This window comes from Trachinotus anak, unplaced genomic scaffold, assembly GCF_046630095.1.
Source record: "Trachinotus anak isolate AG129_WGS33_773 ecotype Australia unplaced genomic scaffold, CSIRO_AGI_Tana_v1 ptg000028l, whole genome shotgun sequence".
NCBI classification, from domain to species: Eukaryota; Metazoa; Chordata; class Actinopteri; order Carangiformes; family Carangidae; genus Trachinotus; species Trachinotus anak.
In genome coordinates, this window is record NW_027273879.1 from 13,264,141 (window position 1) to 13,408,319 (window position 144,179).

Below are 144,179 nucleotides of genomic sequence, written 5' to 3' on the forward strand. Positions count from 1 at the left end.
TAGTTTGTTTTTATTTTGGTTCCATGTCACTAACTCTCCTGTCATTTCAGACCCTGCCTTCCGTCCCGGCCTTACAATCTACTCATTTCCCTCACCTGGTTTTCCCCGCCCATCTCCTCCTCACCTGCAGTCCATTTGCTCATTAGTCCCTCTGTGTATATATACCAGTCCATTTTCATTTGTTCCCTGCCAGATTGTCTTGTGTTCTTTGTTGCCAAGCTTTCCAGTGTTTTCTTAGTACTGCCCTCCTGTTCTGACCCAGTTTTGCCTGTTTTCTCGGATTACGATTACCTGCCTGCTCCCTGTTGGATTTGTTTGCCTAAATCTGATCTCCTGGTTTTGACTCTGCCTGTTTTCTGGAACCAGTAAAGTGATTATCCCCTGCTACTCGCCTGTCTCTTTGTCGTGCTTCTGGGTTCTCCTTTGTCGGCTCCAGTGACTGTGACACTCAGCTTGTCACTGAGAGTTTCTGTCCCCTTGAGATGCCAGAATACTGTCTTCACCATCATATGTACATTACGACAATTTTTAAGATTGCAAATACAATTCTAAATGGAAACCATAATTATTAAATAATCATTAGGCAGTGCCCTTCATCAAAATGTGAGTGTAGTCTTGACTTGCCTAAGGATGAATGATAATGACCCATGTGTGACACAAAAATCAAACACAAATCAAGGACTTCCAATTGTTCCAATGACATGAGATGGATAATGAAAAGGTAAGTGTGCTGAATGATTCAGCGCTTATTTTTGTGCAGTGGACAGACTCAAAGTCAGACCTGGTCACCAAAGAAGTAATCCATTGATAGTACTCCATAGAGAACACAATAACAAAGGTAGTGATAACATGGTCCATCTATTAATGATTTAGCAGAGACATTGGTTACTTGCCCTTGCCATGGATGGAGCATTGAAAGAAAAATTTTTTGCTTTTCAAAATTTTTAGTGACAGTCTACAAAAAGCCACCTCATGAAAAAATTTACGTCCAGCCAAGCTTAATATTTTATCACATGTCATGTACTGCAATAGTTAACTTTCCTAGGAAATATTTCGGTAAACTGGTTGATAAATTATGGCTTTATGAGCCCAAAAAAGTCAAAGAAAGGAATTTTTCATCAGCTCAGAAATAAAGTCTTTAAAAATTAAGTAAATTGATTGGAAGCCAGTTGTCTGAAACAAGGTAACACAAAAATAAATAAAAAAAGAGACTTTAAAAAGTGATTGCAAGATAGCTTGCAAATATGCAGTGCTTCTCTGTCTATCATCTATTTCCAATTGTTTTCTACTTATGTAACTTCTTCCTTTTTAATCTTTTATTTTTTCCTTTTCTGTCATATCACAGGCAATATGAAATGTGGGCAAAAGGACGGGGGTGATAAAAGATAAAGCTGGATTTGAACTCGATTGTGGTTATATCGTATGTATCTTATAGCACAGGCCTCTATGACACTCTATTTATGACTTTTAAAGGGGAAATTACACTGATAAAACTCTAATGTACATTGTGTTAATACATTGCTTGAGGAATCACAGTTGAGTCACTGTTACTTGACACGCAGTGTAAATGAATATTTGTATGCTTTTGTTTTTTTAACTGACTACACACAGAAAAGACGATTGCTCTCTATTTTGCATTCATTGGTCCTCACTTAATGTGCAATATAAGCAGGCAGCCTTAGTATCCTGCCCTTGTATTATTTCACAACTTTCTAATTGCACAGGCAATTAAGGTGCTCTGGCAAAGTGCTGCCATTCTAAGTACATTTTATTATGTTCTGTAGTTCTTAAAGCAAATGTGGATCCACAGAAACCTGCACAAACAGACATTTTCTAAAGGCAGCATTTCCTTTCATACACAGTTTGGTATGAAAGTGGAAGTGGCTGGTCATTTTAACGTCTGTAGTGTGTGTATAGTGGCAGTCAACTCAACACTTACATGTAGGAGCCATAAATAGTTGAAGGGAGTGTTATTGGTCTGAGAGAAACTAGACTCCCTCAGCGAACTAAATAAACTAAAGGTATGGACACATAGTAAAGTTACAAAATCACTTTATAAAAACATATCATCAACAACAGAACCTGACTGCAGTCTTATTGGCCCAACAAAGTGTCTTTCATAGCCTCTGATCAGAGCTCTGTGAGGACTGTGATGTTTACGTCCCCGTTAAGATGTCCTGGCTGTAGAGGGTAAATATCCAATAAATCTGTCTTTTCAGTGAGGTGCCCATTTCTGCTTTTTATTCTTTTACTTACTGCCGGAGTTTGGCTGGAGTTGAATGAAAAGCAACAGCCCTTCATTTGAAGGACATTTGAAGAAAAGGCATTTCATCATTTACATCAACAAAGATTGCTTTTCACTTTTCCTTCCTCCAAAATGTTCATGGTAAGTATCATTCAGTTTTCATTATCAAAGGCAAAGGTTAGAAGAAATGTCCTACAACAGTGTATGCTTGATTAATGCAGGCTAAACCAGAACTACCTATCCTCATTCTGACCTCAAGAAAACTGTGGGTTGTTGGTATGCATAGCTTGTCTTGTGGTATTGCATGCAGACAAAGCATGAAAAAAAACTTTTTTTCTATGTAAATAAAGAGACTGTCTTCCTGTAAAAAAAAAAATAATCCCATAGGTTGTCTCTGCAAGCAGCCTATTGCCACCCATAGTTGTAGTGTTTTATTGTTTAATAAAATGGCTGTAGTAATTATGACGGGAGCAAATCAGGCAGTCAGGTGTCATAGTATAGAAAGCAACATGGATACTGCTGTTTGCTCCCTGTTTGAAACCAATAGTAGCTGTCGTCTCAGCCATGACTGTCCCACAACCTTAACTGTGTGATTATTACTGTAGCCATGACAACAATAGTCCTCTAACCTTAAGACAGTACTTATTATAACCCAAACCAGCTGGTTTTTGTGCCTGAATCTAATCAATCCAATACCATTCCACAACCTTCATCTTGTGTTTATTATTGTTACTTTATCAACAAAGGTCTGGTACGCACCTTTGGATGGTATCTGAGGGTACAAACAACCATTTTAAATTGGAGGAAAATGTAGAAAAATACATTTTCAAAAATGTTATATTTTTCTATGCTGCTAAGGCAAATGAATAATAGCCTAGTATCAACAGATATGAATATAAAGCTTCTATTCTGATGCCTGACTAGAGGGCTCCAAGAGGCTGTAATAATTTGATTGAAAAAATAACAGGAGAGGTCAATAAAAAGTTAGAATCATCCTCAGGATGCTGTAGATATTCATATCAAATTTTATAGCAATCTGGCCAGTAGCACTCAAGATGGATTGTTCAAGTGGTGGACCACCCACCATCACCATCCTTACACCCACTGCCCGCAGAGCTAAAACAATGCTGACCTTTTGATTCACATATGGGCATATTTACAGTATACAGCATGGGCTATAAAACAGGAAGAAAATAAAATGGTAGTATTGACCAAATATTTTTTCTGCGTTTAGGAAATGATTGCTGAGAGCAATGGTTAAGAAAGATGAGTAGTCTTAGTGTTACCTGATTTTATTTCCCACTTAACAGATCACAGGAGCAAACACACACTGTATACACATGAACATGAAAGGTCAAGCAATCTAAACAGTATGTAGACCACCATGCTACTAAGGTTTATTAAGTACTGGACCTGAAGATCACCAATGTCTTTGATGATTAAACTGTTTGCTGCCCAAGTCATAAACACCTTAGGAATTAAATGAAGTGATAGCAAGGTTCAATCTTGTGGTTTGTTAACATTTGGATTATAGACTGTTCCTTTAAAAAACGTATCATGCAGATGACATTTGCGTCAGCAAAGATTTATTTCCTGTCCATTCTTCTTCCTCTTTTTTTAAAGGTGAAGTGATCCTCCTAACATTCGAAATCATCTAATCTGTCTGGGGCCTTTAGCTACCTTTGATTTCCTCCTGGCGTCTTTACCTCTTTGTGCTAGTCAGTCAGTCTCTCTGTCATTTTCTGTCTCTCCCTCTCTCTCTGTATTTTATTTTCTCTCCAGTGGTGGTGAAGATCCCAGAGGCAGACGGCTGGAGATGAGGAGTTCTTGTGCGGTAACAGCCTATTACAAGTCATTTCTCACACAAAGTGTCACTGGTTCCCACCTAGTCCCGTCAGTCACACTCAGCCCCAGACAAGTATAACACACATAAGCGTACATACTCGCAAGCAAATTGCTGTGAGAGACATACACTCCATCTCTTCTGCTGAATTTGAGAATTACGTTTTTATAATTTCTCATGTGAGCTCAGTCAAATAATCCTTTATCAAGATCTCAGAGAAACTGAAAGAAGTAATTATCCTGAGTCAAATTTTAGCAAAACTGCTCATTCTAGTTCCCTAGAAAGGTCTGGGGTGGACTGTCATCAACTTTATCACATTTCTGTTATAGGCCAAAATAATATTACCGCTATTGATGTTCAGTTAGCTCTGTAATAATGCCACACACCTTTTACACTCTCACTTGGAATGGAATATTTAAAAAATGAGAGAGAGAGATATGAATTGAAAGCTCCCACACATTTGGATTCTTATTAATTATTCAGTTGTTTTCCCCTGTGCAAATGGAAAAGCAATATAATCAAAGGTTGCGTGGGTTTGTTTTATTTATCTCCATTCTCTTTACTACTAACACCCTTTTTCTCTGTCTTCCCACCCACTTGGTCTCCCTCATATTTATTTCTTCATACTTCTCTTTTGTTTCCACTCTCACTGTGTGACTCCCCCGCCACAGATCCTAGCCCCCTCCTCCTCCTCCATGCACTTTAGATATAATTGAACTCTCATCAGCACTCAGTTCAGTTCATTGTTAATAAATAATTCACATATTTAGAAGAGGTGACATCTTCCCCTGGTTCCAATTACATCTCCACTGACTGTTTTCTAAGGGGTAAAAGGAAAAAAACAAACAAAGGCAACTATCTAAAATGTTGTTTACATTTCAAGAAATCAAGCAGGACCCATTATAAATATATTCAGCAGAGCCCCTTGGCCACTACAATATCACACTCACTCAGCTCTTTAAAGATTTACTGGGGATAATTGCTGTTAAAGCCATGCAGAGCAGGATCAGATGATAAATAGTTACGATTCCAGAGTAGAATAGCGTCTCAAATTAACATAACAGAAAATTTCATCAAATTAAGATTACAGCAAAACACTATCACCTAGCCTAAATGAACATCACAAAACTCATTATCGAAACGAACAGAGAATCAGCTTTACAGAATAAAATTCTACTCAGCAGAAGTTATTGCATCTGAATTTAATTTCCTTCTTAGCCCTTCCTTTATCCCTCTTACTCCCTTTATTCTCATGATGCCTGTTATTAAATACACACCAACCATCATTATGCAGTCATATCACTGAGGGTTCTTGCTAGGCTTTATTAAACGTCTCGCCATACTCTCTGCTCAGGTGCATTTTCTATACAAATTGAAATCTGCTGTAGTGGAATACCGTTGAATTAGGACGAATAATTGCCTCTCACCTTCCAGCAGGAGAATAGCTGAGTGGACGACTTTGCTCAAGATATATGTTTTCATACTTGACATTCAGCCTTTTCCTTCTACCAGTGGTCAGAATTGACAACCTCTGTATCACATTTCATGAAAGAACATACGCTGGAATATTAGTTCCAAGGTGATATACTTCAAAACTCTAGTGGCTAGCTAAAAACACTCGCTTTTTGCCTCTGTGCTGAGACCTATTATGAAAACCCTCTGCCTTTCACACAATGTATGCCTTCACACCACAAATTGAGCCTTTCGACTCATGTCCACACAAAGGAAGTGAAATTTGAACATTTACATTTTCACCTCCATTTTTGCCAGTCCTCTCTTTTCCATCCTTACAAATTTCACACCCAAAAGTTGGCTTTTAAAAACACAAATGAAACACTGAAAGACTGAATGAATTTTGTCAACAAGCAATATTTTTTTACAATCTCACAAGCCTGGACAGACATGGTTGCTGCTGTGTAGCAATAATTTTAAGAAGCCAATTTGTTGCCTTCAACTCTCTGTGATCATTCATTTTTAACTGAAAAAGCCAGTTACAATATACATGTACTTATTTTTATGCTGTCAGATGACCTCATGAGACTAAAACAATAATAATAAGAGTTTTTTTGCTAAAAAAAAAAAAAAAGAAAGAAAAGAACACCTAAATTATGTGTTTGGAAAGTGATGGATGACAGAATGGAGGAGGGCCACAAGTCCTCCAACGTAAAAGACTGGTCTGCCTTGAAGGGAGATTTTCTTTGGACATTGTTTGGTTTTTCGTTTATTTCCTGTTTTATTTTGAAATTTGTCCACTGTTACTTTACTTCCTGGCTTTGTCTTGCTTTCCCTCCATTGTGATTGTCTGCCCTGTGTTTCACCTGTGTTCAATTACCCTCGCCTCCCTTGTGCATTTAAATATGACTTTCCCTTATAAATTACTTTTTGCAACAACATTTACATTTACTCATTTGGTAGACGCTTTTATCCAAAGCAACTTACAATTAAGGACAATAGTAAAGCTACAGTGCAATGGGAGACCTTTGTGTAACTATTAGGTACAACATCTATTTAATAAGTGCAGGGAAATTGTCTATGGAAGTGCATCAAAAAGTGCATAGCACAGTAAAGTTCATAGGAGGTGCTCTTGGAAGAGACGAGTTTTCTTGAAAATAGAGGTAGCACTTGCTCTAATAGAACTTGGTAGCTTGTTCCACCATCTGGGAAGCACAGATGACAACAATCTGGACTGAGACTCCTTGTGTGCAGGGATGGCAATGCCAGACTACATTCCCTGGATGAACGCAGTGGCAGAGAAGGAGCATAAGGCTGTATGATTGAGTTCAAGCAGATGGGTGAAGACCCAGAAATCACTCTGAAGGCAAGCATTACTGACCTGAATTTGATTTGGGCAGTCATGGGTAGCCAGTGTAGATCGATGAGTAGTGGAGTGACATGTGCCCTTTCAGGCATATTAAAGACCAGGCAAGTTGCTGCATTCTGGATCATCTGTAAGGGTTTCACTGGGCACAGAGCAGTGCAGTAGTCGAGGCAAGAGATAACCATGGCCTGGACCAAAAGCTGGGTGGCATAGTGAGTCAGGTAAGGCCTGATTTTCTTGATGTTGTATAGAGCAAGGTGGCAGGACTGGCAGATGGATGCAACATGGTCGGAGAAGGATAACTGGTCATCAAACATGACACCCAGGTTTCTTGCAACCTTAGATGGGGTAAGGGATGAAGAGGGAATTTTGATATCAACATCATGATGAAGAAACTGATTGGCTGGGATGACTGGGAGTTCAATCTTTGACAGGTTTAGTTCAAGGTGGCATTCTTTCATCCACGCAGATATGTCAGAGAGAAAAGCTGAGATCCGCACAGAGACCGCGTGGTCATCTGGAGGGAATGACAGGTATAGCTCGGTGTCGTCAGCGTAGCAGTGATACAAGAAGCCCTGCGAGCGGATAATTGGAACCAAGGATGCTAAAAATCATTATTTAAAGTAAATAACTAATCATTTTATGTTGTGAGAATACTATGGTAAAGGTTTGGTCATGGTGTCTGTTTTGATACTACACTGGGGGGCATCAATTTTCAAAATCTACAGATCAGTCCATGCAAAGAGTTTATATTTGATATGACCAAAACATGCCAATGGAAATTCTACAAAACTATACTGTGTATCAGTAACACTCTTGCCCCTGAGGCCAAAAGCTCTGAATTATTTCTGTTTTGCTGCTGACAGGTAATGTTGTTTGGCTTTCTAGGGCAGAGTGGCACAGTAGATTAATTTTTGACGGCATTTCAGGAGCTGATTCATGAACTCAAAATCCCATCCTGCTGCAGTATATATTTGCCAGCATGTAAAATGTATTTCTTCATTATTAATACACCTGCTTGACATTTTTGTGTAGCCACTTTGCTGTTGTATGATTATAATCGAGCATGACAAAAGGACAGAAAGGTCAAACTGTGGCTGAGAATTTAATATTGAAACAGAGGACCCTCCCCGTAATTGAAAGCAACTAATTACAGTGCATGCTGCATAGAACAGTCAGTCAATTGAAATATGTTAGAGGATTCATGGGAGGATTAATGTACTATTGTAAGAATATACAATAGTTGTTTGTTTATATTTGGTGTGAACTAATGTTGCCTTTGCTTGTAATGTGCCAGGATCACAGTTATGATTTGTTTTGAAACTGTTGAAAATGTTTTAAAGGTGTAATTCCCATGGTGTATGAGAAGAAACATGTTTCCCACTTCCAGTATTGGTATTGCATGCTATTCACTGCATAGTCTGCACAGTTGCTGCATGCTATGTAGTTTATTTTGTGTATCTGTGGCTCCTGAGGTATAGTGGGTCAAAGATTTCAAGGTTGGTGGTTAAGTTCCTAGCGTCTCCTTCCTGCATGTTGAAGTATCTTTGGGTAAGACACTGTCACCCAAATGGCTCCTGCTAGTCAGACCAGCACTTTATGATAGCTTGCTGCCATCAGTGTGAATGGGTAAATATAAGAAATTGTAGAGTCCTATATAAATGCAACCATTTTTCTAGCCTCTTAAACACCCAAAATAGCATGCATAACCACAGGTATTCACTTGCATGTAGAAATTTGTATCAAACATTTGAAACATATTCATATTTACATGTCTGACCCCACAATGGATTTGTAGTTCAAAATATTTGAACAGTTTTGCATGATCTTAAATCATGTGAACCTTGTAAGGCCAGCAGTAGTTTGATCTTGTATTCATCACTATGGAACTGTTTATGTGGCATATGATTGTCAATTTGTCATAGAGCCCATCCCATTGTGCTCATTGCTGGCTGGGAAAAGCCTGGGTTGACAGCAAATTGATTACTACCCTCATGAAACCTGTTAACCATGACCGACTCTGTTTGGTTTTGTGAAACCTGATTTTGCAAAGATAAGCCCCAGATGTGACAAGTAACACAAAGAAGAGAGGCAGCAACAAAGACTTTTCAAGACGAGCACCAACCATTTCTGCAGCACCGGTTCAAAAACAACCCTACAGAGATAGATAAGGTTACCATCAAAGTAGCATCCACTTTAAAACACCACATGGTAGCGCAAGAGTCATAGTCACATTCTCAAGCATGCTGAGATCATAGACATTGACAGCTGAGTGATCAGGCTTTGACACACATTTTCTCATTCACACTCCCATGTCTTTCTCTATCTCCCCTTTTCGCCTGTATCTCTGTCTATTCAGAGGTCTCAGTACAGCCATGAGTGCAACCTATAATCTCTTCATCTCCTCTTCTCCACTGGTGGAACAATGTGTCCTGACAGTCAACAAGACTCTGTCCTCCCAGGGGCATAAACAGCTGTGACTGGTAACCTGATTAAGAGGGCCAAGATAGCATCTCATGTGGAGACTGAAAGAGAGAGAGGGAAGAGAGAGAGAAAGAGATTGGAATGATATAAGAGGAGATAACAGCCAGAATGATAAATGACCTACAGCACTGGTCTTTGGTTCCCAAATCCTTGAGGGACGCCAGACTGACATAGTGTCTTGGTACACATGCATAAAAGTACACATGTAGGCACTGACAGGCATGCTGAAGGCTACAACTGAAGTGTACAATTGATAATCAAACTCACAAATATTCTCATACTTTAAAGTTTTCAGGATTCTTTTTTGTCTGTGCCCTCTTCCTCAGGTAACACAATATTATCATCAAGGTCATGCAATGAGCTGTAACAGATGTGTCTGTGAATGGACTTTTTACCAGATGAGTAAGACTGCAGTAGCCTAAAATTGGGTGTTTCAAGGTTTAAGTAGCAGTAATGCAACTAATGTAGCCAGTCTGAGCTTTTGGCTGTTTTTGACGTCACATTCAGACAAAGTGGTACTGTATATAAATAAGAGGTCAAAACATTGTCTTCCAGTTGCATGTCTTAGCTCATCTTCTTTGTTCCTGTTCTGCTTCCCTCATCTTCATGGCTCCCTTACAGATTAAGCACAGTCCTACCCCCCACCCCCACCCCCCAACTCCCTGCTTGCTTATCCTTTTTCTGTCCCAGGCTTTATTGTGTACTCAAGTGTTTATGAGTAAAAAGTTTCAAAGGTTGGAGACCTTGATAAAATATGGAGGTGGTAGACCAATTAGAACAAAGGGTAATTCCTCTTCATTTCTGAGTTTTGAAACCTAGTTGATATGACATTTAATTACTTAATAGACAAATCAAAGCTTTGTTAGCCAATGACTCATATGTGTTAATATACATAACAAATGCTATAGATTTCTGATACATTAAGTCTATCCCAAAACCAGACTTTGTGCCATATTCAATATCCTCAGAGACATTTGAGAAGCGCAGTATAACACTATAGCTACACTAGTCTTTATGTCTACATATAAGAATCTATCCCAGCAAAGAGGGTTTGGTGCGCCAGTGAATATTTCACTACTCCTTGAATGAGAATTAGAACTAGATTTAGTCCATAGCCCTGTCTTTTGCTCTGTAGACTTGGCTTCAAAGAGAAGCACCCTTCCTGTCACCCTACCCGTACAAAGAAGAAAAGACAAGAAAGATACTCTCCACAGATCCAAAACATTAAACAATATAGGAACACAATCAGTAGTTATAGGAAAGGGGGGATTTTAGAGGAAGCTCTATTAAAGCATTTCTCTAAGCTGACAGACTTCAGGAAGAAATAACTTAACAGAGTATGAGGCCACTTTCAGACATCTTGCTGTCTGAGCCTCAACTAATATCGAGCTTCTCTGAAGTGTTTGCCAGTCTACATGTTGCTGATATGAAAAGGGCTCATGTTGTCAAAAAGTCTCCCTTCCATGGATTAAACAATTGTCTGTGCAAGCACTGTAACTATGCCAGGGCCTTGGTGTCAAGGGTGACATTGGAAATCAAAACAATGGTTACCCAACTAATTTGCCCCTTTGGCTATAACGCTACAGTTCAACACACAGTAACATATCCAGCATTGTATACTAGGCCCACTGTTGCTTTTCATATGATACATTTATATCTGCTATTAAGCTTTACTAATAGGTATACCTAATTGTCTTGATGTATGGGAATACTGTATCCTTTGTTGTTCTTTCCTAAAGGGTACATGTTTGTAGTTAAAATGGAGGACTATCTCATGTTCAATATTTTTGAATTGTTTGAATCTCCTGGTCTCACTCCCTCATTTTTTTCTTTGCTGCGTCTGGGACTCATAGGAATTATGCCATCTCCCTCCACAGTTATGCTGATGACACCCCACTTTACCTTCATGTCCAACCACTGTTCTAATGTGCCAGACACACATGAGGGTTGCCTGGCTGACATCATATACTGGATGTCACAAAGCTTCATGCAGCTTAATGATTATAATACTCAGGTCATACTTTTTCCATCATGTTTTAGCCTCCAAAAGCCGCACAAAACAATACTTATTACCTTGGTAGTAATATAAAGCCTTCTGTTAATACTTATTTATATTTCTTTCATTAAAAAAACAGCTTTTATGAGAGTTATTCAGGCATTCATCATCTGTGGATAAAACTTCTTTAGATCTCAATACTCCTTTCAGCCACAAGGCCAGCAAGTACTTAAAAAACCTTACTTGAAACACACAGTTAAATACATGATTGGACCTGCTTCATGGAATACCTTTCATCTTATGTCTTGGCTAAGACTTGCTTAAAACTCCATTTTATTTATATGCTTTGGTGCTATTAAATGCTCTGTAAACTTTTTCTAACATTTCTATTTTGTATTATTAGTTAAAGCAAGTACTGCAACAGACCAAAGGGTAACGTGTTTAGAGGTTTTTTGTTTATTCATAATACCCAAAGCTATTGCTTTTTTTATTAAAACATACCTGGGGAATTAACTGTTGCTTCATGTCCCTCTATTCAAAAATTACCAGCCAAGCTGTGCCAGACTTTTGCTGGCACAGAATACCAACAAGCATTACACTTTCCAAGATCACTCCTTTTGAAGTGGTGAATCATGATTTGAGACTTCAATCGTGGAAGGGATTTTAACATTTACTGTTTGCTTGATATTAGTCCCAATAGTTACATGCCAGCCAAAGGTAATTTATAAATTTGTCTAAGCTAATTATTTCCTTGTGTTTGCAGGTGATCTCCTTGGATGCTTTTGTCCAAACCTATGTTTTTGGCCGTTGTGCTTTTTTTCTTAAAGCTTTGTTTTCTATTTGACAGCTCACTTCTGTCTTGCCCATATCCAGGTCCTCTTGTAAGCCAGCTGGACCCTGTTGTAGTGAGTCTGAAGACAGTAAAAGCCTAGTGTGAGGGCTCAAGGTACAAGGGTTCTGTTTCTCTGCATGCTATCATGTTAGTTTCTAACTAAGTGTTGTTACACACAGTTGCAGTGTGGTAATTGTAGTAAGGCCCAGGTCTGCAATGGTTTACACCTGCCAGGCCCAGGTGCAAACCATTCTTCCCTTGTTTGAACCATGTAATTCCTTTTTTATACATGGGCACTTTGCTGCCAATGCATGGAACACACAACCAATTATAGATATGCAATCATCTTTCTCAGTATAGACCAACTAGAATTCATCCAATAAGATAGCTGTGTAAACACCAAGGTGGCTCCACAAACACATTAATAAAACTATACACACTACTTTGATCAGCATTCTATTTGCCTAATACGTCATATTTTCTCCACAATGTGCCCTTGGTCCAACTTTTTTTACTTGTTTGTGTATTCTATAATCAAAGCATTCAGCCTCTCTTGTCCCAGTGTTCTCATGAACTGGGGCACAACTTGCCATTAGTGAGGACACGATCCCCAGCTTCCTACCCTGTCAATGTTACCAGATGTGTTTGATGGAGCCACCACATGCCTTTATTTTGTGCTACATTTGCCAGCTTCCCACAAGTAAAACTGACAATCTCCAGTATCAACTGTTCACTGTAGATATGGATAGATGTCAGTATTAATGATAAGATAAACTCGATACATGAAGTTTTCTGGTCTTTCTTTACATCTTTACATCTCTCTTTACATTACTCAAAAGTGCTTGGTTGTCTCTAAAACACATTGTTTGGTTGATTGTGCTGGGTCATAATTCTGGGCTATGTGGTGTACTGTGAATACACTGGTTGTTCATGCTGGGTCAAAGGGGTTTTAAGGGGTTCATTTGCAGCTGACCATCTGGTTTGGTTACTTTGAACCAGCTGCTTGAACCAGATTTCACTTTCCCTTGCGGCTACTGTTGATCCATCTTGACTTCAGAGGTTCATACAACCTATGGTGGGCAGAATTTTATTGCAGGTTACTATTAAATTTAATATCGAATGAAACAGTAACAGTAACATTACCTACTAGTGTTACCAATTAAGAACTTCAGCAGTAAGGTAAAAGAAAAAAATGACTTTTTAAAAAAAAAATTCTAATGCAAATGCAATGTCATTAAATGTCACTAACATAAGCTGCTAAATTGGCCACTAATTATTGTAACAAGTTAAAATAAAATCGGGGCAGTAACTTTAGCTGCCAGGTTTGGCCATTAAACATTTAATTTCCAATTAATATGGAAACTTTTCAGTAGCTTTAGCTGCTACATTTGGCCTTTGCAAATACAATGTGAAATGAAAAAAATGACAACATAATTAATTCAATATTACAAAATATTAATAACCTTAGCTGCTAATTTGGCCATTAATTCTCATATCTAGATAAAGTATAATATTTTCAATAACATGAGCTGCTAACTTTGCAGACACCACAAATTAACATTGGCTGTTAAGTTGGTGAACAACAATCTAATATTAACATGGAACTGGGGAAAAAAGAAAACAAGTAACATTGGCTGCTAAGTTTGGCCATTAAACATTGAATTTCCTGTTAAAATGGAAACTTTTCAAGAGCATTAGCTGCTACATTTGGTCTACACAAATCCAATATCAAGGGAAAACAAACAAGTCACAGTAACATCAGCTGCTAATTCTGGCATCACAAATTCAATGTTGACGTGAGATGAAAAGGTTACTTTACCTGCCAGCTCTGCCATCTAAAAAGGTAATTGTGAGGTAAACTTTTAAAAACGACAGCATAATAATTCCTAAATTAATTCAAGGTGACAAAATGTCAATAACCTATGCTGCTAAATTGGCCATTAATTATTATATCTGGGTAAAATATATTTTCAGTAACATTAGCTGCAAAATTTGGTCACCACAAATCTAATGTTTAGATAAAATACAAATGTCATTTACATTGGCTGGTATGGTGGTGATTATCAACATACTATTAAGAAATATATGAAATATGAAAAAATGGTAACATTAGCTGCTAGGTTTGGCCATTAACCATTGAATTTATTGTTAAAATGGAAACTTAAATAACTTTTGCTGCTACTTTTAGCCTACATAAATTGAATATCAAGGAAAAACAGAGGTGAGGGTAACATTAGCTGCAAATTCTAGCCATCACTGAGTTAATATTGATTTGAAATCAAACACAAGAAAACAAATGCTATTGAAGAAACAGGTAAAGACACTAGAGCTGGCAAAAACTCTAAAAAACTCTCTGGTTTTTACAGTCCACCAGCCAAACAGGATCAAACTGAAGTTTGACTTGGAAAGTGGGAATTCAACCTTGGATTTATCTGCAAGCACACAGAAAAACGTTCTGGATTATTTTGACAATCCAACAGTAACCAGGATTTGCGCCAGTAGTCCCCATGGCCAATCAGCCTGTGCTCTGGTCTCATGTCTCTTTGTTGGAGGCCTTTTTAGATGAAAAAGTGGTTTCATCTGTGGAGGAAAGTCTGGAAGGTCACTTTGACCTGATTGCTGTTTCTTTCACCTGAAGGCTGCATTGTGTGGGTTTTGGCTGTGTGTTTAAACGTGGGGATGGCCAATGGTTTAACAGGAGGGACTCAAACACATCCCCGTTTATTAGATCTTTTACCAAACCAAAAACAGAGAAACTTAAAATACAACACACACAGAGGAGGTGTGACTTCGTTATATGCTTAGGATGCCATTACTCCACTATATCTGTACATTTGTTTACATTTCTATTTATTTATTTATTTTTTACTCAGGCCACCACCAATCTAATGTTTATATAAAAGGAAAAATGGCGTTAATATTAGCTGGTAAGTTGGTGATCAACAATCTAATGTTAAGATTGATTTCCTGTTTTGAAATGGAAACATTTCAATAACTAGTGCTATGTTTGGCTTTCATAAATCCAATGTCAAGAGAAAACAAAGACTAGATGGTATTGTAGCTGCTAATTCTGGCCATCACGTATTTAATATTGATTTGAATGAAACAGTTTCTTAACCCATCAACAGTAACTACAAAATAAGTAGAAGGTAAAATGACAGCATGATGATTGCAACATGATAAAATGTCAGTAACCTTAGCTGCTAAATTGGCTATTACTTGACATCTAGGTAAAATATATTTTCAAAATTATCTGCTAACTTTGGCCCCAACAAATCTAATACTTGGATTGTTAATTACCAACTTACCAGCTAATGATAATGACATTTTCAATTTTCTAATTTAAGATGAAATAAGAAAAAAAAAAAAAAAATCAGTAACATTAGCTAATTTTGGCCATTATACATTTTATGTAAAATGGAAACTTTTCAATAACTTTGTTTGCTATTTTTGGCGTACACAAAATTAAAAAGTGACAGTTGCATTTTCTGCTTTGGACATTACATTTTTAACAACTAGTTGAAATGAAACAAGGTCAGTTACAGTAGCTGTTTGTATGGGCATCATAAATCAGGAAATGATCTTCTACCTTTTAGTTTTGACTATCAAAACAAACAGTAACACTTGTTACACAAGGTGAAGTAGAAAATTTTTTTTAAGTTTGATCAATTTTGTGTTAAAATAGAAAAAAAAATAATAAATTCTTATTTTAGGTGTCACAAAGTTAAAATCTAGGTAAAGCTAAAGTTATTTGCATTACATGAAAACCATAAAGCGCTCACCTACACAGACATCCTGCTCTCTCAGCTGAGAAAGAACAACTGCATATATAGTCCCTTTCTCCACTGAACAATCATCCTTGGCTGAACCAAACTTCACTCTGGGGGTCTAAGTATGTCTAAATGAATTAACAAAAAGTTGGTTCTATCAATAAACATCAACAGAGAGACAAAACGTAAATTAAAATTCTGTAAACAAACTGTAGAATTGCTCAATATCAGACAAATACTTGACAAATACTAATTCCCTATATATTAAAGTTATGCCACCCCTGCAGTCATGGTATAACCTGTGACATCATTGATGACATTGGCAAAAGCATAAAAGAGGGAAGTGTTTAGGAAGGAGTCCATGGTGAGTACAGAGGTTTTGACACAATACTTGTGTCTGTTTGTATTAAAAGTGATTTGACAGGCAGGTGAACAAACAGAAACCCATGTACTGCAAGCACACCTTTGTCACAGCTGTAAGAACTACAACACTCAGCAAGTTCTAGTTCTGAAATATCTTAAAGATTACTACAGCAGCTACACATTCATTGAAAACCTATATATTATATTTATATTGCAAACAAACCCCAGTTTGTAAGATTACTGCTCAGGCACTGAATGCTTATAAGCTTTTTTCTTTGTTTTTTGCATTTCCATTCATTGATGGTCTGTTTGTAATTCCTTCTCTGATAAAGTTTGTTTTATGCTTCTTTTATTAATCAGAGCTACAGTTAACACGGATCCACTCGTATGAACTTAATGGTGAATCAGGGCACAAATTAAATCTAACCATGGTGGCAAGATTACGGCCGAGTTAAATCAGCTCAAAATGCACTGCATTTGTTGCAGGCAAGGTGTAGAAATATCTGAAATTTTCAAGTGTTATAGCAAAACGTCAATGACGACAATGTGATATTTGTCATTATGGGCTATTGAGTATAGATCTTAGGAAACTGCAGCAGTGGGTGAGGGCATGCTGATCAGCCAAATGAGCAAGGAGCTTTGTGTGAGGTCTGTAACCGGTGGCACAATTGCAAAGTCTCTCTCTTCCCCAAAGTAGTACAACAGTACTATGGTGCATGAGTTTTAGAGACCAGCAAAATCCCTTTAGCCTGCTTAGGATCACTGTTCTCTCTCTCTCTCTCTCTCTCTCTCTCTCTCTCTCTCTAGCATGCCATATAAATGTTAATGTAACACTATGTCTTATGCAATAAAGATGAGAGGACTTGTGGACTCCAAAGGTTTATGCAAATCCTGCCTGATGCATGTTATCCCAGCATGATTTGATAGTGTTCCAATTAGCTTCCTGTGATGTCACTGACTGCTTGGCTTTTTCAGTCTATCAGAGGCCCCTTTAAATGTAACGTGGGGTTGAGGTCAGGTGACTGTAGAGGAAAGTCTATGACAGACAGGACTCCTTTTGTCTTCATGTAGTTTTTGCTTTCATTATCTTTATCCTTCTGCAGTATGATACCAAAGGCTATCACATGCCTCTGAAGACTGGAGTGGTACCTGGTACTCCTGGGTCAGTCTGTAATCAGTTTGGCACAGGTGTCCAACTTCACCACCATGCCAGTTTGATACACTGAGGTATCACTCTTTCCTGTTTGTCACCTTACGTTACAGCCACAAATCTCAAACTTGGATTCATCAGTAAATAGAATTGTTTTCTAGTCATCTACTATGAAACGCTGGTATTTTTAGCCCACCCCAAGCATTTGGTCTTGTTTGCCCCTCTGGGAAGTGGTTTAAAAAGTGCTACTCCTTCTCTGAGACTGCTTCTTTTGACAGTACTTTTGCTGACTGGTGTCTTGCATTCTTTATTTAGCAACTTCTGTATCTCTGAAGTTGCTTCTCAGTCTCTTAGGGAACTAAGGTTGATGCATCGATCTTCTCGTGGGTGGTCACTTGTTGTCTGCCTGTTCGTGCTTTAGATACAACTGATCCAGTTTCTGCAAAGCATTTTAGAGTTCCATGCACACCCCCTTAGAAACCTTTAGTCTAGCCATGATTTGATGCTGAGAAAGCTCTTCTTTGCTTAGAATAACAATTTCACTTTGTTCTGATGCCATTTCTCCCATGATAATAATGCTACTTATTGAGCAATCATCTAATGGAAACCTGAGGTACAGCTCTGTTTATAACACTGGTTGCAAGTTGAGTTACTTGAACAAGCCTCTGAGTGTCATCTGAACACATGTATCAATGGAGGGGATATGACTCTAGGAAATCTGACCTATTGTATAAAGGAGTTCAATTGGTCAATGCCCCATATTTGTTTAAATTTGATTGCTGTCCTTGAAATAATGAAGAATCGCAAACATTTCTTCATTTTACATGATCTAACTTCATGTGTTTTTAAATTCTTCTGGATCCTCATATTTTCTGATTATTTATATTAGAGATTTGCAATGTGGTGTAAGACTTTTGGACACCACTGTGTATGCACATACACTGTTTTAGGTGTGGTGTATAAATGTGGTAGTGGTGCTTTTATATGCTTTTACAGTTTTTTGTACATAAGACTAAAAGCATATGTGGCAGGACCCTTTCAGTTTGCTGTGCATCTTGTTATTGTGCTTGCAGTTGTGTGAAAGTTGTTGTTGAATGGTTTGATATTGTGAATGATTTTAAAACTCAACTCAGTTTTTATAAAATCCGTTTGAATTTGTAAGCCTGATCCTGGAATCAGACAGCAACGGAACCGTAAGCCCCTAGCACCAAACTGAAGATACTGTGATACATTTCTGTCTCAAACTCCCCTTTAGAAACTTCTAATGAATCACAGAAAGGTCCAACAAAGAAACAACTGTGCCAGACAGGCTGTTAGGGGAGTGACACGCACAGCATCTCAAACAAAAACAGGTGCATTTATCAGCTGCAAAAGACTGAGCACTGACAGATAAAAAACGCTACTAATAAATTAGATTTTTCACATATTAATTATATATTGAGTGTTAAATTGTGAAAAGGTAAATGTGTTTGACCAAACAGCATATTAGGTTATAGAAGTGATTAGATATTAAAGGATGAACATAAAAGATTCTGTCTTGTCATTCATCTTCTGTTTCAATTCAATGAATATGTAAAATTAGATGTGCCTTGTACACAGTAACTGCTCCAAAACAACATGTCAGTCAGATAGGCTAGTCCCACTGCCTGCTCACAGCCTTTGAATAACCCTTTGAAGTGGCGTGTCTCTTCTGCCTGAGATGGAGGATTGTTTTTTCGAGGGTTAGGTTTGTTTCAGAGGCTGTCCATCTTCTTCTGAAGTAAAGCCTTTGTCATCTCCTTTCCTTCACCGACATTGTCCGACAATGTCAGTCAATGTGCACTTTCCATAAGAACTGAAGCACTAGAAAGTGACCCGACTTTGCAGTTTGTTTTCCCTCTTGTAATATTACCTTACCACCTCTTTCTGCTCCAGATGTCCGTTAAAGGGCTGTCACAAGGTGGCCACAAAGTAAACAGAATAATTTGAAATCCTTCTTTTTTTTTAATTTTATTTTTGTGTTTAAAATCTCATCTATGTCAATATTTCTTGGTGTTTGACAACCTGTGATTGTGTGCTGCTGCAAATATATGTTTATCCAGACAGATTCATTACAAACCCTTAAATTTTTTACATCATACTTTTGTTTGAAAGATGGCAGGTTACTGTCATGGAGATTACAGGTTTTATCTATTATCCAGCACTGACTTCAACAATACAACAGAAGCATAACTTCTATTATGAGCTGTAGATAGGCTTTTATGTAAAGGTAAGTAATGCACAAATGAGCCAGTAATTTTAACCCTATAACCATGTGACTGACTGTTGCTGAGAGACTTAGTTGATATTAACAGTAACTAAAAACAAAGCAGATCTCTGCATGCTGCTTAAAGACTGACAAGATTGTAGGCCAAGCAGACAGCTAAATTTGAGGGCATTTAGGTGGCAAGAGCAAGGAAAACAATGGCGCACATATTTAAACACATGAAAACAGGACTGAAAGAACAGAAGAATGTAGAAGCTGCATAAAGGACAGTTTGTATTTAGCAGGTTAGACACAATTTTAGCCTCAGAGTTCTTCACCAAGGAAAAGTTTGTGGTCTGTGTTTTAATGAGCCACATGCTGTCTCATTTTGAAAGTTAAAACTGAAGCTATCTAGGCTCCTTAAGTACAAATATTGACTTTCACTGCTTAGAGTGGCAATCAGAGTCTTTTTGAAATCCTCCAGAAAGCAAGCAAACCATGTTTGAATGTTGATGCTATTGCAGTTTCCAAGCTAATACACTTACATCCGCTGTGGAAGGGAAGGATGTCAATACTACTGGATCTAACCTACAGCTGACTTGCAGCCCATTGACAGATGACAGCTTGAATGCACTTTTGGAGTCGAGTCTTTCCAGTTATACATTCAAGGTTCCAGTTAGAGAACCACAAGAAAAAATCTGGCCAACACGTTGACACTGTATACACTGAGATAACAAAGGAGACCTTTTGTCTGGGATGTTTATAGCCCTAACTGAGAGAGAATAAAGCATGTGATGTCTGCCTTTTCCTGTAACTTTGGAATATACTGCGAAAGAAAAACATCTTAAAAAATAAGGCTGACACCATAATTGGAGTTCTAGTATTTGACATGAGTGTCTTATTTTCTGAGTTACTACAGATACTGTTTGAAAGAAACCCAAACCTGTGTCAACCTGTATTCAAATATCCTGTGACGTATGAAACCGCCTATGACAACACAACAAAGACTTTGCAATTCAAGCAATGCTGAATGCCATGTTCAGCACAATGAATTCAACATGGGTTGAGAAAAAGTGCTGGCAAAGGCCTCTCCAGTTCTATTAACTGGTGGTAGTGTCAGTTATTATATCTCCAGACAATACCAGAGCTCTAGGGGAACAGTTCCCATCTTCCTTTGCATTTCATGTTAACTAACTTAGCCACAACTTAAGCACCACCGCCACCACTGTCTTCACTCTTCTTAAATCACTACAGTCAATTAATTAACCATTTAGGGCAATTCAGATGAGAATTAGTGGAAAGGGCTTTGCTCTTTTAAGGAGCTCTTGAAGAATACAAGCTGCAACAAGGATTCTGCCAGGAGGCCTACTCCCAGCTTTTAAAAGACCAGTGTGTATGATTTAGGGGATTTTTTTTTGTTGGAAATGGAATATAATACTCATAATCATGTTTTCATTTGTGTATAATCTAAAACTAAGAATTTCTAAGATAACTGTGGCATAAAACATAAAAATGTTAGCTGGCCACCATAGGTTCTCCTACAAGCTTGAAGAGGGAGGGGTGAGGTTAGGGGTATTCAGTTGGTGAGCAATCTGCAAATACACAGCACCACTACATGCTGCTAAATCCTACTCACTGGTCCTTTAAAAACTTAAATCAACATAAAATCTGAGTTGAGTCAACAATGCTGTAAACTTAAGGAGGAGATTGGGGTGGTGGAGGGAGCAGCAGCAGCAAACAGCATTGGCACGAGCATATTAGCTGACAAACAGTGGGCGTCAGGATACAATGGTTGTGCTGTATAACTAAATGACTTTAATTGAATATTAGTAGTCAGCTGGTAGCCAAACAGCTTGTGAATGAGCTAATGATTAGATTACGTGAATGAAGCAGTTGGTGCTCTGCCTGAATTAACCCTTTCCTCCATGTTTTGCAGTTTATAACACAACATGGCCTGTATACACAACTGTATAGACTAATGGTGAGGACAGCCTCTCACCCTATGGGAACTAGTTACCTGTTTCAAAATGCTGTTTTCAGGGGTTATTATTTGCTTGAGTAGCACTCGAAGTTAACTCTTCCTGTTAAGTCTTCCTGTGAGACTTCATTGTGATGCAGTGGTTCGGGCTCTGTATTTTTGATGTTCCAGGAAGTAGCATAAAGATTGTCTAAAGAAAGGAAAGAAAAAAAAAAAAAAGAAAAAGAAACAATTCAAGGTCCACCTTGGGATTTCTTCAACATCTCATGACCCTCAGCAAGAGATGGCATTTGTTCAGCTGGCATAGAGATGGGTGTATAGACTGTGTTCAAATGTTTAACAATGCTGCCAGTTCTTAGACTTACACTTTTTTTGGATTAACACTCCCACACATGTATGGCCAGATTTTCCATTGTACCATGAGTGAATTATTCAGTACTAACCATGTGATGGCAATATTCATGTTTGTTCACTTGATGACTAAGTAACAGTGCTGCTTTTGAATATTAAATCCCAGTAAGGTTACAAGTCTTAACTGGGGCTGCCACCAGCCCTTGTCGCCGAGGGAGTTTGTTAATACCATGTACTTTTAAATAAGATGTTTATTTTGTCCTCTGGCTTCCCAAAGAGTTCAGCCCAGCAGGTGCTGCTCTCCAGCTGTCTCTCACTTATGCCTGTCTTTTTCCCTCCTATTCAAATCACAGTGGTAGGGGTGGGGTGGGGGTTATCTGTTTACATTTCAACATCAAGTATAGATTGGCAGGGGTTATGGGATTTAGAAGTTATGTAGTGGGGGTCCAGGGGTTTAGCGGTAGCACAGAGCATAGAGTTGGCAGTGTTGGTTTATAGGAGGCTGCCACTGACATGAATATTTAGAAATGTGTCTGTGAGCATCCATTTGAAAAGAGCACGGCTGGCTGCATCTGTATCGTAATGAGGGGTTTTTCCTGTGAAACAGAGCAAGGAAGTGGCTCTTGAGAAATTCTGTGGAAATCAAGGACCTGACTCCTAGGAGGAGCTGTAGGTTTAGCTAATGGAGGTACATTTTTCTGAGGTTGGCACCTTGCAAGATTGAAAGACACATTAAGACATGATAAAGTCATCAGCAACATTTTTGAACTCATACAGCTTTCATTTCAACATTGAATTGACACCTAAATTCCTTTTCTGTTTGTTTTACAAAAAGGATACACTCTTGTGTCCCATTTATTGCATCTCATAATTTTCTTGTTGTCCTAATGTTATCTTTGCAGATACACCCACTGGTAATTTACTGTGTACAGTGTACAGTTTTTTTTTTGTACAGAGTACAACAAAACTGATCATAACCCTGGCCCTGGTCAATATCACTAAAATGTTGAGTAATTACAAATCCCGCTCATTTAATACCATTTTATTTGTATTTTAGCCAAATCACAAGAAATATGAAGCCAAGTTATCCGAAAAACACAAAAATTGGACTAAATAATCTACAATGAACGTTTCACATTTACATTCACTTGCTGTCTGTCTTCAATTCTCTAGACCTGTGAGGAAACTATTAGATACACCTGCAGTATACAACCCAATGCAATTTATTGCAATAACTGCAATAAATCATATCTGTCTGTTAAACTATGTACTGTTTTTGTTGACAACATGTAAGGGAGTTGTTTATTCAACTTGGTGATAAAAACCAGAAATCACTGAATTCTAAATTATATGCAGAGATGTGATCAATGGTTGCCCTGAGTAAAGTTTAAGATAATCTGATATTTAATTTTAACTGACACCTACCAGCCAATCAAAATCAGCATTGCTATATCAGTCAGTCTTTTTCCTTTTCTTTTTCCAAGAGAGCCACTCTGACCCAGTTTTTGAACTGTCTCAGGCTTCAATTTATAAATATTTGATTATGCCAGTGGAAAACTTGCATTGTTCTTGTACTGTCAGATATGTAAAGACATGTTCAGGCACTGACAAGCAGTAATAATCAGCATGGACTTAACAGGAAAGCAGAACAGCTGGAAACTACAAAACAACACATCATCATAGCTTAATAACCCCTGTCCCCCCTCCCAACTTTCTCTACAAAGCAGACAACCCATGCTGCATATTTTCCCTGGGCCTCCATGTCTTTGTGTCTTCGTTGCTTTCAGCTGCTGTTCATTTTCAAGCTTGATTATTTTTTCGCACACTTGAATGAAAAACAAAGTCATCTTTCCATTCTGCATACAAGAGATGACACGATATCTTGATTCCTCAACTGCCAAGCCCAGGTGAGACCAGATCACATATTTTGTTCTCACAATCAAGTTTCACATTCATCCCAAAGCTTGTAATCTAGATGTGCTAATAGTAAAGTGATGTATTATAACCTGTTTGTTGCAGCTGTCTTTTTTACAGAAACTCATTAAAAAGGTGCCTTGGAAAGTGGAGGGGGCTATTTGAGAACCAGCTGCTTTTGATGTTTTTGACATGGCTGGTATTTGATGTCCTGTTGATGCCCCGAGGTCGGCATAGTGCCCCTCTATCAGCAGGGTTCCAGGAGAGTCGTGCATTTCTGTGCGTGTGGAAACTGCATGGAGGTCCCTTCTGTTGTGCACTGTGGCCTTTTAATCAGCTGACAACCGTCATTTTTCTTCTACCGCCTTGAGCCGGTTCTCCATTCAATCAGAGGAACTAGCGAGTAACAGTATGCAGCCAAGCAAGTGGACCTCAGGACAGTAACCAATAGTAATGCTTTGCTGCCTCAATGCATTCCTAGCAGTCTTCAGTTTTATTTGATACAGTGAACTTGCTTGCAGACTGTTACTATATACTGTATGTCCAGCAGATACAAAGTAATATGAATATTTATTTGGGGTCTTTTTTCTATCGACCCAATGAATGTAAGCCCAACATTTACTCTCATTTTAGCAATGTTTTGCTCTAATATCTGGTTCATTCGCTGCTAGATGCTCTGCTATTCATCAGTCAGTTGCTAACATTGTCTGTCTGCTGTTTGGTGCTGGGCAGGTAGAGTGTAGATGGATTCAACTGCTTTTTTTTTGCTGAAAACAGCTGCTTACTGTAACCAAAAATGCCACTGATGAAAGAGAGTGAAAGAGAACCAAAACTGTAAAGTTGCAGTCCAGCGAACAAAAAGCTGAAAGATGCTATGAAACATCATAGAACTGAGGGGAAAAACAGAATGGGGTGATCATTTTTCACTACAGGTGTGATCCATTGTTAAGATATACATGGTATACATATACAGATAGAGCCATCTGTCTGTACTCTGCAATCATTGTGTTCAAGTAACAAAGATGTTATGCATTGTATTTAATGGCCATAGACCACTACCATCTACAACGCTGCCTCCACTTTTGCGTCTAGTTGCCCTCCAGTGGATGTGTTTCACTAGAGGGTGGCTGTGGCTCAGGAGCTAGAGCTGGTCGTCCACTAATCAGAAGGGAACATGAAACATGAACATGAAATAAGCCCTTAATATAAAAATATGGATCATTGCAGCTTTAAAAAAAACACCTAATTGGACATAATGGGCCATGAGACCGTATGCAGTTCAAATTAAATCACTGTCCTAAGTTATAAGATGTGAAGATTTTACCTGTGGATATGTATTCTAGCAGTAAAATATTTACTATATATATAAACTGTCACCTATCACCTAAAAAGTTAGGGCTTTTCTCATAGTGCGTAAACAGATGTTTCAATCACAGGTGTTGACCAACTTTTAAAAATTTTATATGTGGCTCAATCACATAAAAGTAGAAACTGATCTAACTTTCTGACTAGTTTGTGCAGTTGGTGAATGTGTGTGCTGATCCCCTGTAAATGCAAGCATGTCCACGCATGCTTCCTAAATTAGTGGCAAGATTGAAATGTTAAAAACTCCAGCGAGGCTGTTCCCATGGAAACAAAGTAACACTCAGCATGCAAACAGAAGCTGACAAGCGTGCACCTACACATACTGATGTGCTGCACCGGCTCACGTGGTGTAGAACATCAGCATGTGTAGCTCATGCTGTGATTTTAAGTGAGTCACACTGAGTGACACAGTTATCTAATCATGCTCACAACGAATCACTTCATTGCAAAGTTTAAAGCATCCCAAAAGGTTTTCACATATAACCTCTACAAATAACTTGGTTGACAAAACATTTGTTCAACTCATCTTGTTTGTAGTTTGCTGTATTTATACATATATCACCTTGTTTTGATCTGTTGAACACAGTCATTTCATTTTATAAGCATGGGAGTCTCTCTAGATCCTTTTCTGCAAGAAAATACTGATGAATCCCACAAAACATTCTTAATTGATGTAGATACAAGTGAAGATCAAATTTGTGTGTACAAATGTCTGTGTATTTCAAATACAGGAGATACTTAATGTAGTAAATATAACTCTATGCAATCAGCACCATGGTCAGCTCCATTTGAACAATAGAGCTGAAGGTGAAGGGACAGTGACATGGCCCTTGTTTAGCCCAGGTATGAAAAGGAAAAGTTGCTCCTGTAGAAATGTTCTACTTTATGAGAATGTGCACCTGGAAATACCTGCAACCAGTTCCCTACTTACCCACCCAGAAGATTTAACTGCGTAAGAGCCAAATCTCTTGGCCCTTGTGAAGCTTAACAGTGTGGAAGCCAGACACCCTGGGAGAGGAAACTGCAGCAGTGGGTGAGGGCATGCTGATCAGCCAAATGAGCAAGGAGCTTTGTGTGAGGTCTGTTACCAACAGTGCACTAACAAAGTCTCTCTCTTCCCCAAGTGGTACAACAGTACTGTGGTGCATGAGTTTTAGAGACCAGAAAAATCACTTTAGTATGCTTCTCTCTCTCTCTTTCTCTCTCTCTCTCTCTTGCTCTGTGTCACATACAGTCTAAAGTTAACATCCCAACTCATGAACAGCAAGCAAAGTAAGGTAAGTCTCACTCCTGAATGGGAATAATGGAATGACAGTTAAAAAAAAAAACAAAAAACACATTATTTGTAAAAGCTTGTGAAACACTGACAGTTCCTGTGGGGAACTCATGTACACACACATATTATGTATGCAAGTAGCCTACATTTGGGACATGCTGTCATGAATTCTTTAGCATTATGTAACAATGTGAATGAACATGAAACATTAATACCAAAAGAAGCTATGGACTGATGTTAGGGGGATTGGAGGAATTTCTACTTGTAATACTCATATAAACAGCACATACAGAGGTGTATTCAAACCGGGGTAGAAGAGATATAAGGATGGAAAAACTCCTCTTGCCAAAGGTGCAGCACACTCAAGGTTTACAGAATAAACTTCCTTTAAGCAAAGCAGTTTTGTAGAAACCTGAATCAGAAATAATGCCTTACCTTTCATTCACATTTTGTTAAAAGATACAGATAAAAAAAAAAACCCACACACATGCAAGTACATGTGCAGAGACAAATTTTGTGTATCTGCGGCAGTTGAACCAAGGTAAGGAGAAATATGTCAATATAATGTGTGTCTGAGAAAAATATGCTTGAAGTATTTTTTATGTGTATTAATACTCGAAAGTGTGCTTCAAGGACTGTGTGGTTGTGTGAGGTCTTGTCTTGAGTCTTTTAAAGTTGTACATTTCCGACAAGCAACCAAAATAAGCTCAACATAATTCTAATCAGATATAGTATGGGTGCTTATACAGATAGCTGTTGCATATTATATTTCCATAATATATGGCAAGATTGAGCTATTTATGAGACTTAATTACACGATCAAAACAAATTAAAATGCTATTCTTCATCCCCAGTAATGAGATGTGTGCCTTCCAAGAATGCATTATTGACAACAGAAGGAGCAAATTGACTCATAAATCAGCTTCTGGTTGGGGGTGGGTGGGGGTGATGGTGGGGGGCAGCTGCTATGTCGAGCTGCAGGGCAGATGATAAAATACAACAAAAAAAGAACAGGAGAACAGGTGCCACAAACACAGCACAGGAGACCTGTGTTTTCATATCAGCTCCTGTACAATGTGTGTCATCATGTTGTCAGAGAAGTGACAGTGAAATGCAGCGAGAGAAGTGAGAGGAAAATGGAAGCGGATGACATTTTACCATGTAACATCCACATACATGGAGCTTAAGACAGAATAACACTCTACACATGGCCAGAAACATTGTCTCTTCCTGCCCTCTCTCTCTGGACCATCTATCAGATCTCAGGCTTATTCGGTGTCAGATACAGTGTGCTCAATCATAACAGCTAGTCTTGTTTTCTTTGTGTCGTTCTGACAAATGAAAATCGGAAATGGAAACCTTACTTTTTCCAGGTGATTAATTTCCTTATTGCTGCTTATGCTAGGTTCAGGATTTGCCGACTGCTCGCCTCCCCTAGACAGGAGTCATTACAATATTTCCACTCATTATATATGCATATTTCATCTCTTGAACACAGTGAAACTAAAACAAAGGTATAAATTAACAATACCTAGATGTAGACACAGTGAACTAAGATATCTTGTGTAATGCCAGTTCACTGCTAATTGATGAGATACTTCTTCAAGCATAAAACAAACAGCAATTACATATCTCATAATCCCTACTATAGCCAATAGATGATGCAGAACAATCTAGCTGTGCCCTCTATTTCTTGTAGCCCAGAGCAGATGCTGCTTCTGTTGCTTGTGGGTCCAGACAGGGCCTGGAGACTCTAGTGGCAGGATCCCACAAACACCTTATTCTTATGCTCTCCTCTCCTCTAACCCGAACCCCAGTCCAGGTGGTGCACTGTGAAATCATATCATCACACAAGTGATCATTTCTCTTAAACTGCTGAGGAGGGAAAAAGAGAGGAACTGAGCTGGAGGTTTAATTTTTTTCATGTGTGAAACATCTGTGCCAATCAGAGATGCTAGAACAGAAGTGGAAAAGTATTATGCATACAACGGAGTGAAAAGTAACAAGAAACCAATCACAAAGTAGCAACACAAAAAAAAAATTGGAAACGTAGTTCCATTTCATGTGAAGTAATTAAAAAGGGAAAACTAAGTTTTGCAGAAGCTAAGTGGTAATTTACCAAATTTTCGAGTTTTGGTACTCTGTTGTTTATTTCCTTTTTGTAAGTTTTGTTTTCATTCCCACTAAAACACATTGTGTGTATGCATGAGGCTTAACAAACATGCTAAATGCATTGCCAGCCTCATTTCAAAACATTTGCAAAGCTTTTTTTCTTTGTTTTGAAACCTGCTAGCCAACAGTTGTCTTCGGCTCCTTTTATTGGAAAATAAATGAAACCTTTTACTTGTCATTCCTGCCATCAGATGTTGACCGGTATAACACCCTCTGAACTTGACAGAACTTGTGATATTACCTTCATACATGAACCACATGTATGCAACACATCATTTAAAAAATATGAGGAACCCCTCGTTACTAAAAATAAATAAGTAAATACTGTGCCAATAGCAGTGAAATACACCACAAGGTATCTTTAATTTGTTAAAGAGGATATATTATTCAAAAGCTTTGATGCCCTTTTGTCTATTAGAATGACATTGAAAGTGCCAGCCAATCCTTGATTCCTCAAAATCCACTCCAGTGATAACTATTTAGTGCACGTGACTGATGGATAACAGAATGAGTGATGACAGATTTATTCATGGTGCCCTATCATATTCATCTTGGGAACCAACAAATCATGGTGACCAACTGAAGACATGATCACGTATAATAAAGTGTGTTTGCGGAACAGCCTAGGGTTTAAAAGTGAAGCAGTTTGAAATACATTATCCGGAGACACTAAGCTTTAATAGGAAGAAAACATAACAAAGTATATGGGGAATACAGAGCAATTGGCTTCCAACTGATTGACTCTGAACAGGCACCTCATTACATCTCATATATGATCGATCTGCAAAAAGAAAAAAAAAATTGCAGCCATTCAATAGTTGCCTTTTAGAATCCTTTACAACCGGGTACAAAACAAGCTCTCAGGCCTGTCACGGGGAGTTGAACCAAAGTGGTAAATTAATTCTTCAGCTAAATATTCCCTACAGCGGCAGCTGTGCGGAGACACCATATGCTGACTGCTTTATACAAACAGTGTAATAGAGTGTGGGTGCAAGACAATAAATCATTTTGCATGACACTTTCAACAGGTATCTAGAGTTGTTTGGGGAGGAAGTTGTTTCTTTCACTCAATGCGTGTCCTCAGAGAAAGTGTAGTGCTCTTTTTATTGCTGCCACCTTCTGTGGCTTTACACTGCTTCAGTCTATTAACAACTAAGGTCTGTTAATGGAAATCTGAAAGACATTCACAAATGTTTTTTTGTTACCCATGGTGGGTGGGACTTCGTCTGTATTGATTTTCTTTAAACACCAAACTCTAGCACTTCCAGACATGTAGTTACTACTATTATTACTAATACTAGCCCAGATCCGGACCTTTGAATTCCCACCTACATCTCAAATTTGTTCAGAAATTCAAATAGGTTCTAGTATTGGGCTGTTTTGCCAAATTGAAGTAAAAGTCATTCAGAGTTTGGTAGGCAGGATTAATAATCATTTTACTACGTTTGTGAGAAATAGCAACAGAAATATGGCAGCAAATATTGATTGACACAGCTGTTCTAGTGCAGCCACCTTCTAAATTGTCATATTTCTTTTATCGATGTGAAAAGCATTCCTGTGTCGACTGAATTTAATGTTGAAGGGACAGATAAACCACTCACTACTGATAAGTTAGAGCAAAACAAAACAAAATTACCCTCCCTTCCAACAAGAAATTAACTGAGATAAACTGCATATTAAACTGTGTGAATGAAGTGAAATGAAAAGACAATTCAGACTGATTATCAGGCCACCATCAGAAAAAAGAAAAAAAATATATAAATATGGTTCAAGATAAAGATAGAACTAATACTTGAAAACTCTGAGCCAAACATGTTTGTATCCTTTCAACCACCAAAAATGTACAAAATACAGCCTTTTAAGCTGGTTAGGCACTTGCTTTTCCACTCAACAGTATTGTTTCCACTTTGTGACCACTGCACAGATGACTGGCTGAACAGGTCAGCATGCTGTAGCCACTTCTCACATATGTTGATAAGAAGTAAACACAGTGAATGAATTATCCACAGTAATGTCCAGTATATGAAATATGTCACCACTGTGCTGACCAGTGTTCTCTCTGTCGATCAGTGTCAGACTGACTTTCCATTTGATTCTAACCAGACCAAGATGAAGAATGAGATCTTTGCTGCACAGTGACCACAGTCCAGTCGGTGCCGCTGAGTTGTCCTATTTATCATTTGCTCAGGGAGAGGCTTGCAGTTTTCAAAGATTTCCCCCCCAGAAATACCCAGTCACATCTGAAAAGAACCAAATTTCATCAGTAGCCTATATGCCTGCTGGCTGTTTGTTTGCCTCTTTCCATTTATTAGTTTGTCCCAGTCTGGTGATCACCTTTCGACTTCTCCCTGCCTGTCTCTGCCTGTCCATTTCTCTTGCTTTACTTCTCTGCCTTAGCCATTATATTTTTGCATTTTTATTCTTTTTGGCAGATGAAGCAGGGGCTTATTCTTTTCTCTTGTTCTTTCTGCCATACTGTGTCTTTGCGGTTGTATTTGAAAAACATTACTGTAGGATAAAAAAAAGAATTATCCCTCATGATGTTTATTTGAAGGGGTAATCATTCACAACAATTCATAAATCTTAACATTAACTCAGTATAAGAAGATGGCAAGGTATGGCATAAATGAAGGCTAAATGATAACTGTTAATGATAAATGTTATCATGATATGCTCCACTGTTACATTTGGCAACACACATTTTTAATATGGGTAACAGCGAGTCAGCTGACATGTTAAGATAACATTAGCCATTAAGTTACTTACACATTGAGGAGAAGAAAAGCCAGCTCGGAATCAAGCTGGAGCCTTGTTAAAATCTCGCTTACAGACCCTTTAACGCTGGTGTTCCTTTCCATCACTGGAGACATCTCTTGGCAAGTAAAGGAATGACGTTCGATGTTGAATTTTTCAAATCAGTTCTTAGTTTGAAAAAAAAAACATGCTCACAAAAATAACAGACCGGGAACATAGCTTCTTAAATGCTAACACAAGCAACATGCTCACAATGACAATGCTAACATGCTGGTGTTTAGTAGGTATAATGTGTACCATGTTCACCATCTTAGTCAACTACAGACATGTCAACATAATACTGGCAGATTGGCTGCAAACGCACCACTGCCGGGAGTTAGATCCCAATAAAATCTTATTTTAACACTTAAGCAATTGATTCAGACAGTGTTTGTTTGTATCTAGTTTCACTCTGTAACAATCTGCTACACATATGTTACACATATTTATCTGATGTGACTATAATATCAGCACTAGGGCTAATGACCTGTGGGGATAATGCATCAACACAGCAAAGTCAGAATAACAAGTGTTATTCCTGTTCTTCCTTTTCTCCTGACATTGAGTGAATGCAACATGTAGACAAAGTATAGTTGAGGCTAATGGGTGGATGGTACTTTAGAAAAAAAGTCAGAGGATCTCAAAATTTATTACAATTCATCCTGAGGGGAACATGAATGTAATAACCAAATTGTATGGCAAATGATCTAATAATTGTTGCGATATATCAGTCTGGACCTAAGTGGTGGATTGACTGAAAGTATGACATTGCCCTTCCTAGACCCATACAACTAGGATTACTAAAAACGACATCAACTGTAAATCAAAACAGAGCAAAGTTTTACTCTGTGCCTGCACTGTGATCATTGCCAGCTGAGGTGTCTGGTCTCTCTTCCAGTCACAGATACTTCCTGTGATTAAATAACTTGGACCAGCAGCTCAGTGCGTGGAATGCCAAATCTGGGCTTTGTGGAGCGTCTATATATTCTGAAACAGTGATCAGGATAAAACTGATTTTACTCTGCACTAATTCAATCCTGCCAAGAGCTGCTGTCACATAGCATTTCAATTATTTATTGGAAAAGGCCAAGGGAAAAAGTCACTTTACTAGAAGAAAGCCCATATTGATTATTGTTACAATAATAAGTTTTGATCAGTCCCCAAATAAAACTTGAGAGTTTATGTTTATGACCCGCTGTCTAGCATTATTAAGGGTAGAGGCCTTTTTATATACAGTCTATGGTAGAGGCCAATCTACTTGTATGGATGAAGTCTTTGTATATTATTGTCTTTGACTGGAGACTGGCTGAGGCCTCAGGCCAGGGACTCAAACACCAGAAGTACTGAAGGAAATCATAGGCTGACAACACCACGGGATAAAAACATTAGCTTTACCTAAAAGCCCAGTGTGTAGGAATTAGAGGATGCAATGGCAGTAATTGAATATAATATTCATAACTATGTTTTCATTAGTGTATAATCACCTGAAACTATGAACCGCTGTGTTTTCGTTATCTTAGAATGAGGCCTTCATATGAACATAGAGGGTGGGTCCTCTTCCACGGAGCCCACCACGTTGCACCGAAATGTTTCTGCAGCAGCCAAGAACGAACGAATCAAACACTGGCACAAGTATGGAAATGGAGGGGTGAGGGGATGGGTATTCAGTTGGTGAGCAATCTGCAACCTAACCTCTATATGCCACTAAATTCCTGTTCCTTGCTCAAACTAATGAGCACAGTTTTCCATAAGTCAACTGAATTCAAAATATTGGTTTGTAAATTTAAAATAACTGGACAACAATGGTACCCTTGGAGAAAAGAAACAGACACATAAAGTTAGTGTAACAGTAGTCTGATTAACAAACTAAAAAAAAATAATGAGCAAATAAAATATACACGGCACAGACTAACAGAAACATTTTTCAATTTATAATACACAAGATTAACCCCTAGCCATTTTAATCAAATACACACATGCCCTATGTATAATGTGACAATTACTCTGTGACCGAAAGCAAGACGGTTATTCCAAATGCCACATTTTCCCTTCAAGCCACATTAGCCTAATCACAACAGAGATCACATACAGAGCATATTAAACTAGATTTGCACGCTGCTCTTTGCCTGAGCTTGGTGATGACCTAATTCACATCAATCTACCCATTACTCATCACTGGAAACTCCTATCAAATTTCATGGCTGCAGACAGATTGCGTGTCATTCTGTCCAGCCTCTTAATGTGAACTGCTGAATATGTATATGTATTGGGTACATATGGAGGTATGCATACGTGGAGGATTGGATTTGCTTTATAAACACACACACAGACAGTGCCTGCAGAGTTAAGGGGAAATCCTCTCAAAAGTCTTCTCATCTTTCTATGTTCTTTGATCTAATAATATGTGAATTTGTGCAGACACACACATGCTTCAGTTTTTGTGTGTCTGTGTACATCCTGACTCAGTTGAGAACAAATCATAATCACCTTGATGCCTAATAAAAGCTAAAATCTGTTTTAGGTAAGAACTAATCATGGCATTAATTACTTAAATATAGTGAAGAAAGTAGATTAACAGCCCTAAAGGTGGCAAGCTCAAAATATCACATGTACACCATTCTCACAGAAAAATCCTGATGGATTAGCACGGCCTCATTTGAGAGGGCCATAAATATTCATAAATTAATTTCATAATTTGTTTAACCCCACCTGGAAAGGTAGGTTCTGTGTGAAATAATGATAAGAACCCTGGGTCCCATTAAGCCTCCGACTAATCCCAATAAATCCACTTTCCTCTGCAGTACAATCCGACTTCACTCGTCTTGTTCCTGCATAATAGTGACAGCTGCAGCACACAGACATTTGTCCGCGTTGGCTCATGTCTCGTCCAAAATAATCAGTCATGGAAAGGATCACCTGAATTGATTACATGGACCATGTCATGAAAGGCACATGAGACATGTCTGAGTGTGTGATACTACATGACACAGATGATAAGGTGACTCAAGGGGTCAATTACAGTGTCACTGACAGCGTTCAGTGTCCAACATCTGAATGTTAAAAACAGAGAGAAGAGCTGACTGTGCTGTCAGGAATCAGCTACACTCACTGTATCAGTCAAACAATCCATGCTTAGTCATAAGAATTTGTTCAATACGCTGCTGGATGCACTTTGCCGCAACAGTAAATTCAATTTTCATATACAACCTTTTCATGCAGTGATGTAGATTTTTCTTTCTTGTCACCTTGTGAAATTTGAATGTGTTGTGTCAAGCATAACAAAAAAAACAAAAAAAACAAAGAGATTTGCATTTTCCAGTCATGCTGCTATATACTGCCACTTGATGTAAAAGGTTATGGATCTCGCTATTATTTTCCACTGAGGCAAATCTATCTAATATGACAATTTAATTCTCTCAGAGAACTATTCAGTTGGATCAAAGAATAGACTTTGTTTTCTTTATGCCCTGATTCTCAGCTGATTACTGAGACACCTTCCATAGTAGTCTGTAAAATGTTACACAAGAAGCATCATTGCTATTGTTTAAGCAGAGCATTAAATGCTCAATCTAGATCTACTGCAGCTACTTCTACTGATCATGCAGAAAGTCCAATTTGACATATAAAAAATATTACTATCAGACAGCAGGTGTTTCACACTAAACTCTATTAATTTAATGGTCAGAGTGAAAATGGACCTGTCTGACCCTGTTTCTCTCTTTAGTGATTCTGCTGTGTACTGATCGCAGAATAGAAAAAAATGGACAATGCACCACATCATTTCAAAAATATAAAGACCTGTAAAGAGAATTTTTCAAGCGTTTTTTATTCCCAGTTCTCAGCATGGACACACTGCAAAGCCTTTTTATTGAGGCTCTGTTGACTGACTATAAAGAAGAGGCACTTGGCTGAATCCTGAAATTTTGCCATAATACCTCCTTTTCAGTGGCACCAAAGTAAGAATGGAGTGAGCGACTCTGACTGAAAACCATATTTAGTTTCATGTGCCAGTACTAAAGAGTTGCTGTTGTAATCCTTTGCACTATATTACTGTACACTGTGGAAACTTATACAAAGGCCCATTCTAGATGTCGAATGAATGATGCACTCACCCCTAAAAAGAAACTATGGTGGGTATTAAGATGTTCTGTTAGACCATTAGACAGGCAGCACCATTCACCATGAACCTATAACCTATTCTCAAAGTGGTGAGTGTGTGATTGGATATGTTACTGCTCCTCCCAGCTTTCAGGGATAACTACGAACATAAAAGGTAGACTCTGGTCCTCTCTGGTCATTTTTTGACAAAATGCACTGTTAGAAAATAATTAAATAGATACTGATAGAATCATCAGACACTCTGTCCATCTGTACCTGCATTCTTGCTTTTATTGTTCCACAGTGATTTGTTTTGGTTTTTTTGTGTGGGTAACTTTTAAAGTCTTTTGATTTGCATTCAGTTTGTGCACAATGTTGTCTCTTCATGCATATTTCTATTAACATTATTCTTCTCCATCTCATGAATTGCATGTTTTTAATTAGTACCTGTAATGTAGCAAATGCTGCATACAAATGGAATGAGCTCTATAAAATATACAGTTCGATTCTCTTATGTCACTGGAACATTTTAAAAGGTTATAACTTGTGCATTTACAATCACACTTGAAGATTCTTTTCTTAAATGTGAAAATGTATAATCTGTGAGTTATCTGTGTGTCTATTGTGTGTCTGTCTATGTATAAACTGTATATGTTTTTTGTTTTGTACAGAGATCCCCATCTCAAAAAGACTCCCTGTTTAAATAGAAGATTTAACAATAATAACAATAATGACATGTCTTAAAATTTTCAGTTTTAGGTTGACTATGTAACAGAGACTACAGGTGAAAAATTGTCTTTTTAGCTAGCTCTGGTGCATTTACAGCAGTGTTTATTACTGTGCAATGTTCCTGCTAAGTAAACCAATCAATAAAATAAAATAAAATCCTTAGTGGTGTCACCGTACCTTCAAAGCAGCCTGGCAGCCCAACGATGACATAAATCCTTAAACACTTATGTCAAAAATCATTGCAAGGGTCTGACAATCAAAATAGGTATTAGAGGGTGATGATTACTAAAAATATTATTCAAGCCTTCAAACCTTCATCACAAGTTCACACATTATGCAACTACAACCACTAGCAGCAGATAATCACAACACTCGCTTAGCCTAAGATGTTCTAGTTTTTGTTGTGAGCATATTTATTTAAAAAACAAAAACTTCATCATAATACACTATTGTATAATACACACAAATGGTTCTGCTGCAGTACTGCAGGCCACTGTCTGAATACCCTAATTCTGTCTGTCTCTCTCGCCCGCTGCTCCATTTGTTTCTGCTTTCATGAGTGCGCTCGCCTGAACCTATGGACAAATTTTAACAAAACACATTCAGGGGTTGTAAATAATAGAGGGGGAGAGATAAAAGCTTTGTGGCAAGGGCTACAAAGCCAATCTGCTCTATCTCCTTTGTGTAGCATACCAGCTATGTACATCATTAAGCTTTATGAGTTACTTGGATTTTCTGTGATAAATAATTTGACACTGAATAGAACTATTGTTTATGTGCATCATAAAAACCTCACTTATCATGTTGATCTGAGTGTATCTCATTCACACACACACACACACACACACACATATATATATTCCTGAGTGTTTTGAAAATGAACAGTATCACAGTAACACATCTTTTGGCTGTATTTGGTTTGTTACCTATCAAACCTTCAGATGTTTGATACCTATGAAGGGGGCTTCTACAGATGAAAAATATTTTAAGAACAATAAAACAAGTAAAAAAATGATCTAAGTTCTGAATGGCAAGGGAAAACAGTAATTCCATCAAAATCATGAGATACAACTCTTCTCCAGTTTGCTATTCATTCCCAAGTATTTTTGGCTACAGTGCATTCATCAGAGAAAACAATGAACAGTGGCTGCTTCCATTTCACCATCTGTTCTGCCAGATTTGTATAAGAGATTACTAATACAGAGGCATGCTTGAAAAGAAGAACTGGGAAGGCTTAAAAATCTTTCCACTATTGATCTTAATTTAACTGTCTAAAAATATAACTGGAAATGAAACTCAATAATTTACTCCAAATCAGGGATACAATTAACTCATAATTTCAACCAATCTAAAACTTTTCTACGTCCATCTCTATTAAAGAAATCAACCTTAATCTAAAAGATGATTAAATTAACTATTGCCAGGTGTCTGTTTTTAAGGCCACCATTTCTCAGTGTACTCACGGCTCCTCTCTTCCAAAACATTTCAGAATGTTTTATTTCCCTATCTTGCTGCTCTTCAACAGCCCTCTCGTCACGATTGAAACAACCACCCACATCTTTTCTCCACCCAAATGCTGAAACAATCTACCCAATTAAGGAGAAGAGTCTCCTTTATTATTTTAAAAACCATTTTCAGCATATTCCCTATCACCTGTACCTTGTGCTTGACCATGATCTGACCTGATTCATGGATTTTGCCCCAAAATCAGAGTCATCAACAATTTCTAGAATTGAGAAAAGAGAGATTCTCTCTTTACAGTTATTTCACATAGACATTTAAAAGTTATAATATGTATCTTTTCCCCATTAAAATGTCTTAATATTACAAGACCTATATATTGAGGTATTTACTTACATTATCCCAAATGTTTCTGCCTGTCAATGATGTCATATCCCCCATGTGCATCTATCAGTGTTGTGGTTGCCATGCTTGTTTTCAATAAAGACTGGGGGGAAAAAAGTGTTGTGGTTGCTTGCCAGAAGCTCAAAATGGACTTTTATCGTGTTTTAAGCCACATTTTAAGATACACCTTTTGCACCTTGGCCATTTTCAACCATATATTTTAATCAGATGAAGGATTTTATGTCTGGGTCTTATCAAAGAAACAGTCAGGCAAATGTTAGGCAGCTCAGGCCCCATCCACTCCTGGATGGACTCAAGGAAGCTGTTAGTTAGTTTAGCAGTCTTAGCTCCCAACCTATCCCTTATGTCCTGTGTCCAGGACATACGGGAGGGGGGACTTCTTCTTCTTCAGGGCAGATTCTCCGAATGTGCAGGACAGGCTGAGAAGGGCCAGGGCTAGCTGGTAAATGTGCTAATTTCAGTGGAAGAAAAGAAGTGATAGAGACGAGTTAATCAGAATTCTTCTAGACTAGAGAGCTCTTCAATGCTGGCTGCGTAGCAATAGCAAAACTTATAAATATGGCCATGAACAGTTTGTGAAACTCCACTTTTTCAACATTCATAGCACTTCTATCTGGTCTAAACATGTTACTGTAAGGATTTTACCCACATTTATTGTATTCTGCCTGTTTCTCTGGGCATGTAATTTGGGTCATAGGCTCTGACTATATGAATCAATATTATCACAGAAAATAGCGCTTTCTTCCATGCAATAAAAAGGCAACAGGAAAAAAAAAACACATTAGGCTAAAATGTTCCTGAGGCTTAATTTATGTTATTTAACACTTTCTCTGTCCCTCAGCCCCTGTTCACTGACATTACCTTGATGTAGGGTAATGGAGGTATGTTTCAAACCTACTTGCCCTCGACCAATAATACTCCTCATATTATGCATATACAAATGTATTAACTATAGTGTGTTTACCTGATCAGTCCAGTTTCGCTCTGCAGCTTTTTATATACAGTCTATGCTGTGCAGCAGCAACAGTGTAAAATGAAGGTGCATTCACGAGCAGCACATCCGGCTATGAAAATATCACCAGAAATACGACCCATATGCAACATCTCATATATATTAAATTTGAAATAAAATCATACAGTTGAATAAAATTATTACCTATTTGTAAGAATAAATGTTACACAGAGTGGTTAGTTTTAAAGAAAGTGTCGCAAGTGCGGCCCGGAAAACGCAGCTGCATCTACTTACTTTCCAACATGGCGACTGCTGGCATGTAGAGTTTTGTTTTTGAGGATAACATAGCGGATTATCTTAACATTTGGACCACCGGCAAGTTGTTTGGTTTCACACACCACCGCTGTGCCGTTATTACTATTTTGTCTTGCAAGCTAATTTCAACCGGGAGATGTATCGTCGCGGGGCGGCAAAGAAAGACCACAACAACAAACCTGTGAAGAAGGATGCGAGTGACAGTGATAAATACGCCGACCTTTTGGTGTTCGGCTATGCCTGCAAAGTGTTCCGAGACGACGAAAGGGCTCTTTACCACGAACATGGAAAACATCTTATCCCATGGATGGGGGACAAGAGCATCATGATTGATAGGTCGGTTGAACAAACGTAGACCGAAACATTATGCTAACCATCTATCCTGTCCGTTAGCCTGTTTCACAATGCAAGGGACCACTTTGGAGTTTGTCTTGCAGACGCTTGGAAACACGTGCAACTGACGACGAGTGTTTTATTTCTTGCCTGCTTACTTGTCTTTGGACGTCCTGAAATGACAACAAATACTATTTGAAGTTTCTAGAATAACATGCGAAGATGCAAACCCCGTCCAGTCCTTGCTAACATTAGCCATGATGCTGGACCGTCGGTGTAACACTCAGTTGCCAATTCAATATCGATACTATCCTAAACCAAGCCAGCCTTATACAATATTGATACCAGTTTTAAACAAAAACTAAACATAATCACCGTCATTAGTTGGAGATCTCCTACACTGGCAACTGATATTTAAGTGTCCTGACGCTTAAGGCAGCATAGGTTAGCTTTGAGGTGGACCTTGCATCTTGGCATGTTGGGAGAATTTCCTCTGGAAACTTTGACTCCATGCACACCTGGCAAATATGGCAGTAAAATGGAGTATGACACAGAAGATGTTTCACTCTTTCTCTCCTTTTCAAATTGAGGTTTGTGAAAATATGAATGTATACACAAAGCAAATGACCAGGGATTTTATTATGCTGTGCTTATATCCACAAGACCAGAGCAAATTCTAACCAAGAATAAAGTTGCTGTAGTTAAGGTGATTCAAAATATCACAATGTCTCAGGTAAGACTAGATGTATGCTACATCTAGTTGATTAGATGTTGTACTTTGTACTTACATCAAAGTTTCCTACTGCACTGAGGCTTTACTGATGTCTCTCCCTGTTAAGTAGCTTTGGATAACAGCGTCTGCCAAATGGGTAAACCCTGAAAATCATTTTAACCTTTAAATATTGCTGCAGGTGATGGAGTAATGTTTTATTGCCACCTCCAAAAAATCGAATAAATTACTGTGACCTCAAAAATTGTGCATTTGTCCTTTTGAATCACCTTGAAATGCAGTCACCCAACTTGTTTCATTTGTACAGCTTTTGTATGTGTGTCTTTATCACATAACCCAGTTCTTTCCCCAGCAAGGTAGGCTAAGGGGTCCTGCCAAAACCCCGAATGCCAACCACAGCACCCCATTTCTTTGTCTTCATGAAGAAACTGCAACTGAGAAGTGGCGTAGAGGGACGAACCCTGGAAAATGTCGTCCATTTGGGTTCTTACGGATAGGTATTTATGTGCTCGGGTTTGTGTGAATGTAACTATCTTTGCAGATGTAGAAGTAATGATGAGTGTTACAGGGGGGAATTGAACCCTGTAAGGTAAGAGGCGAGTTGCTTTGTTTGTTTTTCTTTCTTTTTTTTTTTTTTTTCTTTTGATGTAGGGTTGTTGGTTTGTAAGAGGAATGAAATAGCAGCAGAAAGCTTGCTAGGTATCTTAAGAGCACCATTGATCGTTAAGCCCAAGGACTTTAATTAGGAGATTATTGTGTTGTCAATATTTTGAGAAATTTTCACAACTCCTAGTATTTTACAAGTATAATCCCTCATGGGAGACTAGAGGTAGAGCATTTTTGACGTCTTAAATTTCGGGTTTTAGGTCCTCTTTCCTTGGTAAGTAGGTCCATGTTGTGTATAAAAAGCTTTGTCGAATTCCTTCCGTCTAATCCTTTGTATCGTTCAACAGATACGATGGGCGCGGTCACATACATGACCTTTCAGAGTATGACAGCGGGTCATGGAATACATCGTACCAGCTGTCGGAGGAAGAGGCCAGGATTGAGGCGCTGTGCGATGAGGAGAGGTACCTGGCTCTGCACACTGACCTGCTGGAAGAAGAGGCTAGACAAGGTGACCTTTTGACACTGGGCAATCCATATATTTAAAATCAATTTAACACACACATATGGTACATCTAAATGTTAATCTACCCATAGTGGGCCATGCAGACTGAACCTGAACTGAGGCATAGTCTGTCACGCTTAATGAAGGAAAACAGTGAGCCAGCAGAGGATGTATTAATCTTATTGGAATTATTGCTGCCTTTCGCTCCATCATCTTATGACGTGATGGTGTAATGAGACACGGCAAACACATGACTAACCATACACATGTTGCAACATGGGATGAGTTTGTTACCCGCATACATGCTACGGCTGTGTAACTTCTACTTCCAGAGTTAGAAATTCACAACCAGGTAAGGAAATATGAGAGAAATTAACGTCTTTTTTTTTTAAATGAACAACTGCTGTTGTCTCAATACAAAATTTTGAAAGAATACTTATTCATATTTTTTATTGACCATTCAAATTGTTCAAATAAACAGTAGAAAGGGATTATGGTTAGAGCAGTTTTATTGGCACATACTGCTTTCTTACTCAAGTAGAAATGCATTGACACTTGTGCTCCACTACAGATATGAATTCCCATCAGCAGCAGTCCTAACTCTTGTATTTCACTGGCATACACTGGTCCTTTCAGGCAGCTGTCACTTTGTGGAAGCCATGGTTGCTGGGCAAGCCACAGCTAAACACAAAGGCTACTGACATGGCACAGTAATATGGCTGTTGTCAAACTGAAGTCCTTCCAAAACTTTGAGATTTTGTAGGGTTTCTTGCTGCCCTTTTACTGATGTCTCATTACACTTATTACTTGAATTTCTCAAGTCATCGTCTCAGCCCTTTTCAGTGACGCCTTGGTGTTTGGTAGTGACAGTTTTCACTCTCCTCTCAGGCTGTTAGCGTTTGGATTAGTGTCCAGATCTTTTTTAATCTCAGGCCTGCATCCTCTTTTAACACTCGGGCTAATATGACAAGTCTGTCTGTACAAATAGAAGAGCGGTGACTCTTACTGTTGCTATGTACTTTAATCATGGCTTTGTAACAGAATCTGATTTTCCAAAGTGTCATCTCCTCTTAAGGCATTTTCAGCTTTCTGTCTCTTTAAAAAGGACTGGCTTTGACTCTGATCTCAAGAGCTGCCATTTCTATGGAAATCACTTTTGACTCATCTAGGATTCTTGCATATCAGTCATTTTACATTGTAATGAAACAGGCTGTTTTGATGACAAAGCACCCCTCTGAAAGACCGACTCAATGACTGTAATTGAATTAATAAGCCACAGATTTAAGTGAAATATGGTGTCTTATGCCCAAACTGACAGGGCAGAATGAGTAAGCTAATGATATGTGTCACACACTCATTGCAGAGGGTTCATCCCCCAGGCTGGTTTGCCCTTGAATTTGGAGGCCTGACCCCATTCACTCAGGCTATTACCCATCTGTCCAGTGAAGGGACAGCAGGAAAGCATTAGAAATATTGATTGTGTTAGTGGGAATTTTGCCCTTGCTTCTTTAATAAAGATATAGTTTGCCATGAATTTCAATAGAATTGCTGGTGTGTGGGGCCAAGTAACTATGTACATTTGTCTAGCACCCACTAAGTAACTTCTTTCTTTTTGTCTTTTCTATTGATCACTTATAAAGTTGTAAAGCTTGTATAATGACGTGCAATACTGGTCATTTAGGATACAGTCTCTCAGTCACATGCACATCAGAAATATTTGTTGCATCAACAGCATTATTATTATTAATATATAATAATTATAATCAATTATTGTTAGAGAGTATTATTCTAAATCCAACCAGATAGATTATGTGTGTTTTATTGTTTTCCACAGAGGAGGAGTACAAACGTCTGAGTGAGGCTCTGGCTGACGAAGGCTCCTACACCGCAGTGGCCTTCAAATACAGCGCAGACTACTATGACCCCTCTCAGCCTACGGAGGAGGAGGATGCTAACAAGGAATCAGGTTAGAATTCACATCACTCACAAACTTCCGTGGAGTTAATCAACACTCACATACTTATGGAGTTGGTCAGTCCTTTGGATATACTTGAAAAAACACATACAGACAACAACAACACAACACAACTTTAATGTTAGAGCTAACAACGCAAAGGACAGGAATGGTCATTTTTGCATTTCATTTTGAAAAAAATTGAAAAAATCGTTGATGATGTGATTTTTGTTGGGTCTTGTACCAAAAAAAACATGTTCCTTTCTGTCTGGAGAATTGTATTTGTAGGCTACAGCTTGTCAGCCTACAGCCTAAAGCTTGTCAATTAAAATTGCAGCTCCTGCAATTTGGATATTGGGCTTGGCTATATTGGGATTTCGATAATATTTCGATTAATTGCTCAGCCGTACTCTCTATTGTACTTCACCTACATTGTGGCACTAATGTTTTTCCTGTGGACTGCCACACATCCTACTGGACTTCTGCTTATTCAAAGTAATCACAATTACAGAGTGCATGTAAATACTGCATGAAAATCTGGAATCAGCAGCCCTTTCCTGAACAGAGATCCCACTGTATTGCTGCTAAGAGGACCCCTCATAATGCTGGCTTTGCTTGTTTACACAGAACCGAAACGTGACATGTAACAGCAGCATTGGCATCTGTCCCACAATGCTGGCTCTCTCCTTTACACAGGTGTTAATCTGGCTGTGTGTCTACCTCTGCTGCCACCTTAAAGGCGGAATAACAGTGCCCCCCACATTCTGTGTTTGTATCTTTTATACAGAACAGTGAGGCGGAATAACAGCACAACATTCCCGCCTTGAACAGGCTCTATAAAAGAGGCTATTGACATATGCCCTCTATCTATGACACATTGCTTGTGGTGGGCTTTGTGCTATTTCTTAAGTTTTTAGCTGCTTGACTTAGTATTTGAATTTCTGGCTGCTGCAGTCTGCTGTGAAGAACACAGAAGCTCTGTCTAATCCATTTCTTCTTCTTTAAACAATTCTAATCCAGGCAACCATCTGCACATACACACCTTCCAGGGTCTTGCTGAAGTTGAATTTCTGCCAGCAGAGCACACATTGAACGTGTCAAACATATTTGAAATTTTATACTTAATTCAGTGTAACACAATAATGTCATACTATCAAGATTTGTCACGACAGCAACAACAACTCCCTATTTGAGGGCCTGCAGAAAGATTGTAGCCATGAGAGGAAGGAGGTATGACAGTTCGACTGCAAATCACCTGTAAACACCAGTGTCAACTTTGGTTGTCACCCATCCATATCTGACTTGAGACACACACACACACACACACACACACACACACATACCAACACCAACTTTAAATATTTGATGGAGACATTGCTGGAAGCACTTTGTCCCAGCCAGTGGCCTAACAGTTAAGCAGACTAGATGCCTGTCTCTGGGGAGATTGTGGAGCTGAGTCAAGGGTATGAATACATTTGCCAAAGCTCCCTGTGCCAGTAGAATTAGTTTTTTGCGAAATAAGTCAGGAAGCTTCACATCACACTGACTATTAACATTTTGAGACAATTTCAGTTTGATCACTGCTTCAGTTTTAGATTTTTGTTTGTTGTCAGGTCTTTTCATTCCCTACTTTAAAGACTGACATTATCACAAATTCAAGTACAAGTCAAGAACCTCCCCCACAAAAATAAAAGTTGTAGCCTCAAAAAGCGAGATTTAGGGCTGACAGATACAGAGACACATTATCACAATGTGAATTGAATCATTACCACTATTATTAGCTCCTGAGTAAAAGTCAAATAAGGCAGGGGGTTAATTGCAGTGTAATTCATTATCTTCTCTCTGTCAAAACATGACAAATCTAGGTCTTATCATCAACCAACTCTCACTAATTGTTACTTAGTCAACATACCAATTAATTTCACATTCTGTCAAAATAAGGAACTTCATGTAAACATGCAGTATATCTTTTAGCTTAATTTATTTAAATGTAATCACTTTACCGTGACTGAAGCGTCTGACTTCCATACATTTCTGCCTATTTGGCACTAGACTGCAGACTGCCTTCTTGTCTACCTGTATGGAGCTGATGAGTCAATGTGTGGCCACACTTTAGCTTTGGAAAGAGAAACACTTTATGAGTTGGTCACAGGATTAATGGAATCGATGCCAGACTATCTTTAACTAGTGAGAGTACATCCATTTTGGCTGCTTAGTTGTCATGTGTGATAACAATTGAGATTTACATAATGTACCACTTTATAATTAGCAACATTAGTTAGTCCACTATGTAACTGAGGTAATGATTAAGAGCACTTTACTCGGGCATTTTACTATGATATATTTGTGTCGCAGGGAAGCAGGGAATCTTTAAGGAAGTCAAAATTAATCTTGTGTTATGGCTCAACTGGGTATACATCCAACAGGGTATATTTAGTTTTTTGTAACAAATGACTAACAAAGATCTTTTTGTCTTAATATTTCATCACATGTATAGAAGATGCAGAGCCTGAAGAGAGCGAGGAACCATTCATTGCTCCCCCAGGGCTGGCTATCCCTCCTGATGTGGAACTGGTGAGTATTAAATATTCTGCTGGTGTACTGAAGTTTATACCCTACTGTACTTGTGTATGTATATGCAACATGCATATTTATAGTGGGTTAATACAGTTAACAGAAACACTCATATGCAATCCAATACAAAAGGCCTTTAATACATATTATATAATATAATAATATAATAAAAATCCTCAAATTACTCTTTTTGTCTGACTAATAGCACGGGAATCTTAAGATATTCGCTTCACTATAATAGAAGATGAATAAAACCAGAAACCAGGAACCAGAAAAATTTTGGCATTTGTGCTTTAAAAGTCAAATCACACAATTAATTGATCATCGAAACCAATACATTTTCTATCTGTCCACTAATTGGTTAACTGACTAATTGTTTCAGCATTAGTGGAAACGCCTGCAAGTGTAGAATAGTTGACAAGATTTCCCCTGAGGAGAGTATTTACATATCTTGTCTCATTATGAAAGTAGTTGCAATGTAAAAAGTTACCGTATTTTCCGCACTATAGGGCGCACTGGATTATAAGGTTCACTGTCAATGAATGGTCTATTTTCGAACTTTTTTCATATATAAGGCGCACCGGACTATAAGGCGCATTAAGCGAAACAAAACAGTCAGATAAGTCAGTCAGACTTTATTAAACGCGTTCACAATAACTCCCAACCTTGTTCAGTTGTAACACCTAAAAAAAAACACAGTCTGATACTAAATCAAATGTTAGCGTATTCACAATAACTCCTTATAGGTCCTTATACACACACACTGTAATATTATGGTGAAGCACAGTATGTATTACTCCGCGACGCTCCTGACTACGATAGCCGTAATGCTGCAAGCGGTGCGGCTTTGTAGTTTACCAAAGTCGTACTAAAACATTTTTACAGAGCGCCGTGAGCGCCGTGTACCACACAAAATCACTTCGAGGTCAGTAAGCACAACCAGAATTAATCCATATATAAGGCGCTCCGGATTATAAGGCGCACTGTCGTTTTTTGAGAAAATTAAAGGCTTTTAAGTGCGCCTTATAGTCCAGAAAATATGGTAAGTTAAAGGTGTATGTCACAAAAGTGCATTAATTTTTATGCGACAAAACAGTGTGCATCCATTGTATTGATAACAACAGGCAAGATGTAATAGACTGAAATATTTAAAATGCATTGCTCTTGCTTAGTTTTGTGCGATGTTGTTGTGTCAGACAGTTTTCCCTCAGGATCAGGCCAATATGCAACCAGAACCCTCCATGACCCCCTTCAGCACCCACTTTCTTATGCATGAGAGGAAAGACAAGCTTTAATGTTGTCATGGCCTGTGTGAATATTCAGTATATACCATGCTGGGTATAAAACAGCCAGAGCCCCCTTGTGCATACATACAGAGCATAAAATAGCTGTATTACATGGTGCTCATCAGTCTCTACTCCCTGGATTTTGAAGGCATGTCCTTCTCTTTCAGTACATTTCAGGGTACTCTGAAATGTGTTCTGGAGTATTCTTAAACTATTTTGATATTTCTTTGTATTTGATAGTCATAGCAGAGAATAACAGGTAGCCTGGGGAAAGAGCAGGGGAATGGCTTTGGCCAGAATGTCATAATGGCTGTAAACCATGTGTTATCCTTTCAGGATGCTGGCATGCTTCATGACTATCAAGGTATAGTGGGGAGAGAACTTTCTTGTATAACACATCAACATAAAATGAGTATTGCACACTCTTTTTCCCTAATGGCTAGGTTCTTAAATAGGAGTGAGAAGGGTCCTTGTATGTCAGAAAGTCCTTGGCAGCTTAGAAGACAATAATGGGCTGTTATGGTTTGACACTGGCATCTTTTTTGGCCACGGTCTTGAAAGGCAGTGTTTATGACTTTCATTTTGATGAGATATGTGCGTTCTTTTGGAGATTGCTGCACTTCCCCGTACTCTCTAGGTAATGACAATGATTAATCACTGAGAGGACACAAGAGGAACAATAATGAATGAATAATGGACCATTTCTTGTTCCACTGGTTTCCACTCTATGTGTATTTTCAGAATTATTGTCGTCACAAGGAACATAGCAGTTCGTGGCATGGAAATACTTTTGAGAGAAAATGGCTTGTGTCCTTGGTATGACAAAGCTATCATGCACTATCTATGGCATTATGCTTATTTTTCACTATTACAGTTTGCTCTTCAAAAATGTTTCTATCAGAAATATTTCCTTGAATTGGTTCCTGAATTAAATATGTTCTGTGTAAAACATCTGTGTTAATTTCTCAACTTTTCTCTTTTTTGTAGCCGGCAACAATTAAAACCCATAACATCATCGAGAGGACAGCCAACTTTGTGTCTCAGCAGGGGGCTCAGTTTGAAATCGTGCTGAAAGCTAAGCAGGCTGGTAACTCCCAGTTTGACTTTCTTCGTTTTGACCATTACCTGAACCCTTATTACAAACACATCTTGCGGGCCATGAAGGAAGGTCGATACAACCTTGTCCCCTCCAAGAAGCAAGACCAGTCGCAGGGTGAGTTACAGAAAACAGTCACAGAATCCGTAGCTGTAATGTACTCATGCTGATATTAAATTAATACTGAAAGTGCCATGTACTGCAACTAATGCATAAATATCAGATCTGTAATACATGAAAAGTTGAACAGAAGGATAGAATAATAATCATCAACAATTTGCATTAATAATAATGTTAAACATTTTCGTTCATACATATATGAATTACTTTTTCCTTTTGTTTTTCTTTTTGCTATCTTGCTGTAGAGTCCCACTCTGATGATTCAGATGAGGATGGGGATGGCAGCTACCTCCATCCCAGCCTGTTTGCCCCGAAAAAGTGCTCTCGCCTGGAAGAGCTGGTGAAGGTAATGTAAATAGGCCACCGAGTGAGGATCTTCACCTGTTGCTACTTAACATTATGTTGAAAATGTCTCATTTTAATGAGCTAAGCAAAACAGCCCAGTTTCAAATGATCAGATGCAGTTTTAAACTGCTGATGTAGTTTAGGAACTTAATCTAATCCCCCTTTTTATCTGAATAATCACCAAATTTTGAAAAACAGGGACAGTGACACTAGGCTGCCCATCTAAAGGAGTCAAACTGAAACTGGCTTCAGTAGGTCTTCGTCATTATAGTGTTGTGTGAGAATGCTGTAGCACTAATGAGTAGGCGACCACTGCCTGTCATGTGAATTACATTTACATCCTGTTTGTACTGCACATGTCTGTTATCTGCTGTAATAACTATATTCCCTGTTCCGATGCAGTTCTGTTGCAGTTCCTTTATACTTTTTAGTTCTTTCATGTTCCTTGACAGGACAGCCATTAGTGTTTGACTGAGCAGCAAGAATGGAAGCATGTCTTTTTAAAGAAACATAATGAGCTCCTTTCAGTAGAAAGCTGTCTAACAGTTGCTCCCCATCAAGAGGGAGTTCCTTTTCAAATCAACCACTCAAATTTCTTATTAAGGGCTCATATTTAATATTTTACTGGTTTAACTGTTTAATTCTGTAGATCTCTCATATAGCACTCAAGGAGATTACTGCATAATGTTACTTGCAGAGTAATGCTTAAATATTGCATTGCATTCAAATTCTTGCTAATGACTTTATGGTTTCTGACTTAAGAGAGCATTGAATGTGTGGTGTATGTATTACAATATTACTGTAAAACAGTTCTGGCTCCTACAATATGCTTTTATCAGGTCTCAATGAACTTTACTCAAAGAAAACACAACATAATGGTGTGAAATACTGTTTTCATCAAATGGAACTTGTTGTTTTCAGCCTCTTAAAGTAATGGACCCAGACCATCCTCTGGCAGCACTTGTGCGAAAAGCCCAACAAGAAAGAAATGGCACTGCAGCAATGGCAGCCAAACCAGAGGAAGTGACAGACCCAGTTGCATCCAGCACACCAGCACAGTACACTGCTGACCGTGAGTGCGTTGTTTTTATTCATGTTTTTGCTCTGAAAATGAAAGACAACACATCTGGAAATCATTGAGACACTTTTCATATCATATGGAAATTTTATAGCAACGCCACTGTGAACCTCTTAGACACACAGTTGTGTTATTATGAGCTACTTCAGATGCTCACTAGGTAGAACACGTACCTCTAACAAGGCTGGGTCCCCTCTGTCTCCCCTGCCTTTACTGTCAGTCTTCACTGTCTCAATCCAATAAAGCAGAAATCCCAAAAAAAGAAAATCACATTGATATGACAAATGGCATTGAGGGTAATGCAGCACCATGATCCTCCCCATATGTGAAGTATATAATGTTCAAAAGAAACTTCCTCCAAAATGACATGTTTGAATGAAAATGTCATCTATAGAATGAATGAAATTAAACAATAGGACTTTACATGGAAAAACCACTGCTTGCCTCGTGTGTATACTGCACATAAGGTCATATACGTATTCATTCATGATGAGTCATATCCATCCCCTCTCTGCGTTATTCATCGCACAACCACTTTAGTAATTGAACCATGTATGTGTTAATCTCCCCCTGAAACAGTTTCTCAAATAAAGCCATGGTCACTGGCCACTGCTGACCCGTGAGTATTTACTTGTCCATTACTGCAATTTATTCATCTCTGAGACAGTTCTGGAGGATGTCCTTTGACCTGATCTTTACGGCAGACATAGGGCTGTTAATGTTAGTATATTGGTTGTGGATGATCTGTTTGCTTAATGCCGTTGGTAAGAACTGTTGCTCAAAACAAGGGCTGTTAATTTGTCCATCCATGTAGCTGTGCTTGGCTTGGTCCCATGAGGAAACCTTGTCTTCGTCTTTTTATTCTGCCACCTATGATGTTGCTACAGGACTTAGGTAATAGGTTGCTCCATTACCTCTTTAGTACTGGATTGCCTCTTATTGTGTGTAATCACTCCCTCTGACCATAATGGATACTGTGTGAGTACGAAGAACTGACGATAAAACCAGCTCCAAAAACTCCACCAGACTTCAACATTAAAGTCGATCTATGAAATATATCTAGCGGTCTGACCATCTATCCCTACACTGAATTTTTAATTTCCTTTTTGGCCCTCTACTGACACATCTTAAGTGTCTATCCCAACAGTGTCACATGTCAAGTTTGTAAATGAGAGGTTCTGCTTTGGTTTTCAATTTTCCTGACTAGAGAAAATTAGATGTCATTTAAGTCAACCAGCTCGGTGACTAATGTGTTAATATCACACTGTCTCCACTTTGACACTGACCATTTATTTTGTCCCTGTCCCTATATTACCCTCCCCCCTTCCCCTCTCTTCTTAATAAAGGGTTTTTGTAATACAAACACACTGATAAGGGAGATGACCTTTTTTCTACATAGGTCACATGCTGATTTATGTTCACTTCCTTCTGCTGATCTAAATTATTTACTGCGGTTGACATTTTAAACATAACATCAAAATATAGCTTGACAACAAATAGGACAGCACAATACATAAAACAACCACAACACAAAACAAGCCTTAGAAACAGAAAACCCATCATAGCGTCACAATTAAGATATCACTTTACTCTTGAGGTCTGACCAGAACCACACTGATGTGCTGCTGTCCAGTAGCCGCTTTGAATGCAGCTGCTTACACTCTCAGTGTTGACACAGTTTAAGTATTCATAAGGGCAGGAAATCTCAAAGCAAGTTCATGCAGTAGCATTTAAGTAGCTACTGAGTCACATTTTTGGCATCTTGTTGTTATGTGTAAAATTTTGTATGCCAGTGTCCATAAAAAAACACATGAAGTTCATACTTATGTTTACAATACTTAGTACCTCAAAAGGCTCTGTGAGCATAAAGGGCTATTTTTGTGTACAGTTTTTACATCTTTACATCTTTTCTACCTTGTAAATGTACCGTGACTGAGCACAAACAGATTGGCATTTGTGTTATTTACGGGCTTACTAAACAAGCCTGATTCGACATTTTACATTTCCAGTGGCAGATGACATCTCTCTGAAGCTGCTGATGTTCTTGACCAAGGGTGAAAGAGAAAGTTTCCCATGACAAGACTCTGAAATGAATTAGTAAATCGTCTCTTAGTTCAGTTTCACCCATACATCCCAACTATTGAGGCAAAGCCTTGTCTTCATTCACATATCCCAGATGAAGTAACATAACTGTTTGTCCCTCATCAGGCATAATTGAAGCATTTATGAAAGGTATTCCATTTAATGATCTGTTTTCCTCATTTGTCTCCACTGAATATAGCAGCAGTGTACTATGGGTACTACATGCTTCCTGATGGAACGTTCTGCTTGGCCCCACCACCCCCAGGGATAGAAGCAACCTCCTACTACAACAATATGCCCTCAGCTGTAATGGCTGCCCCCCCTTCTTCTTCTGGGGCTTTGCCTCATTTGGGGACACCCACCCCTTCTGAAACTGTCACCATGGCACCACCAGCTACTGCTCCCTCTCAGGTCACCAGCTCTGCTGCTCCAGCAAGTGTACCAGAAACCAGGTAGGACATAATGAACTTAGCTGTATAATACTATTTTCTCCTTGATAGCCTTAGTGGCATTTAAACTGTGATATATATATTTCGCTTAATCAAAAATTAAGTAATTTGATTTAGATATGTTTATAATTATATTTGAGAGCCTAAATCAAGCGTGAATTACATAGATTCTTGATTAGCTTAGTCAGAGCATTTACCTAAAAAGCTTAATTAATGGTGTTTGCTCTGCTTGGCTTTCTGGGTGTTCGAGGTATACCATATTAGGAATGATCACTTTAAATGAAATTATTACATAGAGATAATTAGACACAGGTAAAAAGAAAGGGCACAGTTTTAAAAATTCGAAACATTTCTCTCAGTTTAACGCCTTTAATTTCCCCCTCCAAAACAGTTCAAAAGCTGAAGCTCAAGTTTCCACACCAGCGGCACCAGCCATCATTCCCCCACCACCTGACATCCAGCCAGTCATAGATAAACTGGCCGAGTATGTTGCTAGGAACGGTCTAAAGTTTGAGGCCAGTGTCCGTGCCAAGAATGATCCACGGTAAGTGTTCTTACCAGAACTAAATCTGTTGCTCGGGTCAGGGTTTGGTTTTAGGAGCTCTTGTCAGTAACCCCTCAGGTACTGCAGAACCTCTTCATCATCTTCTGTGAGTGTTCACCTCACATCTTATACAGTGTGTCTTCTTCCCTCTGTCTACTGTAGGTTTGACTTTCTGCAGTCTTGGCATCAGTACAACACCTATTACGAGTTTAAGAAAAATTACTTCATGCAGAAGGAAGGAAGAAGCTTGGCAGAGGTACCATAAGCTTTATATATGTTTGAATGTGTTTCTGCGCATAAGAATCTGAGAGATAGAGCCTCTCCATCTTTCTTTGCAACTTAACATTCCTGTCCTGTTCTTGACACCTTGACACCTTGACACCAGATCAAAGCTTGTATATTAGACACAGGGATGTGTTTGATACAGTTGACACAGTACTACTACTACAGTGCAACCATATCTCCATGAAACTTGATATGGGTACTCGTGGATCTTAGACAATGAATTCCAGTGGTTATTGTTGCAGCAGTTTTATCTGCTACAGAATCATAAATGTTAAAAACTCCCCCATAAAACTCTAAATGGCTTAATAAAACTCTGCCAAGTGGCATATGAGTAACAACATTGCTGTCATGGATGCTGTTCAAGAGGATTTTTACAAAACCCGTTAAGTGAATTTTCAGGAAAAAAAAGGTCAGTGTAATTGGGCTCATATCATTCAAACAAAAACAACTTCAGTTCTGTCATTACAGCCCTCAGACTTAAAATTGCATGCAAAGATGATAAAATTAATTGATAGCAAATTGACTTCTGTGTACACAGTGACATGGCACAGCTGTTGGAGAACCAGCAAGCATGTACAAAATCAGCAGGAATTTGTAGCACCAGTCACACAGGCACTAGGATCAAAAACTTAAATGAGAGAAACCTACTTGAGTATGCAATCTAAAAATTACCCTTACCCCCCTAGAGGAATACTTTCTTCCCCTCTCATATCTGACAATGAAAATTGTTGTTATTATGTTCTATTTATTTCATTTCCGTTGCTCTCTAGATGCTTACCATGCGCAGATAAAAGCTCACTAAATGCAAGGTTAATACTTCACCCACACAAAGGACCTTCATGGGTAAACACTGTTTTTCCAGTCACCTCCTGTCATTAGAATCACTCATCTCCTCTCCTGTATGTAATTCTGGTTAACAGCTTAGCAGCCAAAGTTTAAGCATGGAAAAAGGTTGTCTAAGCAGTCACTGCACTTACAGTCAACCTTGAAATTAGCTGCTTCTTGTTGCTGATATGCTTGGACCTGCCATGCTAAAATTAGAAGTATCCTGATCCAAAATATTGAAATGAAGAATGAGAGTGAGACAGAGAACAGGGAAGTGACTGAATAGCAGCCTACTAGATCCAGTCCTCTTACAGGGCACCAGAGCAATACACTGCAAAAAAAAAAATCCTCTACCTTTACTAGTCCCTCAGTCTAGTTCTCCACCTTCAAGAATTCAAGAAAGTCAAGTATCCCTTGTTTCAGGAATTTTATATAATCAAGTGTCAATATCTTGCACCACTATTAAAACAAAACAAATCGATTAGCAGACTTTTTACTTCCATACCTACTCTCCTTCACTGTCTGTGCACCCACACCAGAACTTAAATGTAGTCGCAGTGTATCAGGACCTTAATGAGGCATCCCACCCAATTAGCAGCAGTAGCAACAGACGTGCAGTGCTCTCACTTGCTCTTCTGGCTGGTCTTGCTCCCCAGTGGCACATGCTTTAGATACTGTATGGTGTATTGGTTAACAAGTAACTGTTGCTACCAAATTCCCTGTAGTTGGGTGAAGGATGCTTGTTACCACGGATACATTCCCCGTGGCCTCAGGGTGCCTCAGAATGTCACAGAATGCTCTTTGTAATTTTGGGGTGAGACAATTTATGATTTCCCCTCAGTCGCTATGCTCAGTAAATTGTCGCTTTTGAATTTCTCCCTCAGGTACAGTCAGGGGTGGCCTCAAAACCTGTTTTTTTTTTTTTTCATCTATTATATTTTAGTGCTTACCCTGGAGAAACATTTGTTCAATAATATACTTGTAATGATTATAACAGAGCCCCACACAGACTAAGCTTGTGGTGATTGGAGAATGATGGCAGCCAACTACACATCCCTTGAAAATAGGCACTAGAGTGTAATTTTGCATATGTGAGGTAACTGCCGGATGACGCTCAATGAGTTTAATTTAGCTTGCTATAGGAATAGGCCCCTGTGTCACTATCTGAGTCAGGCTTTCCCTGCGTCTTCTTAACCAGTGAATGATACGTAATTCTATTAAAACCGTGTCATATTAATGATAGTATACATGATCATTTAGTTAAATCTGTTTTAATGTTTCTTATATTACTGACTTTGCATTAAAATAATGAAAAACATTAGCATATAAATATATCCTTTATATAAGACATGACAAAATGTAAATAATTAATTCTTTGTAATAAAATATGAATAAAGGGATTGTTTCACATTTAGTCAAGTCTGTCTCAAAGCATTGAGACATTAAAATTTTTTTTTGATAGCTGTATTTGTCCATGCTCTACGCACTGGTCCTGAAAAGATGAAGCGTCATCGTTGAGTTAACCAAGTTAGTTATTCAAGTTAAAATTTTTCAACATTTTATCATAAAAAGACTCAGTTTGGAAGATGACTAACTCACTCATACTGCTGAAGCGTCATGCTAGTTTCAGCTAAACTTTAAGAATACATTTTAGTTCAGAACAGGGGCTACAGATTTGTCCCTTGTCTCTTACAAGAGATCCCTTTACAGTTTCACAGTCTGGCTAGAGAGAATTACAGTGACCGAATCCAGCTTGAACGTACACATGTGCACGAGTCTAATTGTGAGACAGACTTAAAAACATATAAACTTATCCTTTGAAATTAACTCTACCAAAGAACGAGAAATACTGCAGATACATTGTACATTTTCTCTACACTAATGCTGAACTCCTTCAAAGCACAACTTGTTTTCCCACCAAGGTCCCGTCAGAATATAATGTCATGACACCAGTGAAGATAAATAGACTATACATATTAGCACGTTCAACAAGTATCAAGGTTTTAGAATTGGAGTCATTAACCATTAACATCCTAGGTCTTGTTTTGAATATTTTAATTGGTTTGTTTTGGGGTTATACAGTTGTTGTTAATGCAGATAATAATAGAAAATGTCTCCAGCACAGTGCAAAGGAAAACAAATCATGTTTTTCAAGAATGTGCCAGGGCTATAGGTCTCAGCTCAATTGTTTTTCAGGTTTCAAAGCTGATCTTTGGTGTTTGTTCATGTATTATATTCTCAGTGTTTATAAGTTCTTATGGGCTCACACATCAAACCATCATCCCTCTCAGAAAAGGGAATTATATGTGATTTAAACAGTCACACACCTAGGTGTATAGATAGATGGACAGATAGCTTATACATATATATACATACGTACTGTAAGTATATATGTTTACACATATTTGAGGTTTGTTGACTCTGTTTTTTTGCCAGAGTGAGAAAGGGAAAAGGGAGAAGTAAGTGAGAAAGTTTTGCAAGGGGCAATTTGTCTCCTGACGAATCAAATCCATTAGCTTGTCAGAGTGCAGAGGAGTGTGGCCCATTATGACACAGCTCAGGCTGCTCCAACAAGCAGCTGCTCGGCTTTTCTATCAAAAAACCTGCCTTGTGTTTGTGATTTGTGCTGTGGGTAATGGGATGCAGATATCGCTGCTCTCAGTCAGTGCTATTATTTATAGTTTCATAGTTAATGAAAAAAGTGAGAAAGGGGGCTAAAATCAGTCAAAGCTGACAGCAGGAGAGTGTGCAGCTGCTGTTCCTCTGTATAAGTATCACTAAAATTCATAGTCCTGCATTCTGGGGGTGGATGAAAGAAATTGCTACCTAAAAAGGAGCATTTTGTAAATGGTCAAAATCATCACAAGATTTGTCTCCTCCTTGTTTGGAGAGCTGTGCAAATAAGATGTATAGAAAGTCATCGATTTGTCCATGCTAGTTTTAACGTGACGCCCAAATTCATTTTCAGTTTTAAACACATACAACGATAAGAATTGTGTTTCCTATGTGCTCTGACGTCCAGCCCCGCGCAGTGTCTCAAAAAAAAACAAAAAAACTAAACAAGCAAACACAAAACACCAGTAACTTTGTTAGCATTCAGCAGTACCTGTGACACAGTACCTTTGACAATGCATCTGTTGCTGAAATGTGAGTTGGAGACTCAAAAAAGGATTGTATGTCAGCCAATGAAAAATAAATAATTAACCCACATGAAATCAGATTTAATAGAACATTGTAACATGGAGTCAAGTTGACATGTTTTCAAAAGACATTATCCATATGAAGTTTCACTGAGACAATTGAATTTGGGCACATCACTGCAAGCTTATGTAGGATGCACTGTTTAGCACTGCAGCTTTAATTTCCTCTGCTGTTATATTATCCCTGAGTACAATGTTCTGTATTTCACTGGACAAATTATAATCTGACAGTTTTCTGTTCAATTCTTATAAACAAAGCGCAACAGTGACGGATTCCTGTTATTTTGAATTCACAATATAACATGGTTTGGGTGTAAAGTAATTTTTTAACAACTCTGTGAAATGAAACAAAGCAGAGATCCTCTGCTTAGCAATATAATTGGGTTGGGGTGAAGTCAATTGCAGGCTATGTGAAAGTTTTCAAAATCTAGAGTGGTGATTGACATTTATCATGTGCAGCATTTTCCATTTTAAATTCCTGTAAAATCTGTCCATTTGCCTTGAGCAGCCAAGGTCTGTAACCAGCACAGTTTCCAGCCTTGCCATGAAATGCTTCATGTTCTCATTCAGAGTGCAGGATTATTATCGTCTGTACTGCCATGTGCTGGGTGAAGGTAACACATGGAAATGAATACTTCTAAAGATTCTAAACACTAAGGTAAAGTTGTGTATGTGAGCACGATCAAATTTCTACATATTCCTGTTGAGGTCTTCCCAGAATGGTTTAGAATGAGTTTCCTCCTGCTTCTTCTCCTGTGAGCTTTGATTTATGAGCTTTTTAGGAGTTATACTCTCTGGGGCCTCTGTAAAGTGCTCTGACTGTTGAAAGCACTGTTCAATTATAGCAAAATAGTGGCAAGCTGCCTTTGAAGCATTCTTCAAACATGGTAAAATGAACCTCATGAGGTTAGGTTTTTTTTTTCCCCCTCCTGTGGCATTGGCTTCATCACCACCTTTCCCTCTCATTCCATCAGCAGTTTACATTTGGGATAGCAGCTAAGAGCACTTGGTCCACAGATATTACTTTAGAGGGTTTCTGGTTGTTTGGTGTGCTCACATGCCGGTTATATGTGCTCTGTGAAGATGCTTTGTCGATGTGCAGAGAAACAGACCGTACAGTGGAATATTAGAAAGCCAATTAAGATAATTAAAGCTATACAAGCAACTAATTATTTTCCTAGACATATAATTGTCAGCCAAAAGAGAGTAACAAGTAAACATGTAAAACAAGTAAAAAAAAAAACATGCAATACTGAAACTAATTAATCCATCAGTGCAATAATGGGATTCCTCACATTCTGTTATGACTTGAAACCTCACAAAACTGTACATTAACAACTATTAAAGCAAGGTGTTGTAGATATGAATGTAAGCATCATTCTGCATCATGCATGGCAGAGGATTTGTGCACAAAACAGTTCATATTTTTGTAAAGGAGCAGACTGGTTTAAATTGATGTTCACATAGATTTCTTGTCATATGAACCCAGAAGCTGTTGTGCTTCTTGTTTATGTTTAATGTTCATCACAGTTTACAGTAAAGGTCACATTGTGATGAGTGTGGTTTAGGAAATTAATAGAAAAATGGTGGGGGAAAAAATTACAAATTAGGCACTAAATATGAATTATTATTAACCAAAGTAATTCATTTAAAAATGAATATGCTGTTAAATTGCAATCTTTGTACTGCTCATCATTTTATATAATTCCATTCAATTCATTTTTCAACCAAAAATGTGACTCATGACTATGACTTACTTTTCCCTTCATATTGGATTCAAGGGACAATGACAATGACAATCCAGTGAGCCGAGTGTTTTTCCTGTCAGGTGGAAAAATACATGTTTATGTTTGAGTGAAGGAGAGACCTGTCAGTCATGTGTTGCACAGGCAACCTGAAACACACAGTAAAAAAGGAAAAAATATAGGCAAGACTACAGCTGTACACAAGCTAATAAATTTTCAGTTAGCTTTTTTCCCCTTTACTGTGCAGTGACAGCAGTCAAGTGTAAAATCTCATTTTTCATCTCATAAGATTGGCTCAATTCAAGAGTCCTCTGCTTTTGTTAATCATCTCCTGACCTCTTCTATTCTGCTCAGCACCTCCACATGCTGCCACCACAGCAATGTGTAAAAGTACTGAAGAATATCCATCAGGCTGCAGCCAGAGTTTTCTGTTCTCCACAGTAGCTGTTAGTTCCTCTACAGCAACATTTACTGTAGCACAGCAGGGAGACGTCTCCAGGACTGTAAACCTTAACCATGGAGAGCACCCTGCAGATGAGTAATTACAATAATTAAATGCAACTGTTATAGTTTCATAAGAAAGCAATGCATAGGAGTAGAGGAATGACTCATGCAAACATTTCAGATCCATCCAATATATTTTTGTCTAACTAACAGGCAGATAAACAACCAGCACTTCTGGATGCTTGTTTTAAAACTTCCCTAACACCAGCATATTGCTGCTTTGTTTCCTTCCCATCATAAAAGTACAAAATGAAAAAATTAAACTAAGTAGGTTTCTGTGGAATCTCATTTTCACCACCATCTGTCTCTTGTCAAAGTCCTACTGGTTTATCCACAATGTGGATACATTAAAGAAAAATACAATTGCGCAGCCTCAACAAAAACTGTAACTCATTTACTAGTTAAACATTTAAACAGGAACTTGGAAATTGAGTTAAATGAGTTCACAGTGTGCATCTTCTTCTCTTTTTCTCTCTCTATTTCTCTTTTCTTTCATCCAGAGTGGGACAGGAGACGATGGTGATAAGCTTGAGTCAGACGAATCAGTCAAGGAGACCAAGCTGACTAAAGGTGGGACACTAACACAAACAGTGATACACAACATATTGCTACTTTCGCTTCCTCTTCTTTACTTCATTCACTTATTAAATGAGATTCAAAGCCTGTGGGTGAATATTTGTATATGAGTTTGTGTGCACATATTTACTCTAGTGTGTATGTGGGTGTGAATATGCGTCATATGTTGGTGTTTATGCACAGCCGCTTGTGAGTCATGGTATTTATGCTAGCAATTTCATTTGGCGGTATCAGGCTGTAAATGGCCATGCAGAGATGAAAGAGTCTGCTTACTACAATGCTGGCAGGAGCCACAAACATGCACATATATGCAAATGAAGGCATGCATTCACACAGACTATTTGGAGAGCTAATAACTATTTGGAGTAGTGCACAAATAAACTATCTAGCCTTCCACAATAAGAATCAAGGTCCTTCATTAAGGTTATTTCTTTAGGGAATCAGGCACACTGTCTGCGCTTTCATCTCTACTAGAGCTGACACATTTGATTACAAAATAGAAATCAGTGTGACACACCATTGCTGCTTCATATCGGGCTGCTTTGTGGACTCTCTTTTTGTCTGTTTGTCCGACTCTTTCTCTGTCTACATTATATCCTTCGTCTTGTCAAGCCTCTTTGTTTGCCTGTCTTTTTGTGTATGTCTATTTCTTGTTTCAGAAAATGTCTTAAGTTCCTTTTTTTTCATCATTCTTCTTCCTATTTCTCCATCATTTTGTTATCACATTGTCCATCCCTCTTCAAACCCTTCTTCAGCCTTTCCTCTCCTTGTCCAGATCAACACTCCTTTTTGGTCTTTATGCATCACAATTTAACCTTCCGTTTTTCTGTGCCATTATAGCCTCGTTTGCTCCAATCTGTTTTGCCATCAAAGCAAAGGAAAATGACTTGCTGCCACTGGAGAAGAACCGAGTTCGACTGGACGATGACTCGGACGAGGACAAGGTCTAGTTCAGCTTTATCTATTCAATGTACATAGATCTAGTGATGATGTTGTATGGATATCAACTGCTCCTTGAAAACATATTTTGAAAATGAACAAATTATCATTATTATTTGCCTTGAAGTTGCTGGAGGAGGAGGGGCTGGAAGCTGTGATGGGTGGAGCTGAGATGGTTGACAAGGAGCCTCCTCCGGTCAGTGCACCAGAAGAAAAGAGACCCTCCCTCAGTTTGGAGGAGCTGGAGGCAAAACAAGGTAACATTATCACACAGATTGTTGGGAAACTTCAAAATATTGTAAAAACCACTGCATTGCTTAAGGCACTGTACATCTTTATATGCAGATATTTGGCAGCACTAAAATCATTTTAAGGAAATGGTCAACAAAACTATGTAAATGTAAATTAACTCAATTAGCTACACTTTGCTTTTGGCTTTGTAATAATTACTATACTCACTCAATTAATTACATCCAAGTTAAAACACGTCACATTTTAAATTAAGTAAACAAACAGTCTTGATTTGGTGATGTTAAGACTGTTATTTCCCTGTTGTCTGTCAGTTTGTGCGCTTGTGCAGTCTGTGTCAGCCTGCATGATTGACAGAAGGTTAATAAAACCCAGCACCTATTGATGGTTATGACAGAGCCTATTTCTCTCCGTCCATCCCAACTGCCCCTTCTTTTTCCCCTCAGCTCCATGGCTTTAATGTGGGTGGGCTAAAATTGAATTGTGTGTCTCAGCATCAGCAAATAAATACAGGTCCATACAAGACATCTCTGTCAGACCTACTGGCCTTTGTTACTTTCTGGGAGGGTTGGAATTGGAGGAAAAACAAAAAGGGAAGAGAGGAGATGAATAAATCCACTGAGTCTAAATTATACATTTTTTTCAACGGGGTGTACCCTGCAGTAAGAGACAAGCAGTGTAGTGCAGTGGCAGTAATAGTAGTAACGAGTCGTATTCTGTATCTCTCCAAAGACCTAATGGAGACGAATTCTCTCTATAGTTAAGTCATGGATGTAGAATATTACACACTGGGACTCTTCTGTCTTTCCTAAAGTAATGCAGACGTGACTTGGCACTAGAAAAAGAAGAACAGTTATAAACACATATTGGTCCATGTCAAAATGAAGAATCGTTCATAAGTGACCAAATGTTAGAGTCACTTCTCTAAATTATTCATGTAGTCTTATGTATCACTGGCTATTAATTTCAAAAGCATTAGGTCTTCTTACTGACAGCTGGATGCGTTTGTACTTGACGATGATTCATTGCATCTTGGAATAATTCTACACCCTCCAAAATCTGCTATTGCTGACTCTTAGCTTCAGAAAATTGGACAGCTTCCCCCTCGTCTGCATGCCTCTTTGGGCGATCACAAAGCAGCTGAAATATGAAACGATGTTTCAAGAAGACGTTTTCACTTCTCAGTCAATCAAAATCTGACAGCCAGCTGATGCCATTGTAATTGGGAGCATCAGTAATCCATTTGACCCGACTCCTTCAGCAGACACATAATCCTTCTCTATCAAATGTGTAAAAAGCAATAGTTGTAATATCATATATCAAAATAACCATCATATATCTCTTTGAGTTGATTAATACGAGTGACTCAGTAATTACGTGGGCAAGCACTCAGATGTCTACATCCAAGAGTAAATATTTCTGGCTTTACAAGCCAACAAAAGCAAATTACAAAACAATTTTGCAACATTTTGCCTTTGGATATATAACTTGCTTTTTGGTAAGCATTTAATGCTTTATCATGCAGTATATGTGTAAGTGCTTGTGCTGTATACAACTGAAACTATCTTAAACAATCAGTAGCTGCTTGGCCAGATGGTTAATTAAATCTACTGAACTGCATGTAAACCTGACAAGGTTTTGACTGTCTTTGAAGACAACATGACACAAAAGAACCACTTTCAGTTGCTATAAACTCTGTCTAACACCAAGAGATAAAAGTGTGCAGCACTGACAGAAGGCTGCAATTATTTATAGCAATTAAAAGTTATTTTAGATAAGAGCTTTGTCTACTAAATGTCTGTCTCTGTGCTTGTGCTTAAGATTTTGCTATTTCTTACAGTTACCTACCAGACTTTGCACTGATGCAATAGCATGAGGTTGCTTGTCAGAGACACATGATTGAGGCATCAGTCCTCCAGTCAGTTGTTAAGCCAAATACCCTAAGACATTGTAGGTCTTTAAAGATATTGATTTCAGCATTTCATGGGGTCTAGAAGGACATAGTAAAAGTGTAGCATTCTCCCTTAGATCAGAAAGACAGCTGCAAAATAGAGTCTGAAAAGATGGACAGACGGACAGTCAAAGGCAAATGCGCCACTTTTCAGCATCAAGGGGCCTGACAGGTCCCGTTTAGGTTCAGCGGAACAGTCTTAGAGTGTAATTGTCTCTCTCGGAGCTGACAGATGGCCAGAGAAAGAGTCAGGAAAAGCCTAATAAATAGCTGACTGAATTGGCTTTGCTGTGTGGCAAAGTGGCTGTCAGTCAGCAGGCCTAACTTGATCAGATAGCAGGAGAATCAGTGGCAGACAGCAGAACGCTAATCTGTATTGATGGGCTGGAAAACAGCCACACACACTATATGCAGTTTCCAGTGATAAGTACATGAATCATTTAGGCTGCAAACATTTCCCAGTGGATACACATGTTTAATGGTGGTAGAAGACTTTGTAGAGAATAAAGATAATACATTTTCAATAAATGTTGAGGTGATGTTAAAGTTACTGTAAATATATACTTTCTCTGAACATAAAATGTAGTCCATTCCTTGAAGGGCTTACAGAGACTTACAGACCTATGTTGTCGCCATATAAATCCATATTTTAGGCTGTAACTAGTCTGTTAGTTACATTTTCTCAGTTATTACCATACGATGATATAAAACAGAGAAAAGCTGCAAATTCTTAATTGTGAGAAACTCAAACAAGAGAATGCTTTTTGCAGTGTAAATCCCCATCATCATCTTTTTACCGCTTTTCATATTAAAGAAAAAAAATTATACTTTAAATTGCTTACTATACAAAAGTGGTGGACATAAAAGTGCATCACGATTGTCCTTGATGATGAGTCTGTAAATACAGTAGTATGTACGTGTCACTGTCTGGGGTACAGATGGATTCTGCTCCATTTGGCTGTTGTTCGCACTATACTCAAATATGATCTGCCTCGGCAGCCAGCCTATTTTTAACCCTGAAGAGATAACAGTGGCCCCAGTGGTTGCATAACTTAAACAACTTGTTTTCCACAAGCATTTGCTTTATACTTCACTGTCTTGTTTTGTCGTCTCTTTCTGTTGCTCTCTGTGCCCCATCTCATTCCTGCGCTCTCCTTACCTATCTATCCCCTACCCATCTCCGTCACTTCATATCCGTTTCTCATCTCTCAAAAACCGTGCATATTTTCCACCCCCACTGTCACGAATACGTCTGTCTCCTCTTCTCCACCCACACGTTCCTTCCTACTTTACTTTTTCTGTATAATCCCTGAATTGCTTGGAATTACGTATCACCACAGACTCAGTCAGGCCTTATCATTTAGAGCAAGAGCTGTGTCAATCTACAATAGTTGGAAACTCAGAAAAATGCCAGTCATCACCTTATTCAGATGTGACAAATTCTCTTATCATCCTTTCCTGCTTGTCTGTCTTTCACTTTTTGTCCTGTTTGTCTCTATGATATCATCATAGTCTCTATGTGTGTGTCTTATCCCTCACCTCACCCTCTGTTCTCCTCGCTTTTATTTCTTTTTTTTTTTTCCTTAGACCATTTACTTGTGCCCAGAAAAAAACTGGCTGCGAGAAAAGTACAACACAATTACTCTTTTCCTCCTCTTGTCTGTCTTTTCAATCATTTTCTCCTCCCTGACCACCATTTAGAAGAGGTATAGTATATCCAGCTGCACTAAAAGCAGAAAAAGGACAATGAACACTTTTCATTTTCATCCAACCATCTTTCTCCTGTTTTTACGCTCTCATCTCCTTGCCCTTAGCCAAGCAGAAACTAGAGGATCGTCTAGCAGCTGCAGCTAGGGAGAAGCTGGCCCAGGCATCTAAGGAGTCTAAGGAGAAACAGCTACAGGCAGAGAGGAAGAGGAAGGCAGCGCTCTTCCTACAGACCCTCCGCAGCCCCTTCGCTGGAGAGCCTGAGGCCAAGAGAGTGGAGCTCGACTCATCTGCACAGCTGGAGGTAGGTGACTGGTTGATAAAGGTCGGTCAGTGTTTTTCATAGCAAAGTTGTATCTAAATTATTAGTCCAACTACCATTCAAGAGTTTTACTGTTTGTGCTCTTGACTGCTACACTCTTCAAACAGAAGGTTAATAAACCCCAGCACGTAAAATCAAGGGTGAAATCTTTTTGGGCCCCTAATATTACGAATGTTTAGAAAAGGCAGACTCCTTCTCACTGCTGTGATACTCTACTAGTATCTAGATACTGTATCTACAAGATCTGCATTTCCAAGATGTTTGGCCAAGCTGCAAATTCTAGTGAAAATGTCACCGCATTAGGAGAAAATAGTTATTTACTGCCATTCAAATTAAGTTAACATCATCTAGAAGTGTCTGCAATTGATTGCGTGTTTGCATTTATTGAATCAGTTTTTTATTACTTCATTAAAATGCCACTTGATATTTAGCCAGCTTTTTTGATTTAATTTTTTTTTTGTTAAGGGTCTCAGGCCATTATTGTCCTCAATATAAAAATGTGTTTTTTGTTGTTTTTTTTGGTAATTTGTTGTTGAATAATGCCAGATAAAAAATGACACCCATCAATGCAGTAGCTCAATAAGCACAACTTTCGCCAGTTCAATTGAAACATAGAGCCTCTCACATCAAATTGTTTTAAGTCCACACTCTTAGCAGAACTGTCCGCCCTGAGGCGTAGTAGTAGTTGTCGATTATTACTGGCTTCGCTTTCTCTTCTTAGCCTCTTATTTTTTTGGCTTTTGTGGTTGTGGTCAAATATTTGGTGAAAGAGATTCATTAAATGGAAAATCTGATTTTCTACAGTTGCTTCAGTAACCACATACTAAAGCAGCATCAGTCTTTACGCCCCTGTTCAGACCTGGCATTAACATGCGTCTTCAGTGATCCAATCACAAGTAGTCAGCTCTAAGTTCGTCTGTTTACACCTGGCTTTAAAATGCGCATCCACATGAATCTCCAGTGACAACTTGTGATCTCACTTCCCCACTTCATATGCAAATAAACATGTATGTGGTGTTGTTTTTAAGACAATCCAATGGACCGGGTCCATTGTCAATGTGCTTTTGTGTCTGTGTGTGTATGTGTGAGGGTGAGTGGGGGAGAGGGCGGTAAGGAAAGGTTGAGTGAATCAATGTGTTGTGCACAGCTCTACAGTCAAATAAGGTTTCAGTCATTAGAAACAGTAAAATATTTTTGGTTTATTATGAAACTGTGATGGGACTCATTAGACCGTGGCAGAGGACGTCAGTAGAGTAGGCGGTCCTTCAGTGTGGCCAGGACACATTTGTTTTCACACTGCTAAAAGAATGTGGCCACATGTGTCCCAAACCACTTCAGAATGTGGTCTGAGTGATCGGATCTAAAATGAGTCCTGAATGCGTTCACACCGGAACATAGAGCTGTCCACTTGTGATCGGATCACTCAGGACAGATGTTAATACCAGGTCTGAACAGGGCCTATGTCAGAGTAGGGGGCGGCTGTGGCTCAGGAGGTAGATCAGCCCTGATGGCTGTTCCATCAGTGTATGAGTGTGTGAATGTCATGTATGAATATGTGAGTGAATGTGGCAAGTATTCTAAAGGGCTTTGAATGGTCGATAAGCCTAGAAAAGTGCTATATAAGTGCGTTTAGGATTTTAAACGTGTCGACTCCAGATGGAATTCTGTGTTTTCTTGATTGTTTTTTTATCCTGTGATGGTTTTTTATGGACTGTGTGCAAATGAAATTGTAGACACCTACAGATGTGTTATTACCTGTCAGTTTTTGTGGGGGTGTGTGTATATGTGTGTGGCTATATTGATAGCGCTTTCATTTTATGTAACCATACAACAATATGTTAAGAGATTAATGTCTGGTTGCTGGGGGAATATCTTGAGATATATCAGTACCACAGAAGTGAATACTGGTAAACATCATTCACTTAAAAACCGTGTGTATGTAAACAGCTGATAAAAGCATATCACATATTTTTATTGAGCTGTTGCTGTTGAGCAGAGTATGTGCTTAACACAGTGGGAAGCTCAGTTTAGACTGCTTTTCGTGTATAGGCAGCCTTATACCCCTGGGGTATGCCACTCAGTCATTGCTTGAGAAACAGGTGTGATTTTGTGCTGAAGCTGATCTCTATGCTGCTGTTGGCACTGCTAATGAAGCCTGACATATTTTCCTTTACTCATAATGTAGTGTTGTAAACAAAAAAGACTGACCCAGAGGTAGAGGGTTGACTCACACTCCACACTTACAAATCGTATTTTGTTGTTGTAGGTATGAGGTATGTATGTGATTTTGATTTCATAGAAATCAGTGTCTTAATGTTAATCTGTGAATGAAGTATGAGCTACTTTATTTATCTATAGAACATACATGTAGACTGGGCACTTGGGCAAGCTGGTAAGGGTGTAGGAAACACAGCAGTGGCAGGTTTTAAACAGTGATTTTCTTTTCTCTTTATTACAGTATATTTTTCTCTGATTTTAAAATGTTTATTGCATTTTAGTGATTATAATAAGACAATACTCTGCACCAAGACTGCTTTGGAAAATGTAATTATACCGTTAAATGCTCAGAGCACATATTGTGGAGGTGGAAAACTAACCACCAAACCGCGCAGTGTGGCTCCTAATAAAGAAAGTTAAAAATTAAATCATAGAGAAATGCCTTTCTTCTGTCCACCAACTCCCCCGTTCTCTCTTTTTGGCGTCCCAGAGATGATGCAGGGTATGTCCCTTTTAAAATTCTCCTTTGTAAAGTTTCACAGGGTTGCTGCACTAATACTCATTTTAAAAGCCTTTCGTCTGTCATACAAAACATTGACAAGAAAGGCAAGAGTACTTTATAGTGTAAATAAGACTTGGTTGTGGTCATTTGATGTGTAGATTGCCTTTCCATTTGATGGATGTTGCATGTCAGGTCCTCATGTGAGCCCAACTGATGTGGGATGAACTGGCCTATTGCCTGTTAGGCCAGGTGGCAGTGGGCAGGCTCCTGTCACTACTGCACCAGCTCTGTCACTCTTCTCCAGATGTTCAGTGACTTCTGCAGTGGCCATGGGAGCGTACATGTCCAGAACGAACTACCAACATTCAGGTCGTTGGCGTGCTGATGGATATGTACTGATTAGTACATGTTGTAATTGAATGTATTCAACTCTTTGAGTAAAAAAGTATTTTGATCGAATCAACATTGGTAATAGGTAGACAATGGACAGTCCATGTTAAAAAAAAAAACAAAAAAAAAAAACGACCCACCACCAGGGCAGTTGGGAGTGCAGTATGTGTAGAGTCAAACAGACAATTGACAGCAACATGATGCTCTCTGATCTACTATAAAACATACATGTGACTTTTGATGCCAGAATATTGTGTAAAACTATTAGAGTGAGTAGGTTTTTGAGTTTGCTTTTGAAGTTTCCAGACACAGGTTAGAGATACAGGGAGCTCAATGGGAAATGTCTGGTGATTTTGTTTTAAATGTTTTTAATTCCTTGATTTTAGGGATTGTAAGGTAATGAGCATTCTGCTATCAGAGGACACGAGGGGGTACAGAATCAATGCTAAAGTCAGATAAATAGGACAGTGCAAGCCTGTGTAATGATTTGTTCATTAGACGGAACACTTTGGAGAACAAATGTTACCTGAATGTGGAGCAAGTGAAGGGAGCTCAGAGAGGCTTTAAGGTGATTAAAACTTAAAGTTGTGGTGAATATTCTGGCAGTGGCATTTTAGAAGTTGATGCTGTGTTTTCGAAGGTTAGCAAACAGTGGTGCAATTCTACACTGTAGATGTGTTTGAGTACAGCTCCAAGTGCTGATGCCATGTCTTTGTAGAGTTGGCAAAATGAGCTTACTTGGATCTGTTGGTGTAAGCTGTCCATGTTTCCCATTGAACTCGTCATGTAGTTTATGCAACAGCACTGTAGTAGCTAGTGTAAGCTGTCACGAGTAAACAAAACCCACTGAATAAGCTGTACAGGCCGAGGCCCCTTTTAGTGCTGTATTTCTGTAACTTAGCTGTTTGTATTCTAGCTCATCATGATATTGTGAAGGTGGCACAAGACCTGTTGTGTGGTGTCTTGTCTTTGCAACAGACCAACAGGTTGTCAGTTTGGCACAATCTGAAACCCCTTTTAGACAAGGACTTGGCTGGATTTATGATGTTTTTTTTGTCAGTCAGATATTGTTGACTTTAATATAGATATTTCTCACAAGTTTATTCAGACATGACAGGGCAGTTACGGTAAGAGCTACAAGTCTCAGCCACTGCTGAGAAGAGCAATTAACTGGAGAGTAATATGGAGTGTGAAAGAGTGTTCTCGGTTCTTTCACAGGATGCCATCGCTGATGGATTTGAAAACTTAGTTTGCAGTTGCAGCCATAATTAATTACCATTGTGAGCATGAGGGAGGCTCACCTGAATCCTTATAAATGTATCAATCAATTTCTTCATTCATAAGAGGTGTCTGCAGCATTGCCTGTTGTATAATGCCTAACGCAAAAACATGGGTTGAGAAGTCAACATATTCCTATTTGCTCACAGTCTGTGAGTGTTTTCCTGATGCTTCCTTAATGGCCTTCGAGCAAAACAGAAAATATTGAGTACTATAGAGTAAAATAGATAAAAATATAAAAAAATATATATTTTGTATTTCAGATTTATTTGGCTTATCTAACAGCAATAATGTAAAATTGGTTCATTCATAGTGTCTCATAGTTTCTCATTAGATTGATTTTATTTTCTATAAGCATGGGAGATGGTAAACTTGTGTTGCTGCAGCCTTTATGTTAATCTGATGGCATTTGCTTCACTTCAGTGTTAGTGAAATGTTGCCAGGTTCGACCTAGAAGGATTTGTGTTGTGAATTACATAAAAGTGACACAGGCACATGAGACCAACTTGTAAAATGACATCTCATTTATATGAGGAGATTCATGTCTGAAAAGAGTTTTAGGAAACCACCCAGCAATAAACAAATGTCTGTATTTTCAGATTTAAGATTGCCCTGGATTTTTCTGCCTCTGCTCCCCTCCTCCCCTCTCGGTATCTTGCCAGGTGTGAGAAGTGCACACATTTTCCCGGGCCTGGTGTTGGGATAAGCTTCCCATATGTCAGTCCTAATTTTAAACCAAACCTTGCTTCCTATCATTTCATTATCTCTGCCTTAGCCCAGACACCAGATAGTGTGAAAACAGAAAGCTGTAATAAATATTCTTCCTTTCTCTATTTCCTGGCTTGTTTTGTGGATACTTATTGTTTTCTATCGTGAGCACTTTTTCTTCTTTCCTGCCTCTACTTCTTCACCTCATTCCCCTCCTTCTTTCATCTTCTTTCATCATCATCCTTTCCCTCTGTATTTTCTTCTGTTCTTCCCCCTCTCTCTTTTATGCTCCGCCCATTTCGTGCAAGTTTTAGCAGATAGGTGGGAGTGGGAGTTATTGAATTGTGAAGATTGAAGTTAGGAAGAGAGAACAGCTCACTTGTTATTAAGCTGAACTGGGACAGTGTTTGAGGTAGAATATGACATACACACAATCACACTATTCTTCCCATGGCTATCATGCTTATAACTCATCACTTGGGCAGTCATGACATTTAAATTATGCCATTTGATTTCTGACTTTAAGACACCTTTATAGTACCACGAATGCATACATGTGTAACATGGGTGACCCCAGGAGCAATCTAAGGTCTAACCCTGCAAGATGAAAACTGACCTTGGAAGATTTAGCATCATGTTCAATCCAATGATGGACGGGAGCCATCTTTTCAGTGTGAATCCAGCAATAGACCAATATAATATGAGCAGACAGACCCACACTGGGGTAATTAGAGCCACTTTGCAGCTGACAGTTGTAACTCACTGTGTAGCCAGAGGGCCACACTGTGTTGTGTAACCCACACCATCTTTTAATCAGCTGAGTAAGGGAATATAAGTAATAATTTCCCAAGAGAGCAAGGGACCTTGACTTTCCCTGTGCCATCCACTTACAATCCTATGCCCCTTATTAGTACATGCATGATTATATGTATTACCTTCTTTTAAATAAATCCTGATGTACATTTTTTCACCACCATCTGTTATTATAGCAACAACTTTACTTCTCTGTATTATTCTGGTAAATGTATCTAACCAAAGTATGGAAATATTGTGACGATAAATATTTATATTTGGCAAATACAGCACCCGAATAAATGGATCGTCAGTTACTGGCATTTTTTTTCATTTTTTCGAATCCACTGTTTTTTGTTGGGTTTTTTTTTATAATCCTTCTATTATCATGTGAGTTGCATTATTCTGTAACATCGAAAAGAAGGGCCACTGGGGTTTTGCATTTAAATAAATCTCTAATCCCTATATACAGTCAACCTTGTGCATCACCTGCTTGTGGGCTGGCACCCATATTGATTTTACACAGATGTACAGAGATATTAAGCCTTTGGGAATTTGTGCGATGTCCCTAATGTCAAAGAGCATGACTGACTATTTCATTCAATCAGTACATTATTTCTTTTCTTTTTCTTTAAACTAATTGAAAACCAAAGGTCCAGCATCCAAGTGCATCTGTTAAAACGGTGCCTTCACTGATGTTTCTGCTCTTTGTTCTCTTCAATCTGTCATTGCCTTTAGATGCAGGAAGCCCTCTCTATACTGTCTGACCTCGCGCCTTCTCAAGCGTCCTCTGCGCCACCTACGTATCCTCAGGACCAAAGGCCACCCATGGAGAACCAAGGAGCCTATCGCAGCAGGGAGACCCCGTCCTGCTCGTCCTCCTCATCCTCCCATATTACCTCCAGAGGAGCAGACAGAGACAGAGACCAAAATAGAGACCGAGACAGAGACCGAGACAGAGACCGAGACAGAGACCGAGACAGAGACAGAGAGAGAGACAGAGACAGAGACAGAGACAGAGACAGAGACAGAGACAGAGACAGAGATAGAGATAGAGACAGAGACAGAGACAGAGATAGAGATAGAGACAGAAACAGAGACAGGAACAAAGGGAAGGACAGAGAGAAAAAGAAGAAAAAACACAAGAGGAGGTCAAGGTCAAGGTCAAAGAGCAGACACGCCCTTCCCAGTGCCTACAGGAGATCCCGCAGGTCCCGGTAAGACATCGTGGACACAGCCATGTTCTCATTTACAGCTGTCAGTGGCACAGCTGAGAATCTCTGTCCTACATTTTTGATTTACATATTTTCTTGTCCTGTATGACAAAATTCACAATAGCATAGTTATCACGAAAAATTAATGTTGGATATTAATGCAATGTTAACTTTTCCGATTTAGCAAAAGAAATGAGCTGCGGCTGTCAAGTTTAGATCTTTATTGGGCTCTGCTGCTGCTCGCTGCAGACACAGCACCCTGTGAGGAGGACTGTTCATGTTCTGTATTGTGTTATTTTGTTAGTGTGTTTTTATTTATTTGTAAACTTTTTTTTTACCTTAATACAGCAGAAAAATCCTTTGTGGGAAAGTAAATATATGAACTGAAGAGAAGGATGTTGCAGCATTTTACAATACATCCTTATTATTAATGGTGCCATGTTTTGCTAAAGTTTGACAGGTGTGCGTCAAAAACCAAAATGATCTTTTCAGGGGAAAAAAATCATAATTTTGACTGTAGTTTTGGATTATCTCCACAAACAATAAACAATATTATCTCCTACCTGGATAAGCCTGTCAGTAATTGGTGTAGCTGCTGTTAATGGTATGAGACATGAGACAATGATTAGTCACCTTCTGTTTTATATCCCACTTCATCTGAGCCTTTAGTGCATGCACATTGCATCTCTATGAACAAAAAAAATGTTCATAGCAAATAAATGTATCCCTCTGTCCCGTCTCTTTTTTCTCTATTTGCAGCTGTGCTTTCTTTCATTTTTCCTGCCAAATAGGAAAAAAAAAGGATAAAAGTGAGGTGTGTGCATGCAAGAAACATAGGAGATAAAGAGAAAGAAAAGGGAAAAAGGGAGGAATTAAATAAAATGTACGAGAAAGAACATTTGAAGAAGGAATTAAAACAGAGGTTAAGGGTTGAGTGGAAGTGATCAAAGGAAGAGATTGGGCTGCTTTGTTTATGTCGTTTATCTGTCAGGTTAAAGTGAACAATATTGACCAGAAAAGTTTGTTTGCCCTGGCACACACTGACATTAACTTGGCTGGCCTTTCCTTTCTGGCTTTGTTTTTAGAAAAGTGGTATAATTTCCTTCTCTAACCCTGGTTATTTGATGTTTGTAAATGACATCCATGCTCTGCATATGAACCAGTGGGAGAAAATGAATTAAGTTGTGCCCTTTATGGAAAGAAATCTGAGAAGTGCATTCATCACATATATTATGCTTTAATATTTAATACTGTTTTCTTTTCAGGCTTGTTTAGAAAAACAGTATTTGCATATTGAGTGTCCATGTGAAATAATGTTTATGAAAGTAATTGACAGAATTATGTTTCATGTTTTTGTCCTTTGGCCTAGTTGCACTGGGCTTAGACTCTCTTTAACTGCCTTAGTATAAATTGTGTGACATTCAGATTTTCACATAGTTAAATGGAACATTATTCAAACCTTTTTCCAAGCCCTCATTGGCCCTTCCTTGTTACAAGCTACTTGGAAATGCTCTTAATTACTCTTTCAATTGCACATCAGCTCATCTTCCAAGCTCACTCTTTCGTATTATAATGGCTTCTTCCCATCTCACACTTTCTTTGTCCTCCTTGTCTGGCCAGATCCCGTTCGCACTCCCCGGGGAGAAGAGACAGGAGGGGCAACTCATCAGAGAAGAGACGTGAAGAAAGAGAGCGGGAGCGCTATCATCCCAGCGGCAGCTCCAGCCTGCCCAGGGGGCATTCAAGATCCAGGTAAAGCTAACAGCAGGTGTCATCAGATCAGTCCATGGTGAGAGGTGCCATGTGTCTTCATACAACTGTGTTTATTTTAACACTGAAAATATTGATTATTAAACTGGTCAAAGCAGAGAGGAGCACTCACACTGCCACAGTTTAGTGCTGAGTCTTAAATGTTTGATATCTTTCATTAATTTATAATCAAAGTAATGAGAAGTCTTCAAATTCGGTAAACTAGTAATACTTTGTGTGTATCTACTATATATTGAGCAATGTTAAAATCCCCAAATGACAACTGAGGGAGGCTGCAATGGTCAGCTTCCACTTGCATGAATTTAAATCAAGGCTTTGCTGAATGCACAAGCCCTACCATCAGAAACTATTCCAACCCCTTGCTATTTTCTGTATTTTGTGGTGTTACTGTCAGAATCTGAAATATTTTAACTGCTGCTATTCCTTTCTTACTTTTGTCTCCCAGGTCCCCTCCTGAAAAAAGAAGGGGCTCCTTGTTATCCTCAGGACAGATCCAAACTGTGGGTTCCTCTCTCTCCCCATATTCCTCACCCGGCAGAGTTTTATCCCCATCAGCTAGCCCTGCCTCCAGCCTGGCCCACTCCAGGTAACCATCTACAAGCCTGTCAATCAACCAGCCAATCATTCAGATTCCTGCCTTAGGCGTAACTGAAAGTCTCTTCCCTTAAGAAACAAAAGGTTGTTTGGGAGAACTTGGGTGTTAAAGCTAACAAATGAAAGATTTAGACAATTTACACTTCTTGCTTTTAAATCTGTCTTATTTAGGCCAATAGATTGCTGTCTCCAGGCCTGTGAAGTTTCTGTCTCTCATGAACTAAAAATCACGAATATACAACTGAATCTAACAGTTCAGTATTTCAGCAGATGGCTGTCAAAACTGTGCTGAGTCACACAAAGGCCAAACTGGAGATGATGTCCAATTAATATCCTCTCTTTGAAGGCTTTTGAGAATCACTAACACTTCATCAAAACATGTTTCTGCTGTCATTTTGTCATCTTGTGGAAAGAATCGCTAAACCCCTCCCCCGAATAGCAAATGTCCAATCATAGCTTAGCAACCAGTAACTAGGCACCACAGGCCTGTCAAGCTATGGTTTGCTGTTCTTCAAGTGTTCATGAGGCTTGCAGCTGTTACAAAAAGAGTCCAGTTCATAATCCCACATTCAATATGTAGTATTTCCCCACAGGTGTGGGCCAGTCCTTGATGCTACTATATTAGAGTGTTTGGTAACAAAGCAGCTCTGTTGCTGTCCTGCTTTGTGTGTGATTTGTAGAAGTTAACACTCCAGTAACCCCAGCCGAACTTGTTAGCATTCACCAAACACATTAAGCTTTGAAGTGAAACAGACTGTCTGGGAATTTGAACAATGAGGTGTAAATCTGACCTCGGTCTAGCCTTACCAAGTATGAGCTAAGCAGCTAAGCAGTCTTAGCTATATAGCCATCATATGTAGAGACCCTTTTAAAGGATTCTCCTTTTAAAACGAGTAGCTGGAAAATCAAATCCAGCCAGAGAGTCAGTGGTGTTGAAATTATTATCCATATGTAATGTGCCATCATTAAAACCACTGTATCATCCGAAATCTGTGCAGCAAACAACTGTAAAACCAACTTTGAGAATATGAAAGTGGGTAAAATAAAGCTTGGGTCTTGTTAAAATATTAAATCCAATATGGATGGACAATACTTAATGTATTAAATCTAAAGAGCCAGTAATATGATGGCATAGAGCCAACATCATTTAGCTTAAGGCACAACGGCATTCGTGGCAACAGACATAATCTCTTCTAATGTATGGGGCTTGTTGGTTTGCTGTTTAAAATATGTCCAACACAGAAACTACTAAAGCTATATGCTTAACCTTTTGGATGTAAAGCTACGTGGACAACAAAATAAACTCACTGTCCTCAGACAAAACGTACATCCATTGTAGTAAAGCAAGCACCAGACCATTATGAATTGAAACTGAATTTTGGCTTTGTATGTAGCAACAAAGAAATCATTGTCCTGTGTGCAAACATGACAAGTGAAATGGTACCTAGTTTACTGAAGCAGATCAGGTGAAATTAATTATTTTTGAGTAAAAAACACTTTTATCTTGAGCTCATTTTTCTCCCTAATCTAATATCATATTTTCAAGAAAGGAGCTTTTATTATGCCTCCACAGTGGTAACAGCTGTAGCCAGAGGTATTATGTTTTCAGTATATTCATCATCTTTCTCATGAACATGATATTGGACCCACAAATGAACTGATTAGGTTTTTGTGGTGAAAGGTCAAGTTGTGGATTTTCCTCCGTCTTCTTTAGTCCTTCGACAGATGGTATTACACACTCCCTTCTAGGTTTTTTAGAAACCAAATCGAAGACACAGGAGGACAGGACATTTAATACTGAATCAGCCAATCTTATTCTCCTCATAAGAGAGTACAAAGTACAAATCGGACATGCAAAAGATCTGCAGTGCAAGATTTCAATGTGTCCTTTCAACTCTCTCATTCCAGGCTCCTCCTGAGGTATGCAGGTTACTCAGGACTGTCTGATTGTTCTAATCCTAAAATATTGCTGAGTCACCACTATAGTGGTAGCCAGGGAAACACCTGCATGCTGGTACAAAAGTGTACTGTAGTGTAGTGTCTCCAGGATCCCTAGGTAACCTTGAAAGATAGCAGATTTGCTTCTCCTGCAGGTCAAGATGATCTTTCTTTTCTCCACCACTCTGTGCACACTTATGATTAAAATTAAAATGTCTATCTAACTATAAGTAAAATGCTTCACTGAATACATATCGGACCAAATGTTGATTACATGAAGATCACACTTTCCTTCAACAGACAAGGTCAGTCTCACGTCCATCCCATTCTTGTGAATGTCATATATCAGGAACAGAATTTCATTACCTCTGACATAAACATCCATTTGGGCTCAAGGATGAGCTGATTAGAATTTGCTGTTCAAAGGTCAAAGATCACTGTGACCTCATTGAATATGTTTTTGGCCATAACTCAAGAATTTATACGCTTATTCAGACAAAATTTCATACAAATGTCTAATTGGGTAAAATGATGAAGCGATGACATTTTAAACCTAATAGTTCAAAGGTCAACTTCAATTTTACATTATAGTGACCTTTTATGGCCATTTTTCAGAGCTGTAACTCAGGAGCAGAGGAGGAGATTATGACCATATCTCCTGCAACTTGACTGGTTGGTGGAGACATACAACCGCATGGTGGTAAATGTAGTTTTCAACAAAGAAGGGTTTCTTTTGCTTTTTGTTGCTTCTGTGAAGTAACTGGTCTGTCTTTTCAGAGAGGTGCAGTTATTAGAGCAGCCACATAAGCAGAATTATTCCTGGCGGATATCAGCTTGTTTGTCAGTTCATTTTGTTATCAAAAGTTCTGCAGCACCGATAAACTGTGTGTGAATGGATGGAGCTGGTTTTTGTCAGTTTGGGTTTTGCTGTTTACTTTCCACAAGGGATGTAGCTAGAGCAGCATACCATAATAATCCCAAGGTATATATATGTAAAGAGGTGTTATACCCAAGACTGGCTGACATATACATAGACACACACATTTCCCCAGTGGACTGAAGCTTAAAAAGTTTTTCTAGCATCTGCAGCAGTCCTTTCTGCAGTTTCTTGTCACCTGTTGTGTTCCATCAACTTGATGCACATGACTTTTTCTATTTTAAAAATCCCTTTATAAATTATGAAAAGTAAGATGGCATAGAGATTGAAACCTTAGGACAGTGTCATGAGTTTGAATTTCAGGCCTACAATTTTGGCACTTTGATGTTTGTCTGCATGATTATGTCAACATTATCAAATGCTTGGTTGCATTTGATAATGTTGACGTGGCAGTTTTTGTTTGATTTGGATATTTCAGTTTTTACAGGTCACATTTCTCTCTTACATCTCTGACTTTTCCCTCTCATCTCCTTGGCTTTCTACTGCTCTCATTGCCTGTCCAACTTTGAACATTTCAGGAGATATCATGAATATTGTATATCCTCTCCTGTTAACATGATTGGTTTTCTGCCTCCCCCTTCTTTCTTTGTTTCCCCCTCTCTCTCTCCCTCTCTTCTCTTCACAGGGGTGGTTCTCAGGAGAAAGACAAGGCAGTGTCCTCATCCATAGTTTCCTCCGTTCAGTCCAAAATAACTCAGGTATTGTTCTTTGCTTTTATCCCAGAAATGTCCTCTGCTGAACTTTCCAGCCCACCCAGGACAGGCACTGAGTGTTGTTGTATTTCCACCATGGCAAGGACAGACAGTGCTCTTCACACACAAAAGCGTAGCCAAGTTAAATATAGTTTGCTTAAGTAACATTTCTTAGGAAATGTCACTTGAATTCATTTTTTATTCCTATTCCTACAATACATCCATGTGCAATATTGTATTACACATCGATCTTATCTTCATATGTAGTATAAGTGTGATTTTCTTATCCCAGTAAACTGATGTAGCTGTACATATTTCTCATCTGCATTAGGTCATTTATTACCTGAAGTCATTTTCTACCACACAGGTGGAAGCCACTGAAGGGTGTGTGTGCACTTATGTGTGTATAAATTTACATCCTGTATTCAGTATCAGTATAATCTAATACATTCCACCTAAAGAAAAACAGCCTCTGTGAGTTTGAGATTCACAGTTCATTACTGAACTGGAAATTGTTGACAAAACAATCTCAATTCAGGTTCCACTTACTCATTTTGGAGCTATTGACCGTATCACATGGTCCTTTGCTGTTTGCCATGGAACAGTAGATATTCAAACTTGATTTTGTGCACCTCTAGGACTTGTCATCAATGTTAACTTAAAAGTTGAACTTGATGTTTCACTCTCAACCTCAGAATCAGTAGCTAGCAAAACAATCAGGGATTGTGTTATTTGGTCAAAAGCCCCAGAACAAGCGAAGTGGACATTGAGTTAGTGTTGTTTTGTCAAAGGTCTTTTTGATGGTGCTGTGTTTAATAGCGGGTTCTGGTATTTTGTCGTCCTCTACAGAGGGACATGTGATATCAGTGCCATAATAGCCAAATGGCGCTATTTTGACACACAAAAGTTTTCATGCTAACAACCGTAGTAACTCATCCTGACTGGAATGGCACTTACACCCCCTGCACTCTCTCTGGGAGCATAGCCAAGAATTCTGGAGGAGAAAAGCTAAATATTGTTTAATGCCAGTTGGGCAGCAGGTGAAAATGGAGGCCATGGCATACCTGCCCTTAACTACACAAACTATCTCTTGCGATTTCACCTCTCTTCTGAGGAAGGATACAGAGCATATGTGCAGCCCTGTTTGTTGTCCAGTACTTGTAAATTCAGATAAGAAGGGGAGTTACTGTTTTTACTGAGGTTTGTTTTAATCAGATGTTTGCCAAAAAATATTTTCACGGTAGCCAAACCTCATGTGAGGCATAAGGTTATCAAAAGTTTCAGTATTTTCTAGTGTAGATTTAGCCATCACCAAACGGCAGACAGACAAAGTTGGTGACTAGCTGGTGAAGATAGTTGAGCATTTAGCAGCAAAACATTTCCCTCAGGAGTTGGTAGAAACCAAAATTAGAGCTAAAAGAGACAGAATATTGTTAGGTGGCTAAATAAGCAACTGATTGCTGACATGATAGTGGACAAAAAAACAGTTATTGCAGGTTTAACACAGTATGTGGTAATATATCACCAGGGGCTTAAAGATAGCATAGAAACTTCCATCCGGATAATTATACAAGCAGTCATACACTAGGCTTTGTATGCAGCCACTTTCTGACAGTTGTCTATACCAACTAAAGTATGTAGTATATTGTCTTTATGTTGTAGCTTTACTGCGATTGGCTCATATCATGAGAAACAGACCCAGAACAAAAGCATTTAGGTCTGTCCACTTACTTTTGGCCATTTAGTGTATTGTAATGGAATGACTGGGTGGTATGTGACAATTTAGATGCAGCTAAGCGGTGGGCTGTGTTGGTGGTTTGGTTTACTATCGAACACTGTGTTCCCCATTGGGCTGTTAAGAGCTCACAATAAAAGGAATACTGTGTCTGAATAAATGGTACACACTCATTAGTCTCAGTGTAACCTCACACACACCTCGCCAATAAATGATGACCTCGGTACACATTCTTCCTGCTCCACCCTGAATACAATCGCACTGTGCAATTTATCGCTGCCACAATCACATTCATGCACACGCACCAGTTCTGGAAGAAAACTAAGTGGTCAAAAGCTATAAACTGAATGGATTGAAGGAAGGAAAAATGGTACAAAGATCACTAGAGTCATACTTGTGTGTTTTGTGTCACCGCACTCACACCTGTAGTTAAATGGGCAGGCTCCAAAAGCTATCAATACTAAAGTGAACTCCAGGCTAATCTTCAGTTCAGTCACTCATTAGCAGGGCAAAAAAAAATCACACATTGTTCATTTCACAGTTTTTTATTATTCCTTTGTCTAATTTCCCTCTTTCCTCCAGCAATATTATGATATACTGTTCATTTACCTAATTTTGACTGCTGTGGAACGTGGAGAAAACATCCCTGACAAATTTCAAAATCAGTTACCTTCATTTATCAAAAGCCCTGAATCAGTTCTGAGATGAAAGACACTTACACGTCTGTCTGGTGTCTCAAATTGTATATGCTTCTTTGCATTTTCAGTGTAGCTCATCATTAATCATTGATCAATAATTCTGAAATATCAGTCATTTCATTTCAAGTGATGCAATATTTTGATGTATTGATTTTCACACAGCCAGTGTGCAACTACATGTATTAAACCAGGAACGTAGGGCTTACTATGTAGGCATACACAGTAAATGTGAACTGTAACTTCACTGATCTAGTAAGTAAATGATTTATAAAGCATGTAGTGTAGGAGAAATTATACCTACAAGCGCACAAGTGTTACACTGACTGTAGAGAGGCTGCAGTCTAAGCCAGAATTCAAGAAGCATTGGAAGTCAAGCTAACGCAGGGCAATAGAGTGTGAATGGAGAGGCAACACTAGCTGCTCTGTGAACAGTGACACAACTTATGCTGTGATGCACCAAATTGGGATTGTATTCTCTCTTTTGGCCATGGGTGATTGTGTGTGTGTCTGTGAGGGGGAGGGGCTCTCAGAATGAGTTTCCAGTGTTTACTGACGAGCTGCACCCCATATACACAAGCCCACATCTCTTGATGCATCTCTTTCATCAACACACACATCATATTTCTTTCTCTTCCTCTTTTTCTCACAAACAAACAAACAAACGCAAGGTCTTCCCCTGCCTTCATCTCAACATGCCAACATAAGCTGGCTCATGAAAACATGCTGTTCGCTGCTGTTGCAACATGCACGGATTCACAAACACTAACTACTTATACCCCGTCTGTGATGTTTGACAAACACGTCTTGAATAATTCAGCACATTCTCATCTTCCTAATGGTCTCTTCTTTCCTGATGGCGCCTGGTTGCTATTTGCCTGATCCCGCCTCTCATTTTCCTAATGTTTGTCTTTGTGCCTGTGTCTTCAGTCCACCCTTCCTCCTCTGCTATATGTTTGATGTGGTTTACTGTGTTTGATACATAATTTGTTCACATTAAGAGGAGCTTTTAGACCTGCAGTGAGTCTAAACAGAGAACAGTTGAAGAGAACTTATCAGGCAAGTGTGTGAATATGTGTGTTAGATGGAAGTGTTGCATTGCTCACTCACGATATTCCTAACACTGTATTACAGTGAAATTGTTTTACATTGCAATTAGCAGCAAATCTGTGGAATTTCTTCCTGTGTGTGATTCAACTTCCTTTCAAACTGGTAAGGATTTTAAAACTCCTTTGATTTTTGCCTGGGCTAAGACTCCTTAAGTGCTCCGTAAGTCCTAGAAGTGGGGCAGAAATTGTACAAATTACTCATGAATTAATTGTGTTTCCTTCCCAGGCCATCACTGGTGCCTGGGTCTCCATGATAAGTCCTTCTTTTTTAACGAATCTAAGGTTTTCACACAACAATTAGTAAAGTTTTTTTGTGGAGAGAGAAATCTCCCCCACACAGAAAAGCTTTGTTTGACCATGTAACTAACCCGCACGTTTTTGCATGAGAAGAGCAACACAAGGCAGAGGGAGAACAGAGTACAATTTATAAGAAAGATAAAGCCCAAAGAAAAATTAAACCTCAACAGTTTGAAAAATAAAACAGCAACTGCAAAGGCTTATGTGCTCACAGTATTACTGCGACTTTAAAGTCATATTGCTTAAGGTTTCAGGTTGATTTAGCACCAACTGTGATAAGTGGTGGTGACAAGTGTGGTTTAATACTGGACACAGCAAATACTCTCTGAGCAGCTACTTAATCAAAAATACAAGAGAGGAGCAACTGGTGTGTCTGTTTGCAGTACAGCCAAACAAATTTAATTGTTTTATTGCAGAAGTGAGTCAATAATTTCCCCCTTTCCATCACACTGTGAGCAGTCACTATCTGATTTCATGCTGCTCCTTCTTGTTCCATTACTCCCTGACCTATATAAAGCCAATGTGCTGCCAAAACATGCCCAATATGACCACTGTCTTATGTTGTAGATACATTGAGCAGCTGCTGTCAGTGCTATCCTCAGTGACAGTTACTTTTGACTCTTTCACAATAAAAGCCACCCAGTGTTTTGCCACGTGAATGCTTTTGATGTGAAGCAGGAACAGTAGAAAATGTGGCAGTAACTTTAATACAGCTCGGATACAGCCTTAGCAGAGTAAACAGTGAAACTGATATCAAGAAGATAAAAAAAAATTACAAACTGTAATTCCAGATTACATGAATTGTTTCCAGTGAATACTACATCAGTATATGGATAATTTGAATCCAGGAATGGCAGACTCTGTCACTAACAATGAAAACTATTATCTGGATGTTATTTACAGAATGTAAATGCTGGCCATAACATAGTATCAACAACTTTTATAGAATGGCTGGTGATTGCTACATGGATTTTAAAATTTCATGATAAACATAAAAACCAGCGTCGTCTCTTCAGTGACATGCATCCCAGGTTAAAGAAGCAGCCGGGACCAGCAGCACAGAAGTTTAGCAATGTGCTCCTGTGGACGGGGTCAGCAGAACAACAGATTTTAACCACTTAAAAAATACCTATCGAACAAATAATTTTGAATATTTTCATCACTGTATCTTGCCCTCAAACAGCCATTTACTTTGGAGCCACAGTTTGTGAACTGCTGAACTACTGTATTTGTACACACACAAGCGCATCTACAGCATTCACTGTATTACTTCACAGATCAGCTGTTTGAGTCAGACAGAGCTAATTGTAGGTGCACTCGTGCACAGGAATACGGTAGTTCGACAGTTTAAAAAATTTTGTTCCAAAGGACAGGGCTTTTCGACAGCAAGATAAAGTGGTAAAAATATTCAAAATATAGCGTACACTTAAACAGATATGAGCTTTTCTTTGTTGGCATTTTTTTAAGTGGCTGAAAAACATTTTTCTGCTGACCCTGTCCACAGCAGCACATCACTCAGCTCCTGTGTCGGTGCTCCCGGCAGCTTCTTTAAACTGGCAGTGTGCTGATCTATTGCAGGTAACACACTGTCTTTTGATAAGTACCTCACACAACCCCACATCAAATAAGCCAAACTATCGCTTTAAATACAAGTTGTAAAAGACTAAAGATGTAGATATGAATCGGGTGCCTGTTGCCACAGGCCTTTCACATCCAGCACTCTGTGAGGTTTGTTCATTTCTAAGACTGGGTCAGTAATCTGGGTGTTCCTTTGAATTAACAACATAATAAATAAACATTCCAATTACAGAACCTCCGCGGGTGAAATATGCCACTACTGACTGACTGTGTAACAGATCAGTGTGGAGTATGTTGTTTCTCAGTCAGCAGTGGGTCTGGAATATTAAATTGTTATCAAATGTAATCTTTTATTTATGTCTTATAGCATGTTGAATGAATGTTGAATATTTTGGTTATCATCCTATGTATTTTTACTAGAATTCTTCATCCTTATTCAGTATTATTATGTAACCATAGTTAGCTACCCCATGTGCGACAGCTGTATTGTAATTTATGATGATCTATTAATGTGATATGATTTTTGTTGTACTTGCATTTGTCAAGACACTTGCAGCTGACAAGAATTCAACTTTGTTTGAACTATTTTCCATTCAGTTTGTCATATTCTGTGAACTCCATTTTGTGTTTTTTTGGTTTTTGTGTTTGTCTTTTCAGATACACCAGGGTTTAGAGCGAAACTGTGTTTTGAATGATTTGATATGACAGCTCCTTCCCCCTGTGATTACAGCTATTAATTTGTCTCATCTGTCAGGAGAGCTCAGGGGTGGATATTTGTCCACGTGTGTGGGAATCACTCTTCTGATGCAAATTAACACTTCCTACTCTGCAATGCAAGCATTTGCCCCCTGGTCAGCAAAATTTACATTTCTACCTGAAGTGGGAGGGGAAAGAAAGTGAAAGCTCAGAATTGCATTTTAGAAGCTCCTTACTCCACAGTCCCTACTATTCACCTACTGAGCTCTACTTACTTTTGTAACTGCAGCTCTTTACAAATTACACCATTTTCCCTATCATATACTTATTTACAGACTGTAATACATTTTCTGTTGGCCACTGAGCAGGTCAGCTACTAAAACTGAGGATTAGCTGCCCGTAGATACAGGAATTCTGGAGAGGAGGTAATTTGTGTTGCTAGTGGGTATTTTCTGTAGTTAAAAATATGTCAAGTTTAAAGATGCGTGAAGGAATTCATGGTGGTGGCAGTGTAACCATACAGACACAGGAAGGCAAAACAACAGCTAAAACAAAACAAAGAGCTAACAGCTTCTAGAAGCTGCGTAGAGCTCCAGACTGGAGAATTGACTCCCAGTGGGAGCAGCATTATCAACGGGTTTGTGACAATAAGAGAATAGTATTATCAGTTCAATTTAATCATATTTTTCAATTATTTCAAAATAAGATCAAATCTCATGAATGTCTGTGCACTGTGTTGGTCTCCAGCACAATTGTTGGTTCTAGATGAGCTGTATTTTTTCATAATGCTTCTTTATTGTTGTTGGAGAGGAATCAATAGATGGGTTTAAGTTGAACCATCATTAGTGTGTACAGGATTTCAAGCCACTCCTGGCTTCAACAACACACAATCCCCAGTATCCCCCAGGCTCTCATCACATTAGCAGCCGCTGTTCAACCCCAGTCAGTGGTATTGTTATACCCCTCAGGTGTATAAAAGGTGTATAACAGTCTAGCCATTTATCCATGTGTGCTTCATTATGCTTTAAGGTCATTCTCTATCCATTGACAGACAGAGTGTGTGGAGATGTGTCTTTCGTTAAACTCCTCTGTCTCTCCTCTATTTTCAGGATCTGATGGCCAAAGTGCGAGCGATGCTTGCCACCTCCAAGACCTTCCAACCTCCCAATTCCTAAAGAGGGCACGGATTTCTACTAATCATGACAACCTCGGCCAATCAGCGAGAAGCATTCTCCGATTTCCTGGAGATTTATCTGATCTGGATCCGTTTCCTTGCATTTTCCTTGATTTATTATTTCATTTCAATTTGACCATCAACAGATTCAGTTTGGCCACATTATGTCATCTGCGCAACTGAAAGAGTGAAGTAAAGACTCATTACGACGAAATATCCAGTTTCATACCTGACCTGAGAAAACAGTTCATCAGCTGGGAGATCACGTCAGCAGTTGTCATATTTTGGTGCAGGGAGACTGAAATGTGGAAACAATCCATATGTTGTTTTGCATCCAACTTTAAGACACTTTTCTCCCACGTGTTGACAGTCATTCTTTGCAGCATTACCAGAAGCTGCTGTATTCTCTCCTTCTATGAAGGGTTGTGTTGTTTTGATAATTTCATTTCTCTCCTCCCTCATCTCCACTGTTGTTTTTTCTTCTAATTCCTCCTCCAGCTTTTCTCTCCAGCACCTCACCCATTTACTTGAGACGCTGTTTTAATTTCATACCCTGTCCCTCAGCTCTAGTGTGTGGCCTTCTACTTCTGTTCCTGGTTTGTACTGTAAGGAATTTAATGCAGAACTACTTTCTAATCCAAACTGTTAATAAAGTTTCAATTATGATTTACTTGTGTTTTTACTGCATTTTTCTTCACTGTCTTCCTCACCTTTATGGACTTGTGTGTGTCATAATAGAGTTCAACAACAACAGACTCAACCCCCCCACCCTCCAGGCCATCTATTCACCGTCCTTCATTTGGGGTACACTGATAAGATGGAAGAAATTACGTTTACTGCCCCCAAACCTTCACCTCCATTTACTGTACGAAGTTTAGTGTCACGGCAGCATTGCTGATAAACCCAACAGACTTAACAGTTGATGGGCTGATATTCTCCAGGTGTCTGCTACTGCTACTGCTGTTGCCGCTTAGATGGCATCTGTGACCTAATGCATGGTTAAACCCAGGGGACATAAATTGTTGGTAGATTCCTGCTTGATGACCTCAGGCGAGTACAAGCTCATAAGAGATTAAATGTTCAGGAAGATAACCCTTTTAAGGTCATACAGAGCCTCAAAGAAATCAATAAAATGTTAAAATCAATTCTGAAACAAACAGGCAACCAGTAAAAAGACACTAAAAAAAGGCGAGATATGGTCCTTTCACTTCATTCCCATTTAAAGTTTTGCTACAGCATTCTGAACATACTGATGTCCTGTTTTTGGCTGCAGAGCACTGCAGCACTGGTGAGATTAAATCAATCCAACTATTTTAGTTTTACCAATTTTAGACCCTGTTCAGGGTCTAATTTACAATTTACTGGGCTTCCATACATTATTAACTGTAAGACTGCGAAATTCCTCAAGTGCTTCAGGTTGATTTGATTGGACAGATATGAGTAAAACAATACCTATGATGAGGACATTTATTATACTTTTAACAGCGCAACTGCAAGGTACAGCTGTGCATCATCAATGGCCTCCCAAGAAAAGTAACAGCATCAGTTGTTCACCAAATGCCCATAATGACTTCCAGACTGCCAGAAATTTCTGAGAAGGAGGATATTGGGTTTGGTTTGGTTAGTCAATAAAACATCAGACTTTAACATAGAAGACTGCTGGTTTATGGAGGGCACAGACAAGCAGCTTAGTTTCAGTCATTCAGGGTATTTGTTGGTAACCAAGGACTGACCAAGATGAGACAGTTCTCATTCTGAATCATCACATGATCACAGTTAGCCAGAGTGACCAAGTAACAAGGACGAAAGGTGATGTCTTACTTGACAGCAACCTCTTCTTTCGTGTCAGTAAAACTAAAAAGTCTGTCATTCACTAAAGAAAAAAAGAGTACTGAGGATGCAAGAGGTCTCAGCTTCAATCCCCAGACGAGCCCCCAAGTTGTCACAACCCAGCTCAAAGGACAACAGTCTTCAATAGAAGTATACAGGAGCTGTGGGTCTCCATCACATATGAACTGGCAGTGGAAATACTATATAAGACTCACCAACTACTTTTGAGTCTAAGAAAATCAATGCGCTCCTTCCCTCACCACCCTTATACACCATCAAAAAAAAAAATCCCAACTGCTCTGCTGAATTGGAGGCTCTGCAAAGGGCAGTTCAAACCTCATCTCATCACAGCAATAGTCAGTTCTCCCCTCCAACATCAGGAAAACTCAACAAAAACATTAGGACCCGCACCCACACCACCAAAATAAAGAGCTATTTCAAGCCTCAGGCCATAAGAATGCTGACTATTCCCTCTCTCCTGACAAACAAACAGCTGATGTTATTTTTTTCTTTTGTATTATTTCCCTGGAACCTATGTGGCAAGTTAGAATATCATTGTATTATGTACACAAGCATATGTTCATACAGCAGTAAAGAAAACCTGTAACAGCCAAGTGTGCTCTCTGTAACATTAATTAAAGTCACAGATTAATCAAATCCTCCCATGTCACCCAAAACACGTATGTCGCCACTAGGTGTTTACAAAATTATTGCTGCAAACACAGCAAAGTTTGCGTCCATTGATTACATTCAGTTAGAATGTAAAACCACATCTTAACCTGTCTACCTTTGTGTTTTTAATGTACAAGGCAAAGGAGCTACCATGAACACAACCTTTATCACATGATGGTTTTCACTGTATCACAAGTACAACCAACAAAATATGCTTCCTAACACAACTCGGCTCCTTTAAAGGTTTAACTTGTGAATTTTGGTCCTATTAAAACCTCCACACTGGCAAAAATTTCAGTCTGTGTTCATCCTGATTTTAGTGTTGTCCAAACAGTGCTAGACAGAGTGGAAAATTGGGCTGGATTGTTTTCTATTAAATTTGCTCTAGTCTTATCGGGTAAAGGGTAAAACTATTTTGTCTCCACTGGCAACTACAGCAAGGGGCACAACAAAATGAACACCAGAGAAATATAGTGAGTTGAATTTTGTTTGAGAATATTTCTGAGAGGTGTAGATTCAGTTTAATGGTAGACAATATATTAGATTGCGTAATACTTATCAAGCTGGTGGAAACAATAACAAAAAGACTACACCATAATACACACTTGTAGGATGTTTTCTTGTGGTGAAAACTTAAGAAGCATTGTTTATCATGAAAAGTCACACTGGCACTGCTCTACTTACATAGGCCAAGTGTTTTAATACTATATATAAACCAGTTTTTCAAAGGAAGTGGGGGTTTGCCCCAGGCATCACATGAGCTAGGACCATCACTGAGTCTATAGAAGTAACATTTCATATTATATTAGCATTGTGTCAGGTCTGCAGCCACAGTTCACAACAGTAAAATAGATGAAAAGGAGTTCTGTTACATGGGAAGAAGTTTGGAGTGGAGATTTCTATGAATGGTAAACACTCAGTCATTGATGAGCTGAAATGACTAATTATAATGATATAATATTTAGATGTATCGACCTCATGATAATTCATTTAAATGTTAAAATGATTTACAACACAATTGATCAAATCCATTTTACAGATGAAGCTGATAGTGTGACGTCTGACAGCCGATATCACCCCTGTGATCCTTGCAATACATCTGCTGATCACTATCTGTCACAGTCATTCACATACAGTGAACACACAAAGGAAGGATGGGAATAAGTGGCATTTGATTATGTATGCATGTGCACAGGTACGACTTCAATTACATCAACATAACTAATATATTATACTCAACCCCAGTGCTGGTCTATGCCTGATGGACCCGTCCAGACCTGGTTAGGACCATGTTACGATGATGACTGATTTTCTAATTATATAACTTTATTACAACCATTATGTCTTTCACCAGCTGCTGGTGTGGATGTGTGTGGGTGCATGTAGGCACTGTTTAAGTGTATGTTAGTGTATTTGTTTGGGGTAATTAGATTGGCTCTGTGGTTTCAGTTCAGTTTCATGGTGTCTTGCAGCCAAGGGGCAGATTTGTTATAATATGTGACCCTCAGATAAATGTATGTATATTGTATATGCTGTATATATTATTTGTCTAAGTAAATACTGCAGAGTGGAGGGAGACATTTGTGCCTCCCACCAGGCAACAGTGTTGTGCCTGACCCACTGAAGAACCGTACATACTGTGCAATAGTTTCATTTTAGTTCTGCTGGTAAATTTAGAGCCCTCATTATATTTTCCTTCCTGCATTTTTATAATTTTAAGTGAGGGAGCTGAACATCTTTGAGAAAAGGTCAAAACAGTGCAGCAATACCAGGGCAAGCCGACAACAGTCTTAACTTTTGCCAGCACTTTTCCTTTGTACAAGGGTTCACCAGGGCAAGCTGAAAGACTCTTTAATGATTTCACACTGGACTATTAGATGACTGCAATAGGTTCAAGTGAAGTAACATGTCATTTGAAACAGGTCCAAGTCATCGACTGAAGTATGATACTGACCCATGAGTCTCAGACCCTTCGTGCACAAATGAAAGTGAAGAAAAACAACATGTAAGAGGTACCTCGTACGTACCCACCAGGTGGCTACTCATCTTACACGAATATTTGAATCACAATGACAAAATACAGTAATTGCAATAACTGCAAAATGTGTGTTAGAATAGTGAAGGCAAGCACTGCTACTAAAATAAACCTCTCAGCTTGTCAAACATTGGTCAAGTTTTCCAAAGACTGCTTTGTACTTAGTTCTCTAGATTGTTATTATTATTATTGTATTTTCTCCAGCTGTCATCCAGCTGCTTTTACATCACTGATATTGGTACAGACAGATCTGTAACAGCCTTGAATGTTTCAGTAGAGAATAGTGCAGCAATAGTTTGGTGCTGAGATGTCAAACTCAGCCTCAATGTCTTAAGCTTTACAGCAGATAAATCCTAGTCAAGTCTAAGCTGTGCAGCTTGGGGAAAGTAGATGGATAGTATGCATTCGTTTTTTTTGGTTTATGACTGCACCAAATTTAGGTGGGGAACCTTCATCAGAAGTTTATTTATATTTATAAAAAAAATGAAATAAACCAGATTTTTGGCATTCCTCCATCCTATCAGCACATGTCTTGCCTTGATACCGTATGGCACATGGGTCAAAAATTCAGCAAGCAGTTCAGTTGGCCAATCCAGGGTATGTGAAAAGACACTTATTTTATTATTTTTGCCCTTTATCTGTCTGTGCAGCTGCACTGACTTTGATAAGGCTTGTGAGTGATGCCTTATGCAGCATTTTTCAACGGGTAATTGTGCACTACCACTGTGGAATAGATAAGTATGAGTCAAAAAGAGTCTAGCAAGGAAGATTTATATGAGGAATGAGCCTGTATCCCTTTATTACCAAAGCAGATAGTCTCATACTCCTTCTAAGCACGTATGAAGTTTGTATAACATTCGGCTTTTTTGGCCCATATTCCAAATGTCGAAAGGAGATGAGAAAAAGGTCGCTGATACAGTAGACCAGTGTTTGCCTCAGCATATCTTACCCCCTTACTCATTTTATATGTTTGGCATCATGGTTGGCAAATAGCACAGTGCTGATTATTCTCTTGTAACTGCCACAATAAATCAGGGATAATGGGCTACGAGGTTAAAACATGCTTGTAGAGTTAATTGTGATATGCTGGCATAAATCTGTAGAAGCTGAGCGGAGTGCTTCTGAGCAATGGGCAAACGTTTTTCACTTCTTGTGCTGGTGATAAACCCACCCATCTCAGCAGTTCCCCTGAGCTCTTTGCGGTGCTTCTACATCTTTCAGCTTATCGTTTTGGTTTTACAGCCAGCAACTTCATTGTTTTATCATCGTTCTCATCAACAATGTTTCCAACATCAGCAAGCAGCTGTTTTCAGCAGCAGCGAAAGCCAAATGGCAGACACAGTTAGTGCCAAGCTGGTGAACATGGTGGAGTATTTAGCCGCTAAAGAGCCATATTTCTTTTTGCCGCAGAAGTTGGCTGGGAGACCAGACCAAAGCTGGGAGAAGAGTCAGTTTTACTATGTAAATGAGAAACTGTTAACTAACATGCTCAAATGTTCAACATATTAACTTCATAAGGTGATATGTCAGTGTTATGTGTGCAACTTCTTGTGATGCCACCAAGTGTCCAAAGATCAGAACACAGGTGCGCAGGTTTAAACTTTTTTCTCAAATGGATGACAACAGTACTCTTTGTTAGGGCACCTCATCAAATGTTATTGCTTTCAAAATACTGTTGGCATACATCAAAAAGAAACGAACCAGTTACTGCTGTCTTGGTAATCCTGACACCCACAGAAACCCCCCCACCACCCCACCCCCAAAAGAAAAAAAAACTGAGACCACTCTGAAACAACTCTCAGAACTGATGTTGAAACATGGTGAAAATCCCACATCTATTAATGTAGATTTAAACATTTTTTGAAAATTGATGACATTTTGAAAACTGGTGCTTCTCATCTCCCTGTGGTAAGTGACCACAATTTAATAAACCCTGACATCTTCTATTACAGTCTGGATTTGCCTTCCCCACGCCCACTATTTTTATATATTGGTACTCCTTGTCAGGTATTCGCTGACAAAATTCTGAAGGCATGCATCAAAAAGTTACTGAAAGCGTGCATCAAAAGATACCGAAAGCATATATCAAAGAAACTGAAAGCAAACATCAAAAAGAACTGAAGCAATTCATTTGAACCTGGCACCCATAAAAATGTCATCTCCAACAGCTCAAGTTCATTCAGAAATACTCAGAGTTTAATTTGAGCCTTTTCACAGGTACACTGTGTACATATAAACACTGAAAACCAAGACCTGTCCGACACAGTTGTTGGAGTTGGTGTTGAAACATGATGAACTAAACTGAGGATTATGGGAAACAATGAACAGAACTTCCCATGAGCTATCAGTAACAGCAACCGGCTGCTTATTGGTTGCAGATACGCTTTAAGAGTCAAGATAGTTATATCTTGTAATGTGTATAACTTTCTGCAGCAAAGTAATTGAGCCGCACTGGAGCCCAACAACTACAGTTAGGCCCAGAAATATTTGGACAGTGACACAAGTTTTGTTATTTTAGCTGTTTACGAAAACATATTCAGGATACAATTATATTAATCAATATGGGCTTAAAGTGCAGACTCTCAGCTGTAATTTGAGAGTATTCACATCCAAATTGCAGCAAGGGTTTAGGAATTACAGCTCTTTAATACGTAGCTGCCTCTTTTTCAAGGGACCAAAAGTAATTGGACAATTGACTCAGAAGGCTGCAAAAAAAAATAACAAGGCTGCATGGGCTCTTCCCTCGTTAACCTGTCATCAATTAAGCAGTTAAAAGGTCTGGAGTTGATTCCAGGTGTGGCGTTTGTATTTGGAAGCTGTTGCTGTGAACACACAACATGCGGTCAAAGGAGCTCTCAATGGAGGTGAAACAGACCATCCTGAGGCTGAAAAAAAGAAGAAATCCATCAGAGAGATAGAAGAAATGTTAGGAGTGGCCAAATCAACAGTTTGGTACATTCAGAAAAAAAAGAGTGCACTGGTGAGCTTGGGAACTCAAAAAGGCCTGGATGTCCACGGAAGACAACAGTGGTGGATGATCACAGAATCCTTTCCATGGTGAAGAAAAACCCCTTCACAACATCCACTCAAGTGAAGAACACTCTCCAGGAAGTAGGTGTATCAGTATCTAAGTCTACCATAAAGAGAAGACTTCATGAGAGTAAATACAAAGGATAATCAGCCTCAAAAATAGAAAGGCCAGAATTGACTTTGCCAAAAATCACCTGAAGAAGCCAGCCCAGTTCTGGAACAGCATTCTTTGGACAGATGAGACTAAGATCAACCTGTACCAGAATGATGGGAAGAAGAAAGTTTGGAGAAGAATTGGAACAGCTCATGATCCAAAGCACACCACATCTTCTGTAAAACATGGTGGAGGCAGTGTGATGGCATGGGCATGCATGGCTTCCAGTGGCACTGGGTCACTTGTGTTTATTGATGATGTGACAAAAGACAGAAGCAGCCGGATGAATTCTGAAGTGTATAGGGATATACTTTCTGCTCAGATTCAGCCAAATGCAGCAAAGTTGATTGGACGGCACTTCACAGTACAGATGGACAATGATCCAAAACGTACTGCAAAAGCAACCCAGGAGTTTTTTAAAGCAAAGAAGTGGAATATTCCACAATGGCCGAGTCAATCACCAGATCTCAACCCAATCGAGCATGCATTTCACTTGCTCAAGACAAAACTTAAGGCAGAAAGACCCACAAACAAGCAACAACTGAAGACAGCTGCAGTAAAGGCCTGGCAAAGCATCACAAAGGAGGAAACCCAGCGTTTGGTGATGTCCATGGGTTCCAGACATCAGGCAGTCATTGCCTGCAAAGGATTCTCAACAAAATATTGAAAAGTAACATTTTACTTAGGGTTATGTTTATTTGTAATTACAATTACTTTTGAGCCCCTGAAATGAGGAGCGTTTGTATAAAAATAGCTACAATTCCTACATGTTTAAACATATATTTTTGTTCAACCCCTTGAATTAAACCTTAACGTCTGCACTTCAATTCCGTTGTAGTAGTTTCATTTCAAATCCAATGTGGTGGCATGCTGAGCCCAAATCATGAAGATTCTGTCACTGTCCAAATATTTCTGGGCCTAACTGTATCAGTGGCCCATCACACTTAGGGTTTGGAGTCATAGTTTTCTGTATTTTTATTGCTTTTATTGAATTTTTCCAAAACTGCATATTTTATTTAAAATATTTTTTCCAATGAGCTCCCTGTCATTCATGATAACTTGCATGAGTGGGTGTCAGTTGCTTTAGCCAGAAGCGAGCTCTAACAAGCAGCGCCCAGGACTGGAAGGTTAAAAGACACCAGGATGAGTTTACTGCTGAACTGATGAAATTAAGTGCGTTTTTACTCAGCATGCTTCAAGTTCAAACACTGCTAGCAATGTTGACGTGCAGCCGGAGGCTAACGTTAGCTGGACTGGCTACAGTTTGGACTTGAGCAGTGTCATTAATGACTTCACTGAGCGTAAGGCCCAGCACATGAACTTCAAATGGGATGATTGGTTGATTTGTTAGTGTTTGTTGGCTAAAGCTATGTTTGATAGTTGGTGGTTTGAGTCCAGGACAGGCTGTCAGAGTAGAGTTTATAAATATGACAGTAAAGGCCTTTGCACATCAAGGTTGCACTTGAAAAGTCAAAAAAGCCCCTTTCCTATAACCACTTATGCTTGACTTCTATGGAAAACGTCAGAAGGTCAAGGAAAGATTTGGAGGGGAATTGATAAGGATTTAGGAAAAGACATCAGTGCCACAGAGAGAATCCGACTGCACTTTCACTAGGATTTTTTTTAAACCAACTTTATTTATATCACATGAACTCCATATACTCCTTTTGTAACCACAAACAGAAAAAAACTAACAGGACTGAAATGTTGAAATAAAAAAAATAAAAGTTTTGAATGAAAAATACTGACTTGGTGTGCAAAGGCGTTAAGGCTGCTCTCCAACGTGATGATCCACATTGGAGAATGGGAGGACATTCGAAGGATGGGAGTAACTTGGTGAGCGTTTCTATAGTGTCATAGCCATGGTCTTCAGTGATTGTGGCAGGAGCAATTATGTTATGCTATAAACTTTATTAAGAGCTCCTAATAAAGTGAAGAAATTTTGGTGTGCAGTGTCATTTAAGTCTTAAGATTCACAATAGTTTAAATATTACATACAGGCAGGTGACAATTTTTTAGGCAAAAACAACACAACTCGTCTTAGGAGCCACCGTGTGCTGGCATTGATTTGAGAATTTTCTGAACTCTACTGGAGGGATGAACACCATTCCTCCAAAGATATTCCCTCATTTGGTGTTTTTATGAAGGTGTTGCAGAGTGCTATCAAACATATTGGTCTCAAATCTCATGTAGCTGTTTAATTGGGTTGAGATCTGGTGACTGCAAAGGCCATAGCATGTGATTCATATCACTTTCATACTCATCAAATCATTCAGTGACTCCTCGTGTCCTATTGATGAGGCATTGTCATCCCGGGACACCTCTCCCATCAGGATAGAAATGATTTGCAGTGACCCTTCCCTCTACACCGCCCACAGTAGAACAGAGCCACCGGATCCCCTGACTGTAGGGGTCAAGCATTCAGGCCTGTACTGTTCTTCTGGTGTATGCCACACATCTACTTGCCCACTTATCAAGAATATGATGAAGGATGACTATGATGATGGGATGTTAATTGCTTAATTGTACCATGCAGTGCACCTGCGTGGACACATCCCCATTTATGTTTCTCTACTAATTTATTCAGGTTTTTCTTTTAATTCATCACCCTACTGTACTTATAACCACATTATTGCCAATAGCCCATCAAAAAAGAAAACTAAAAAAACAAATAAGTCATGTGAATAGCCACTTCCATATTCATACCCCTGTCAGTAGTGACTATAATAACCACAAGGCCCAAGCCAAACATTAAATCACAATTTTATATGTAATCAAATCGAGCTCATCACATCTGCACTGATTGATTCTGGACTGAATTGCTGCCTGGTATTTGCAATTTCATTAACTCGTGCTGGCAGGGACAGATTGTGTGTGTGTGTGTGTGTGTGTGTGTGTGTGTGTGTGTGTGTGTGTGTGTGTGTGAGTGAGTAAGACACTGAAAGCAGAATGGGAGAAGGTGCAGGGCAGGAGAGAGTGACTCAGGAAAGTAGTTAGAGAGAAACATGAGGGCAGGGGAGTGATTTGTTTGTTTTACGGGACCTGAATGCATCGTAATTCAGTGGGACATGTATGGAGAAGAAGGAATTGGGCGATAAAGAGGAAAGGTTTTATTCCAAAAACACATTTCATGTTTATTAAAAATAATAATGTTCTATTTTCATGGCTTTACAGGCAAACATTACGATGATTCAGTCCTCGTGTTTTGGTGAGTAAGTATTGAGCTCATACTGCAAAGCGAACTTAATTCAAGTGACACATTTCATTTTAGTGACACATCCATGATAGCATTTGACATGATGCTGAGCTACCATATGAACTCGAGTGCATGTCTATTTGACGGTTCATTTTGGAGAAATACTGCTGTACCTTAGTGTAATCACGGTTCACGGCTCCAATATATTTCACAGGGTGCTGTAGTGGCCTTGATAGATGTGTTGTGACCGCCAACTAGAGGAGCTACTTCACATGGAGTGAGGACTCGGGGCACCTTGGCCACAGACCCAGACAGAGACACAGTGGTCTAATTAAGACATGTGGCAAGTAGAGAGAGAGAGAGCAGGCTGGCAAAAGTCCCAGTAGTAAACAGAGTCTAGGATGAGACAGATGTAGAGATTTCCTCTGTGCTCATCTATCTATCTATCTATCTATCTAACTATTTTTTCTCTTCACTTCATGCTGCTATGGTTGGTGGCCTTAAGTCAGTCACTCTCACCAGAGGAGACGCCCTGCTTCATGGCCTCTGTCAGACCCATTTAATGTGATTACTGTTATTAATGCTCCTGCTGCATTCAGCACGGTGTCCTGGATATTTTTCCATGATAGGTTGAGCAGAAAGGGACAGTTTATGTAATATGTCTTGACCTGCTGCATGGTGTCAACATAACAGGTTTATTAAAATGACACCCAGCTGAAGTCTGCAAGACAATGTCAGTGCTAGAAGCTCAAACAATACCTTCTCTCTACGTGTGCGTGTGTGTGTGTGTGTGCATACATTGGTGCATTGCCACCTGTTTTGGGCCTAAGGTAATTTGTATACATTACCTGCGCCTGTACATGGGTTTACACAAACTTGCATGTTTTAAGATGAACTGCTCCAGACTGCTTGTCATCTGTGTTTTACACCAGATACGTGTTAATCAGAAGTTACTGTGATCACACTTATCCTGGCAGGACATGGCTGGCTTCACTTTAGCATCCATGTCACCTATGCTGTTGGACACTCATTACTGGAACTGTTTGCAGTCTGGCCTGCCTAATTCCTCTGCCCGCCACCTTCTTTCAATTTCTGTTTCACTCTGTTTGTTTGCTCACCCTGTCTCACTTTTGTGCGCTCTTTTCTCGAGCACTCTATTTTTTCTTTTGTCTTCCTCTTGCTTATTTCCCACTAGGTAGCAGTTCTTTTTTCGTGTGTTGGGTGAGGAGAAGAATACAGGCAGAAAAGGATCACACGTAAACCAAAACATGCATGATTTTTTTTTTTTTAAATGTGGACCCACAAACAAGCTGCCTCTTGTAATGTGTAGTTCACCTAACCTGCCCACTCAGTATCATCAGCCTCTCTGTAGAGCGTCTGTGTTGTCTTTGAACCAAAGCATTTTAGCCATTCCTGTCTGCTACCACTGTCTATATTGGGGTCCAAGAACCTGTAGTTACCCTGAAATGAGCTGAGTCACAGGGAAATTTAGCAATCTTAGGATGCAGTTGACAGACAAGAACAAATCTGGGGGGGGAAACTTTTCTGCCATTCTTGCACTTATTCTAAAGTGGCAATAGACAACTTTCACCGCAAGCGCTTCCAAGTGGTGTTAATGTTGTCTCCACAGTCAAAAATAAGGATAAACTACACTTCACCTCTGTTGATTTCAGAAAGGTCACCGACAGGAAGCGTCTTATTTGTTTAGATCGTCAAACACACAATGAATCACTCAATTCTGGCTGCGAGTGGTAGCGTTAGCAACATGGCTACTGCTATCAGTCTGGCTACTGTCCAAAGCAAGAAACAACTGTAAGAATCCCAATTAGAATCTGATACCCTGATCTCAGTGCTATGATAAAAGCAGAGTAAAACACCTCATTGTATTAATAAGGAGGCAGGTTTTGTTCCTTACTGATGTGGTAGAAATCAGACTAACTGATGACTGGACATAGAGACTACCTGTGGGCCACTGTATCTGTGAACTGGCAGACAGCAAAAAAAAAAAAATAAAAATAATAATAATCCATACAGTCGGTCCCAGTGGATAAGTTCACAGCTGAATTTCTGTCCCAGTCCCCAGACACACACTCGATGGAGTCTGAGGGTTACTTTTGTTTTACCTTTGTTTCTGTCACTTTCCCACTTTCCCCTATATATATATATATATATATATATATATATAACATGATAAGAATAATTTGAAACATGCTGTAATCAAATAACACTTAATGGCTTTTCATACTTTGCATAAATGTCTTGTTGGTTGATTGCGTTACTTTGCAGCACATCTTCTGTGTTATATATAATAGCTATAATAGCTGTTGAAAATATTTCAAGTTTGTGTCTCAATTCAGAACCTGTGTGGTAAGGCTTGAGTACACTATGTGATACTCCATGTTCAGCAACCTGATTGCTGCCAGTTGTACACCTCTGTGGATGCTATTGAAAGAGAAGTGTTCAGGAGTAAATGGGAGACCGTCGTGATGGATGGGGATTGCATTATGCTTTCCACAGCCAGATTTTCTGGCCTACTGCTACTGCCAGAGTTTAGCTTTGTTTTGGGACCAAAAAGAAACAGAGTCATTACCCACCCTGTGTCTTCTTTTCCTGGTAAGAATTACAGCACAGCATTCATGAAATAAGCCTCAAATATGTGTGATTTGAGCGTGCATCTGCGCAACACTGCAGTGGCCACTTTGTGATGTATTTGTCAGAAATAAAATAACTTTTTTTTTTTAGAAATCATTCACGCAAAGATTTGTAGAGCCGCAGATATTTGTGTAGATTATGTATTGCACTGCCAGCAGTATAACAAACAGTGCTACATTCACAAACACACCTGTTATTCCATTTATATTTAGTCACATCGCATCCCTGTTTCCCTGCAATGACAACAGTATAATAGCCCGTGGGATCTGAAAGTCAACAGATCTTTTTTTCAGATTGAAGAGTCAGAATAGATGGAAAACCACAATTTAGAGAATAGAAATGTGTGTGCCAAGAATCTAAGTCAAAAACCATTCTTATCTTTGAATAAGGGATTTGGAGGACTGTCAGCACTGACACACTTGATTGTACAGCGTAATTACTATAACTTGAATCGTGTCTTGAATCCTGTGATCTAATCTTGGCTCCACTGGTGCTGTACAGTTAGCAGCTATTGTCCGAAGTGACAACTCTTATCATTACAACTCACATGTCTGTCTTCTCAGCATGGTGACTGCAAACTGGAGCTGTCACTGACTAAGACATCAACCACGCTTATGCTACTACTTCAAATTATGATGTGCTGGTTATTGCATGTAAATGGCATTGGGCAGAACACGTCAAACATGGTAAATAGGTATCTAGCTGTCATACATATATTTATATAGATAGTACATACAGTCTTTATATTTGGGTGATGTTGTGAGCACACATAAACTTGCTTCCTGTTGAACACTTGCATACACTTGCCATATTTGATATAGTTTAGTGTAGCCCCATGTTTTTCCTTTTCACAGTGGACTGCTGTTGTCTCCTGGTGGTCAACGTTAAAGTAAAATTTATATACATATATATATATATATATATATATATGTGTGTGTGTGTGTGTGTGTGTGTGTGTGTAATGTAAAACATTTCTTAACAGAGATGTCAACATTCAGTTCACCATAGTGGCTGCTGTATTGTTAAGACCAGACGTTCAATATTACAGCATACCCTCTTCTTCTTATTTTGCTCACTTTACAAGAAATAAATGCAACAGTCCACTTTCTGCATTCATGTCGAGCCATCGCTGAAACTGAATAGAGCTGAACTGATAAATTATAGAGCTTCAATTTACCACCAATATCTTTTATAGATTGAGACTGAAAGTTCACTCTTGACACTGGATTGACTCACATGACCTTCATCAGCAGTTCCATTTTTTTCTGGGCCCCTTAGAGACTTCTCCTACATCTTAAAAGTTGAGATTGCTGAGTTGTTGAAAGTTGACTTGTGGTGAGATTGCTTTGTCAACTATGTTTCCAAAGTCTAGAATGAGCTTTCAATCTCAACTTTTAGGTCACCCTGGAGTAAAGGTGCTCAGAGAAGTGGAAATTTGATCATCCTCAATTCAATGACAACTGGGCCAGCTCTATCTGCTGATGTAGATTGTGTGATATGATGAAAATATGCTCTTGAACAGCCACTAAATTGCCCTTGAGGTGAGATTGATTTGTCAACTATTTTTTAGAGTTTTAAGTAATCCTAAAATAACTCCATAGGAACCGTGTAGCAATCATGTAGAAATAACAGAGGTATGTTGTGCATTTCATATCTAATCTGAGCAGTCTCAGATCTTGTAAAATCCAAGGCGGTAACAGTGTTGTAAAGCCGGTTCTACTCTGGGTCACTGTGTGAGTCTGAGAGAAAAAAGAGAGTAATGAAAAATCTGACTTTTAGCTAACCGCATTTTGGAAAGGGCTGACTCAGTCAACAGCTTTTGTTTTCTGGGCCAAATTTACATTTCAATGGGTTTGGCAGAGGTCCTAGTTTGAGAGAGGTGAGACAGTGTTCAGAATAGATGAGCGGGACGAAGACTGGAGATTTACTTCTTCTACATTTTATTGACAACCCGCAAGACACCGAGCACAGGATTCATTTTGTTCGGCCTGTGTTTGACCTTTTGTGGTTTAATTTAACTCTGCAAATAAAGTATCCTTTTCAGACACACTCTCCCTGTTCACCAGCCCTGCCTCCATGTGTGAGACAATTCAGACATACAAGACAGACAGTTTCCCTCTGCTGACCAACACTCACTCCCCATCTGCAAAAGAAAATTTTAACTTGTAGAGAGACATCAAAGAGAATTTCAGCCCCATTCACTGCCGAAAGGCACTGACACGTAAGTCAGACCGAATTCTAGTGTTTACTGTGGAGAATATTTGGTGTTAGTAATGATGCTTGTAGGAAGAAGATGAAGCGAATTCTACTTATACTGCTGAGAGTTGCTGTTGTTGAAAGCTGTCAATGAATATGTAGTAGACCACTATTTGGAAGCTGCAGGAAACCACAATGAAAGTGGTTTGAGGATGGTTGGTTTCTTATTTTCTTGCTGTGACTCACTGACTATGAAATGTCATCTACTTGAAAGTCAATGCTATTAGAGACAATAAGATCGTCATCCAATGAACTCCCATTCTTACCTCCCTTATTGAACTGTGCTCTGATTTGGTCCATGCCCACACTATAACTTGGACAGACTTCAAAACATTGTTGTCAGTGGTTTTACACAAGCAATCAAGCAATCAGATTGTTTTGTAAAAGTACTTTGCCCACTATGAAACAATCTGCACTGTGAAAAAATCTGTTTGGTCTGTGTATAAAAGCATTTTTCAAAACCGTCATTCTCCACATCCATGCCTTTGGAAGTACATATGTGCTCTTGAGGCTGAATTCCTCTTTAAAGTTCCTTTTATTATTATTTTTTTTTATTAATTAATTTATTTATTTTATTCCATATTGAAAATCTGTAGGAGTAATTCTGAAAAATTGTGTTAACAATTCTGTAATATATGCAATTTATACAGACTCTGTACTTAAATATATTTAACCATTTAGGTATCTTTATTTTTGTTGACCCTTTAGAGAATCTTAAGGGGAAAATCCCTATAGGTTCTTTAGGATTTTTGCAATTTTTAAAGAACATTTCAGTAACGTTAAGTGAACTTTCCTGAATTACCATAGGGGAATCTTCACTGGGCCCCTCTAACAGTAAGTCCTTCAGACAGCATTTGTGGACCTTTCCCCAAACTGAAACCATTTGTCAGGCCCCTCCTAAGAGTCAGCAGATAAATCTGTGGTGTCATCATGAGATGATTAAAAACTGTACTGCTACTTTTTGAGGAGTCAAAAGCCAAAAAAGGTGGGGAACAGCTTGTTTAATCTTTAACAATGTTTTTTAGGTAAAATCTGAAACTAACTAAATGTTGTGGAGTAACACTTACAATATTTTCCTGAGAATCTTTGTGGAGTGGAAGTATCAAGTAGCATAAAATAAAAAATAATCTGTACCTCACAGTCGCCCTTAAGAACAGTCGAAAGATAAATGCAGTATGAAATGTGTATGAAAGTGACTGCAGTCATGTGTGACAAAATACATACATGCTGCATTTTCTCAGATGGATCACCTGATAATGTCACTCCAACAGACAGACACTGTGTAAACATGAGTCACTGCACACTAAATACACACCGCTTGTGTTTTTATAAAGCGTCTCAGCAACTCAAGTCTCTAAAGAAAGCTCTATTCCTATAGGAGGAATATCTGATATAAACCATTCATCCCTCTAAATCAAAGCTCTCCTCTCTCATTGTCACATCTTTCTTCCTTAGTCTGTTACCCAGGCACATGCGCACATACTATAGATGCAGACAACAATCATTTTCAACAACATTGAATAAGAATGTGAGAAGCCTGCACTCCTGTACCAATTTTCATCACAATTTCAAAAAGGACTGCTTCCAGAGTTGCACCAATTTTACCGAAGAATGCATAGCATTGTATTTTGGCATTGATTTTATTTTCTTTAGTCACGTGTAAAGGCAGGAAAAAAAAGACAGAAAGAGATGCTTAAGGAAAGTAAGAAGAAAGGGAGGGAGGGGAGAGGAGCGAGTGAGCGAGGAGGAGCAAGACGTAGAGAGAAATTTTCCAAATATGGGAGAAAGACATTCATAAAGAAATATATCCCTCATTAGTGTTACATTTGGCTTATATACTGTACCTTATTAGTCAGAATCAGCTTAATGTCCAGCAAATGTACAGTAATTTGTCTTGATGTCACTGCTGCAGTGACATTAATCATGAGGCCAATGCTGCACTAGGCTTCCAGGGAGAAAGGCGCAGGGCTTTCTACAGGAGGGGATAGCCACAATAACACTAATGTCTTACAGCATAATGCAATCCAATACAACAGCACAGCAAATTAGATCCTTGGATTAACAGAATAAACTCTGACACAAATGAACACAGTGAACTTCACAAAGTATTGTTTGTTGCATTGCTATTGGGCTGGACTGCATTACAGTGTAGAATAATGATATCTTGTGGAATAAAATGGACTGTATTTGAAAATAACCACTTAGATGATATATTGAGATTGTCTTCAACAGAAAAAAATTACACATTGGTAATGTAATAACTGTTGAAGGGGATATTTGTTAAGTTTTCTCTGCTCCCAAACCTGGTTACTTGCCCTGAGTGGGTGGTGATGATTGTCAATTAACAAGAGCTTTCACCAGTAAACTATGCAGCAATAGCAAAACTTACACCTTCTTTTAAAGCAAGACTAGGTCACTTTTAAATGTACAAAAAGTACAAAATTTCTCTTTCTCGTTAAACATAAAAGTTAGATTTGCAAGCGATAAAATTATTTTACCAAACCCACTGTTACTTTTGTTTTGGCTGCTAAATCCAATAGCATGATAGAAAGTAGTGAAGCGTCAGCTGGGTTTCTACACAGACTCTCAGACGGCATCTGATTTACTTGACTGGTAACTATGCACTTGTTACTGGTTACTGCATTGAAATAGCAGTTTGATATGAGAATTACATTTTTCTGTCATTACTTTGTGGCCATGATTCGATATCCTAATGTTAAGAGGGTGAATGCTGTAAAGTAAACTCTGGAGTTTTATTCGGCGGAAGCGTACCTAACACTAAATTACACAAACTACCTCCTAGTTTTGCATGACTGGGTTATTTTTTACCTAATATTACTTCCAATTGTAACTGCATTTATTGACAGATCAGACCGAGGTTGCTTTCTTTAATGTACCAGCTGCTTTGATGAATTATGTAATTTGTTGATACAGTTGCTCATTATCTCATCAACATGTAACCTGGCTTGTAATCAGCAGAGCTGGCTACCAGACTAGCAGCCCTTGGACAGTTTTCATAACTTAGCTGGTCATCACTGTGAGATTACCAGGCAAAGGACTCACTATGCCACTGCATGCAGAATTGATGCTAAGATAAGCCAACAGCCTGCAAGATGTAGCTGTAGCTTCATCATTAGCATGCAGACATGAGAGCGGCATTGATCTGCTCACCTAAGACTACAAGGAAGCTAAACAGTGTAGTTCCCTAAATGTTGAACTATTCCTGTAAAATGGCCAATGGTCATCTGATCAACATCCCACAAGGATCCTATCCTTTACAAAACATTTTAATTGTCTTAACCTAACTACGCCATAGCCACATCATACAAAATGTTCCTATGAGTCATTTTTGACATAAGCAATAAGGCTTATTGTGGAGGGTGACAAAGAAAGACCAGTTCTGTTGTTTAAATTTAGGCTTGTTGGATGTGACTTGCTTTGTTGAGGTTGAAACTAAGTGGATGTGTGAAGCTGCCAGGATGTCTGCCCCACCTGCCCTTCTTTTGCCTTGCACCCTTGCCAGGGCTTGGCATCTTTACCTGCCCCCTATCTGAAACACCTTGGCACTGTTCCCTCTCCTTCACGTGTTGCCAAATTACCACTGAGAAACCCCAGATAACATGCTGATGCTGAAAAGGTGTTGACACAGCTGCCTGCAGAAATACCAGACTTCTGTGTAAATATGCTATAGTGTCATAGTTCGCGGAAAAGGAAGCCAAGAGCATGACTCAGGAGGCAGATTAACAGTAAAGAGTCTTTACTTAGAAAAAAAAAAAAAAAAAACAGGATGTAAAAATCCAATCAGGCAAACAAAGTAGGAGGATCGGTTCAGGTCGTTCTACTGGTGCCCTGCTAGACCTGTCTGAACCCCGTCATGCATGCAGATGTCAATAAACATGTTGCAGCTGTATTTGTCATCAGCATCTAGCTAGCTACAGAAGGGGAGTGCAAGGTAATTTCAAATGCAATGTTTCAAACAGAGCTCAAAAAACACATGAGCTGCTTTATGTGCAACTCGGGTGTATGTCTTGCTAGCTTACCGAACGGTACTGTTAATCAATTTGTTATTTTGAGATATTTTGAGACAAGTTATTTTTATCCGCTGCACCGCGACACATCAGGATCTTAGGTTTCCTTGACCTGCCAAATCCCACTTAAACCCATACACTCAAGACACTCATGCCAGTGAGATGCTGCCATACTTGTGCTAAATATAGACAAACATGCTGTGTTGCACATAGACACCCTGATACACTTATACATGTAAGTATAGCTATGGACAGTGCCTTTTTCCCCCCTTTACCTTCTTTCTCTTCAGTATCTGCTTTACAGCCAGCTGAAAATGTCTGAGTGCCTTCAAGTGCATGCTTCAATTGTTTCCCTCCTCTTAGTGGAGCAACACAGCAGGGAGATGTCTTCCCTAGTGCTTTTAAAACCACTTACCAACATGTGCACACAATGTACACACAATGGTTGAACTTGGGTACCCATTAGATTTAGTCCGTCATATATGCTGTTTTAGCTCTCATTATGAATGAACTTTCTGCTGCTTTGTCATGTTCAATATCTTTTCTAACTTTAGCCCTCTTTTTTTCTGTTCCTTTTTGTCTTTCTGACAATTTGTCTCTCTCTGGCACTTTGTCTATCTTTGTACTTTTCCGTTGTCTGTTTGTGCCTTACCTCCTTTGTATTTTAAAGGAAGATGCAGCCCAATCCATTTAAATGTTATTGTAGATGCGTGCAGTGTGTTTTATGTCTGTTGCAGTCTCTTGGCCTGTTCTCACAAACAAACAGCCCTGCTTCTCTGGACCCCACTCAGTGCAGAGCAGCCATTGTTCCCCTTAAGCATAAACTCCTTCATATCCATCCTCTCAGGCTCCAAACTCTGGAACACAGGCAAAGCTCTCTAAACAATGGCCCCTGAATAACCGTGACGCTGGATGTGCAGACAGTTCCACTGTAATTGGAAAAGACCTCTAATGAGTCAGGCTGAATGCCTGACCATGGGCCACCAAGCCTCAAGCCTGGGAGTTAGTATTGTCTTTCTCCTCTGAAGGCTTTGGATGGGACCATTTTGGCATTGTCTGTGTGTGTCTGCTTGTATGTGAGGATTTGCTGTGAGAATATTCATTTGAGAGACCGGTCATTCCCACAGTGCACATCCCACATCCTATCCTTTGGTCTGGCCATCCTATCCTTTGGTCTGGCCTGATTTGCATTCATACTAAAGGCTACACTCCTGATCACTGATCTGTTCACTGGCCTCTCTGTGCATCCTAACTACTTTTCTTGGAATGCACATGCACATTCTTTTTTTTATTATTTTATCAAAGACTTTTTTTATTCCTTTTCTAATTCTCTACCCTCTCCATGGATAAGGGCAGCTTGCTGAGATAATGCAGTTTTTTTTTGTTTTTTTTTTTTTTATAATGAGCTTCCAGTCAGCGGAACAGCCCAGTCACATCTAATATCTCCTAATAAAAGGAGAGCGGTTGCTTCTTTCTGCAGGGAGCACTATTCAGCTTAAACTGGTTGCAAAGGTGGGAGAGGAATGCCTCTTAATTAAGGGGCATCATTACCCCAGAGGGAACACTAAGGAGCCTATGGATGCCATATGTTCATATTTCCTTTAAACCTCTGACCCTAAATTTTGTGTCATCCCATCAACTTTCTCTTGGCTGCCAAATAATTAAGGCCTAAACCTTTCTCCTTCCTTGTAACAGAGTTGCATCGTCGCTATGTTGAAGCTTCTTTCTTTCACAGCAGAGCAGCAGCAGCGGTCTCCTGCTTGCTCTGATATTACACTCCAGCCTCTTCACATTCGACAGCATGAGGTCGCAACCTGTCTGAGCTTCATTCTGACTGGCAGGCATGATGGCCTTGCAGGGGTTTCTCTTCATACTAGTGTTGCGCATTTGATCAGGCTTTTCACTCTGGCGTGTTTATGACAGCAAAACCTCTACCACCTACGTAAGAGCAAAGCAATAACACCAGCAACCAAGTCCCTTTGTGTTTTCTACAGAGCATGGCTGTAGTGTGTGGTTGGGACTTTCGGGTTACCTGAAATTGCCCCACCACTAATTTGATAATAATTAATTGCATATTTGTTTAAAGGAGCTATTTGTAAGTTTTGTTTTTGCTACATGGCCAACGTGAGCATTAACAGCTGTTTACTTACCAGTCGAGAAGAAACATTGTGAGTTCAGCATTAAACTTCGTTCCTTTAGTCAAGAGCTGTCTCCGGTGGTGAAAAGCAACGCCAGCATTAGCTCTTGTCTCTATCATGTCTTTTCTTCTACTAAAGTTATAGAACTCTAACCAGCTAGCCCCAGCCCGTCTTGTCAATTTCTGATAGCAAGTTGCTGTAACCTCCAGTCTGTCTGAAGATGTAGTGCTGATCAGTGGGTGTATAATAACCTTTTGTATCATAAAGACAACGATGGCTGAAGCTCTCGTCAAGCAAAAATTACCACCACCTGCTCCCGGCAAGAAAACACAATGGGCAGCAGAGAAACCTTAGAATAGCCCCTTTAAATCAAAAAATAATTTCCTTTGGCTCTACACAGGGTTAACTCGATGAGAGAAATAGAGTTTCCATTGATGCTTGTTTGCTTTATTCCCGCCCCCTTTGCATGCAGCTTTGTGATTGCAAGAGAGTGTTTTGGATGAATCAGAAACAGATGTTATGAAACTGTGATCATAACATCATGGTATCAAATTTAACACGTTGATTGTTCCGTGATATGATAGACACTAACACACTCCAGACTAGGAAATGTAATAGTCTTGCTATCCCTTCAGGCACACAGCTGACTACCAACTTTGTTACACACTGATATTTGGGTGAGTGCAGGCTGTGACATCTGGTGACCGTTATTCGAGCTCAGGACATCTAATGCTGGCATCAGTTTGATGTAGAATACTGACGACAGCCGATGTAAATGTTTTGTTGGTTTTAAGTTGTCCTGTTGAGTAACCAAAAGCCAATGACTTCCAAATGTCTCATGCCAATGGCATCTTGACACATAAAACACCAACATTTTAGTAGTGAGCATAATCCAACTTTGGGTTCTGACATCAACTCAATTTTCATTTCCAACCAAAATTTTACATCTGTCTGATGTTAGTTGTTAGAGTCCAACGTCTTTCTGATGTTACATTGATGTCCAATGCATCCTGAGAATGTTAGCAACAAAAACAAACAAAAATAGTTAATGTTATACAAGAAACTAGTATACTAATAACTGTTTAAGAGTTAAAATTATGTGATCGTACTACTATAATTTCTCACCTGTTTGTGTGTTCAAGGAAGTACTACATAGTCATATGTTGTGTAGAATTGCAGGAAATGCAGAAAATCTCCTAAATTTTCTGGGGGAGGACCCTAAGATTCTGTCAAATTTATGTCCCTCCTTGCTATAGAGTATGGAGGTTCAGTTTTTTGTTTCATTCTGACGACAGCTGGATTGACCTGTTCCCCTGCAGCGCTCCTTTCATATTATTATTGCTTGAATACACCCTGTTGTCCACTGTTAAAATATTATGGTTGTAATCGCTCCTCTTGACAAATCCTCACAACTGCAGTGTCAGTGACAGATTGAGACGAGCACAAATAAGCGTCCCACAGCAAGAGTCTTTCTGTGACCAGCTGTAGTCTCAGGCAGACAGGACCACTGAGAGTTTCACAGCCGTGTCAGCTCTTAATTAGAGAGCCAGACCAAAGGAAACAGCTCATGTTCCTTGTTAAACATGCTGAAGGGCACAAGCTCACTACACAGACTGTTCGGGGGTCAGTGGGTCAGACTGGGATGATGAAGTTTCCTGTACATGTTTCCTGAGTTTGCCTGACGTAAGTGTCTATTGATAGCATGTTTTATTAATCACTGGCTGAATAGAGTGTGCAGTCAATGATGATATAAGAAAAATATGATGTGAGACAAATATCAGCTGGAAGGAAGGCCACTCAACTTTCTGATTTGTTGAGTGAGTATCTCAATGACAGAATTTGGAAGAAAGGCCAGGCTACAGCATACGAAAAATGTACTCGCTGATATTATTATATAGGCTATTAAACTGCCAATCAGATGTAACTTACTTATTTATCAAAGGCACCAGAAGGCTGTTCCCAATAGCTCCAGCCCACTTTAACCCTGCTTATATACTTCAAATAACTATATCGTGTTTTTCTGAATTTTTGAATCTGTAGACATCTGAGGATTCAAATTACTTTCCCCTCATTACTTAAATATGGTGTTTAAACATGCAGTTACTGTCTGTCGATTGAGTCCAGAACATTATGCATGTGTTAAGAGTCTCTTTTCAGATAAAATCCAAATGCTGATTATATGCTTGTTATATATTGTATTTGAGGATTATGCTGTTTAATCTGAACTCAATAACTAACTGCTCTCAATGAGAGCAGATACAGCTCAGAGGTTAACTATGAATACGCTTCAAGCACAGGTGGTATATTTTTGTAAATTCACAATGCACAAGGGTGTCATCTAATTTAAAGCAAGCAAACTGTGGTTTGCAACATGATAAAATTTCCACTCAGACTAATTATGATTTGCAAATTATGATATGCAGAGTCCTGTAGGACCTGCAAATGAATCTGCAATTTGCAAGCATGCTGCTTTTGTAAAACATGGCGCTGTCACCACTTGTGATCTGTGTGTAAACAGTACTCACAAACAGCTTTTGTGAAGAAGCTCCCAGATCTTTAAATATGAATTTAGATAATTGTATTTCAGTTTAGCACAACTTTGTATACTATTTTTAATACATGAAAATTAGACCACTCGTACTCAAGTATGTACACCGATCAGCCATAACCTAATATTGAGTACGTCCCCCTTGTGCCGCCAAAACAGCCCTGACCCATCGAGGCATGGACTCCACTAGATCTCTGAAGGTATGCTGTTGTATCCTTTAAGTCCTGTAAGTTGTGAGGTGGGGCCTCTATGGATCTGACTTGTTTTTTTCCAGCACATCCAACAGATGCTCAATTGGATTGAGATCTGGAGAATTTGGAGGCCAGGTCAACACCTCAAACTTATTGTTGTGTTCCTCAAACCATTCTTGAACCATTTTTGCACTGTGGCCACTGCCACCAGGAATACCATTTCCATGAAGGGGTGTACTTGGTCAGCAACAGTGTTTAGGTAGGTGGTACATGTTAAAGTAACATCCACATGAAACGCAAGACCCAAGGTTTCCCAGCAGAACATTGCCCAAAGCATCACGCCACCTCCGCTGGCTTGCCTTCTTCCCATAGTGCATCCTGGTGCCATGTGATTCATCAGACTGGGCCACCTTCTTCCATTGCTCTGTGGTCCAGTACTGATGCTCACGTGCCCATTGTAGGCACTTTTTGTCAGTGGACACCAGTCAGCATGGGCACCCAGACCGGTCTGCAGCTGTGCAGCCCCATACACAACAAACTGTGATGCACTGTGTGTTCTGACACCTGTCTATCAGAACCAGTATGAACTTATTCAGCAATTTGAGCTGCAGTAGCTCTTCTATTGGATTGGACAACACAGGCCAGCCTTTGCTCCCCACATGCATCAATGAGCCTCGGCCGCCCGTGACCCTGTTGCTGGCTCACCAGTTTTCCTTCCTTGGACCACTTTTTGTAGGTCCTGACCACTGCAGACCAGGAACATCCCAGAAGAGCTGTAGTTTTGGAGATGCTCAGACCCAGTCTAGGCATCACAATTTGGCCCTTGTTTAGAGTCGCTCAAATCCTTCCACTTAACCTTTTTTTTTGCTTCCAATACATTAACTTCAAGGACAAAATGCTTGCTTGTTGCCTAATATATCCCACCCACTGCCAGGTGCCCTTGTATCGAGATAATCAATGTTATTCACTTCACCTGTCAGTAGTCATAATGTTATGGCTGGTGGGTGTATTTTTTCACCTTTATTTTCTTGTATCACAGATTGTTCACATTGACTATATCTGTCCACTTAAAAATTCAACTCAAAATATATTCAAACAACATCTGCATGTGCCACTTAAGGTAAGTATTGTTTAAATTTAGATGAGGATTAGTTACAGAAATGTTCTATATAAATCACATTTCACTGCATTATCTGAACAGCAATGTACTTTTCATGGTGCCACTAACTGAGAATAAAAGTGTCCGCAATACATGTTTGCATTGATTAATTTATGTATGAAAAAAATGCATAAATGCAGCACAGTTTGCTTCAAGAGCAGAGTTCATTAGTTTTGGCCAGTGACAAACAAGCTACTATATGATGCACATATTTTTGCCAAAGAGTGACCATGCCCCCCCCCCCCCCCCCAAACACATAAACACACACACACACATTTACCTCTCTGTTAGCATTTCCCCAGTAAAGCTCCACACCCCACAAGACAATTGTTGTGTGTAATGACCCGCTGTCCTGTTACTCTTGGCTGATCCCTTTCTACCATCCCTGGGGTGTTTTATTTTGCCAGCCTGATCGAGCCTGTGCAGTCAGTTGGATCCACCAGACAAACCCAGACAAAGAATCGTAAAACTTTAATCTGGGATGAATTGTCATCTTGGTTGTCTTCCAAAACCACAGTTTTAAAGGATGTGTTCCAGTTGGTATGGATGTTGTTTTATTCATGGTTTATTGTTTTACTTTGAAAATATGTGAGATCCTACATCCATCTATCTATCTGCTCTTTTTTGACCGTTATGCTACATTAAAACCAATGTTAATCTAATTCATGAAAACTATGACAAAAAATATTTGTCGATGACCTATTTTTCACCGTATAAACAAGACTAAACATATATCAAAAGTAACCTTAGAGAACGAAAAAAAAACTATGATGAAATGTATTATATTTTTCATCGACAAATAAAAACTAAACACTAATGTGAAAGACAGACAAATGGACATGACCTGCATGCATCTGTGGGAGCACACACTATCTCCTGATTCGTAGAACAGTTTCCCCCACTGTTCAGAAGATGATTTAGCCACTTGACATGCTGGACTTGTGTCTGCCAGTAATGTTATCGGACATTACGTCAATTCTCAGAAGAGACAGATTTATGGATTAAATTCATCCACAATCCACTGAGAATTAGACAATGAGCAGCAACATATCAGCTGAGACAAACTACGAAAACATACAGGCAGCACACCAACATTTATAAAAAGGTAATCTAATATAGCTATCAAACACTGTGGAGGTGGAGGTAACAGTAACAGTGGAGTTAGTATGTTCCATGATTAATAACAATCAAAATTGTCTGCTAAATGTTCACTAAACAGCAATGATGTTATGGGACAATATAATGTCCCCTCTCAAACCAAACCTAGAAAATTAACAGTATTTTAGTGAAGACGTTAGTGAATTCACAGGTAGCTGCAGTAGATGCTAGATGAGCAGGAACAACTGTACTAGGTGAGATTAGAGAGAGCAGTTCTGTTGGAAATGTGAACAGAGCAGAAGGGGCCTCAAAATGCTTAGAGGACATAACAATTAACAAGACTAGGTCAAAACATAGTATGTAGTTGGAGCGCATATGGTTAATGTGCGAAATTGAGGAGGTAGTTGAAGACTGTTGTGGAACCACTGAAAACAACTGACATTTTCATGTTGTACTTCTGTCATGTTGCTTCATTCTGTCTGTTGTCAGTGGGTTTTAGCCCTTAATCTGCTTGTTTCTCTTCTACTCTCCGTGTTCACATGAAGTGTTGTATTTCAATACAGCTGGCATGTTTTTCTGTTTCTGTTATTAAACAAGTTTGAAATAGCCAGAGTGTTGGATGAGCAGTAGCCCAGCTGTTCACACCAGAACAAGTGTGAACAGCGCTGGATAAGGAGATTCTGTTCCTCCGCTGCTTTTTAAATCACACGTTTTTTATGTATTCCAGGGTAAGCGTGGCATTGTTTCTTCTGTAACAATTAAGTTAAAAGGACCATTGTCTTGTGTGATGATCTGCCAGGAGTGGCTTCTGTCCTATCTGGGTGTGTGCATGTCTGCTCGTTTGTCTTGCTGTCTGTTTGGACACTCAGATTTATTTACTTCTTAATTGAATGTGCTTGGGCCCACTTCAACTTCTGCTGGTGATGCTTTTCTATGGAAAGTAGCTGAAGTCTGCCCAAAAAGTTGCTAGATTTGTCACAAGGAGCTTTTTTGAAAAATAGTCTCTAATCTGTCTCTAAGTCTTTAAAACTAATTTGCTCGGTTGGCTGTAAACACCCTTTTGAAACTGTTTCCGTCAATTCATTTTGAAAGAGCAACAGCCAACACTCGCCAGCCAACCAATGGTGTAAGGTCATGACTCAGTCACGTGGCATTAGGCTGAACAATTGTGTCACTCATTCACTCAACTCTATCACTCAGTCAGTCAGTCAGTCACATGTTAGTAGGGCTAGCCCTGCTGCTGCTGTCCAGCCAAAAACATATATGCTGAAAATGAGACACATCACTGCCGACAACCAGACTAAAATGTCTTTAGTCTTTGTTGACGAAAACAAAACTCAGATGACTAAAATTTGACAAAAGCTAACACACATTTTCATCAATACACTAAAACTCAAAACCAGTTTCCAAAATGAATACAGCCTGAAACCTGATGTTCCCAATCTGTGTTAAGCACACATGGGGCCTTTTGTCTGCCAAAAAAAAAGCTCCCAGCTGACTAATGACTTGAATGACATTCCTCAGGATTTAGCAGAAATACTCTTTAGAATGGTTTGATTGATTGCTCTTAGCTGTTTTAATTCATTTTGGGTCCTTTACGGACAGGTGGGCATTTCAGAACATAATTGCTGTGCAGCTGTGCAGCAGACCACACACTACAGACTCACAACCTGTAATTTTTTATACATCTCTGACTTTAGCACTCATCTGTCTTTAGCATCCTGATGATTTTCTAGGTAAAGGTAAAGCCATTTTAAATTAGCAAAACCATGGAATAAGTTTAAAATGATTAAACTGAGAATATAAAAAGTTCAGCGGTCACAATCATTGAAAGATAATGTCAGAGCAATGGGGAAAATTAAAGAAGATACAGAGAGACCGAGAGAGCATTTTTAAACAGCAATTAGATTTTTTTTTTTTTTTTTTAAAGTTGGTTAGAGAAAGAGGAATGTGTGGAATGTGAAATGTTTTGATTCTACAAGGGAAGAAGAGGAGAGCCTGTGCTGCTGTGAATAGAGTGAAAAAGGTCAAGTCTCTATGGGGGAGCCAGGAGGAGGAACAGCCAGGGCTGACTGATCAATTCATCGCAGAGAAAAGAGATACAAGTGGCTGACAGTGGCAGACTGCTGGTGTTTAAAACGGCACCAATAGTATGGAGGTTTGGAAGAGTGCGCCAGAACCAGAGGTCTAAGGTTTACACAAGCAGCCAGTGGAGAGAGGATGGAGTAGAAACATGGGAAGAGATAAGAGACGGACATCCTGCAGTGTTCTTGAGGAATGGAAGAGGCTGAGTCGAGGCATTCAAGTAGAGATTTTCTTAAGGATAAGGCTGGTATTATTATTTATTTTTCATGTCAACAATTTGCATGAAAAGACCCAAACCAACAGTGCGTTTGTCTGTCTCTCAAAACATTCTTATTTCCCTACCTTATCTCTGGGATTTGTTCCTATTAAAGAAGTAATTCTGGAAAATGGTCACAAATATACATTTAAATAATGACATCTAGACGATCTCATGCACTGCATGAGAGATACCCCCGATGGTTCCATGGGAAAGCCCAGTAAAGTGGCTGCGCACTGCTCTGCCATGGAGATGGGGAGGTTAACAATAAAGTTCATCGTTGTGTCTCCTCTCCAGGTAGGTCCTCTAATGCAGCATCATTGTTACCTCATTTTTGTGCGCCCACTCCTAATAGGTTTGCTACTAAGGCTGAGAGGTCGGAGAGCACCCACGGCAATAGCAGTAGTTTCAGCCTCTGTCTTTCCCCCAACTGCCACAAGAAGCAGCATTGAGCCCATTTCGCACTTGAAAGCAAACTTGGTAAGTGACACAAAGGTGAGATGCATGCTCTATTGAATTGTTTCCAGACAATACTGCTCTGTTTTAAAACAGAAAAGATTTATGAAGACTACCTGCTTGTGGCAAACTTACCATCCCATTTCCTTAAAGAGCAGTGTGCATACTGAGCTTTTCCATGGGGTCCTCCAGGAATATCTCCCAGGTAGTGGATGACACAGTCTAAAACGGAGGTTAATCGACCACCTTATGCGCAATGTAGTGATTCATATTTTCACTGTCAGAGTCAATAAATGAGCAGAGCAAAGTAACAGTAGGTGAATTTGTAGGACATAATAACATAGATGAGACCAAGTAATGGAAATTTGGACACGGCATGATTCACATTTCTCACGCTATGATTGTTATGAAAATGCCACGCAGAATATTATTCTTTATTAGGGTTTTTTTTGTTTGTTTGGTTTTTTTTTTATGTCAGTGGGAGTGGGGGGGTAGTTTGCAGGATGTGCAAAGAATAATATTCTTCATCAAATCAACTGAAGTCAAGTGTGTTAGACTATGATTCCCAGCACTCATGGTAGAATTTAAAATGTCTAATTTAAAATGTTATTTTCACAAGTCTATATTTCTGCTCACTTTATCTTACTGACCCTGTGTGAAATAGATAAAGAAAGGCCTCCTTTATCATTTCTGAATAGCAGAGATCATGAGCCACCTCCGTAATGTGGTGTGATTGTAATGGTTGTAACAGCAAGATTGGAAGGGAAGTTGATGTATTAGAGATGAAGAAATGAATACACACTTCAAGAGAAGCAAGACATCGCTGACATCTAATCTGACAGGATGAAGTAGATTATCCTTTTAAAACTGATGATTAAAAAGTTGTCACAGGTTTTTCACAGTGAAATATTTATATATTTGTCTTTTTTTTAATGATGCATCAATCCATCATATAGTCACTGAGACATTTCACCGAAAACACAAATGTCAATCTCATGGGGGCGCTAGAAGAAAAGTCAGGGAATCATCAAAGTCATAAGGATTCATCCTCTGGGTACCAGGGAAGTCTACACAAAAGTTTCTTCACAATCCATCCAGTAGTTGAGAGAAATTAGTAATCTGCACAGATTCTGGAGTCTGCACCAAAGTGGTGGACAGATAGGACACAGTTCGGCGATGCCATTCCTCACAAAAAAAAAAAAAAAAATCATAAACATGTACTTAAAATCTTTCTTTATATCCCACCACATAAACAACAATGTTTAGTACCAAGGACAAAGGTGCATGTTTTTCACAGAGACCAGTATTGATGGAAGAGGCTGCATTAGGTTGCATGGCTTGAGGGACCTACCCATTTGGCTTCTGCTGAGGTTGCTGGCAGGCAAGAAGGGACAAACATTTACTCTTCAAGGCATTTTTGCCTTTAATGACAGTGGCACTGGAGATAGACAGGAACAGAGGACAGGGACAGAGAGGATGACATGCAGCAAGGGGCTGGATTCAAACCCGGGCTGCTGCGGTGAGGACTTAGCCTTGATATGTGGTATACACTTAACCAGGTTAACTACCAATGCACCCATCACTGTCGAATCTAAATGGAGATGTAATCTAAAGGTAATGAAAGCATTGCAAGTCTTTGTATGAATTAATCTGCTTTTTAACCCTGTGCTCATGGAGCACTGGTTTAACAGTGCGCACAGAATAAAAATTGTGTTATTTGCATGATTCAACTTTATAAGAGTAGGAAGCAGTATCCACTAAGAACTTTGCCACAATTAAAGTGTTTGACATTTCTTAAACATTTCTTAAACAGCTGTTCCCGAATGTTAATTGCAAAGCCTTGGGCAGAGATGAATACTTTGGTTTCAATGCAGACAGATAAGTGCATCTTTATACAGACAGTCCTTGGATTGTCCTTGCAGATGCATAAGACCTATGACTAGCCTCTTCTACAATAGCTCTTATCTTCTCTGTGAAACAGTGCTGCATGCAGAAGTTGGCTGCCACAAGAACATCCCACAAGAATGGAGGGAAGGGAGAAGAGCAGTCAAATCCTCTCCTCTGATCCCATTGATGTCTAAGCTTAACTCTAATTGAGGAGGTGCTCACTTGACAGTGCATGAGTCCCTCCTATATTACTCACTTAAGCAGCTCTCATTGGGCTCCCTAGTGTCTTGCAGTCAACTTTTAAGAGATCAATTGTAATTTGGGCTGAATAACCTCAATGATTTTTGATGGATTGCTCACATGGGCTCATGGGGATCAAGGAATCGATACATTTTAGAAAATGAAATAGGCGAATGAGTGTTCTATGTTTACTGCTATTGAGGTGAAACACATACTGTATTTAGCTAGATCCCCACTGAGGCTGGTACTGAGTTACAGACGAATGAGCTCACTAATAACATGTTGTTATAAAGGCACAACTGTTTCATGTGGGGCTGCGGGAGTTTGTGCTGCTATTTGTTGATTTTGAGGTGCTGCCTGTTGACATTCATGGTGACTTGGTTAGATTGTAACAAAGAGCAGCAGAGTTTGTGGAGTTTAAAGGGGTTTCGTTGGTGTTTAGGGTCTAGGCTACTAATGCTTGGGGGATTAGATTCATGATGGACTGATAGAGGAAGGGAGCTGCTCTTTTTATGTTAGCGCCCCTGTGATTATTCCCATTAAACAAATGGACTAGCTCAAGAAAAAAAAATAGCAGAGTATGTATATAAATTATAATTACTATAATTTTATATGCATATGTGATGATTAAGGACAGACACTGAAGAGAAGTATGGAGCTTTGCAACAAGCTGTAAACACAACACTGACATTATCACCTAGTTGATATTTCAAATGTGTTAAGAAACAGTTGCTTATTTACATATCCAACAAATGCATAACAGCATTAGCATTCAGGTAGAGTCGTGTTTCTGGCTACCTAACAAGTCCAATATTCACTCCATCAACTCCTTAGGGAAGAAAATTTATCTCTTTAGCTGCTTGATGTTACACTTTCTTCAGCCACTGGTTGCTAACTTTCTCTGCTGCACAGTTAGGGAACACTGGGTTTTTAGAGCGTTTTGCTGAAAATAGCGTCATGCTCCAGTTGAAAACAACAGTATGACGGAAACCAAACAAGTAAAGGATGCACTCCATAAAAAAAAAAAAAAAAAAAAACACAGAAAAAAAGAACGAGAATGCTCCGCAGAGATGAGGGGAACTGCAGTGGGGTAAGAATTTTCCGTGGGGTTGTCCCTGTAACACTTTACATACACAGTCATGTCTTTCATTTAGTTTTAATTATGCATCTTTAATCAAGTTTTTTTAGCTGCCTTAAGGTAACCAAATCTTAAAGGCATGAGTTAATCAAAAAAAAAGAAACAGGTCAGTCAAAATTATTTAGAGGAGAAGGTGAAGGCAAATAGTAAAATTATAACCCAAACTATGTAAACATCAGCCACAGTTTGCAAACATCCTTCTTGGTTCAACTTTTACTGTCCTTGCTGCACAGAGTGTGCGCTCAATGTTTTCTTGAGAGATGAAGAATCACTTCTACCTCCAAATTAGGTGGTAAAGTTAAATTGGCCAAAAGTTGTTTTCAACCTGTATGATCATCTGACATCTACTGTTTATTGCCCAGCTGAATATGGGCAATGCAAGAGTTGGCAGATTGTAGGGCATTCATGAACAGTTTGTGGATATATGGGATGTTCAAATATAAGGACTTGTTGGGTCGCTTCTATGTGACATTCATTCTTGCATACATGCTCATTTTATGGGTGCATTCAGGTCTGAACAACGGTAAAATATCAGAACCAGATTTTAATTATTTCCTGTCATTTTATTAACCCTATATTGTTCACCATGACACAAATTCCCCAGGAAATAAAGACAGAAAGAATTTCAAAAGCTCAATCAGTGTGATAATATTAAGCAGGAGAACATTTTGACAGCTTCTTGACACCTGCTTTGAAAAATGACGCACACGATAGTCAAGCCCTCCTCTGTTCTGGCAGCTGAGCGTGAATATGTGCAGTGCAGAAACACTTAATTCCTCCACAAGTGTCAATTATTACAAAGAAATGTCTTTTGCTCCACAGGTACATAATTGACAGAGCTTCATTTAACAACTTCTCACCCATAAGGGATTTCCGTTGTTGCTCTCAGCTGGAGAAAGAACTCCTGTATGCAGTGTACAAAAAGACACTTAATCACAAGGATGGGATCAGTGGAATACGGGGTGACTCTGTGTGGTGCCAGCAGCACCAACAGCAGCGAATGGGATAAAGGATGGTGTATTCCTCATGGAGCCTGTGGGCCACAGATCCTTCTGAGAAGGAAGCACAGATGCAATCGTGAACTTGCTTATTTTCAGATAAACTCACAGTAATAGGGGACACATGCGCTCAAACATGAAATGACACATGCTACAAATCAAGGAGTTTGCCCAGTGAACCGAACTACAACTCATCTCGGGATTAAGGGCTTGAGAGATCAAAAGTTGCAAGTGTGTATTCGCTAGATAGTATGATCTCTATATGTGTCCTTGTGGTGTGGCAACATCATACGCCACAGACCTGACATCACTTTAATATCTTATCACCACAGGCTAAGACCAGATAAGTGTGGCTTCTTTGAGCATCTGTGGAGCAACGATGGCTTCCTTTCTGCTTTAGTTCTCGGCAGATGCATCGTGTAGTTGTTATTGTATCTCAGATCCATTCCACCCATGGCCAGTGATGCAAGACTGGTGTTGGAGCCACTGGCCCATCACATCTATTATTCAAATAACCATGTGTTAGCAGCTGTTTCCAGGCTCATTAGACAGTGATCATACTGGGACTGATGATACAAGTTTAGTTGTGATCTGACATGTGCTTTCGGTAAGGCAGTATGGATCCCACAAAGCTCATCCACACTACCATATAACAGACAGAGAGGGATGGAAATAAACAGAAGTAGCTGTTTGCAGAGACACTGTCTCACACCACAGAATAATCCTCTGATGCAGTTTATCCAAATCTGAGAGAGAATGTCGTAAAACTCCCTTGTTGTTTTTTCAGCAATAATCCGATTCAGTTTGAAGACATCTTATAAATGACAAATGTCCAATGTGTAGCATTTAAAAACCGTAAATTTAATTTCTAACATTCTGAGGATGCTTACACAGAAATTAAATTTGTGGGTGAACAGATGTTACAGGATCATAAAGCTTTTTGTTGTAAGCAGTTTTGTAAATTTAGAGAGGATCATGATCTTAAAGATCATCCTTTTGTAAGATGTTGGTCATGTTATAAACAAACAAAGGCATACACACAAGCTTACACCCAGAAGATATTCAGATTAAAATCAGCCACAGTTAATTCACTGATACCACGTAAAGGCACATTACAAGTTTTCAGGCCTTGGTTCGCTTGGCTGCCATTTTTCGAATGCTTACTAATATCTTCCTGCAGGATGATGCAAGTTATCGTTTGTTGACAATAGAAAATATAGAATTATACAGAAGTAACAGGGATTTGGTACATTTATTTGTAACATCAATATCATCAATGACATGCTCGGCCTTTAACATGTACATTAAGCAGCAGCTAGTCTTTGGAGATACCACTGTGATAGATTCATATTCAGCTTTCAGTAACAATTAGATATTTATCCACTACAGTATGTATAATGTGCCAAAAACAAATTCAACCATCATAACGTAGCAGCAAATAAAATGATGCACTATTATAATAAGGCTTGAAAATGAGTGTAACTACTGGAATTAATCTTTATCATAACAAAAACTGCTTGTAAACAAGTTTTCAATCATATCTTACTCACCACACTTCTGTCTTGACAAACTGAGAACTGTAAATCTACATTCCAATTAGTAGAGGTCTTGGCTGACAGCAAGGGTATCCTGTGCTCAGAAAATAGGGAGTCTTAATTAAAACGTAGGATCTCCGAAAAACCAACAAAATCTAATGTTTGACACCATGAGAAGAGGTAGTACCTTCTATAGAATTAGAATGCACATGCAGAATCGAGTTAGAGAACAGCTATGGGTTCCGCTACAGTGACAACATAATCAATTAAAATGCTGAGGCTCACACATAAACTCTGGTGCTTGTTAACTCCAGTATCATTCCCACAGAGGAGACCCGTATAGCTCTGAAGCGCTAAAAAAGCTTGAGGCAGACTGCAGCAAAACCACGGGCCAAAGCATCTGAAAATGGTGAGCTATTGTAATACTTGACTGACGACATAGTGTGGCGATACATTTTTTTTTTTTTTTTGCCTTCGTTTTTATTTTGCTGTCGGTCCCACTAAGACCGGAGGAGTATTTTTTCTGTTGATTTTAAAGTTAAATAATATCCAGGTGATGAGGCTGAAGCAGAAAAAATCCAAGCTTTTCGGATCACACATTTAATGTCGGCTCAGTAGCATTTCATATGAAACCTAGTCAAATATGCATTGATGATTTTCAGTCTAGATGTTTAAGTTACAGTGTTGAAATCTAACAAAGTACATTACATTTCTCTATTTTGCTGCTGCTGAATTGAAGTTCTCCCCAGTGAACAAGAGGGTTGCCTCCATGTGTTACTGAGAGGAAGGCTACTTTCAACACTGACGTGGGCAATGATGGAAAAATCTGGTTGGGGCGACTGGGAGGAATGGCCTGCCCAATCTGAACCTGAGTGGTGCTTAGTTTGTGGACTAAGGTGTTAGTCATGGATTATCCATAACAAACGCTATGTTCAAGCATAGGGTGATTCAGTGTACTACATTCCAGACCACTGTAGAGCTAAGACTGTATCATCTGATCTGCCTTATGTCTTGGAAATCCAGGTGAAGAAAATCAACTGATCATCCCCTAATGTTGAGTTGATGGGTTAATCCAAATCTGTATTGAGGGTGGACTGGGAAGGTCTGGCAGAGACCCCTCTCCACAAGGTCTTTAATGCCCACCTCCAGAGGAGATAGTCATCAATCTCAAACGATTGCTTGGAGTCGTAGTCAGAAGGTCATTGTTGCCTGTTTGGATAGTAACCTGAGAACCCATTGATGGACATTAGTGAAGGATGCCTGTCAGACTTGGTCACTGAATCAAAACCCCTGACGTTGGGGGAGTTCAGAAATACCATTAAGAAGGCCATTCAACTGGCTTAAAGGGAGTTTTTGTAAACCATCAAATGAGTCAGGAGGAAGAAACAGGGCTTAGCCCAATGTATGTTCACCATAGGAAAAGAACTGCTGACCCTGAAGATACTGTCAGGTTGTTAAAAAGAGTACTTTGAGGAACTCCTGAACTGGACAAATATGTCCTCGTTGGAATTGACATAGGGGGAAGTATTAACCATATCCCCAGTATAGGTCCCAGTGGCAAAGTGCTGGATGTGAATTTGCCTGTGGTCCAGCAGAAGCTTTTTTTAAATTCCTTTTAAGCATGATCTATTGCATGCCCTATTAACAGTAAACTAAGCTAATAAATAAAAATGGAGGAGGACACCAGAGAGCAAAGTTGATCAGCGGTCCTATAGCAGTAGGGAACCACTGATGGCAAAGTTAGCAACAAAGGCCATAAGTTGATTTTGTGAAAAGCAGCTGCATTACTCCTCAATTACAAAAAATCTTAATACATCAATTGTGTATCCTCATCTGACTGCCAACTTAGGACACAAAGCATTAGTGCAATTGTGTATGACACTATGTGGGAATTCATTTAAAGTTGATTTTTGTAAAAAGTAGAAGCCCCTGGCAGCCCCTGCCCCATGTACTCTGTATGTGTTTTGTGGACTTACAACCATGTCCCTGGGGGTGTTGGTGTACAAAGTGCTGCAATAGCATGGGGTACCAGGGCCATTGCAATGAGCCACTCAGTCCTTACATTTAAACAGAGTGAGAGCTGTGTCTATATTCTCAGTAGTCAAGCTTGCTTTCAGTGGGTGTTGGACACAGGCAGGGTTGTTCATTGTCATCAATTCTGTTTGTGAACTTCATGGACAGGACCTTGATATGCTGCTGGAGTGAGAGTCAGTGGTGATTGGCTTTATCAAACCAAGATCTCAAGCACACATTTGGGTGCCTGACTGGGCAGTGGTCAGGTCAGAGCCAGCACCTCTGGAAAATAGTTGATCTCTCTCTCTTGGTTGCAAGTGAGCTTTTGTCCCAAGTGAAGAAGTTCAAGTATCTCTGGGTCTTGTTCATGTGTGAGGATAAAATGGAGCATGAGGTTGGCAAGCAGATCAGTGTGACATCAGAAGTAATGCATGCATTGTACCACTCGGATTCTATGTCCTGAAGCTCCCCAGAGATTCATTACAAACTCCTCTTGGGATGGGTGTTAAAGAACTTGCCCACAGGGCCCTCTCCCAAATGTTCCATGTCCACACTTAGTACACATTTGGGTTTACTCACCAACTCATCACCAGTGGATAATCAGTTGATTTTCTTCACCTGAATTTCTGAGACATTCAGCAGATCTGAATGGATAGATGAGCTGAAGAAAAAGCTCTCAATTTACTAGTTGATCTATGTTACATTGTTCATCTCATGGACTTTGGATAGTGACTGGAAGAATAAAATTTTGATTACAAGTGGCCAAATTAGTTTTCTCCATAGAGTGGCTGGCCTCATCCCTAGAGACTGCAGCTCTCAGCGGTCCCATAGGACTTTGGTTTTGCCCTCATTTAGCCAAATGGGTGTTGGGTGGGGCAAATTAATTGCAAGTGTGTTGTGGTTCATAGGAAATGAGAAACAGGAAGAAGCTAAATGAAACATTAGAAATTATACAAAATGGTTCAAGCACACATCAAAAGCACTGAGATTCAGTTGCAGGACCAAAAGTAATTTACTATAATTTTCACCCTTGAAGATGTTTCTAGCCAGTGCTAAGGTACACATGTAAACTAAATTAAGTTACCTTAGCCTTTGCAACATGGAGAGATACAGCAGCTGCAGAAAAGTTACAAGAATGGAAAAATTCTCTGCTCACTGCTTGGGCTGTGTAGGTTATGGACTTTATTACACATGCTCTTTGATGCCCCTCCTGTCTCCTCAGATGCCAGAGTTAGTGGAGTAATTAAGGGAAAAGCCCCAACCCCCACAAGTCCTTTCTGGTATGCTCCGCCCTGCCATTTACTTGCATCCAGCTGCTAATTAATGAAGTGCCATGAAAGGGTTACCCAATCAAATCGCTGGACACAGAAATCAAAGACTTTCTTTTTTCCACTGGGTTACTGGCAGTATCATCAAATAAACTATTCAGCAAAGAGATAAATAATGTTGAATTAGTTTACTTGGTTACTTACATATGTTTGAATCTTGCTGGTAGTGTCCTTGAGTACAGGAACACTTCTATTTGCAGAGCTGGTCACAGTTTGAATACACATGCATGCATCCATATGTTGGTGCAAAGGTGCATGTGTGTGTGTTTTGTTAATTTTTTTTTATTTTATTTTGGTTTGTTTGTTTGTTTTTTGCAGATTGGTACATAGACATCTTTGTGGTACTTGCTCTGCTTGGTTGCACAAAGGCAGGGCCCATTAACCAGATTAATTTGAGAGATTGATGAACGTGGAAGGATGGACGAAGGGAGAGGGCACAAAAACCATGACAGGAAAGAGGAAAAGAGGAGATGAGATGAGTGAAGAAAATGATGACAGCTGTGTGGGACAGTAGAGAGACTCGAGAGGAAGAGAGAAACAAAGAGGAAAAATGAAGAGCAATGATGGAAAATAGCAAGGGAGGAGGACAGACTCATTGGAGACAGCAAGAAAGAGTGAGATCAGGTAGGCGGCAGAAGATTAAAAGTGAGACAGAAAGAAGGAAGGGGGATATGGATGTGGGATCTTCTTGTGAAGGATAATGGCTCCTCTCTCCTCACTGAAGGGCACATGAGTGTCTGGGCAAATGTGTATCAGAGTCTGGGCAGCTTAGGGAATTTCATGGAGCTGAAGAAGATGATGATAATCCAGTTAAATTGAAAAATGGGAATGTCTATAGATCCTTGTTCATCCTGTAATTAATCCTTTCTTACATCCATGCAGCCAGATAGTTTATATGATTAGGATTGACTGAGGATAGTGCTTCCCTCAGTGCTACCCTACTGAAATACCACTCGCTGCCCTGTGATGGACAAATGAACATTTCTTTGAAGCTGTACATTCAACAAAATAGGCCTGTTTTTATACAGCAGGGTTAAGTGTGCTTCAGTGATGCTTGGCCATAAATAAATCACTGTATTTTGTAGGCCCTTTAGTGTTTAATGGAACAGTTAAATGGAGTGTCACCGGGACAGGAGAGCCACTGTGTGTGTGTGTGTCAGTGTCTGTTTTGTGTCACCAATGTTGGAGAAAGCGGGCAAAACCAGCAACACCAATTTGCTTCACTGCACTTGAAATAAGCTTACAGTGAACAAAACTGTATTTGGATTAGGATGTGTTTATGGCTAATATAAAGATACCCAAAGTATACCTTGTCTTTATTGTTGTTGGTTCCAAACACTGAGAATAATACACAGTATTCTTACTATTGCAAGTGTAGGAACCGTTTTATTTGTGTGTGTGGATTCTTTTTTTATTTTTTTAGCATTGAGGTATTTGGTAAATCTACTTAATTTGCTAACTCCTTTGTAAACGTGTTTGGGATTAATGTAAAGTAACTGTGGGACTAAGAAAGGATTATCTTATCTTAAAAAGATGCAAGTTCACACTTAGCACCAAGGGTTGAGGCAAAGACATGTCTGTTTAAACAAAACATTTAAGCTTATCCTGCAGCTATAGGATTCTGCTTCATGAATATACAGAGATGAGGAAAAGTAAGAGATCCTGGAGAAAAAACCCAGAAAGAACTGGCTTCTAGTGAGATCTGGATTAGTCACATCAGTGCATATTATGCTAACAAGGGGCTAAGCAGACATTAGCCTTAACTAGCTAATGCATCCTCAAGGTCTCTACAGTCGGCCCATTAGCTATTTGTGGCTGTAGGTCATCATGCAAGGTGAATACCATTTCAACAATAAATGGACATGTATTTGACGGATTAAATGCAAGACCTTCTCCTTGGTAACACTGGCACAGACGCATATTAACAACACTACATGTTAAAAAAATGTTGGGGGGTTGGGAAATGCTATTTGAGATTTTTTTTGAATGATAAGAATGATATGGGCAGCATTAACCCCCCCCCTTGCAGATGTTGCTGATGTGCTATATCTCAACAAAAACCTTTGCCTTACTAAATAGAGTCTCCACATGTTTGTGCCTCAAAGAAAGCAGAGAGTACATTTTCTAGATTTATGGGGGCAACAACTTCTTAGAGAAGCTGCTTAAAGATTGCCAGTGGGTTATGCTTTACTAAATCTAAGAACTGACATTTTGAAGGTCTGACCCTTCTGAAAGGTACATTTATCTTTCCAAAATCATCACACACTACCGTGGGCCCACTGTGCTCTCTATCTAAAGTCAGTTAACAATTAGGGGAGTCTCTTAATAAGGCAGCTCCTCTTAAGGTTTTTACATCAAAGAATTGGCCGTTCAATTTGGGTAACTGATTATTTATATATAATGACCTCAGATTTTTCTTCAGACTCCACAGACTCTCTTTCCCTGATTTGATAAATAGACTAAAAAATGCATTATTTGCTATCAATTTGCACAGAATATCTATTATAAAGAGATATATTGAGATTAAAGGATGAGATTTAGAAAGGTATAAACAACTAAATAAAGGCAAACTTCACAAAGCATTTCAGAACGAAAACATGTCTTGAAGTAAAGCATTCTTGGTGGACCTCTGACTTGAAGCAGAGATCATCACAAACAGAATCACAAGAAGAGAATTAAAGAAGTGCTACAGAATCAAAGGTTGTCAGGAGCACACTTGATGTCATTATTGTAATGATCATAATTATGTAAAAAGTGTGAGCCCTTAATTCTTGCCAGAACTGTCTCTCCAGTGCAGACAAGATAAAAAGATCAGAGGTGGTCAGGGGAGAAACCAGGATCCCAATATAGCCACTCTAACAGGGCATCTGGGCTCCTCTATAACATTGCATCAATCACGAAATTGCAGGAGGGAGGCAAGGTTTTGAACTCTCAATGGCACATGACAGCACAACTGGGATTTGGAAGGCACTTTTAGACTTGGAGTATGAGGAAATGATTTCTGGCTCGACTCCCCAGATGTACAGGGGAAGTTATGGGCCATGTATTCCTGAATAGTGCGAGTGCCCTTTATGGTACTACAACAACAATGCTGGACTAGCTTAGGGACAACTCTCTCCATGTCCCTGAGAGGGACCTTTAAAGCCTGAACTTATAAACCTCCATAACCATTCTAGCAAGGGCAAGGAGGAGCAACTGTGTAAACTCTTCAAAGTATGGAAAAAGGTAAAAGGATCTGAACATTTTCAAAAGCTGCTGTGGTGTGGTTGATGCTGTTGCACTACTAAATCCACAAAGCTGTCTTTCTAGGCTCCAGGATGATTTCTCTCTTGCTACAATTGACCGAAATTGCCAAAAATATTACTTCTTTTCTCTTTATTTATTCCCCTGAGCAGCCTAAGACAAACACCAACATCCACTGAACATGCACACAAACACATAAATAAGTAGAATTTATAAGCTGGACTTGGGGGAGATGAGGCTGGGGTGGAGAATAACATTATTTATTTATCGAGCCTAATGGAATTTCAAAATGAGGAACTGAATGGATGGCTGGTCACTATCCCTGTGTCAAAAAAAAACAAAACATAAAGGCTTATCAAATAAAGTCAGTTTAAAGCTTAAAAACACAGTGGACAGTAAGATGGGAAGATGGATAAACAGCAGAAAGACTGGGAACAGATCTGTGTGCATTGAAGCAGCACAGAATCGCTGCACTCTGTTTACTTGCACTCTGATGATTCCATTAATGTTAATTTAAGGGAGAAATCAAAAGAGGAAATGGAATATTTTAGAAAGCCCAGAGCAGGGCACATTTATCTGAACTGTGTTCATATGAATAAGTAATCTGGAAAAGGTTAAGACGGGTTATTCTTGTGTGCATGGGATGAATCTCAAAGACCAGAATGACAGATTTCTTAAGTGACAGTCGTATCAATAACAAGATGAGGTGTTGCTGGGAGAGTGCCTTGCATCTCCAGTGAGCATGCCTTTTTTTTTTTTAAGAATGTCAAACGTTTGCTTATCAATATGTAATTAAGAAAAAGGTTAAAATATGATTTTGATTTATTCATGGAATGGCTCTAAAGCTAACCGACTCCAACTCTGGTAGCTAAAGTAACACAAGTTTATGATTTGGCTATAAACCATATTTGAGACTATATTTTACTCAGCAGTGCTGGCAGAGCGCTAAAACTAAGTGTGGTGATAGGTCAGACTATGAAAGACTGTGAGGACTGACTAATGTGGAGTTTGTGTTGGTCTGTGATGGGCTGGGAGCCAGTCGTTTGCTGACATCAGCAGACTGCATTTCTAAGCTAACGTTAGCTAGTGTTGCACACGGTTGACGCGATAGGGGAGTGGAAGAGGCTTTGGGGCGAGGCTTTTGGCAGCAAGTGAAAGCATCACACCCTCTGGATTTTCCTGGAAAATCTGTTTGTGCTCTACATAGAAATCATTTCACAGGTTTTTATAGGCAACCGAGGAAATTGGGAAAGGTTATAATCCATTCACACATTGGCAATAAAAAAAAGTGTCCTTTAAAAATGGAGGGTTAAATTTTCTAGCTAATTAGATAAGAGTTGCAGAAGAATTTACTTTACAGAATGTATCACACCACGAAAATATTTGACTGAACAATACATGAGGCGGGATGTGTGATCCAAGCAACTCAGCATGCATAACTCAGTTTAACTTGAAGTGGATTCACTACAGCAGTAGTAGAATATACCTTGACAAAAAAACTAATGTGGGAGTGGGTATGTTTCTTGGTATACTGGACTCCTTAACACTTGCTAAGTATCATTTAAAGGTCACAGTGTACCTCAGCATTGTACACAATGTTTATCCCTTCATGGTCACAGTGTTCCTTTTGGGTGCCTCTTGCAGAATGATGCACCATCTTGCAAAGTATTCATCATATCAAGATGCTGCAGTGGCCCGCAGCAGCCACAGCACCTACAGATTTGAGTGGAGGAAGACGGTTTGTAGTATAAAGGTAAAGCTGAAAAATATGCAGAGGCTGAATGATGTGATTTAAACAGCATAGAGGTCATACCCAGTGTGCAGGGTAAGGAATAATATTTAATAACATATAATTACATACACACACACACACACACATATATATATATATATAGACACACTCGCCAGCCACTTTATCACTTGTGCAACTGCTCGTTAATGCAAATATCTAATCAGCCAATCACATGGCAGCAACTCAGTGCATTTAGACAGAGCATCAGAATGGGGAAGGAAGGTGATTTAAGTGACTCTGAACATGGCATGGTTGTTAGTGTGTCAGACGGGCTGATCTGAGTATTTCAGAAACTGCTGCTGAGGGTTTACAGAGAAGGGTCCAAAAAAGAGAAAATATCCAGTGAGCGGCAGTTCTCTGGGTGAAAAAGCCTTGTTAATGCCAGAGGTCAGAGGAGAATGGCCAGTCTGCTTCGGGCTGATAGGAAGGTAACAGTAACTCAAATAACCACTTGTCACAACCAAGGTAGCAGAAGATCATCTCTAACCACACAAAGCATTGAACCGTGAAGCAGATGGGCTACAGCAGCAGAAGACCACACTGGGTGCCACTCCTGTCAGCTTAAAACAGGAAACTGAAGCTACAATTTGCACAGGCTCACCAAAATTGGACAACAGAGGATTGGAAAAACATTGCCTGGTCTGATGAGTCTCGATTTCTGCTATGGCATTCGGATGGTAGGGTCAGAATTTGGCGTCAACAACATGAAAGTATGGCTCCATCCTGCCTTGTATCAATGGTTCAGGCTGGTGGTGGTGGTGTAATGGTGTGGGGAATATTTTATTGGCACACTTTAGGCCCCTCAGTACCAACTGAGCATCGTTTAAATACCACAGCCTACCTGAGTATTGTTGCTGACCATGTCCATCCTTTTATGACCACAGTGTACCCATCCTCTGATGGCTGCTTCCAGCAGGATAATGCACCAATGTGCAAAACTCAAATCATCTGAAACTGGTTTCTTGAACATGCCAATGAGTTCCCTGTATTCAGATGGCCTCCACAGTCACCTGATCTCAATCTAATAAAGCACCTTTGGGATGTGGTGGAATGGGAGATTCGCATCATGGATGTGCAGCCGACAAAGCTGCAGCAACTGCGTGATGTTATCATGTCAATATGGACCAAAATCTCTGAGGAATGTTTCCAGCACATTATTGAATCTATGCCACAAAATATTAAGGCAGATCTGAAGGCAAAAGGGGGTCCAACCTGGTACTAGCAAGGTGTACCTAATTAAGTGGCCAATGAGTGTATATAGCTTTGTTCAACTGTGGTGTATGCACAGTGTGTATGCACAGTTTCTAGACCTGACTTCATGGAACATCTTGGGCCTTTCACCAAATACTTTGTTATCGAAGTTAACATCCAAGAGATCTTGTCTAATTTTATCTTGTGATCACCACATTGTGAGTCGCTGGCTGTCTTTCAATTAGTTAGAAATTTGTTGATATTCAGGTGGGAGCAGGTCACAGTAGGTTTAACATTCATGAACTTTGTTCAGGATTTCACTGCACAGTGCTCCCGTTTCCTGGAGCTTTGAACAGATAAACACACTTGTATTTCAACTTCATGCCTATCAGCTTTATTCAGTAAAATAATATAACACTACTGTATCAGACACATCAGAAAAGCAAAGACAGGATACATAAATTACAAAAAGGGATTTGGGCTGTACTTAAGATTACTGACTGTAATTAATAAATTTGTTCCTCCTTTAGAATTGATTTTAAGTTCCATTTACTGCAGCCTTTGTCAGTTTCATGTCCAGCACTTGGTGCATGACATTTCTTATCAATTTAAAATGTATTATTATTAGGTGTTATCAGTGCTTTTAGCTATGTTGCTGGTGGTTTATTTCTCTTTATATGTCGAGAATGAGCTGGCCAAAGAAACAAAAATGAGCTTCCATGGCAACAACACCGAAACAAGCTTTTTCAGCAGCCTTTCTTGAGCCATTTTATTGCAGTTAAGTACCGTACTATTATTCTTCAAGGAAGTCACTCCACTTGCTCTCACAGATTTGGACAAGGACACTTACAGTAGCAAGGAGCGCGCAGCGAGTATAGTACAGTCAGAGCTTTTCCTTTATCAGCATTTGCTAAACTCCCAGTGGACTAGTCAAGCCTTTAACAGAGCCTGCAAATATGTCAAAGCCAAAACATTTGGCGTTGTAAATTCCTCTGAGTAAGTGATGGGCAATGCCTTATAGGCACTCTTAAAAGCAACCTTTAAAGTATCTCTTGCTCATTCTCTTTCCCTCTCGCTCTCCATTTTGTTTTTCACACTATTTTTCATTGCATCACCCTTCCACTCTCAAAAAAAAAAAAGTTAATAAACAATTTTTAATATTTGACCGTATCTGCACCTCCTGCATTATATGTCAGGATAAGACAGTGCTAGAATCACAGGTCTTTCAACTTGCCACTGTGCAAACCTCGGCTCTGTAGGCCTTACTATAAGCTGCAGGCTGGTAATTAAGCTGGATAACTAAATAGCTATTAACCCCACTGTTTTTACTGTTACTTGCTAATATTAGAGCCTTTAATTGGACTCCTTAGGGTGTTTCCATGGCCTAATTCTGTCTGTTCCATAGAAAGTGAGAAAGCACTTTAGTGTAGAGAGCCGTGTACCGTGATAAATTATAAGCAAGCCTTTTAGGGGACCATGTATTTAGTCCTGTGCTTATAATAATAATAGACTCATTAAAACACAGAATTTTGTTATCCTTTCCATATTTTTTTTTTCTGTCTTAAATATTCTTTTCAATTGTTACTCCTGAATTCCCAACAATTATTCTTCTTAATCTTTTCAGAGAAGTAAAACTCCTTAGGTTGTGGAATAGCTTGTGACATGTAGCATTTAGGTAATGCCTCACATACAGAGACTATGCAAATGAGGAAGGATTGATCTTTTCTTTGAACTGTTCTACTTGCTAAACACGAGTTGTCAATGTTTTTTATTGTCTTGCAGGCACGACACAGCAGGCCCTCAAAGGCAAGCAGCGCAGTCTGACAAAAATACAAAATGTGGGAATGACATCGGCGATGGAATAGCAGGATGTGTGAAGAGCAGATGAAAGGAGAATACAGAGAAGAAGGAGGGCAAGGTGACTAGACCATTGCTTCGGTGATGCATTGCTTTGCTGCATCCCCTATGGTGCAGCTGTTTATCTGTCAGAGACACAGCGCTGTCGAAATGAGGGAAAGCAAGTAATGCTAACTAGCCCTGCCTGTGTTAACACTTAATAACACTGAATCAATGAAGCTTAATAGACCACCCAGCACCTAAACATATACACAGAGAAGCAAGCAAGTGCTTGCACAAAATAAGATAACATAGTGTAAATAGGCTGTAAAATATGAAAAGGTGTAGCAAAGAACATTGCATTTATGAGAACTGGGAAAGACGATGGGAGAAACACTCAAGACCATAATGTATACAGTGGAGTAAACCCCAAAAACAGCAAAGTGATGGATTTGGTACGTTTCATGTTGGAAAACCATCTAGCGCATATTTGCAAAGTGTCCCAGTTTGTAAAATACACTTGAAGCACAAAGGAGAACAACAAGTCTATAAAAGTTCAGGTTAAGAAAAGTTTCTTTTCCAAGTCACTGTAAATCCTTGTAATGGAAAATCAAAGGGCTATCTCCTGAATAAACAAACATGTTAGTTTGCTGGTAGATACAGCTCAAATTATTTACAGGATGCCATGTCCACTTTCATTCGTCTGGGGGCTGAAATCACTATCATGGATCTGCTGGGCACAAGTACACATTGGAATTGTACCATAGTCTCATGAACATGAAAAATGAAAGAAGCATACCTACAACTAGTAGATGTACAACCTCTTGACCTCTCTCATTTAAGTATCCCATTCCTGCTGGTTTTCATTCAGACTCAAGGGAACTCGTTAAACTTAAGGCATTCGTCGTTTTTGCCGTGGCAGAGTCTGCATGCAGACCTCTTTCAGCCAGGATGTCAGATTTCATTACGTTGTCCTGCCACCAGGCTGTAGCCACAGATTTAATCAAGCATGTAATCATACCATTGCCGCTGACAACAAATGGAAATGCGTTCTGCGATCAATATGCATGTCATGAAAGCCGAACAATATAAGCACACCCTGTAACATTATTTCTATGACCACGCTCTTAGAAGCCTGTCAAGGTTTGGCCACTCATCTCTTCCATCTCTGCTTAGTGAAAATTTGCATGTGCATGCTCAGCCACTGGGGATTAGCGCCTCTGACCAAATGTAAGTCTCTCTCTGCTCATGGAACAGCAGGGAACAGAGAGGTCCACCTGTGTTCAGAGAGCTAGAGCTGCACTGCATAAGTAATATTCCATCCAACAGTCAGAGCCCTTTAGGCTCAGAAAGCAAGAACTGACTAACTATATCGTCAGCAGGTAAACTAAATCCCAATATTTAACAGGTCACACTGGCACGGGTAGACGTCTCTGGGTAACTATCTCAAATTCCAGACACAAATCCTCATGGACTGTCACTGTACAGGAAGTCAGGCTTAACCACCACATCCCACTTATCCTCGCTGCCATGCAGGAGCTGGTGGACTATCCAGCTGACTCAGAACATGTGGTCTGTGTATACCCTAGCTTTACTTCTTATGCTGTATTGAAATGGAAACAGGAAACCAAATTTTATTACCTGAAAAAATGCATTGCTCAGATACCATTACCTCGTAAAAAATAAAAATATTGTACTCTCCAGGACTATTCAGATGTTTGGTTCATTGTAGAGCTGCTGTCACACCTTTATCATTTCTGGCCATCGATCCAGACCTCTGAATATCCACCCACATTTTAGAATTGTTCAGTGATTCAAATAGATGGAGTGTTGAGCCCACTGACAGCTGTTTCTGCCAGCTGACAACACAGTCAGCCAAGGTGGTATTGAGAATGAGGACTTCATCTTCCTAAGCAGCTATTTATCTACATTAAAGAAAGCTAGTGACAGGAAAATGGTGACCAGTGTGGATGAGATCAATGCTGTACAAACTGTTGTTAATGTATATACAGAAATAACAATTGGTAAATCGACATATTAATGTTCTGGCAACAGGTACCACAGACAAAATACCTCCACCCTAGAAACACGAAACAATGAATGAAATTTCATTCTGAATGAATGAAGTGAAACAAAATGGGAATTCACTGTTACGGCATGGACATACTTTCCACCTGGTTGTACAGAACCATATGCAGTTACATTCATACTACATTTGGGGTCTGCGTCAGTCTGGCGCTCCACACTGCATTCCAGTTGTGGGCAGTAATGCATCACAATATTGTTTCTAACCGCTATAAAAATCAAGAAGAACAAGAGGAATTTAAAAAGAGAAAATATAATGTTTGACCTCTTAACACAAATAGGGGAACGGATCAGGAGCTCCATGCCACTGAGCTGTCTTTGTATTGTGTCAAAGAAGAATCATATAAATGTGGGTAACGCTGGATCTCCTTGCACAACCTGTACGTGGACATCCACATAGGGGTCCAGGAGGAGCCTTGTGGACAAGGGTGGATGACAAGATTTACGTCATCTGGACCAAAGCAGACCATCACAGACACACGCTGATGCTGATGATCAGATTGTAGAGTTTGTAACCTTGATGTCCCCAGTTCAAGTTCAACTTTTGTCAAATGTCATTTTGCTCTTTCTCTCCCGATGTTCTCCGACTTTTATTTATCTACTGTCACTAATTAAATGGAAGAAAAGGTTTATCATCAAAAGAAAATCATTTTCATTACAGGTCATTAATTACAATATTCTCAGCACAATAGTTTAACAGACAGTGAGTCTGATGCTACACATTGTTAGGGAACCAGAGAGAGAGAGAGAGAGAGAGAGAGAGAGAGAGAGAGAGAGAGAGAGAGAGCGAGTGGAGTGAAGCGCCATTGCTTGTAATGCCACTGTAGGAAACTGGAGGAGAATTGATAATGTTTCAGTGATGAATGATAGTGCCAGCACACCTGCGGATCCTGTTAAGGAGCAAGGAGAGTGCTGTTGATCTAAATCATTGATGACTCCCACTGATGGCTCATGCTGAGGTCCTCCCGATGAGACGAGCAAGTTCTTAACACAGAGCACGTTTTCTATTAGAGCAGTCACTGTAACAAGGTGGGAGCAAGTGTGGGGCTGCTTTCGCTTTCTGCTTCAGCCGCTGGAACACTGACAGTAACAGACACCATCTTTAGAGGACAAGGGGGGGGGAAACTTCTTCTGTAAATACAAGCGTTACATCTCTCACTAACACATACTTTCTCCTCTCTGGCCTTACATTATGCTTACATGTTTTGTAATGTATCATCTGTTGCAAGTCTTTGTGATGTACCTTATGTGTCAGTATGTGTCAATATTGAGAGGAATAGTTTAAGCTTTTTTGCTTCCTTGCCAAAAGGTCAGATGAGAAGATTGATGCTACTCATAAATTAAATATGAGGCCGGGACCAGAGGATGGTCGGTGTTGCCAATTTATTGACTTTCTCACTTTAGCCACTTTTTTTTTTTTTTTTTTTTTTAGAGAATATGGGGAGAACAGCAGCACCTTCAGCTGACCGCTTTAAATGATTTAACTTCGATGCTTCCTCAAAATAGGCTACACAGAGTTTACAAGAGTTCAGAAGAGTGAATTCATTCCAGACATGACACCTCAGTCCACAGTCTAATCCAGCAGCCTGCGTAAAAACAGCAGGCCACCTGAGGTAGATTAAGATGCCTATGAATGAGATGATAGCAGCAAGAAGGGGCTCATAGCCGATTTCACAGATATGCAAATTAGCATGTAATTACAGGCTTTAGTTACTTTCCTCTGAAAACAGCTGGCAACACTGGAGACGATTATCTTAGCTTAGCACAAAGACTTGATTCTTTAACTGTAAAAATACGGAAAAAGTTGCAGGTTTACAGGCAGTTATGTACATGACTGTTTCTTGGTTGGGACTTCCGCTGGTTGCCTGGCAACATCACAGAGGTCTTGATTCTGGTATGGATTAAACGATGGGAATATGAGCTTTAGATGTTGTTACCTCTGGACAGAGAAAGGTGAGCTGTTTTCTTCCTAGTCTTACTTAACTTACTTAATCACAAAAAATGTCATTTCCAGAATAGCTAAACTAGTTCTTCTGACCCTGATTCTGGCTTCGTTTTTGTCTGTCTGTCTTGGGAACGGGAGCAGGTATTAATCAAGGTGTCTCTGTTTTAGGGTGATGAGAAAATCTGATAGGTTTGTCAGCTACATAAAATGCAACATAAACTTTATTGATCCCACAAGGAGAGGTTTTAAAAATGACTGTGGTTGTAGGACTGGAATGGATTTCCTGGTATTTTCAGGGGACAAGGATATACATAAATGCCCCAAGTGCTGGTGGTAAGAATAACGCTTTATCGTTATGGTAATGGACATTCAGCAGCTATAGCAGTACAGTGTAGCTCACATCTTGTTGGAAGACACACAGAAATACACACTCTCATCACAATAGCACATGTAAAACATTTTTGTGGTAAAATGCAGCTCTAGAGGGGCTTTTAAAAAGAGGCCCTTACTTTAAGAGGAGTACAGTACTTCACACAGTGGAGTGGTGCTTCTGTAGCCCTGCATAATTTCAGCTTTTCAGTCTGAATAAAGCACTTTTTTTCTGACTATGGACAAGAAGTCCTGACAACTGGAAGTCATACAAATATATCACACATTTACAGCACATAGAACATCTGTCCTTGGTCAGTAGATCTGATTTACTGTCTGGCCTTTTCACCAAGTAACATTTATCATTTATCTATTGCTGTCATTGATTCAGGAGCAATTTAAACTGAAAGTAAAAAGTCCAAACATTTTTACATAAAGGCATTTGCAGAATGGCAGACAAAGTTCTCTTCATTCATAACTTCCCCAGGGTGACAGATGTTGGATTTGCATTTATCATCTTCATCGTCATCACCATTTATCAATTTGGCTTGACCCATGATTGACCAATAACCCCTTATGGGTGTTTTTCTGTATTCTACCCATCACATCTAGGGATGAATACATAGATTTTATTCCTAATGCCCTGTACTTATTTGTGAAGGAAAGGAGAAAAAATTTATTTTAACTGAGCAAGACTATTTTTTAATGGCAGCATGAGTATTCTTTATTTGCTGCTGCACAAGAGTGAATGTGAATGGAGCTGCAAAATATGCTCAGAAATGGGACATAAAATGCAGTGTTTTGGAAAAGTAACGTTGAAAAAAGAGTTTAGACAGTATGAATTGTTTTCTGGGGATAGGTGAGGCCTTTCGATAAATCCTGTCTCCCATCCTTATAAATAAAAAAAACAAAAAAACAAAACAAAACAATTGTTTCATGCTTGCTTTGACCCTTGAGACACTCACATATGACTGACATGGTATTTTATGCCAGGAGATCTGAGGTGAGTTTCTAGTCAATACTAAGACGTTCTGGAAACGTGGTGAATGTCATGACTTGAAGGGGGAGATTTTTTTTTTACAACATGCTCAAGGAACTCTAATGGTGTTTATGCATGTGCATTGTATTGCATTGTGGTGTACTGTACTGAAACGTGTTTTTACACATGATGTGCCTTAGGTGAGATCAGGGACAAATTTGTTCTTTTTTAAGGCGTGAAGGTGTGTGACCTACTTAAATGATAAATAATTTAAAAAAATGAATAATTCATGATTTTTTTTTTTCTTTTACTCCAATGGATAGTGCTACTTTTAGTAGTAACATTTTAAATCTGCCAATGTTGTCTCCTTTCATTTCCCAAAAGAGTGATTGCACATTTACAGTTAGAGCCTATAATCTTTGGAACAGTTTTCATATCTTACAGCCAATCTTCAAACCAAATCAGTTTTCACATTTAATCCCTTTTAAATACCTCCCCGAGGGCGCGCAGGTGGCACAGGGGTAAAGGTCCTAGTTCCACAAAGGCCCAGGGTACAATTCCTGGTATATTCAGCTTGTTTATGTGGTTAAACTATAACAGTTATCTGTGTTGGTGGGTATGGAGCTGGTGCTGCCTCCAGTCCTTAACTGCAGTGTCTCCTTGTATTGGTTAGTCATGACACTGCACAACCTGACTTCATAAACATGCCTTTAACCTGATTAGTTTTATTTTCTGTTAGTGTTTGCAATCTTTTTGTTTGTTTATTGAATCTTTTTTGATGCTCCTTTATTTGTGTGAACTACTGGGGAAAATTCATGAAAATTAACAAGCTTTGCACCCAGCGCATCTTAGCGTGTGCTTCCATCACTTTAACAAATACGAAATTATGGAGGATGTTACCTGGTTAGCCTTAGCATTTTAATTCAGCTCTAGTTGTTTACGCACACTACAAGGTGAGGCAAGACATACTCATTTCATATTTCAATGAATCCTCGCCAACATGGGAAAAGTGATGCATTTCAACTTTGATAAAAAGTTTCTAAGATTGTCCGGCATTATAAGCAAAATAATGTCACAAATAAAAGTGTAACACACACAGGCACACACACACAGCACAGATGAGACAAAGAGATTAACATCACAATGTTAACTTGACTAATGGGGAAGCCCATTAAGTAGAGCTGACAGTGTGAATGCAAAATACATTAGGTATGAATTATGTCATCAAAAATTATTGTCACACACTGTCTCCATAATCAAACAACATCCCATCAAGCCACACAAAAGCATTCACATCACTATTCAGTGATATTATATGACACGGTTTGATGGTATACGAAGATATTTGACATTTTAACTCAGTATTTAGCCTCAACAATGCAAGAGGTCTGCAGCCAACCTGCCATCACATGCTACAATAAATATTAAACTGCGTGTGTGACAACAGCAGCCAACAAACTCAATTCAGTCCACGTCCACACTCGGCAATGAGTTTTCCTATAATTATGTGATCTGACCAAAGAAAATGAGCTAAATTTCTCTGGGAAATAGTCTGAAGATGTTGAGGCACGTCAGGTAAAATGTGCACAGCAGACAGAGTAAATGGATGTTTTTAACCTTCTGTTAATATAAAACTGAATGACTGAAGCTCCTTTTTGCCAGTTTTGTCAGCATTAAGACAGCAGAACTTAATGCTGCTGAGCAAAGAACATATTTTTCATGCCTTTCTCCTCTGGATCAGTGATGAATGACTGCTGTAATGGAACGGAATAAGTAATGGGACCAGCTGAAGAAGTATGTATGCATCTATGGCCTTTTTGTAGGTTGACTGATTGATCAACTGATTGATCATAAAATGTTTTCTGGATTATCCGGTGAATGTTGGTAATTATTAACAGAAGATGATAATTGTATTGCTCTCTCCTCAGAGGAAGCAAAGGGTGGGCAGACATGATTGTACGATGCATTGTTTCCCTCACTGTAATGTTTTCAGGCCGATTATCTCTGCAGTTCAGCATACTTTGTTCTTTTCTCTGGTGGTTTTCAAATACAGTGAAAATAGAAGAGAAATGAGGGGTACAAAATCTTTGAATTTCAGAGAAATATGCACTCGTCTTAAAAGAGCAAGCTCCTGCTAATATGTGCATTTAATTGGGTGTAAATTCATTCTAAGTGTGTCCCCGGCACACTCTGGGACTCCTGAACTTTAATGTCACAGTCAAATCACCAGCTGTCTGGACCTGCCAGCGAAAAATAATGACATATCTATTAAATATTACATAGAAAACTATTTGATATGGAAATTATATGAACATAGTTTCAGGAGGAGATCAACTGGATAAGCTTAATTTGTATATGTGGGTGCTCATGCCCATGCACTCATTACGCATTTCTTTGCAGTCGAGCCATGAGCCTGTGGTATAATAACGGAGAGCTGTGAATCATTAGTGACAGTGCAGTAAGGTTAAGGAGGCTGTCTATCAAAGCAGGCACAGAATAGTTAAGATGCTTGCATGTGGGTGCCTGTATGTGGGTGGGCAACTGTGTTATGATTCAAGATTTAAATGGATAATTCACCTTGATGTTGTGGAGGCAGTTAACAGTGATTCTCAACACACTAACAATAATGCTTTCCCACTGGAAAATGTTCTTTTAACACGTACCCTGCACAGGGAGGTCTGAGTGCACTGATGCAGGGTCATCTTCAGGTCAGTGCCACGAGATCTAATAAGGATTCAGAGTCAGGCAGAGGACGTTTCATAAGGGTGGATAATTGCCATATTGGGGGCTTGAGCTTGGTTCCTCCAGTCTTGCTTGTCATACCATGATGTGCTATGTTTCAGACTGAGAAAATGTAATCGCTGGTTGTTCAGACTTCAGGCTTTCTTTGACTTCATTTATTTTAAATGAGGATTTTAGGGTGTTTGCTTAACCTTAGGCATGGCAGTCATGCCTGTCAGCGAGTCATTTCCAGGAAACAAAACTCCACTAAAACTACTGAGCAAAAACAGTTTGGTTCTTGGTGAACAGCAGTAATTTTTTAAAATGATGAAACCAATATTATTGGTCAGCAGTAGCAGCAGTTATTAAGCACTGATGTGTCATCTATTTTTATTACATCAGATTACTACTTTAACAACTTGACCATTCCTTAAGTACCCTCATTAACTGATTTATCTTTTGCATGAATCATAATTGAAGGCCGAAGAGATCAAGTAAAAGGGCCTGAAGCCGATCCCACATTCTCGTACAGCTGTTTATAAAGTCAGAAAAAACTCAGGTAGCACCAGACTGGAAGTTTGAAAATCTAACTTCAAAATAAAAGCACGAGCTAACATTTGCAGTGGGTCGGGAGGGGAAGTTCATGATATATTTTCTGGGACAAAATGAAAATGTGGTTATTTTATAATATGACAAAATATATATATATATATATATATATATATATATATATATATATATATAAAAGACTGCTGGCCATAATCCTATAGGTCAAATGAGTTATTTTGCATTTGTTCCTTCATTTGTTTTTCTTTACATTATGTTTGTGGACAAGATCAAGGAAATGTAACCTTTATAGATGCCTTGGCCATATGTAAAAACATAAAATGGGGGTGAAACAGTCAGGAAGAGTCTTCCTTAAGCTCTCTAAAATTCCTGGATCAAAGTATACCCACAACAAGTACAACAAATCATTTTCGGCTGTCTGATTAATCTACGGTTTGTTTAATTCGGTTGACATTTTAAATGGTTAAATTCAATGTAATTTTACTAATTAATTAATTTAGTCAGTTAGTAAACAAATGTCAAAAGTGGCCTCAAGTCCATCACAGATGATCACAATCTGAACGTTTATAGTGAGAACAAACAGTAAAGAAAAACAAATATATTTAATATTAGTAGCAACAATATTCATATTCAATAGTCATATTCATATAAATCCTTTAAGCACACAGTAACTTGAATAATGATCACTTCATTTATCATGCTTGGAAGCTTTATCCGTGATATTACATTGTACACGTAGAGACCTGAGCCCTGAAAGGTTGTGTTATATTGCGTCTGGGTGATTTACCTGTAACTGTTTTAGTCCAGCAGAGAGACTTTTATTTTGGGAATACTGTCCGGAAGTCGAAGAGGCTATAGTGGTGGGCTTGTGGTGGCTCTCAGTCAGTGCTCGGGACGCGGCCGCAGACAGAGCAGCTCGCTCCTTGCTCCAGGGATTTTACCTCAGCTGGACTTGATCTAAGACAAGACCGCGCAGTTTATCTCAGACCACGAACACTTAGGTCGAAGTTGCAAGTGTAGTTTTGCGAGAGACAAACTGCCCTGATGGTCTTAAGTCTTTTCCCCAGCACCAGGTTTAATGTGTTTTATGTGTTTGCGCTCAACAGTGAGGTAGACTTACTCGGGCACAATTTAACAGGAGCGTCGGCGTGGGATTGATCCCGTGGATGCGGCTGCTGGGGTCGGTGTCTGAGCCCTGCAGGATCAGCCTGTCGTAGGGCATCATGGTTTCTCTGGTCCTTCACAAGTGGATGAGGAATATTTCTCCGGAGATGCTGCTGTTGGTGCCGATATTGTGGTTTTTACCAGTGACCGGAGCGGCTCCTTCTCTGACTACCGAGCAGCTGGACATGGGGGTGGTAAGTTTTTTTTTACGCACTTATGGGAAAAGGGGCCAGGAAGTTTTTCTTCCTGCAAACACCAGTAAGTATATATTTTTTTTGTCTGTCACACCCTAGCATACCGTGGGGCAGTGGGAGGGGGGGTTGGTGGTGGCAGGTTTTCTCTCCTGTCCTACTTGGGCTACTCTTGAACGTCCAGGAAAGGGCAAGTGCAGTCTTCTCCAAATACTTGCTCTGAATGTTAACACCGCTCTGCAGTCCGGTGCATGAGGCACAGCGGCACAGCACAGTGCATGACGCCAAATAAAACTGTGCATGGGTGCTTGTTCTTGTCTCATTCAAAAAAAGAAAATAATAATAATTGTAATAACAATGATAAAGTGACCTGTAATTTAAAAAAAAAAAAAAAAAATTGCATGTGAGGGGATTTCCATTGGCATCATATCGACCTCTTCCACAGTGTGCTGACATAGTACATATCCTGTGGAAATAAGGCGACTGGAGCTCAGTGAGGAAGACTAAATCCACAAGGCTTCATAGGTTATTTTGTCAATCATGCCTCTGAGAGACCAAGTTAAGAAGAACTGATGTCTTTTACATAGAGGATCATGTAGTCTTTGCTTGAGCAGCGAATTCATTAAACAAAAATGTATTAAATCTGCCAACTTCACCGTCTAAAGGATATAAACAAATCAATTTGTACTGTCACTGCTTATGAAACAACAACCCTTACTGATGATGTATCAGATCACCCCCAAAACATCTCCTTAAGAGGGATTAAAAAAAAAAAAAAAAGTCTTTCATTTTTATGTGTATGTTTTGCATGAGTAATGAAGCAAGCCTTTTGAGACCCAGGCAGACTGTAAAGTGGTCAGCGGCCGTACATCATCACCATCACCACACACCCACAGCATCTATGTCAAGCAGTCAGGACTGAGGTAAAAGGAGCAAGGCACAGAAACCAAGAGCTGTTAATGAACAGACATATGTATATTCTTTCCATTTATCCCGATAGGTGAATAATAGATTGCGAATGGTGTACATAAATATGAGAGAAAGTTTTGTTTCTTGGCCTGTAAGAGCTAATTATCATCTTCAGAATTTCAACCCCATTAAAGCTGCATTTCCGTCCAGACTCGCTCCTCGGGGGCAACATCCGTTTTTGTTTTGCTGCTCGTCCGAACTTCTGTCTCTCTGACTTCATTTCTTGCAGCGCTCAAACGCTTCTTTCATAAGCCTGCACACAGGGATTAAGTTTTTCTTGAAGACTAGAACGAGAGTGCTAAAATGGATCAGTTTCTGTTTCTTTATATGTTCTTAGCTTCAGGTTTGT

The 144,179-nt window shown here is 39.2% G+C and overlaps 2 protein-coding genes and 1 long non-coding RNA gene across 5 annotated transcripts in view; all 3 read left to right on the top strand.

The window, feature by feature from the left end:
- Positions 1-39,506: 39,506 nt before the first annotated feature.
- Positions 39,507-86,525, top strand: sfswap (splicing factor SWAP). 3 transcript variants are annotated; one of them, XM_071465758.1, is made up of 20 exons: positions 39,750-39,870; positions 41,023-41,094; positions 41,551-41,714; positions 43,543-43,674; positions 46,160-46,236; positions 48,510-48,735; positions 48,984-49,084; positions 50,005-50,155; positions 52,443-52,695; positions 53,084-53,236; positions 53,399-53,492; positions 60,296-60,365; positions 61,212-61,315; positions 61,438-61,567; positions 65,325-65,521; positions 72,165-72,643; positions 74,261-74,392; positions 74,856-74,996; positions 78,505-78,577; positions 85,791-86,006. In XM_071465758.1, the coding sequence occupies exons 2-20, from the start codon at positions 41,066-41,068 to the stop codon at positions 85,854-85,856; spliced, it is 2,772 nt and encodes a 923-aa protein (XP_071321859.1). In that variant the 5' UTR covers positions 39,750-39,870; positions 41,023-41,065; the 3' UTR covers positions 85,857-86,006. The 3 variants fall into 3 exon arrangements, with proteins under 3 accessions (XP_071321857.1, XP_071321858.1, XP_071321859.1); XM_071465756.1 differs by lacking the exon at positions 41,023-41,094 and having other exon boundaries at positions 39,507-39,870; positions 85,791-86,525; XM_071465757.1 differs by lacking the exon at positions 41,023-41,094 and having other exon boundaries at positions 39,507-39,870; positions 52,446-52,695; positions 85,791-86,525.
- A 35,197-nt stretch (positions 86,526-121,722) lies between these two features.
- On the top strand, positions 121,723-141,634 carry LOC139611837 (uncharacterized). The gene is made up of 2 exons (XR_011686363.1): positions 121,723-121,846; positions 132,787-141,634. It is a non-coding gene; the product is annotated as an uncharacterized lncRNA (long non-coding RNA).
- A 169-nt stretch (positions 141,635-141,803) lies between these two features.
- Positions 141,804-144,179, top strand: part of mmp17a (matrix metallopeptidase 17a) — a 79,312-nt gene continuing 76,936 nt past the window's right edge. The window contains exon 1 of the mRNA XM_071466316.1: positions 141,804-142,864. Coding sequence (XP_071322417.1) covers positions 142,730-142,864 — 135 coding nt within the window. The 5' untranslated portion in view covers positions 141,804-142,729. The remainder of the gene's footprint in view (positions 142,865-144,179) is intronic.

What these genes read in the sequence shown, in the direction of transcription:
- sfswap (XM_071465756.1), top strand. Translation starts at nt 39,671, where the DNA reads ATGTATCGTCGCGGGGCGGCAAAGAAAGACCACAACAACAAACCTGTG. An exon ending in GAAGCAAGACCAGTCGCAGG is followed by an intron (nt 48,736 to 48,983) that starts GTGAGTTACAGA and finishes ATCTTGCTGTAG; the next exon opens with AGTCCCACTCTGATGATTCA. An exon ending in ACTCATCTGCACAGCTGGAG is followed by an intron (nt 65,522 to 72,164) that starts GTAGGTGACTGG and finishes CATTGCCTTTAG; the next exon opens with ATGCAGGAAGCCCTCTCTAT.